This window comes from Haliotis asinina, chromosome 13 (genome assembly GCF_037392515.1).
Source record: "Haliotis asinina isolate JCU_RB_2024 chromosome 13, JCU_Hal_asi_v2, whole genome shotgun sequence".
Lineage (NCBI taxonomy): Eukaryota > Metazoa > Mollusca > Gastropoda > Lepetellida > Haliotidae > Haliotis > Haliotis asinina.
The window spans coordinates 54,078,929-54,198,579 of NC_090292.1; the positions used below are offsets into that span (position 1 = coordinate 54,078,929).

Consider the following 119,651-nt stretch of genomic DNA (forward strand, 5'->3'; position numbering starts at 1 on the left):
AGAGGTAGAAGGAGTTCGTGCGTATCATTTTTTCGGATCTGTCAATTTGTCTGTATGATTTCCTCCAAACAATACGAACAAACCTGCGCATCTGTTTCTTTGACGATACTGGCAAGCTCGGTTGTTAACGGCGGTTTAGCTCATTGGCTGCTGTGGGAATGCGGAGCCAGGAAAGGGAGGTAATAAAATTACCGGGCCGAGCCATAGATGCACCAGTGTATAGTGTAGACTTATCGGAACATATACCCTGGAGATATCGAGGATGGAAGCAAACCATGGGTCCTAAAAGTTACATTTTTTTTAGAGAAAATTAAAGCTCCTATCCATTACAAATGTTAATTAACGATATTATCGATAACACAGTTATATATAACACAGATCGATAATCATTAATCATTTTTCCTATCTACGATATTTCCGATTATCGATGATTTCAGCCCGCCCCAGTTCCTTCATACTCTGTGATGATTCCTACCTACGAGGAAGCGCGCCTCACGGATGAAGGGGATGTCTGCAGCAACACTCCAACAACACTGGGACAGCAGGATGCTGGAACTGTTATTTATCTGAAGCAGGATCCGGAGACATTCAAACTGGTTACATGATTCATCTTGGGCTGATTAACTGGAGTTTATATAACTAACATCTCCGTCATTTGCGTATACACATGAAGCTAACTTACATGTAGTTCACACAAGAAGTGCGCACATTATCGGTGCACAAATACACACACATTGTATAGTGCTCTCTCGCTCGCAAGTGCGCACCCACACAGACACACACACACAAGCGTGCGCGCGCGCTTTTAATAACCTCACTAGCTGTACTTCTGGTGGGCTGGACACGTCATATACAAGCCACTACTATTCACAGTCCCATTACCTGTGCTGCTGGTGGGCTGGATACATCGTACACGACACTTAGTCTACGATTCACAATTACCTGTACTTCTGGTGGACTGGACACATCGTGCACAAGACACTTAGTCTACAATTCACAATTTCATTACCTGTGCTTCTGGTGGACAGGACACATCATAAAAAAGTCACTACGATTCAGATCCCATTACCTCTGCTTCTAGGGGTGTTGGGAGAATATGTCCTCCCGGTCCTCCAAGGTCCTCCGTGAGCTGGTTCAGGGTAAAACGATCCTCCAGGCTCAGAGGGTTGTACCTGGCGTTACAACACAAAAAGTATTCAGGGCCCTGTTTCACAAAGCTCTCGTAAGTGTAACTTTTCTTGTAGCATTCGTACCCCCTATACTGCAACACAGGAAAGGAAAGATGACAATATGTGGATGAACAACTTCTTTATTGCTATGAGAAAGACGTGTCGGTGTAGGTTCTAACACCGTGGTCAAGCAAGTTTCGTGTAACATCCAACAAACAAAGAATTGTTATCGTACCTGTCGTCTGGACCTGTCTTCCATTGTCTCTCATTCGTGAAAGGACCCAGGAAGTCGAGACGCTCTCCTTTAGTCGAGTTCACCGTACGTGCGGACATTCCTTCTGACGTCACATACCAGTTAGGCAGCACGTAGCACCTGGCTGATACCGATGCCCCTATGTCCAGCCTGACCAGCCTGGGCTCGTTCGGTCGGAGTGGTCGAAACCCAGGAACGGGTTGGAACTTGAACAAAGAACCTTTAACATGAGTAAACCTGAGATTGTGCTCCTGCAAGACGTATCCTTGAGGGTTGTGAACGAGATGGGGCGGGAACAGCTGCCCAAAGCTGAATAAGTAAATCTCCCAGTTGCCAGCAACGATGTCTGAGTCGTTGGTATTGGTGAGAGTCATGTCGACGATACTGTAATAAGGCTGGACGGTGTTGTCGATGACGGTGAGGTTTATCTGTAGGTACTCTGCGATCATCTCGACGGTGTTGAGGGTCACGATGGGGAGGCTGGGGGCAGGGTTTGGGGTGAAAGGGACAACCCTGCTGAACCGCCGGTTGTCATGGGATCTGAAAGTACACACACATTGTCCACGGCTTGTTTCCAGTCAGCAACAGCTAGGCTCGTTAAAGAATATTATACGCAAGTCTACCGGCGCTGCTTTCATGCCACATGTATATATCATCCCGTTTGAACCATTTCAGTCATGTCCACATTTTTTCGAAACTTCGAATTCTGAGCCCAAACTTCGAAAATATCTTTGTTGCTTCTATTACTTATTGCCCACAAGTTTCAAGTTTATGTCAACATCATAGAAATGTCGATTAATTTTACGAAGGTATGACTTTCACTTGCATTGTCAATCCGGGTATTTTTCGTTGCTCTGACTGTTTTACGGTTTATTTCCCATTGCTTCCGTTATTTTCTCGGTGTTTTCTTGGGTCGGTGCGGTGTTAGCCTTTTGTTAAAACCGCGCAGAAGACCGGGTTCGACTCTCCACATGGTTACATGGCCGTGATATTGCTGGAACATTGCTAAAAGCGGCGTAAAACTAAACTCACTCACTCATTCGATATTTCCTCATAACTGCGAATTAGCTTTATCTGCTAACCTTGATCTGAGGAACAGTGTCTGGTTGTCTCTGATCTCAAGGTCGTCTGTGACGTCCTGCCAGGGGTCACTGTCTCGTGACCGGAACTGGACCGGCAGACCGGGATAGACGTTGTTGGTTAAAAGTCGGTTACCCTCCATACTGAAAACAAGTAAATGCAGAATTCCGCCCTTTGATGGAAGATTGATTTGCTGATTAGGACAATTTGGGAATGTCGACCTTCTGACCTGAGGGTACAGGTCAGGTCAGGTCAGAGTCATGTTTAAGGTTATTTCACTTACATTGCGATGTCCATGTACGCGTGTATTTGTGTTGTTTGTACGTGTCCATACTAAATGCAGGGTTTACTTTTCCAATCAGGCGCTGTACTGCAGTTTATCAAGTATATCCTATCAGACACAACGTAAATCCGACCGCCCAGTGTTGTTTCCCCTTACTTTTATGCAGTGTAACATCAAGTACTGTGTTTGGTCTGTCTCGAACGGGGGTCGCTTTCCGTTCTGAGACCGTCACACTATCAAGAACCCCGAGGATACATCGCAAGACACGTGTTTGAATATATAGAAAACTAAAATCCCATACGACTCCCAGTAAGACTAGGCTATTCTCGAAACATTCGTACCCTTACGAACTTCGTAAGTCCATTCTTAAGACATTGTCTACAATCAAAGTTACGAATTCTTAGGACCTCGAACGTTTGGACAATAAGGGCCCAGGAAACTTACCGTGCACCGGGCGGAGGAAGTCTGTACTGAATACCAGCCTGATCCATCCGGCGAATTTCTCTATATCCTACCGCGGAGATGAAAGAGTTCCAATCCCGTTCCTCCTCCCGCAAGCGCTCTGGTCCGCTCTGTAGACGTTCCCATGGTGCCTCATGCCAGGCACGTTCTGCCAGAGCTAGCAGACGGGGATAGAGCATGTAGTCCATTTGGTCACCTGTCCGCACAAGCTCTGTCCACAGGTGACCCTGCATTCCTGCAGCACAGGTGTAGAGTGTGAGTGAGTGAGTGAGTGAGTGAGTTCTACGCCGCATTTATAAATATTCCAGTGATAACACGGAGGAGGACACCAGAAATTGTCTTCACACACTGAACCCATGTGGGGAATCGAACCCGGGTTTAAACAGGCGATGGGCGTTAACGCAATCTCTGAGCCAACCCATCACATGACGTTACAATTTATGAGCACGTTCACTCCTTTAGTGCTTTCAGTTACAACCATGTATCCAGTTGAATACATGTCAATATTCCAGCAATATCACGACGGGGTACACCAGAAATGGCTACACTTGTGAAAACCTTTTAGAAGTATCAAAATATTTGCAATGACCGCTGAAGGTGTTGCCTGGAAAATAAGATCATTAATGCCAGTGTGATCTCGTTGTTACCTATGACATTTTCTGGCCTTGTGAGCTGAACACACCCACTGCCGTCGTCCCCACACACGTCCGCTGTCGACAGTGGAGCCCCCGAGCGATCCCAGTCGATATTCGCGTACAGATTCAGGGGAGAGAAGCCGAACACTTTCCGGGTGTCTGTGAATCGGGTTGCCCAGACGAGACCTCTGTCTTCCGGATCAGCTTCATACGGGTGGTCAAAGTACAGATGGGTGGCCTGGCTCATGATGACCTGTAGGTCAAGGTCAAGGTCAAAGTGAAGGACAAAACGGTTAGATTCAGCATGGCTGTTTGTGGGTGGATCTGGTGATAGAAACCTTTCACTAACTGATGGAGAGGCTGACCAGCTCATGTCGTTGCTATGTCCTGTTTTTCAAGCTACGTGACGGTGGTCTCTACACAGGCAATCGATAATATATGACGTGACACCATTTTATTCTTAATCATTTTCAATTGTATTGCACGTGAAAGCGTGTAATAATTCTCCAAACCACCCAAATTTATTAGGATCTACAATACCTTGAATCCGGCATTAGCAAGCCTGTAGGAGTTATTGTAATTCCCCCACTGCCAGTGGTTATTCCAGGGGTAGACATACACATTGGGTGTAGCAAGTTCTCTCCTGTCATGAAGTATCCCATCATGCACCAGTCCGTCCTCCCAGCCTGCTAGTGACAAGTTCCGGGTAGCGGCCAGTCGGGACACCCTGTTGGCGAAGTAACGAGCAAGGCTGACGTTAGCTATTGGGTCAGTCAGTCGGAGTTGCTGACATGAAATGGAGTGGTTCCATGCACCTCCAAACACTTCATCCCCTCCGAAGTTGAACACACGAAGCGGGTTGACACCTTGGTGCATCTGGACCAACTCATTGATCACGTGATCCACGAAGCGGTAGGTTGACACGATACAGGGGTTGATAGCGTTGTTATGGAACATCTCCTCCCGCGGGTCGGGGATACTATTCCGATCATCTGCCAACAGGAAGGCTCTTCCCTCCGCCACCCTCCTCTGCCTCGTCAGCCTCCTTCGTCTCACGTCCATTGACCTAATGGCTGCTCTGGAGTGGCCTGGCATGTCAAACTCGGGGATCACCTCGATATGGCGTTCTCTCGCAAACTGTAAAATCTCGCGATAATCACCGATGGTGTAGAAACCGGAACCGGAAGTGCCAGTGTCGGGTCCTGAACCAACTTGTGGAAGGAGACAAAGGTTCTCACTTAGATCGTGACACCTCCTTGATCCAACCTGGAAGTCGGGAAAAACGTCCTATAATTATACTGACGCAAAGAAAAGTACACACAAAGCGTTTTGTAATTATGGCAACACAAAAAATATGGCCTGACATGAAAGTCACCATCAAATAACTTCTAAAATGTATACTTTGTTTCTACGGATGTTTTAAATCTGATAAAATAATATATAGATGCACTTTCGTTTCGACTCAATCGTATTTGTACAATCATAAATCAAAAGCTATCTTGAGTTTTCAATGGACCGAAGGGCCACGAGTTTTGACCACTGGGCAAGTATTTACTAGTTGCGTAAAATGCATTTTTTCTTTAGGATCTGGTACCTTCCAAAGTGTTTTTGTTGACATTAATACGTTCGTATCACATTAATGTTCATACGAAATACTTCTGAATAACAGTTTCAAATATGTTCACTTATCTATTCCCAGAGCCTGCCAATATTGATTTAGTTAATGTTAGTGAGTAAGTGAGTTTAGTTCCACGCCGCAATCAGCAATATTACTGCCATATGGTCTGTAAATAATCGAGTCTGAACCAGACAATCCAGTGATCAACATCATCAACATTGGGGAAGCCTGATCACCCTGATCACCCTGATCACCCGATCCCGTTAGTCACCTCTTACGACAAGCATGGGTACTGAAGATCAATTCTAACCCGGAACTTCACGGGTCCACATAACAGATAGAAAGCGTTAATTGAAAAGATATGTTATAAAGAATATAAACAGACATTTGTTAAAATCATTCCTCAAGGAACCGGCGAATACCTACCCTGGTGAGCTCTGGCAGCCCTGGGATCTCCAGCCTCCATCCCTCGTCGTCAGATAGATGAAAGTGAAACCTATTCAGCTTATATGCAGACATGGCTCCCAGAAGTTTCATCACATCCTGCTTCCGGTGGAAGTTCCTGGCGACGTCCAAATGCATGCCTCTGTATTCAAATCGGGGAGCATCTGTTATTCTCGTTTGTGGCAGGACACGGCCACCATTCAACAACATGAGCAGAGAGTGGATGGCATAGAAAACACCAGGTGGTCCCTGGCCAATGATGTCTACGGTATTGGTTGTCGGATCTGCTGTAAGACGATAGGCGTCGCTGCTGTTGTAGAGCCGTCTGTCGTTGACGTCTCTGAGATCAACCTGACCTGTCCTGAGCCTGATAACATTATTTGTCTGGTCGGTCTGTGTTGGGCGATTCATACGCAGCTGACCTGGGATGAAAAAAATTGGTGAACTCAAAACTCATAGACTCATTTCGCCCTGATTTTTCCTGAAAGGTCATGAAGGGAGATAACTCGGACCTCTTGGTTTAAGATACAAATGATCGAATTGGAGCTTTGTTTAACGACAACAGTAATACAGAAACATTTTGTTTCCGTCTGTCTTTATTGACACAAACAAATAAGGGAATGATATGGTCACTTTTTTAATTCACAACAAAATGGCAACAGAGCCTCTACGAACTTGAAGTGAACCAACCTGCCAGAAAATTAGCCTCCCAGGTGACCTCGCTATCGGCAGCTATTGTCCACTGGTCTGCTATGGTCAGTTCCTGTGATGTGTCGAAAACCGCTGTGAGAGGTTGGGGAATCAATCTTCTCCTCCATTCCTCCCCTTGTGTTGTTCTTGCGCCCCCGTCAGATCCCAGGTTTCTCTGGAACCGTTCCTGTGGGGTGGGCGGGTTGTACAAATCGTCCGTGTCTCGCTTCCACTGTCTAAGAGTGTCGAAAGTCCCTCCGTACTGAAGACTCTCACCTCGGGTGTTCGCCAGTACTCTTGGGACCAGACCTGTTTTGGAATATATTCGTAGGTACCGTATTTCCTCTAGTAAACGGCGGGTCTTTTTTGTTTTCTTTGTTCCGTTTTGCTTGATTGTTGTCTTTGTGTTTGTGTGTGTGTGTGTGTGTGTGTGAGTTTATTCCTATTTTCTGTGTATTCCTAATTAAGACATTTTGTGGTTTTTATGTTATTTGGTTTGTGTTTTGTATTGTTTTTTTTGTTTTGTTTTTTTTTTGTTTCTTTGTTTGTTTGGGGTTTTTTTACCTCCTGACTTTGAGGTAACACTCTCTTACATTTTACTATACGGCGTACCTAGGAAGCGCAATACACACCAGAGAAGAAAAGCGGCCAGGCGCTTTTTACAGGAAATACCATATATATAATACATTTCACAGCTGGGTTTAATGCACCAATTTCTCCCAAAAGACATGACATCAGTAGAACCTTTCTGTTTCCACTTTCTGATTTGAAGGACATGTGCAGCATTATCTCTTTATAGGCGCTCTATCAGGTCACATATCTCTAAATATCAATACTTCATTTCTCTCATTAATGCGAACCATACCATACCATACCATACCATACCATACCATACCATACCATACTTTCAATCTCAACTCCCTGGAGCATCATACAACTCTAACAGCCTACCAGGTACGTAGATTCATCAGATACATACTTTTGTTTGTCTGTCCCAGGCACATATTTATCACACAATTTCTAAAATTGTAAAATTTCAATAAACCTTTGTTTTTTCTGGTTAAATTACCCATAGCCTTATTGGAAAGGGTTTCTATAGCCGAACATGTGGCACATTTAAATAAATCATCTTTTATATTGGGTTAGGTCATTGTTAAAGTGTGCGCTCATCATGGTAAGGTCCAGGGTTCAAATCACTGAGTGAATGAATAACTGAGTTAGTGAGTATATCTTTACGCAGTACGCCAGCAGTATCACGTCGGGTGACGCCACATACCTTGCACCCATGTGGGGAATAGAACCTGTGTTTTTGCCGTGACGAACGAACGCTTTAACCATTTTGCTACCCCGCCGCCCCTGATGTGTAATCGCAATGAGCTGCCTACCGTTAGCGGTGACATACACATTTGGCATGACGTCAGACCGGCTAGCCATCCACCGTTTCCCCAGGAAGTGTATGATACGGGACTGTCCCCGCGGAAGGGGAAGGAAGTTACGAGTAGGGGACAGGCGATAGAGGGAGCCATGGACCCTGTCCATCCTCCAGCCTTGGTCCGCCAGCCCCTCCCCAAACTGGCTGGAAGGTATTCCCCGGATCTTGGTAAAAAAGATGCTCCAGGTTCCGGTTTGGATCACAACGTTGCCCCGATTGGTGAGATTGAAGAGGAGTTGACACGTGCTGCCCTGGTCATGTAGGTTGTCAATCACCTGGAACCGGAAGTCCAGGAACCGAGCTAGGTAGTCGATAGCTGATTGGTCGATCTGAGAGGTCACATGACCCACTGTGGAATACAGAGTATTATTCAAGTGATACATGTGTTAGTCATGATATATAACGTTAATTAGATCATATATATAACAATAAGATAAATGACAATGAGTGAGTTTAGTTTTACGCCTCAGCAATATTCCAGCTATATGGTCTGTATATAATCAAGTTTGAACCAGACATTCCAGTGATCAACAGTATGAGCATCGAACTGCGTCATTGCGAACTCGATGACATGTGTCAATCAAAACAACAACGACACACGGAGTCGCCTTTTACGGCAAGTATGAGTTGCTGAAAGCCTCTTCTGCCTCGGACCTTTTTCACGCCTCATTAAGCCATGATCTAAGCTATACAGATGCATGCCGGCTTACTGACAGATGAAAGCCGAAATAACCCGGGGGTATCATACCGAAACATAAGTCTAATTAACCTATTCAGACTGTGACCTACTTTTCAGCCTATCCGAATTTTCTCCTGTGAAGTGAAAACAGACAGCACAAACAACTCTGGTTACACTGAATTCCAATTCCTTGTTTCATAAGAAAATGAAATTTACAAATGAATTTTAACGTTAAACTTTAAAAACACCGTATTTCTATATTTTGTGGTGAGATTTGGGCAGCAAAGCTTAACTATGAAATAACAGACTGCCCCTGTTTGTGGTTACACTTTTTATGAGTTATTCGGTGTAGATCTGCAACGCACAATAAGACTGATAAAATATCAATTCCGCACCAGACAGCCAAATATTTCTCAATTTGAGATTTCCACCATTTCCAGATGTCCATTTGTCAGAGCACGCTGTACGACAGAGCACGTTGTACGACGCGTGTGCAGGGACTAGAAGGAGCGTACGTAGTGTTATACAACGGAATATACAAGCTCTTAGATGTACCAAATCATACTATATATGTATCTAGTCAAATGAATTACATGTGGTCTAAATTTTCTGGACTGGTTATTGCACTAAGTTGCGCAATAGACGGAACCCAGTGAACAGGAAACGAGACTATTCTGTAATTAATGCCTGACTGGCATAACTTGCGAAATAGTCAATTATGTCAAGAATTCGAACCAATATTCAATTCTAGTATCATGATTGGGCCTTTCGCGCTCAGAGATGTGATAAGAAGCGACTGACGGGATCGATGACTTCGACACGTGTGAATAGGCCTTCAGCAACCCATGCTTGCCATAAAAGGCGACTAACAGGATCGGGTGGTCAGGCTCGCTGACTTGGTTGACACATGTCATCGGTTCCCATTTGTGCAGCTTGATGCTCATGTTGTCGATCAATGGATTGTCTAGTGCAGACTTATTTACAGACCGAAGTCACATAGCTGCTATGTTGCTGAGTGCGACGTTTAACAAACAAACAGACAAACAAACTAAACAAACACTATTCCAACGATGAAAACAGGGATAAATACGTTCTGGTGAACATTTGTGATCATGATTAGAATCTTAAGACAGCTGACTGTTATTTCGTGACGACCTCTCCCAGCAGCATGGGGCGACGGAGTGGCGTACTGGGTAAAGTGTTCGCTCGTCACGCCAAAGACCCGTGTTCGATTTCCCACAGAGGAACAATCCCAGGTAGCATGGCAGCATTGGGCCAGCATTGGGCCACTGTTGTAAAAAACATTGGGCCAGTGCTGGCATTCAGCATTGGGCCAATGCTGATTATCAACGTTGGCCCAGCATTGGCCCAATGATGGCAGGCCAGTATGTAGCCAATACTGGCCCATCATTGGCCCAATGATGGCGTGCCAGTCTGTAGCCAATACTGTGCCTTCCTTTTGCCAATCACATCATCCTGGCTTTTTAATCTACATATATGATTCTTCATTGACTCAGGCCAAGAAATCGTATCTTGGTTTTGTCTACCATCCATCCCTTGTGATTGTGACAATCGGCATTTGTAAAGATACTGTAAAACACTTTAAAACACTGTATTTACCAACTGTAAGTTAAATTCTAAGGTTTCTGAGCCAGAATGTTTAAAAACATAAAACTTTATGAAACGGAACGTGTGTTCACATATCATGATATATCTTACAAAACATAGAATAAAAATAGAAATATCTACGAATTGTCTTAAGATATGCAATTCAATAGTACTAAAATGTGTGTATGTCGTAAATAGTTGAAAACGGTTGAAAACAGAAAACAAAATAATTAAATGTATCCTCTTAACTTTAATTCTCTCTTTTATAATAGTATGTAATGAAATGAGATTCTATGCATCATCAAAAATCATGCTTCATTAGTTTTCAGTGAAAATGTACAACTCTCAAAACTGTATTACCATTAGACTTGCAGTGCAGTGATGCCACAGCATTGTGACGTTATAAAGTTCATTGACAGGGCACTGTACAAAATCTACTGTCAAAACGATATCTCCCATGAGCTGACACACGATCTCATACAAGCGATATCTCCCGTGGAACACAGTTTTTGATGATGGAGTTGTTTATTGTACGTGTGTCGCAGTTTTATGAGGCTTTCCAGTTCCAATCAGACGCCATTGTGCACGATGGTTCTGAAATTGAAATTGAAATTGAAATTGAAATTGAAATTGAAAGTAAAAGTACATAAAACTACTGTATCAATAATTCTCTAATTTCATTAAACATTTCAGTGTATGTTATAGTGTATTGTCATATATACAGTCACAAGTCTGACAATTCTAGATTGCCTTACCTCTGAAGCTCCTTTCAATTTTGATTAATATTTAACTATATCAAGTTTGTATGTTTCAAACACTTTCTTTTCATAATATAATTTGAAATTTTAACAAACCCAGTCAGTCAAGTATGCAATTGTTACCAAATGGGGTACTGATCGAAAAGCATATGTATTTCTGATTACAGAAACCAGTGACAAGTATAGTACTGAAATGAAATGCTGCTGTAAATCGTGAGGATGGCCATGTTTGACTCAGTGACACTTACGTATCAAATTACAACCATTTCCAAATAACCCATTTATCCTTTAGTAACATGTTTGCATATATATTAAAACTGTGAAAATATGGTAGACTATACCTTTCTTAAATGATCCTGGTATATCACGTGGAAAAGGGACCTGAAATCTGTAAATCCTCGGGCAAGTGCAAGAGTGAACACTGGTGTAAGATACCGCTCTAAGGAGAAATTCTTCAGTTGACAGTCTGCAGCAAATGCCTGTTTCAAATGTTTCCATTGTTTGTAGTTTCTGTTAAGTTATAATTAGACTATAAACTTTTATCTTTCGCAAAAACACTTGTGCACTGATTTTGTGAAACTGGACAAGGGCTTTTTAGATATATTTGTAAGTTAATCTTCAAGTTTCACAACTAAAAGTAGCTCCGGGCAGATGAACTGATAAAGAGGTTAAATTTAGAACACATGGGTCAGTGCTGGGAATCTGCTGGTACCAGCTGGTGGCTGAGAGACAGTGGCTGCCCAGCGGTGGTCCAGTGCTGTGCCAATGTCGTGAGCTCCGTTGCCGGCACAAGCGAAACTCGCGGCAGTAATACAGCATTGGGCCAATGCTGCCATGCTACCTGGGATGTGTGAAGCTCATTTCTCGCAAATGTCTAGTCTCGTGTATTGATTTCAAACTCGCAATCAAAAGTTATATACCCGAGGCCGTTTGGGGGACTTTGGACAAAAACGCTGGGAAAACCAGGTAGGAATAAACAAACGTCATGAATTGAATCCAGCAATTGGTTATACCTACTTGTGTTGTCAGTCAAGACGTGGAAAGGTATTAAGACGGTATTGTATTGGCCACAGTCGGTTTACTCGTGGCTCGATGCTCAAAACGACTGGTGATGGATCTCCTATGCATATATTGCGCATATTCTCCTTGACTGTGCCGACTTTCCAACTGCATGGGATTGACATTATGAAGCGATAAATCTGCCTGGGTTTTTTGAAAGTTGGTGGTATGACATTTTCTGTTAGAAAATAGTAATGTATAACATATATTTACGTGTAAATGTACTGTGTGTGCGTGCGTGCGTGCGTGTATGTGTGTGTGTGTGTGAGTTTGAATTTGATGGTATGACATTTTCTGTTTGAAAATAATAATGGATATCATATATGTGTGTGTATGTAATGTGTGCGTGTGTGAGTGTGTGTGTGTGTGTGCGTTAAAAATCTTTTGGGCTTTGTGCTATAATGTGTATGAATTCAGACTTGATCTCGTCATTATGTGGCTGGAATAACACCAATGTGACGTAAACCTGACCCCACTCAACTATCTAGTCGTTATATGGCTGGAATAACACCGAGGTGACGTAAACCTGACCCCACTCAACTATCTAGTCGTTATATGGCGGGAATAACACCAATGTGACGTAAACCTGACCCCACTCAACTATCTAGTCGTTATATGGCTGGAATAACACCAATGTGACGTAAACCTGACCCCACTCAACTATCTAGTCGTTATATGGCTGGAATAACACCGAGGTGACGTAAACCTGACCCCACTCAACTATCTAGTCGTTATATGGCTGGAATAACACCGATGTGAACCCGATTCCACTCAACTATCTAGTCACGTTTATCAATCACGTAACTGATTTGCTATTTGCATGCAGGTTCCCATGTAATCAAACAGTAAATATGCGCGGCATGGGGAAATCCAGACCCCGTCTTGGCGACAGTTTGTAGTCTCGCTGTGTCATCGCGGACGTAACACGTGACATTTGTTTGGCCGCGTGAGGTCAGTATTGTCCTGAGATGCGTGCGTGCTTGTGGAAGATGCTTGTCGATCCAACGGTGTCACGGAGGTCGGTGTTGGCGCCATGTTCACGAAATTAGCAACCCTGTGGCAAAAACTATCTCAGATATTTCCTCAGAGTTTCTTTTTTGTTTCCGTGAAGTAGAATGGGCTTAATCTCATTGAGGTGCCGGAAAGGACATATTGGCTGTGTGTGAACTGTCGTGTTTGACCTTTCAGTGACGGTGAGTGCGGCAGGAGCTCATCGGACGCGATTAAAGTTGGGGTGAGCCCCCTACCAGCAGATATCAACATATCGCTGTACGGATTTCGGAGATAAACCCAAATTCCCAGTGGATATCAGGATATCAAAGATATCCCTCAACATGGTCACTAGATATTAAGTGAGTGAGTGAGAGTAGTTTTACGCCGCTTTTAGCAATATTCCAGTAATATCACAGCGGGGGACACCAGCAATGTGCTTCACACATCCTGTCCATGTGGGGAAATGAACTTGGGGCTCAGTGTGAGAAGTGAACGCTTTATCTACTAGGCTACCTCACCGCGTCACCAAAAATATCAAGATATTATACTGAGGACTTAGAGACATGTCCAAAGACGTAGGACACGAGAGAGTGTTCTGTGTAGATCCCTCATGTCAACAGATATCAGTATATTAGAGAAGTCGAACCATATGATATCAGGATATCATAGGATTTGAACTGCACTACATGGCTACCCTTCCTCGTGATATCAGATGCCATGATATCAGAAAGAGCGTTCAGGGTTCGATCCTCATCAACAGATATCAGGATATCAGAGGCTATGTTCACAGTACGACATCAGGAAACTGGGTTCGTGATAAACAGGGATGGAACGTGGAATTCCGACTACTGGGGTTGACTTGTGGGAGCGGGCCTATATTAACGATTAGGTGTTATAGGAGAGAGGCCGACAGTGAAAAATGAATCCAGTGTACTGAACACCAAAAGAAACGCAAGTTTCGGATATGGGGGTGAAAATATTGTACGCCGCTTTGAGCGATATTCCAGCAACATAACTTCGGGGGACGACAGAGATAGGTTTCACACATTGTACCCATGTGCGGTATTGAAGACCGTGTGATGAGCGAACCACAAGGCTACCGCACCGCCCCAAGATTCGAAAAACTGAAATCTCATACAAACTGAAATTTCACAAAAGTAGGCCTTCATGTTTGTCTCTTCTAACCTGGAGATGTTCCAGTAACAAGAATTTTCATTGGATAATTCACCAAGCTTCAGCCAATCAGGTTTCGCTTTATTTAAACTGCCCGAGCTGAAGTCAAATGGCCTTCTGACTGTATGGAATAATGTAAATAGGTACCAGTATTCAAATGTCGAAATAGTGATAATGGTTATCGAAAATAGAAACTAAGGTGTCAGATTCGATTTCCGATGAATCGAACCAAATCATTGCGGCCCTACAAGTGACATCTCATAGGACTCGCAGTTTCACTTTCCACACAACGCTGCACATAGATGACACAGTAAAGTCGATTATGTCGAACAGCAAACTACGGTTATATCGAAGTCAGCGGGACTTCTAGTTTAGTTCCTTATAACCCTTGTTACAGACATTTCGACTGTAACAATTGTAAAGATGCTACTAGCGAGAAAACAGTTTGTTGTAAGAGGCGACTACTGGGATCGAATGATGTGGCCTGCTAATTCGTTTGAGGTTTATCGCCGTATCGAAGATCGATGTTCCTGCTGCAATCACCACTGGATTGTCTGGTTCAGACGCGTATTTACAGGCTTGAGAGAGTATGGAGTCAAACCACAATCACGAGTATGTGTCAGATGAAAAATATACCATATCACCAAGTCACTATAATAGAAACACAAATTGTCACAAGCGATGATGTTGTAAACTTTTTGGAAAACTGATAAATTAATATGCTCAGAGAAAACATTAGAGATCACTTGAAAGCACGAATGTTCCCTCATTTACATTTTTACAGATTTCTTCACAAAACAAGTGTAGAAACCCAAGACAAAACAGTTATCTAGTGCATTTAAATCGTATTTGCACTAACGCATGGTCAAAAATAGGAAACAAATGGGTTTTTTTCACGTTTTTCTCTGTAGTTTATGTAGTTGATATGCAAAATTGTGAAATATCTGTTCAGCCTAACTACAGTGGTAGGGAGATATGAAATGTGAAAAAAGGACTTCACTTAGGAGAGTTTAGTGCCGAAATGAACAAATCGACTTATTTGGAACAGACTATGGCTTTATGCAAATTAATGTGCAGTGATATTGTATTACAAGGGTCACATCTTAATGTCAATTTTCAAATTAGACTTAGCTTGATTATAAACGATACCTGTCGTAAAAAGAAATAAGTTTCATGCTGAAACTATTAACACTGTAGTTGGCACAGAGTCTCACTGTCACTATAAAAAGAAACAGGTAGGAGGGATCGTCTCAAAAGAAAACCCAGAACGGGTGTCACAGACGATGGTTGGAGTCAGGCTGGGGGATAGAGATATCAGCTAAGATATGATAATCATTTACGGGAATTAAACTGCGGAAATACACGGCATATGATAACAATTCACAAATAATATCCAGTTACGTTGATCTCCGGGCGGTCATGCCATATGTATATTTTGAAATATATAAGATGCGTTTCGACTGGTATCAGGTACCATAACATATCTTAAACTATTAACGTCATGAAAGAAAGACACGTAAAATAAATAGATAAGACATATTCAACACACATGAAAAAGCACTAAATATCTTTCAGATAACCCTGCGCCAGTCGGCAGCGCATGCATTTTCATGCCAGGTGAGTCGACTTTCCGTCGTCATACCCGTCTGAGCGGCCTACTTGCCATATATAGTTGATCTATCGTTTTCATCTGCGAGTCTTGTTTTGTTTTGTTCTGTTTTGTTTTTTTTTTGTTTTTGTTTTTGTTTTGTTTTTTTCGTTTTGCCCGATTTTACGAGTAAACATACTTTTCTAGATGTCCTCTTACGCATCCCACTGAATGCCCAGTTAGGCCGAAGTGAGTTATTCCGACGTATCCTTTTGTTTTTCCAACAGTACTTTTCCGAGAATGATCCGTCACTCAGAATATACCCTGCTTATCTCACATAAACTATGTGTCTGCAAGACACCGACATCGATCCGAGTTCGTCAGGTAAAGTGAAGTAACTCTGTTCTTTTGTTCTGCTTGCTAACTATCAAAATGACTCAAGTGAATTTTTTTAAAAGTCATATACTCCGGTCTCGTATGAATGAATGTAAGAGAAATTTTGCTGTCCACTCCTCGAAGGCAACATGTGAGGTCAATGTGAATACGTGTCAAGTTATTTTTGACATTGAGTGTATATCGGAAATGACGGATTTTATCAAAAATACAGGCTCGTGTCTACGTGCGGCGTCTATGAGGGTGTTCTAAGTCGCATTTAGCAACATTCCACGACAGAGGTCCTAAAGTATGGGTTCCACACGTAGCGGCCATGTGGGGAATCGAACCCAGTTATTCGGCGTGAAGAGCGGAAGCTTTATCCACGAGGCTACTCCACTGTGTGGCATTTTTAAGTGGTCTAGCTAATATACCATTCAAAATAGTAGAGGATACTGGGTTTAGAAATGTGATAAAATGAGATAAAATGTAAATGGTGAAGTCAAGGATGACACAGAGGATGAAGAGAAATTAAGGAACACTGAGACAATTCCTTCCATTTCTTTGGAAATGTTTCCTCTCTATGGATATTGTTTACTTTTCCTCAAATGCATTGACATTGACTAGTGTTCGTTCATAAAATGGAATATCCCCTTGTTTTTTAATGATAATATAATGCACGTTTCTACGAGGAATCGGTATCAACCTGATAACCAACGAAGCGGTACAACAATAAGAATACAACTGTTGTGTCCAGGCTAGGATACAACACACAACACAAAGATGACCACTAACCTGCGACAGTGGTGACCACGAGAGTGAGGAACCATGACATGTTTACTCCGAGCGTCCCGGCGTTCTGGGTGTCGAGGGGAACATTTTCCCCTTTTACGTTCACGGAAGATCGCTGGCTGTAATCCCTACAAAGGTACAAGCAAATATCTGGCGCGAGGGCGGGGGTTGGTGGGAGGGACAGACGATCATGTTCCTCGACTCAGAGTCAGTTGTGTCGACTGTGGGTTCCTCAATACGTCACACATGTCTGTTGTCTTTACTGGTCTCTTACACAGGCCGATCCTTCATATGAATTTTAAATAGCTGAACTTCTAATTTTGTAGGTCATTGACATTTCCGTTTTAATTTTGGAGAAGTGTAGCCTTATCTTATCTTGTGTTTGTTTGTTGGTTGGTTTCACGCAGCATTTAGCAATATTCCAGCTACATAGTCCAGTTGGGATCAGACAATACAGTGCCTGAGCATCGACGAACGCTAGTGGCAAAAGATGACATGTGTCACCAAGTCACCAAGCTCACCACCAAATCCTGTCAGTCTGTCTTACGACTAGCGTGGTGTACCGAAACTTTGTTCTAACTCAAATCACCTCTGTGTGCTGTGTGTGTGTATGTGTGTGTGAGTGTGTGTGTGTGTGCGTGTGCGTGTGCGTGTGCGTGTAAGCCTTGTAATACAAATAATTTCCAACACAACCATGCATGATACACACACACACAAACACACACTTCCATAGAGATAACAGTAGTCGTGCTTAAAATGTCCACCAGAATCGCTGTTGAAGGACTATTTAGTAAATATGTCGTCAAACAACCAGAATCAAATACATTTGCATGTGCGTGCGTTTGTGTGGTCGGTGCACTTGAAGTCAAACTTCTGAACGCAGCAATATATAAAACCGGACACGTAACTAAGGAACTAATTCAGATTCCATGGACCTCGGAAATCGAACCCAAACCTTTGGCGAGAGGAGCGAACGCTTTAACCACGAGGCTACTCCATCGCCCCTCTCCTTTAGTGTTGTTAAGTTAGGGTACGTGTTTCATCAATCAATCCTAATGCCTTAGAAACATCCAAATGTATTGGCAGCCTTACTAATAAAATCTTTGAGAGGTATTTTGGAAATTATATAAGTGAAGAAAAAACAAGTTCTATGGATACTTCACTTCTTTAACGTCTCACGTACTACAATAAAGAAGTTAACTATCTATAGAACATAAGTTTCTACAGTTAATGTTTATAGATTGATCTACATATCCATCAATCAGCTGCATGTAGGACACAAACCCCACCCCGCCTCAACCAGCCACCCCTGCCAAACTCCGCACTCATCCATCTAAAGCCACACACATACGGTGTGCGTGAGTGTGCGTGTTTTCATGAGTTTCCTTCATTCATACTAATCTAAAGATGCAGCTGATAGATTTACACCGTTTTTTCACGTGTTTTACTCTGGGGGTGGATAGACATTTTAGCTTCTACATGTTAGTCCATTCGGAGAGATCCTTACGTATGTAGACAGCGGCTGGAGAAGGGCTTCACACCTAAAATGGTAGTGCAACTCGTCACCAACCGCCTGGGTATTAAGTAGTTGGTGGAAACCTTTTCGCTCCTGGGTTATCACACAAGCGTCCTTTCTCAACTGGTAATTTTTGTCTAAATTTCAAGATTGCATAACTGATGTTTTTAGGTAGATGAAGGTATTTTTCAAGGTTCATATTTTCTTTAAACATTTCATTGTAAAAACCTTTCGGGCTTTCAGTGATGGAACTATGCCAGTTCTGCAAGAATCAGTCTTTCAGTATGTCTTCACCTTTGGATGTTAACCACCATTAAGAACACATAAACACAGTGTCAAATAGTTTCCATCGTGAACAATGTAATTGTCGAGTGATTGTTGAAGGTCTTCGTTGTCCTCACAGAGTACGACAGCAGCATGTTTATACAACATGATAAAGAACATAGAAAAACTGCGGGCAAGGTAGCAGTTGGCAATCTACATTAACACCTTTACTTCATCGTTTCAGTAGAAATGGCTCGTTATAATTTATAAAAAGTAAAAACGGAAGTGGCGATAAACTTTTCCCTTGTCTAACTCCAAAGTTTCGTTGGAAGATTGAGAATATTTGATTATGTAACATGTCAGTGGACTTTGTATGATAATACATGGTCTCTACTAAGTGGAGAGTCACGATATTGCTGAAATATTGTCAATGTGACTTAAAACCTTAACTCACTCACCCACTATGTTAAAACATTTACCACATATTCCAAAGACTTAAAATCCTAACTCACTCACTCACTCATTCACTCACTAAGTTAAGAAATTTACCTGATATTCCATAATTTAACAGTTTATATTCCACCCGCCATTGTCAATCGGCTTGTAGAAATATCAATAAAAAACCGGCATGTGAGTAGTGATCGATAGGTCAATCACCCATGATTATGTATACATGAAGTTTTAATCGATTGCATGCGACGGTAGCGTAGCGATCGGCAACGCAGGCGGGTGTGGTACACCGAAGTGTACGGCCTTGTCTAGATATATTGTACTGTAAAGTGTTTCTAGTCGGGGGTCATCTCAAACTTTTTATATAGTTTTTTTTTCAAATGTTTAATCCTCACAATGACACGAGGGCCTGTGGTTTATACCTCAGACCAGTACTTCACACAATGTCGAACGCTTTGTGGAATCAATAAAGATGCAAGCGAGTTTGTCTTGTTTGTTTCAAGATTTTCCTAACAGCATGTAGAGCATATACATTGTCGGTTGTAGATAAACCTCTCCTGAATTTTGCTTGAGCTGGAGTTAAAATATCAAAAAATATGACTTACTTCTACAAACCTAATAAGCATCGCATTTAGAAGACTTACTATACAACTAAGCACTGCTGTTGGTCTATATGAATTTGGATTTCGGTGTTCGTCCATTATACCCTATAACTCAACAGGCTGGTACAAATATGGAACAAAGTATCAAGTTAAAGAAATGGGTTTAAAAAAATGGGTTACCAGTGGTATTAAATGTGTGGAGGCATCAATGATATGATAATTTTCAACAAAATCTAGTCCAGTAGCTTTATTTCTTTTAGGATTTTTAATTTCGGAAAGGATTTCCTCATCCGTTATAACGTTATTTTTTTTTAAAAAAACAAACATATTTTAAATAAAAAACAAAAAAACCATTAGTGTCGTATAGTTGGTCTTCTAAGACATCATCATTAGATTGCTTAACGCATTTTCCTCATCAGTTGAAGATATCACTGTTTGATATTTTTTAAATGTTATATCACACATCGCGTGATACCGTACGGATGACGTCAAAGTGTTTTACAGTTATGAAGTCAGTCACGGTCACAATCCTAAAACCTCGACCACAATGATAGCATTAAACTATTCATTGCGGCATTTATTACTCATCATTAGAAGGTATCAGTGTTTAATAAATTTTTAGTGTTGTTACACATGGCTTACTATGATTTACAGTTATGACGTCACAATGCGATACTTCTGTTACAATAGTATTAGACCGTGCCTGACTCGCGGAATGCTGAGAGTCATCACATTCTTTTGAAAGAAAGTCACTCACTCACTGACCATGGTTTGAAGCGACCGTCCACCCTCAGACAGTCGGCGCCGCGAACCAGGCACTGGGGTGAACCGTGTGAACTCTGACCCCTGAACCGTTGAGAGGAAGATGGGAGAGAAACTCAAGGGGGAAGTTAGAGAAAAAAAGACGAGGAAATAGCGAATTACATGTACATGTATCTGACACTTAGAAAACACACGCTCATTTATCTTCCTCTTCACAAATTCAATATTTTCTTTTGGGTTTCGTTAATTCCACCAAGTTGAAGAAATGATCTATTCAGAAAATACTTTAAAACAAATTCGAGCGAAATGACGATCTAAACACGTTTAATGCTGTTATTTTTTTCAAACATCTTAATTGATTAACAAGCCATGCAATTTAGTATGCGTCGCGAAAAAGGATATTTAGTGGTCCGCCATTCGGGACATAATATTACTTCCCTTGGCGAATTGCTAAAGTTACCTCCCTTGAATTTAATTAGGGCTGCATAATCAGCGATGATAGTCTGGTTTTGTCAAAGTGCATCAGTCTCCGAGGTGCAAAACTCGAGGATAAACACAGCAGGCGTCCCGTTGGCGACGGCAAAGCTTTCCTCAAAAAAATGGACAAGTCATTCGGTGAGTATTGCTTCGGTGAAATAGAATTTTGTTTGTAGAGGCCCCCAGTTTTCGTGCACGAAATTGATTAAGATATTAGTATTTCACTGTTTTATTTTACTTCTCCTGAGTCACACCCAGTGTTTACTTTCAATTGTTATAGAGTAAAGGGGTCGTATGTCCCCCACTAACACGTCTCTACTATGAAAGTGTGCAGTTTGTCTGTAATGAGAAGGTAACAACGCGCTAGGTTAACTTGTTGGGTAAAGGCACTTTTCATCCCAGAGGCTCCTTTTGAGTCAATTTGACATTCATTCCAGGTCTCTGACGCTGTTAGTTGCCAACAGTACAAATGACATACATCCCTTCGTTTTAGTTGAGGTCACTTCTGTTGAGCATCACGTAAGAGGCGACTAATGGGATCGGGTGGTCAGACTCACTGACTTGGTTGACACATGTCATCGGTTCCCAATTGCGCAGATCGATGCTCATGTTGTTGATCACTGGATTGTCTGGTCCAGACTCTATTATTTACAGACCGCCGCCATATAGCTGGAATATTGCTGAGTGTGGCATAAACTCACTCACTCTGTTAAAGGGGCACTGATGCGGAGCGAATAATGCTTCTCGCCAACGGTCTAATTACGAAAGCAGACCGCAAATTGGTCAGCGCCCACTCCTTCGACCGTGATGGACAAAGGAACTGGGCTCCTGTCCATATTAGCAAAATTTGTTCACTTAAACAGTCAGGAGGCCGGATGCCCATCACATGCCATTTGTTTAAAAATATCCATGGTATTCCTTGTCTGATCGTAACCATATATCCCAGCAGTATAGTTCTTTTCGGATGCTTGGATGGTATACTTACTGATCCAATTTGATCCTATTTCTGTGTTTTTAACCTCGATATTTAATCATGTTACATGAAAATATGATGTCTACAGGCACGTAGCAAGCCATTTGTTTCAGTACGGAAGATTGCAAAGCTGTATATTTAGGTAGTTTTGAGTGTTGGTTGAGCTGTGATAGCAAATAGCATACGTAAATTTTGGTAGCTATGGTAGCTACAATGGTTTATTATTTATGATAATAAAACACACAGTTGATTTATTTGAATTCGTAAACAAAAAAAACCGATGACCTTGGCTTTGGTAGAGAAATCTGAAAATTGTCTTACGTAAAAAAAACTTATTTCACTTATTTACCAAAGTACACAGCAAATGCCTGTGTGTATTCCTTATGTAACGAAATTCCGTTGGTATCCTCAAAACAGTTTCGGCCCATAAGTGTTTTCAGGCTGCATGCGACACAGAGATTACATCCTCCTTGCTGTAACTCGCGTTTGATGGTGTAAACCTACACGTGTTATTTGTCATCATTCTCTTGATGGTCAATTCATGAATTTATAACAGGTATAATTAGTAGCAACACCACTTCGGTTACTCAACAAAGGCCCCCATTTGGCATTTCTCCTGTCTGGAGTAAATACTCAACATTATAAATTAAGGTCTGTAATGGCAAATGTATTGTATGTTATGTAATATGTGCATGTAAGTGATGCAAGAGGGTTTATCACCTGAGTTACAAAAACAAACATCGATCAAAGGATTAACCGATAACACACCAAGATATTAGTATTTCACTGTTTTATTTTACTTCTCCTGAGTCACACCCAGTGTTTACTTTCAATTGTTATAGAGTAAAGGGGTCGTATGTCCCCCACTAACACGTCTCTACTATGAAAGTGTGCAGTTTGTCTGTAATGAGAAGGTAACAACGCGCTAGGTTAACTTGTTGGGTAAAGGCACTTTTCATCCCAGAGGCTCCTTTTGAGTCAATTTGACATTCATTCCAGGTCTCTGACGCTGTTAGTTGCCAACAGTACAAATGACATACATCCCTTCGTTTTAGTTGAGGTCACTTCTGTTGAGCATCACGTAAGAGGCGACTAATGGGATCGGGTGGTCAGACTCACTGACTTGGTTGACACATGTCATCGGTTCCCAATTGCGCAGATCGATGCTCATGTTGTTGATCACTGGATTGTCTGGTCCAGACTCTATTATTTACAGACCGCCGCCATATAGCTGGAATATTGCTGAGTGTGGCATAAACTCACTCACTCTGTTAAAGGGGCACTGATGCGGAGCGAATAATGCTTCTCGCCAACGGTCTAATTACGAAAGCAGACCGCAAATTGGTCAGCGCCCACTCCTTCGACCGTGATGGACAAAGGAACTGGGCTCCTGTCCATATTAGCAAAATTTGTTCACTTAAACAGTCAGGAGGCCGGATGCCCATCACATGCCATTTGTTTAAAAATATCCATGGTATTCCTTGTCTGATCGTAACCATATATCCCAGCAGTATAGTTCTTTTCGGATGCTTGGATGGTATACTTACTGATCCAATTTGATCCTATTTCTGTGTTTTTAACCTCGATATTTAATCATGTTACATGAAAATATGATGTCTACAGGCACGTAGCAAGCCATTTGTTTCAGTACGGAAGATTGCAAAGCTGTATATTTAGGTAGTTTTGAGTGTTGGTTGAGCTGTGATAGCAAATAGCATACGTAAATTTTGGTAGCTATGGTAGCTACAATGGTTTATTATTTATGATAATAAAACACACAGTTGATTTATTTGAATTCGTAAACAAAAAAAACCGATGACCTTGGCTTTGGTAGAGAAATCTGAAAATTGTCTTACGTAAAAAAAACTTATTTCACTTATTTACCAAAGTACACAGCAAATGCCTGTGTGTATTCCTTATGTAACGAAATTCCGTTGGTATCCTCAAAACAGTTTCGGCCCATAAGTGTTTTCAGGCTGCATGCGACACAGAGATTACATCCTCCTTGCTGTAACTCGCGTTTGATGGTGTAAACCTACACGTGTTATTTGTCATCATTCTCTTGATGGTCAATTCATGAATTTATAACAGGTATAATTAGTAGCAACACCACTTCGGTTACTCAACAAAGGCCCCCATTTGGCATTTCTCCTGTCTGGAGTAAATACTCAACATTATAAATTAAGGTCTGTAATGGCAAATGTATTGTATGTTATGTAATATGTGCATGTAAGTGATGCAAGAGGGTTTATCACCTGAGTTACAAAAACAAACATCGATCAAAGGATTAACCGATAACACACTGATTGATTAATTACTTTTGTTCTTCTAGCGGATTTGTCAAAAGGCAGTGTGTGTAGATGACTACACCCTGTCGTAAAGTGTGAGTGCAAAAACAACATCCTCCCTTCAAAGAATTAACCACCCTTGCATTGATTGATTGATTGCTCAATATTGGTCAACTAAATTACTTAGAATAGTGGACATCATACAATTAGTTGCCAGGTGTGCTATCTTGGGAGACCAATGAGAGGTTTATCTAGTTTTCACCAACGAAAGACGTGAAACGATGTGTTACTTTTTCGCAAATGAGACAGTTGTAAGACACGCGACACAGAGCAGGATTATTTACCAGCTGCCTTTTACGTGGATATTGATGGATACATTCCTGAACAAGGTAGTAGCCTGACACTGTTGCTATAAAATTAGTCTGTTTTACGTTCATTATTTGCATTTTGTTTTAATTTATTTGTTGTAGCATTCAGCAGAATCTGTATGACAGAAAACACACACTAGATCGCGTATGTGTGTGAAATAGGATCCACACTGGCAATCTGTACAATGTATAAATATTGCTGTTATGTTAGAAATTTACTATGAGTATAAGCAAATCGTGTGTTCTTTTATTAATTTTCAGAATCATACAAATATGACAAAAAACTAATTAGGGTTATGAGACAAAATATAGAGACGTACATTGGCTTCGTTATTTTTCCGTCCTAATAGTTTTTTACCATTTCTACCACTGGCAGATGATTAACCTTCAAAGTGTTTCATTTGTTTTCATAATACATTTGTAATGAAGTACAATTGACTTCACCTCAGTTGATCTGTCTATAATTAAACTATCAATTGCGCTTACGGAGTGCGCAGCAGAGGTCACGAACCAGTCACGAATTCTGGGATATCATCCGGGTACTCACGGGAGAAAAACAATAACAAAAGTTTACACCAGTCCACGGAAAATGCTCCGCATCAGTGCCCCTTTAAGCATCATCAGCTCAGTTGAGTAGCCTAATCTGGAGCAAAACCCCACTTCATTTCGATCACCGTTCTCTTTAAGCGCCTGCACTGATTTTCAGCACTGATTAATAACAAATACATCGAAACAAAACAAAACAAAACCCCCAAAAAACAAAAAAACCACAAAAGCAAAAAAATCCAAAACAGTAATGGATGTTCTCCTAGCAGATTCTGTACAGTTTGTTTTTGTTACCTGCCAGGACATTGTTATTGTAGCATAAACTGGTGCTTGGACAAAGTCAGAATGCAGCAAAAAGGTTCGGCATCCTAGATGAGGGGAGAAGCTCATATTCCTCAACTCCAAACCGAAATGACATGAAGTTTTTCCTGTTCAACTGATTGCGAGTGGCATGACAAAATGCAGAACAGACTTGTCCAAATGTACACATCTGGACTTCCCTCACCGACATAAATGTCTTCCTTCACATCTGTTAACTGGTTGTGTTGCTTAAATGGTGGTGAGCAAAGAATGGAGCTGATAGTTACATGCTGTACAAGGAAAACTGACTACATAACGACAGTTCTTTCTAAGTTCCCACATAAGAATTTTAATTTCTTATTTACTTTTATAGTTCAGTACCACAAAATGTGCAAATATTTGACAGTAAACTTTGACAATTTGTGACATTTTGTTGCATAATCATCTGATAATGCTCTGGCAAACAATGCTCTCTCATGTCAACCTGTTGCTCGGGTTACCAAGTGTGAACAAAGTACAGCTCTAATTTCTACACCCACTCTCTGTGTCTAACTCCAGTCTAAGTAAACTCAGTCTTAGTGTATTTCGTTACACTCCACCACTGAGTCTAACAAGATCTAGTAGAAGGTCGTGTCAGGTAACGTTTGAGCGACCAGTGACTGTCCAGTCAAACGCAAGACGTTTAAATAGATTTAACCAATCAAACAACGGCTACTATTTAGGGATCGGAGGGACTTTCAAAATATTCAGATCACTGACACAGACCTCTCCACAAACAAAAATCCGCAAACACTGTTATTTGACCTGCAGTATATATGCTTTGGGGTTTCTGTTGACATAGTTGCCATTAGCTAATATTTCTGCAAGATAGCATCCTTGAATATTGCCAAAATGCTATTTTCTGCGACTGTTTACTCACCGTTGTCATGGCTGTATATATGCTGTGTGCATCACCCGGAAGCGAGCGTACGCTATATAGCATTCGAAATCATTTGGGTACGAACCTTTTCGAGATAAAAAGTTCAAAAGGTATGTGGGAATGTGCACTTTCACTATTTGGTAAGCTGTGTTCTGATTGGTCAGTCTCAAAGGTTACCTGACGCAACCTCCCATAAGGTTTTGTTAGACTCAGTAGTGGAGTGTAATGAAAAGTACTGAGGATAAGTTTACTTAGACTGTGTCTAACCCTAACCCTAACCCTGACTGTCTGTGTCTCCTAAAGGACATCTTGTGCAATAAATGGGTTTTTAGTCTCTGATTCTGTGATAGAATAAAACAGAAGACTTGTGTAGAAGGAAGTTGTGTTCCCTTTTCATTCAAGGACATCAGATGAAGCCTAGGTTTTCATTCACACAAAAAGTGTTGACAGAATAGGATTGTTTGCTTTAATTGTCTGGGAACATGCACCTCAGTCACTTTATTTTCACCAACTACATTTTTTCAGTGATCTTCAACTTGACTCTTAAGAGTTTCAAGGACTTTGTCCTGCCCCACAAAGACGCACATGTGACACATGTGGTCTCACCTTAAGCAAGTGAGTTTGTTCAAACTTGCCTCTGTCCACCCTGCAGAAAACGGGTACCTTACATGATATGGTAGTAGTCTGAATTTGAACCTGAGCGCCAGTGACAGGTGACAGGTTGTATTTAGGAGATAAACATCATGTGTTGGCCAATTTCCGGGTGTTATTGAGTATTTGAAGCACGGGAATGCATTTGGAACCGACGGCGTCAGCCGGAGGTTTCAAATGAAATATTCCTGTACTTCAAATACTCAATAACACCCGGAAATTGGCCAACACATGATGTTTATCGACATTGTAAACACAAAAGTAAACCAAGGGGTTTTACTGTCTGCACTAGTTTACATCGAATACTGATACAGCAGTGAAGTGTCATCAGCTGGCCGTTTCAGCTGGTTCCCATGGTAGCATCTGGAGTTGCTCATTTGTGACGTCATTCTAACTTTACGTCACAGTATGATTTGAATGATGTCACCACTGTTGATGGCACAACAAAACAACTGTTTACGTGTCAATATGCGGTTAATAGTCTTTCAGTTTCCGGGAATCTAATACCATTTAATCATGTTTTTCAACCAATCAGATTACAGAACACAGTAACTTTTGGTTTACAATCTAAAACACAGAGTGTTCTGTACTCATTGTTTGTTGAGGAGGCTAGCGAGAATGTTGGCTTGGTTGACACGTGTAGATCATGCTTGGTTGACACGTGTAGATCATGCTTGGTTGACACGTGTAGATCATGCTTGGTTGACACGTGTAGATCATGCTTGGTTGACACGTGTAGATCATGCTTGGTTGACACGTGTAGATCATGCTTGGTTGACATTATGCCCATCATGAGCATCACTGGATTGGCAATTTTGCTTTCTACCAGACTGACGTCACTCATATAGCTGGAATATTGCTGATTGTAATCTAAAGACAAACATGCAACAAAAACAGATCTTCCTTTGTATTAATATCAGTGAAAATGTGTGTTTTTGCTTTAAACTTTGATTGATCTTCTATTGATCTTTATCCACTAATGCTTTTGTTCGTGTGGTCATGCTGGCTGTCTGGGATGATGCATATCCTAACTGTTGTATCCTAAATCCTTATGCTCACTACACCTACAAAGATGCTCCTAATGCATGTTACCAGCATCTCAAAATGGTAACAGGTAACATCAAATGGCGATTATTGCACCTGAATTGATGTCAAACGGGGTGGTGTACCTTTGTTGTTGAAACATTCACTCTTCACACAGATGACCGTTGTTTGATTCCCTCCTTGAGTACACCCTGCATTGATGTAGCTGGAAGATTGCTCAACGTGGCGTAATACTAAAAACTTGGTGAATTCTAAACAAAACTTTATACCAAAATGCAGCTGTTCACATGCCCAATATTTACAGCTTTTCAGCAGTTTGATGCACGGCCCTTGTGCAGTTCATCTGCAAAAGGTTTGTAAGTTCTTGCAAATTAGTGGAGTAATTCATATTTGATGTATACATCACATACAGTGAATACTTTAAGTGTGTCTGAATGTACGATGAGTAATATCTTTCAGGATACTTTTCATACTCTAGCTTAACACAAGGGCTAGGTAAAAAGATCCATAATTGGAAGTATTGTCTGTAAGAGAAACATTAATTATAAAAAATTAATTATTAAAAATAGCGTCATCAATAATATCATACATAGAGTTTTGTAAAGTTTTTGTTTATTCAGTCAACTCAAAAAGTTAGCTTTTTATTCATGTTTAGGATGCTGTTTTTTTTAGTAATCTGTGTTGAAACATTTCACTTCTCTTTTCAACGCCAACGGCTGAAGGGATGGTGTAAATCCAACTATGGTCCATGCAGGTAGCAAAAGTAACGCAGGTCCCAAGGGACCATAGTATGGTGATCTACCTGCAGCTGTTGGCAATCTATGGCCCAGTCATATATTGTATTGTCCTCTATCATTAAACTATTTTAGATTTAATTACTAGTTTTAAATGGATGTCTGTGATATACTAGTCTTCGTCAACAGGATTTCACTTTCCAATTTTCTTGATGTACAATGTAATTGTTAATGTTATCTGTTCTCGACATGATATGGCTGCAATATTGCTGACATGATGATAAATATTTACTCACTCACTTCTCTTCAGGAGTTTCTTGGCAATATGCTTAGTGTTGCTTCTCTAATGCTGAATGATAATCAATACCTGTTGTCAAAGATCTTTATCAATAGCCAGTCTTGAAACAGTCTTGAGAAACCCTTAAAATTTCTCTTGAAATTACCCACAAGCCTGGTTAACCCAATATTCACTTACTGTCAAATGTTGTCTGTTTCAGTTGTCAGTCTGACCACTCAGTAGAGATGTTCTCTACTAACCACCAACACAGCTCTAAGGCCAAGTCTAGCAGCCCCAGTCACTCAGTATGTCATGGTGGAGCTCGCCCAAAGATCACCAGCCAGCCTAAGCAGGTCGAAGAAAAGGGTCACTGCAAGAGCAAAGTCAACGGTCCTCAAGGAAAACAAGCATCAGATAATGGACAGTGTGACAGTAGAAGTCCTCCGGAAAAGGTCTCTGATTGCAGGAGTAAAGATTATACTGACCGGAAGAATGATGACCAGCTGGAGAGAAGAATTGATAGACTGAACAGCCTTAGCGAGGAGCAGATTGATAAGTTCTTCTCCTGTCCATATGTTGGGTTGGAACAAGGAGAAGCAGGTGCTCCTGGACAGAAGGATGATGAACAAGACAATTTGTTGGCTGATGAAGTGGACCTGTTGAATGAGGGCAGGCGTGATGGTCGACATCACTGTGAAGCTGGTGGTGGACATTGTAGAAAACAGATGAAATGTAGCAGACAGGAGTCTTCTTTTGCCTTTCCTCTTCTTCACTGGGCATTTGGGAACCGGCCTGATTCTTCTCGTGGACGGCTCTATAACAGCTTGTTTGAACCTTTTAACAAGAGCAGTAGAAATGTGTGTCATTGTGGTGATTGTTTGAAGGACCAAGTGTCTCGGTCAACCAGTGTCCAAGCAGTGGGTCCAAGGCTGCCAAGACACAACATCAGTAAGTCGAAGAGTCTGATGCTGAATCGGACATCTGTCAATCCCCCTAAACCTCCTGCCCACCAGGTGAACCACATCTCGTTGTACGATGAAATGGACGAGAGGCTGGCGTTGGAGAGATGGCGGAATGCTGGCTTGGCTCTACGGCGTGTCCTCAACAGCAAGGCAGCGTCGAAACACCGGACTGGAGATCTCCAAGGATCTGGTGAGGGTCTGTCCACTACAAGCAGCCGAGAGAAGCTGGCCATCAACCAGCAGTGTCAGAATGTTGTAGATGAAATCTTTGATGATGTGGACGAAGAAGACACTTTGAAAAATGTGGGGTCATCATCGACCTGCTCGACCAGTGAATCTCCAGAAGTGTTTTCCTTGTTGTCGGACCAAACTGACCAAACACTGGACCAGTCCAAACAGATGTCCCTGCAGACCCCAGTGGTCAGTGGTGTGGACAGGCCTGGTATATGGGACAGTCAATTGTATTCTACAGAGATATCAGGTCAGTTAGATCTGTCCCCAGATCTAGACCAACAACCTGACAGTCATGAAAAGGAAGGTGAGGAAAGCTTCCTGTTTCCATGGAAACGGCATGCATCGTTTTTAGGTGCATGTCTGTTTCCACAGTGTATGAGCATGATTGGACTGCGTCCATACACAAGTGCAATAAACCGCAGTGGGAAAGTGTGCAATGATTCGTCACCAGAGTGCAATATAAACTTATCAAAGCAAGGCTGTGATACAAGTGTGAGTGGGGATAGTGCAATCGTGACTGTGGGTGAGACACAGAGACCAGATAGTGGACATGCATCAGAAGAAAGCTGTGATAAGGGTAAGACTTGTATTCAATCTGATTCTGTAATCCAACATGGCCGACCGAATACAAACCACCTTACTGTAAAGAACGATGAACAGTGTGTAGAGAAAGCACTGTCATCAAATTTCCATGGAGACATGGACAGACTTGGATGTGTCCATTTGTCAAACAGTCAGTGCACTTCCAGTTTCCATAGTGAGGATGGGTATGCCACTAAAAGCAGTGGTTACCATGGTGACAAGGGAGGCGACTCTGACTTGACGGATAACAGTTCCATGTGTGGTGACAGTGGGGAAATCTATTTCTACGAGGACAATGACAAGTTTGATACTGTGCCTCGGAGGAAAAAGTCGAAAGAGAAATCTCTGAATCCACCGAAGAAAACTCTTCAGCGAGAGAAGAAGAAAAAGTTGGTCCATGCCAGGAAAACACACAAGAGGAAAAGCAGCTCCAGCTCCAGTGACGTTCTGGAAGAGAGCTACCATGGGAATGATGGAGATGGTGAAGACATAAAAGGTTTGTCAAATTTAAAAAAAAACATTGATGAATACCTGTTGGAAAGGCCATGTGATAGGCCCACAACCCATCCAGTACAACCCTTATCATGCTATTCCATCCCATACCATCTGATTCAGGCTACCTGTCCACCAGTCTAATTCAGACCAATCTACCGCACCAAACAAACGCCATCCCATCCTATTCGCCTAATCCCACTTGTCCATCAGTCTAATGGGTGGTGGAGTAGTCTGGTGGCTAAAGTGTTCGCCTGTCATGCTAAACACCCAGGTTCTATTCCCGACATAGGTACAATGTATGAAGCCTATTTCTGGTGTTCCTCATTGTGATGTTGCTATTTTGCTAAAAGCCACGTGAAAGTTAATTCGCTCACTTGCTCATCATCAGACTATACCAGTCCAGCCTACTCCATGTAACTCACACCATCAGACTGTACGAGCCCAGCCTACCCCATGTAACCCACACCATCGGACTGTACCAGCCCAGCCTACCCCATGTAACCCACATAATCGGACTGTACCAGCCCAGCCTGCCCCATGTAACCCACACCATCGGACCGTATCAGCCCAGCCTACCCCATGTAACCCACACCATCGGACTGTACCAGCCCAGCCTACCCCATGTAATTCACACCATCGGACTGTACCAGCCCAGTCTACCCCATGCAACCCACACCATCAGACTGTACCAGCCCAACCTACCCCATGTAACCCACACCATCAGACTGTACCAGCCCAACCTACCCCATGTAACCCACACCATCAGACAATACCATCCCAGCCTACCCCATGTATCCCACACCATCAGACTGTACCAGCCCAGCCTTCCCCATGTAACCCACACCATCGGACTGTACCATCCCAGCCTACCCCATGTAACCCACACCATCGGACTGTACCAGCCCAGCCTACCCTATGTAACCCACACCATCGGACTGTACCAGCCCAGCCTACCCCATGTAACCCACACCATCAGACTGTACCAGCCCAGCCTACCCCATGTAACCCACACCATCAGACTGTACCAGCCCAGCCTACCCCATGTAACCAACACCATCAGACAATACCAGCCCAGCCTACCCCATGTAACCCACACCATTAGACTGTACCAGTCCAGCCTACCCCATGTAACCAATACTATCAGACAATACCAGCCCAGCCTACCCCATGTAACCCACACCATCAGACTGTACCAGCCCAGCCTACCCCATGTAACCCACACCATCAGACAATACCAGCCCAGCCTACCCCATGTAACCAACACCATCGGACAATACCAGCCCAGCCTACCTAATGTAACCCACACCATCAGACAATACCAGCCCAGCCTACCCCATGTAACCAACACCATCGGACAATACCAGCCCAGCCTACCCCATGTAACCCACACCATCAGACTGTACCAGCCTAGCCTACCCCATGTAACCAACACTATCAGACAATACCAGCCCAGCCTACCCCATGTAACCCACACCATCAGACAATAACAGCCCAACCTACCCCATGTAACCCACACCATCAGACTGTACCAGCCCAGCCTACCCCATGTAACCCACACCATCAGACTGTACCAGCCCAACCTACCCCATGTAACCCACACCATCAGACTAAACCATCCCAGCCTACCCCATGTAACCCACACCATCAGACTGTACCAGCCCAGCCTTCCCCATGTAACCCACACCATCGGACTGTACCATCCCAGCCTACCCCATGTAACCCACACCATCGGACTGTACCAGCCCAGCCTACCCTATGTAACCCACACCATCGGACTGTACCAGCCCAGCCTACCCCATGTAACCCACACCATCAGACTGTACCAGCCCAGCCTACCCCATGTAACCCACACCATCAGACTGTACCAGCCCAGCCTACCCCATGTAACCAACACCATCAGACAATACCAGCCCAGCCTACCCCATGTAACCCACACCATCAGACTGTACCAGTCCAGCCTACCCCATGTAACCAATACTATCAGACAATACCAGCCCAGCCTACCCCATGTAACCAACACCATCAGACTGTACCAGCCCAGCCTACCCCATGTAGCCCACACCATCAGACAATACCAGCCCAGCCTACCCCATGTAACCAACACCATTGGACAATACCAGCCCAGCCTACCAAATGTAACCCACACCATCAGACAATACCAGCCCAGCCTACCCCATGTAACCAACACCATCGGACAATACCAGCCCAGCCTACCCCATGTAACCCACACCATCAGACTGTACCAGCCTAGCCTACCCCATGTAACCAACACTATCAGACAATACCAGCCCAGCCTACCCCATGTAACCCACACCATCAGACAATAACAGCCCAGCCTACCCCATGTAACCCACACCATCAGGCTGTAACAGCCCAGCCTACCCTATGTAACCCACACCATCACACTATACCAGCCCAGCCTACCCCATGTAACCCACACCGTACCAGCCCATCCTACCCCATGTAACTCACACCATCGGACAGTACCAGCCCAGCCTACCCCATGTAACCAACACCATCGGACTGTAACAGCCCAGCCTACCTCATGTAACCAACACCATCACACTAAACCAGCCCAACCTACTCCATGTAACCCACACCATCAGACAATAACAGCCCAGTCTACCCCATGTAACCCACACCATCAGACTGTAACAGCCCAGCCTACCCCATGTAACCCACACCATCAGACAATAACAGCCCAACCTACCCCATGTAACCCACACCATCGAACTGTAACAGCCCAGCCTACCCCATGTAACCAACACTATCACACTAAACCAGCCCAACCTACCCCATGTAACCCACTTCCACATTTCCACTTTAACCCAGGCCACTCCAAACCATCAGTCCTAATCTTCTAGCAACCTATGACCGTCCAGGTGGCCACAAAGATTTCATCAGTGAGAGACAATGGTTACTTGTTTGGGTTCAGCGGCACTTACAAAATGAATTTTCTCTTTCCCATTTGCTGACACTGATCTCTCAGCAAACTAAAACATGCATAAAACACATATATTTGATCGGTAGTATATATATATGATGAGTCATTCTCAAAAGTTGCAGCTATTTGGTGTACACAAGACAATGTAATTGAAATACAAAATAATCAGTCCCTATTTTCACAAATGGCAAACTACATTGTTAAAGTTCAGGTATCAATAATATTAATTATGTTCAATATTGTTATGAAGACTAATTAAACTAATTGGGTCAAAGCCACAATGTCCTTCCTGTAACAACAGTAATACCTACATTTTTCTTAAAAATACATTGATACTTAAAGATATTGCATTGTAAATTCTACCTTACCTGCTGTTTTGTTACACACACTTAAACATCCAGTTCTGGGTTTGTATGATTATCATGATTATGAAATATACCTGATCTTCACTGTGTCGGATGAAAAAGTAAAATCTGCCAGTGCTTTTCAATGTTCTTGGTACTTCTTTAATTGTTTTAACACGACGTTTCAAGGCTAATTCTTGCCCCTTCGTCACGTGGATGATATGGTGGATTATAATATGCACTGAAAGTGATTTGAAGAGACTATTTTGATATTTCTGATTGAATTCTGACAATGTCTTACTCTTTAGATCATAAAACATTTACTTTGTAGTCCTGTTATATGAAAGACAGTATCGTTATGCCAAGGACACTATATGTTATTAGAAAGAAAATATGTGAAATAAATTTGAAAAACTATTTAATTGCTACAAAAATCTTTGATCTATCTGTAATGAAAGAAAGAGGTCTTTGTGCGTTACCTTCAGAAGTACGTGTTAATTTTGATATCCATATGTTACTTGAGGGTCCAAAAAATAATATCTCCAAATAAGGTGACCAACAATGACATGTTTGTTACCGAGAAGACAATTCGATTGTATATTTAAGTTAGGATAAGAATATATCAGTTGCATTGATGATAAGCTAGTTACATATCAATCAGTTTCTAAAAGTATTGTTTTTGCCATACTTGTAGAGCAAAATATATGGTCCGTATTTTAGAACTTTGTCTATTTATTACCCTAAAGGCATGTCAGTGTTACTGGAAAGACATTTCAGAACAAGTTAATGGAAGACAAAGAAGAATTAAAAAGCTGTAGACATCGTGCTTTAACACGTTTAAAGAAACAACAATTAAAGTAGCAGTTACCATCTTGAAATTTGTTTCTTTTACGAACTCAGAAAAAAAAATTAATGACAGGTTTGACAGCATTTGTCATGAGTTTATCAAACTGTCAAACAGGTGTACAAGTAACAAATGTATCAAAGTTTGGATCACAATTCTCAAACTGTCAAACAGGTGTACAAGTAACAAATGTATCAAAGTTTGGATCACAATTCTCAAACTGTCAAACAGGTGTACAAGTAACAAATGTATCAAAGTTTGGATCACAATTCTCAAACTGTCAAACAGGTGTACAAGTAACAAATGTATCAAAGTTTTGGTCCTCTGCCTCAGGCTGTTAAAGTAACCAATAAATCAACAAAATTAATCCCAGTTTTTGTCATAAAAAAACGGGGTCCACTATTTTGAGCGATGTTTAGTCTCTGTTGGCATAATGTGTATCATTAAGAAGCGATCAGAACCGAATGGTAACGTTCGTGATTTGATAGGCTGTGTTTTAATTGGTCACTTCAACACAGCAGCATACGTGACCTTCAACAAGGGTTTGCTAGACTCAGTATAGCAATGTAACAAATAATGCTGAGCCTGAGATTACTGAGACTGAATCCAATGCATAGGTCAATCCAACATACCCAAGCTGTCTAATCCGCCCCTATTTTTTTTTGAAATATTCTAGTGATGTAATATTCTAGTGATGTATCCATATGTACATATGTAATGTTTTTTCTTCAGTTCCTGAAATACCAACAACATTCTCATCAGCTTTTGAGCCTTGTCCTAGTTTTGCCGTATGTGAGCCATTCGGTGGCTACAACCAAGGGCAGATAACTCCACCACGCCGAACATCTTCTGTCGCACGCCATTTCCTTGATCGCGGAGGCAGGACGTACGGCCACCGATGTCCTGCTGCTCATAATGGTCACTTCCGCATCAATGAGGTCACCTCATCGGATTTGTCAAGTCTCCCAAACTTTCAGTTAGCACCTTTAAATCATCTTCCATCATTCCTGGAGTCATCACACGACTCGTCGCCACCCACTTACGCGGCATCAGACAACCCCCATGGCTTTGACCATCTCTGGAGTGAAGGAGTTGTTGCTGAGACTGAGAAAATAGTCCTTCCACCTTCTGTACCTTCCAACAGGGTAGATTACCCTCAACATCCTGAAGACCAAATTTCGTTCCTTGAACAACACAGGGGAGATAACTGTTTTGGATTCAAGTCTCGGCTGGAGGGGGATGTTGGAGCAGACTTCAAGGATTGTCAGGTAGATTTTAAGGACGTAGAGGACGTAGAAAAGGATCTGTGCCGTGTGGAGAAGGATCTGCAGGGTGTTGAGAAAGATCTTCAAGATGTTGAGAAGGACCTCCAGGGTTTTGAAGAAGACCTTCAGGGGTTTGCGAGGGTTACTCAGGCAGCAGTAGGAAAGGATAACTCTCCTGACAGGGGAGATAACTCTCTCCTGTCCCCTGACTCCTGGATACGACTTATTGACGAGATCTACAAGCCAATTGTCTGTGAGAGCGACGCAGGGGAAGAGTCTGCGCTGTCGGACATTGAAGGGGACAAGAATCAGGATGTGAGTCCACCATTACACATAGTTAGCTTCACAACTCTGTAAAAATTAGTTGGTTAATTCTCTCATATTTGTTCACAATTTTTGAAAAAATTCAAACATTCTAACAAGTGTTTATATTGAGTTATTGTTAGCATGTCTTGTTATATACCACATGTGTCAGATCCCTGATAATCTGTGTTAGAATTTGTCTTCAGAAACCCATGATTGTTAGGAGAGGAGGTGAACAGGATCTGATGGTCAGGTTTGCCGATTTTGTTGACATGTGACTAATGCTCATGAAGTTGATCACTGGATTATCTAGACTAGCCTGGATTATGTACACACCACGACCATATAGCTGCAAATGCACCAAACTTACATGTGCTAGTATTCAAAACATTATGGAAAATAATATTGGTTAATGTGTTCATGTCTGCTTATCATAGGATGTATTGATGGTTTCCAGAAGACTCCCGATTTCTTCCGTTGCCCTGACAATCCTGACAGGACGTCTGACAGTGGTGATGCTGATGATGAGTTTGAGTGTGAGTGCGACCACTGCCAGCTGCTCCGCAACCTCGACTGTCCCTCGCACTTCCTGTCAACTATTAACTCTGGTAGAGACACGGGGAGAGAGACTGGGGACACTTCACGCAGACCTGATCCATGGTAGGTATATGTGAGATAGAGATGTTTGTGAGAGACAGGTGTCCTTGTAAGATAGAGATATTTGTGTCAGACATAGAGGTGTCCATGTGAGATGTTTGTGTGAGAGATAGAGGTGTCCATGTGAGATGTTTGTGTAAGACATGGAGGTGTCTGTGTGATACGTTTGTGTGAGACATATAGGTGTCCATGTGAGATGTTTGTGTAAGACATGGAGGTGTCTGTGTGATACATCTGTGTGAGACATAGAGGTGTCCTTGTGAGATGTTTGTGTAAGACATGGAGGTGTCTGTGTGAGATGTTTCTGTGAGACATAGAGGTGTCCATGTGAGATGTTGGTGTAAGACATGGAGGTGTCTGTGTGAGATGTTTGTGTAAGATATAAAGGTGTCTGTGTGAGATGTTTGTGTAAGACATAGAGGTGTCCATGTGAGATGTTTGTGTAAGATATAAAGGTGTCCATGTGAGATGTTTGTGTGAGACATAGGCGTGTTTGTGTAAGACATAGAGGCGTCTGTGTGAGACATACAGGTGTCCATGTGCGATGTTTTGTGAGACATAAAGGTGTTTGTGTGAGATGTTTGTGTGAGACATAGAGGTGTCCATCTGAGATATTTGTGTGAGACAGAGGTGTCCATGTGACATAGAGATATTTGTGTGAGACATAGAGGTTTCCATGTGAGATGTTTGTATGAGACATAAAGGTGTCCGTGTAAAAGTTGAAACAAATGACCATAGTTTCAAGTCACTTTTATTGTTTTGTATTACAGAACTAAGCGCAGTAGTTTGAACAGTGAAACAGTTGCATATGCATGATGAGGGTTGGGTTAACCGTTAATTGTTTGTCCTCGGTGTTTTATTTAACATTACCCTATTGTAATACAAACCAATAATAGTAATTGGAAACTTTCAACAGTTGTTAAACAGCTTTTATCCAAAATCGAATAAAACTCTGTGATATGCTTATGAAGAGTCTCAGGAGTCAAGCTGTCACAAACGGTCACCCATTCATGGACTGTCTGCTCTCAACTTTGCTTAACTTCAGCTGACTTGGGACCTGTTCTCTATGTAGAGAACCACACACCACCCCTTTGAACACTCACTCTCACTGCAATTGGACATGTGAATGTGTGGGGTAGAATAGGCCTTCAGCCTAGACTGTCGTAAGAGGCAACTAATGGGATCGGGTGGTCAGGCTCATTGTCTTGTTTGACATATGTCATCAGTTCCTATTTGCGCAGATGAATGCTCATGTCATTGATCACTGGATTGTCTGGTCCAGACTCAATTATTCACAGACCTTGATATAACTGGAATATTGCTGAGTGCAGCGTAAAACTCAACTCACTCACTCTCTTTCTCTCTCTTTCTCTCTCTTTCTCTCTCTCCCACTCACTCACTCACTCACTGCAATCATTCAATGATTCACTCCCAGGAAACTTGTCCATTATAACTTGCCCTTGGGTCATCACCATGGAGCAGCCAATCACAGACGTGGCATTTGACCTCACTCACATGGTTGATCGTAGTCGGTAACAAGTGTCAGGTAGTTTCCTCATGCTCAAGTGAGAAGCATTGTGTACTCTGTACTTCCAGGGAGAATGACTGGACCCCGAGTGCTGATGACAGTTTTGAAATCAACTTGGATGACCTCAGACCTCTGGAACCATTCTTGCTATCCTTGCAGGACCTCCCGCAGGATCCAGTTGACCTCATGTTTCAGGTGGGGAACCAGCAGGCTGAACTGCGCTGTTATGACTCTCGAAACCTGGCTTTCTAAATCTGGTCAAATAAAAGAAACCTTATTTCAGACTAATAGCTATTTGAGTGGTGGGGTAGCCTAATGATTAAAATGTTCACTCTTCACCGACAAAACATGTTTGTTTTCCCACATGGGTACAATGTGTGAAGCTCATTTCTGGATATTGCTGGAATATTGCTAAATGTGGCTTTATCCTGCTCACTCACTCTTGTGTCAAGTCCAGTTGCTTTGATTCAAAACCAAGTTTTTGATTAGTGTAGATGAAAAAGGATCAAGCTGAACTAGTACAGCTTGTTGTAGCTCTGGTATGCCAGTGGATATGGTTCATGGAATGTGTGACTGCTGTGAATTACATTAATCTGACTCTCTTCTGCTTCAGAATGTGATCACCCAGATGTTGGCGGTGCATCCAGAGTTGCTGGGAGACCAGGCACCACCCCCTGTGCCTCAAACAGTTATTGACAACCTACCCTCCCTGACAGCAACACATGACAACATAGGTGAGTCACAGCAACACATGACAATATAGGTGAGTCACAGCAACACATGACAATATAGGTGAGTCACAGCAACACATGACAACATAGGTGAGTCACAGCAACACATGACAATATAGGAGAATCAGAGGAACACATGACAATATAGGTGAGTCACAGCAACACGTGACAATATAGGTGAGTCACAGGAACACATAACATAGGTGAGTCACAGCAACACATGAGAACATGTGAGTCACAGGAATATGACAACATTGGTGAGTCTCAGCAATACATGACAACATAAGTGAGTCACAGCAACACTTGACAACATTGGTGAGTCACAGGAAGACATGACAACATAGGTGAGTCACTGCAACACATGACAACATAGGTTAGTCACAGGAAGACAAAGACGAGTCACAACAAAGACGAGTCACAATGACCAACAGTATCAATGGGACGTCACAAAAGGTCTTCTTTAGAGAAACACATAGGTGGAATTGTGATATGCCTAGCTCTGTGGTGTTCCCATGTCATAACAGATTCAAGAGCCATATGCTGAACTTCCTCTTCAGCTTTCCTCTGGATGGTATCTGCGTCATGTTTACATCACCTGTTTCTGTGTTCCAGTAGATGATGACATCACCTGCCCTGTGTGCCTATGTCACTTCCAGCACGGAGAGGCCATGACACGACTACCTTGTCATCACCTGTACCACCCTCTGTGTATCCAGGCCTGGCTGGCCAAGGTAAGTAGTGTACCTGCTGTCAGTTGTACCACCCACAGTTTATCCAGGCCTGGCTGGCCAAGGTAGATATTGTACCCTGTGTGTACCTGTCCTTACCTGTACCACCCACTGTGTACCCATCATCACCTGTACCACCCTCTGTGTATCCAGGCCTGGTTGACCAAGGTACATATTGTACCCTGTGTGTACCTGTCCTCACCTGTGCCATCCACTGTGTACCTGTCATCACCTGTACCGACCTCTGTGTCCCTGTCATCACCTGTACTAACCTCTGTGTATCAAGGCCTGGCTGTAAAAAGTAGCTAGAGTACTTGCCCTCACCTGTACCACCCACTGTTTACCTGCCACCACTCTCTGTGTATCTAGGCCTGGTTGTCCAATGTAGATAATGTACCCCGTTTCTACCTGTCATCGCCTTACCACCCTCTGTGTACCTGTCATCACCTGTACCACCCTCTGTGTATCCAAGCCTGACTGGTCAAAGTAGGTAGTCTACCTGTCATCACCTGTACTAACCTCTTTGTATCCAGGAACCTGTGAAGGTCCCGGGGTAGAATAGGCCTTCAGCATCCCATGCTTGCCATAAAAGGTGACTATGCTTGTTGTAAGAGGCGACTAACGGGATCGGGTGGTCAGACTAGCTGACTTGGTTGACACATGTCATCGGTTCCCAATTGCGCAGATCGATGCTCATGTTGTTGATCACTGGATTGTCTTGTCCAGACTCGATTATTTACAGACTGTCGCCATATAGCTGGAATATTGCTAAGTGCGACGTAAAACTAAACTCGCTCGCTCGCTCGCTCGCTTTGGCTGGTGGGGGGAGGTATTGTAGTGGTCATCACTGGACCACCCTCTGTCTACCTGTCATCACCTGGACCACCCTCTGTCTACCTGTCATCACCTGGACCACCCTCTGTCTACCTGTCATCACCTGTGTCCCCCTATGTGTACCTGTCATCCCTTGTACCACCCACTATGTATCTAGGCCTTCCTGGCCAAGTTGCTGGCAAACAAGGATAAGTTGACCATATTAGCAGGTATGAGTGCTGCCCACTGGTGCTTGCCATTGTGAGCGAAGGGGCCCTAAGTTGTCCGCGATCAAGTGTATTACCAACTGGCTACACCGGCTACATGAGAGTCTTATGAGCAAGACGTGCAGCTGTGTGCGAATTCAATTTCATCGTCATACACTGCATGCGTACCAGCCTACTTCTGCCACACCTTTCACAAAACAAATGGGCTTGATCATTGCTCTGCACCACCTACTTCTTGTAAACACATTCCATGTGCCGGTCCAACCAATACTCGTTTGCCAGTAGTTAATATATGATGTTCTCTGTTTAGTTTACACCATGTTCCACCCATATCATTCCTGGTTCACCTTCAGTTATCTGACCATGTATTTCTTATCTTACAGTCTGGTACTTGTCCTGTATGCCGACACAGTCTACATAACGAAGGTGAAGGCCGGAGTGAGGACTGATCCAAGGTCAATGTCAGCTAGGGGACCAAAACAAGATATTATCTTTTTTGCATCAATGAAACTGTTTAAGAAACATTTTACATACTGTTGAGCCAAGGTGGAGTTTAACGTTGATAATGCACACATACATTCCACCTGTTGTTACCATGGTTACCCTGGAGGTCACACCCTCCTTTATGAACATAACAAGGTCAAGGCTGCGAACATCTGTTGAATTTTATCATCAGTTTACACAAGGATGTGTATAGATGCGAGAATGTGTTCTGCCCGTGCTGTGATGATGTTGTCGTTACTGTCAGTGTTGTTAAACTTAAAACCTCTGGATGTTTCTCTCTGTCTATATATTTCATTATGTGCTTCTCTTCTGCGTCTTCAATCAACAGCGGGTGGGCAGGTTTTAAAAACACAAACTTATTTTTTTTTTACGTATTTTGCCTGTGAAGCCCATTTCTGGTGTACTCCACCATAGTATTGCTGGAATATTGCTAAAAGCGGTGGTAAACCACACTCTCTCACTCTTAATTAATTTGATGTTAGTCATATCCAATTGCCTTTACTCAAGAACAAGATTTTTGTCAGTGTAGATGAAGAAAGGTAAAGCTGAACTGGTTTATGGGAGTGTAAGAATTTATAAGTCACTGTGGCTGAAAGAATGGCTGTAAGTGGAGGTGAATATATCGTGCTTGTGTAGCGGCTACGTTTTATGTCAGGTTATTAGGGTCATCTGGTCACTGCAGGAAGGCACTACTGGAAGGTCAGCGTCAGCCACCAGTTTGCTAGTCCATAACAGTTCACATACCTCTAGTCAGCTAGTAAGTGTGTTTAAAAGGTGCACATAATTTTTTTTCCATGTGTTATGTGTTTGACATTGATATACCATGGATGTATTGTGTAACGTTGATGTACCATGGATGTATTGTGTAACATTGACATACCATGGATGTATTGTGTAACATTGACATACCATGGATGTATTGTGTAACATTGATATGCCATGGATGTATTGTGTAAAATTGACATACCATGGATGTATTGTGTAACATTGACATACCATGGATGTATTGTGTAACATCGATATACCATGGCTGCATGGCGTAACATCGATACACCATGGATGTATATTGTAGCATTGATATACCATGGATATATCATGTAACATTGATATACCATGGATGTAACATGTAACATTGATATACCATGGATGTATTGTGTAACATCGATATACCATGGATATATCATGTAACATTGATATACCATAGATGTAACATGTAACATTGATAAACCATGGATGTATTGTGTAACATCGATATACCATGGATGTATCATGTAACATTGATATACCATGGATGTATTGTGTAACATTGATATACCATGGATATATCATGTAACATTGATATACCATGGATGTAACATGTAACATTGATATACCATGGATGTATTGTGTAACATCGATATACCATGGATGTAACATGTAACATTGATATACCATGGATGTAACATGTAACATTGATATACCATGGATGTATTGTGTAACATCGATATACCATGGATATATCATGTAACATTGATATACCATGGATGTAACATGTAACATTGATATACCATGGATGTATTGTGTAACATTGATATACCATGGATGTATTGTGTAACATCGATATACCATGGATATATCATGTAACATTGATATACCATGGATGTAACATGTAACATTGATATACCATGGATGTATTGTGTAACATTGATATACCACGGATGTAACATGTAACATTTATACACTATGGATGTATAATGTAACACTGATATACCATAATGTACCCTGTGAATTGGGGATTTACCATGAGTATAACGGGTGTATGTATCATCGATACACCTAGGTGTATCATTGGTATTTGGTATGTGTACCCTGGATATTTCATTGTACCATACTACTGCTGGTTGTTTCCTAATACACAATAGTGTGTGAAATCTGTTTTCTACTTTCTACGTATTAATGTTCTTGACATTGCTGTTATTCCACATTACTTTTGTTAAGCATTTCCTTTTAGATACGACTGCCTTACGAATCACCTTTTTGCGATTCCTGTTTGTAGCCATTTACTTTTAGAAGGTCGGGTAACCTACAAATGTTGAAGTGTGTTGTTTCACTGCCAAACTTTTCCAAGGAAAGAACCTGTTAGATGTGGAGACATGTCCACCACGAGTTGTCAGGGCTCAGTTTTGTGCCAGGCCTTGGATTGTATTTCATGGGAAGTCGAGGTTTGGCCATTATGAAAAAATGTTACACAAAGATGGGGTAGGGTTGGGGTGATTCTGCCCTTTTGGAATTTTTTTTTTTTTTGTATTGGCCTCTGAAATGGTTATGTGAATTATTTTTACAGTTTTGCAGATACTAGTCAGGTTGTTTCCATGTACTGAATCATAGTTTTGTTCAGAGGATACAGACTCTCTGGTCTTCATGGCTGCTTTACATCCATGTTGACTTAATGTCAGATTCATGAGGAAGTAAACAGTGTTTTGACATTTTAGTGGACAAATTGACAAACTGATGGGAGCCGGAGAGGACATCTTATTTCCAGTTCACCTCATTAAGCTCAATAATCATCATTCATTTCATTATTGCTTGACAATTCTCTTTATCATTTCATTATTGCTTGACAATTCTCTTTATCGTTTCATTATTGCTTGACAATTCTCTTTATCGTTTCATTATTGCTTGACAATTCTCTTTATCGTTTCATTATTGCTTGACAATTCTCTTTATCGTTTCATTATTGCTTGACAATTCTCTTTATCGTTTCATTATTGCTTGACAATTCTCTTTATCGTTTCATTATTTCTTGGTTGGAAAAGATTGTTGTCCTGAGCATATGGTCATGGATTAATTCAATATGATGACCACTTCCTGTTCATGCGACGGTGTGGTGATGTTAATGAGAGATCTCCCTTTGAACTGATGCCTACCAGTGTGCAAAATAGTTTCCAAATTTAGCTAACCAGTTGGACTAGCTATGTCTGAGAGTTACTAGCCCAAAATAAAATTCACTCACCCCAAATTTGAATGTAAAACCTAAGCAAAAGATCCTAAAAATATATGATAATAAAATATTGTTTTCATCATTATGCTGCTAATTATCAGTTTTATCAGGCCATGATCTTGCCTGTGTAGTATAACTTAACAAGTTGGAGAGAGGGTGATATATTTACACAATAATCCCATGTAAATTCACTAGCCAGTTCGGCCAATGATGGAGATTTACTGGAATTTTTACTAGCTATGGGCTAGTGGTCCCTTGGCCATATGGACACTCTTGCTGACAACTGCTTTAGCCATAGGTCCCTGATATTAATTTTTATTCATACACAGAGACGTTGTCTCTGTCACCCATCGCAGAACAGGTACCGTATTTCCTAACATAAATATGTTGATTAATTGCTGGATCTAGGTTAAACAAAATAATCTGTCGTATGTATGCATTCTCAATTTTATCATGCCATCTACAGATATGCCAGCCTGAAAGTGTTGCAAATACTAGTTTTACTTTGACCATAAAATTAACCGTCAACCAAATACTAAGATCACTTTGTGCAAGTGGGCCCTGCACATGGTCCAGGAAGCTAGGTACATCTGTGATGGCAAGTCCCTGAGGGACTACTCATGTAGTTTAGTTCTTAGTCTCGCGATGCCATCTTACCGCTTATGCAGAGGAAGTTCATGACTGTTGTAGTAAGGAGATTGTTTTGGGGGAAAAGTTTTCGGATAAATCATGTGCTCTTAACAAGAAGAAAGCAACCCCAGGTTATTTTTACTGTGTTGGTTTGGTCAGTTTGTTTTGTTTATTTACAGTAGAAGCTGTCCAAACTGGCACTCACTGGGACTGAAGAAATAATCTTAGACAATGTACAAGCCACCTATGGGACTTAAATTTTATGCCATTGTTGACGACTTGCCAGATTGGACAGATGCCGGTTACAACAGCTTCCACTGTATACTAGTCGTTATGACCAGGGATTGTCTCTCACAGGTTGTTATTCACTGTCTGTCTGCATGTGCCTGTGTGACAAAGCATCAGATCGCACTCTGTGTCTGCACTTCCCAGCCTGATCCCACATATGCTGCCTTCATGTCCAAGCTGACAGCAGATCCCCAATGCACATCCTGGCTGACAAGGCAACAGATCGCTAGGTACACTGTCTCCACGTCCTAGCTGACTAGATCCCTACATCCTGGCCGACGAGGCAGCACATCGCCACTCACTGCGCTTCCCGACTGACCAGGCAACAGATCGCCACTCACTGTCTGCACTGACCACTCTTGCTGTTAGTTACTGAGACAAGGCTCTCATCTTGTGTTACCAGCTGACTTTCCATGGAGATGGCAACCTTATCTATTAGTTCCTGTGTACATCATGTATTTATTCAGGAATAAATTGTTGATCATGTTTATTAGCATGTGCTTTTATCAAGCACCCAGCCCTTTTGGTTTTGTTTCATTATATGCCTGGATAAAGAAGTGATAATTACGTTCAGGATCCTTCATCAACCCATGCTTCTTGCAAAAGGCAACTGATGCAATCGGAAAGGCTCAGTACAGTCTGTTTGAGTCACATCTCACGAATGAATTGCTTTCTAACTCAAAGACACTCGTAAATGACTCGAACCAATGCCAAGTAAATAAGAAAAAACACACCAATTGTGCAGAATTTCGTCAATTTTTGTGTACAAAATAAAAAAGTGGTTTATCAAACCATCATTGTTTTCATTATCTACATCACTTGTGGCAAGGGTGAAGTGACAGCTCAGGTAACAGCCAGGTCAGAGTTCTTTACAACTGTTTGTTTTTGAGTTTAGTGCAATTCAGAGGGGAGATATTGATTCAAATGGACTGTAACTTGGTTTATTCAAGTTATCATGTCCAAAATGAAGTCGATGTTTCTGACACTGGGTAGACTACTCCACACCATGTCGTATCACTGATGGTTGTCGCGCGCAGCATTCAACAACAAACAAAGCCTTAAGGAAGACGGTTGTTTCAACTCAAGTTGCCCAAGTGTATATTCCTGTGAGATAAGGCATGCTCCTTGACAGCAGCCGATAGATGAAAATAAACCTACATTTAGAGAGTTGGCGTTAGTCTTGGAACAGGTGATGTGCTCCATTTTAATCACATCTCTAGTTCTCTGCAATCGCTTGCTGCTGACGGTCCTTAACCTCTGAATATGTCATTGTCAACAGAAGTCTGTTGTTTAATGCTGCACTCGAGTATACGGACCAGACAATCAAGTGATTGTAATGAGCATCGATTCAAAGATGACGAGCAAACTGACCATCTAATCCATTCTGTCACCTCACAACCCGTGAAAATCTAGGTTAGAACCGGCTCCAGCAAGTCATGTTTTTTGTAAGTGGTGACTAACAGGATCAGGTTGTCAGGTTGACACGTCATCGTATACCAATTACACAGATTGATGTTCATGCAGTTGATCACTGGATTGTCTGGTAGAGACTTGATACAGCTACAGACCCCTGCCATGTAGCTTGAATATTGCTGAGTATGGCATAAAACAACAAACTATCCAACCATCACCTCAGTGAGTGAGTTTAGTTTTATGCCGCTTTTAGCGATATTTCAGCAATATCACGGCAGGGAACACCAGAAAATGGGCTTCACACACCATCACCTCAGACTAAAGATGGTTACAGTGGTGGCACAAAGGTCAGATTAACTACAGATGAGATTTATTTGTACATGTCATCACATTAATCAATTGTGCAACAGAAGTGACAATCCTTGGACTGGATATACTGATGGTAATAAGTAATGGAACAAATCTGACAGCAAGTGTCAACACAGTAAACAGATGAGGAAAGAACTATCACGATGTTAGTAAATGATGCTGTGGAGGAATATCCAAACAATATCGGTGACTCGTGTCATAACCAGTTCCTTGTAAGACCACCGAGTTCACTATCGGACAGTACAGAATCAACGTCAGGCTTTATATATGTTCACAACATAAAACGTGCAGACTCAACAAAATCCATTACATCTGAAAACTCATTAAAATAAGATCAATTCTTTGTGCTTGTCACAGCATCACCCAAGTCTTATGTACAGATCAGTGAAGTTATCTCATAATGCCCCTTTATCACAAACTCTGACTATGAAATTACTAACATGAAGTCAACATGAGCCAATTAGATATCAGCTTTCTTGAGTTTAACAGCAAAACAGCACAATGGTCATTTAAAAAAAAAATGTAATGAATTTATTTTTGGGGTGAGGTAAAGCTTGAATCAAAATTGAAAACTCACCAAAAGAATTTTCTGAAATGTCTAACAGATGGCTGAGATTGGCAGAATGTGTCTCAGGATATAGAAAGTCATTAACTTACATTTTTACCTCTAAAACATTTAACAGGTTATAAGAGGACAACATCAAAAGTCGTCTGCCATGTTTTTCATCTACAGAGAAAGTTGGACTGAGATTTGCTGATGTGGGATTCACTTTGTGCAGAAATAATCTGCATTTTTGGTGTCAATAACGTTCTTAGAATAGCAACATATAAATTATAATCAGAAAAGTGAAGATATAAGAATATATTTCAAAACATGGTCCTCAATCAAGAAGCTGACATCAATCAATTTTCACATTTTGTGTGAATCATTTATTAATGCCCTTCAAAGACTTCAACGTGTAATCAGTTATAAACATAACCGTTGTTAATTATGATTGAGTAAAGTTTATCAAAGTTTTATAACTATGACGACATGGGGGAGGTCCAGCCTTCAGACAGAGTGAGTGAGTCAGATTTTACATCATTTTTGGCAATATTCCAGCACTATCAAGGCGGGGTACAGCAGAAATGGGCCTTACAACCAAGTGGGCCTTCAGCATGACGGGTGACGACTTGAACCACTAGGCTACTGTCATACAGTCCCACTGATTTCAGCGGACCTTGCAGAAACTCTAGACAGTGATGAACATGCAGTGTCTTATCAGATGACATCCTGGTTGAGATAAGGGAGACAACTCCGCCTGTCTGTCTTGTGCCTGTTATGTCTCAAGTAGGGTCCAGTTAGTCCTGAGAAGACTCAGGACCTGAATATTTATATATCTTCATTGACAAGCTTAAATGTCAATCTTCATCATTTGCAAAGAGGTTGGCATCTCTGGAATTGAATGGCAGAATATCGGCTGGTGGCAGTCACAAGAAACAACTCAGTTACCGCAGCATGACTGACTTTGTGGCACAATCACAATGACAGACTTAGAATGTTCTGTAAACACTACATCGGTTCATAAGTAAATGTCGACTTTGTGCGGCAGGTGACAGCCATTTATCATTTCTGGTGAATTTCTGGTGGAATTAAATCGTGTGAGTATTGGATTTGCGTTCTGGAACCCTTTGGGCCATCTGTGCTCCAGGTGTTAACTACTCCACTCCAAACAGATATCGCTGTATTACTGCATGGCTTTACCATTTCAAGATAGCTTTGTACAATCTGCTTAATAACTTGGCACTCCTTCAGTAGGCGACTCAGATATCATACACTCTGTTATCATCTGGCAAACATCACCATCAGCTGAACACAGACATCATCGACTCCATCGTTACCTGACCACCATCAACCATCAGCTGAGGACACAAACATCACTGACTCCACTGTTACCCGGCAACCGTCCACCATCAGCTGAGGACACAAACATCATTGACTCCACTGTTACCCGGCAACCGTCCACCATCAGCTGAGGACACAAACATCACTGACTCCACTGTTACCCGGCAACCGTCCACCATCAGCTGAGGACACAAACATCACTGACTCCACTGTTACCCGGCAACCATACACCATCAGCTGAGGACACAAACATCACTGACTCCACTGTTACCCGGCAACCATACACCATCAGCTGAACACAGACATCATCGACTCCATCGTTACCTGACTACCGTCAACCATCAGCTGAGGACACAAACATCACTGACTCCACTGTTACCCGGCAACCGTCCACCATCAGCTGAACACAGACATCATCGACTCCATCGTTACCTGACCACCGTCAACCATCAGCTGAGGACACAAACATCACTTTCTCCACTGTTACCCGGCAACCGTCCACCATCAGTTGAGAATACAGACATCACTGACTCCACTGTTATCAGTGACTTCATTGTTACCTGGCAATTGTCCACAATCAGCTGAGAACACAGGTATCAACAACTCCATTGTTACCTGGCAACTGTCCACATTGGCTAGTGACACAGATATCATTGACTCTGTTGTCACTAGGCAACCGTCCACCACCACCTGGGAACACAGACACCACTGACTCCACTGCTACCTAGCAACAGTCCAGGATCAGCTGAGGAAGTGAAGCGGTACAGGGTGCCCATCATTCCGCGCCCGCTGCAGCAACTTCCTCGACTCAAGCACAAAGTTGGAATAGTGGATCTGTGGGTGAAGCAAGATAAGTTCGTCCACTGTCTCCATGGTAACCTGTCCACACCTCATCAGACCAAGGTAGCGGAGAGATTTGCAGGTTTCTGATATGGCTCGCACACCATTGTCTGTAATTTCTCCACACCATGCTACATCCACCCGCTCCACAGTCTTGCTGTATCGACCAATGTACTCCAGAGCTGAAAAAACCACAGACATTGAACTGATGTAAGTACAGTGACATACATTCATAGCTTCAATGATAGAAACAATACAAGTAAATTTCAGTCAAAACAAAACTGAACAGTTAGTTCATTGTCCATTCCACATGATAAACTGACAGACATGGTAGACCAATTCTTCTCCCTGACCTGTGGGAGCTCTGAACAACTTACTCTTATCAGTGAGGTTACAGGCCACGCAGGACAGACACTTGAGGTGGACACAGGAGAGAACGATGGTCTTGATACACTCGTCATCCACCGTGCGGTTGAGAGAGACGCTGAGCACCTCAAGCTCCTTGCAGCTCCTTGCGATGTTCTCCAGGCAGGCAGAGCTCAGCTGGGTCATGTTGGAGATGTCCAGCATCCGGAGACGGGGCAGCTGTAGCAGACAGTGAGTGAGTGAGTAAAGAGTGAAGGAGTGAGTGTAGGAGTAAGTGAAAGAGTGAGTGAGTGAGTGAGTGAATAAGGGAGTGAGAGTGAGTGTATAATTTTTCAGAGAGATGAAAGGTGAGTGAGTAAGGGATTGCATAAGCGTGACGGAAAGAGTGTTAAATGCATCAAAAACATAAATTCACAATAACTGCTACATCAACAAGTATGTATTGTCCTGGGCCTAAATTCTCGAAGCTCTCTTAGCGCTAAGATAGTCGTAGATAAATGTTAATGTATGGCACTTACGACTATCTTAGAGCTACGACAGCTTCGAAAATCTGGGCCCTGGCATCTCAGCACTGAGATCTCCCACCTTGGCCAGTTGCTGGAGTCCATCGTCTGTGAGACTGCAGGCTAGAAGATGGAGATACTCTAGGTTGGGACATCCAGCTACCAGGGCTTTCACACTCACGTCCTTCACCTGCAACACCACCACTCAACTGGATATAAATCAGTCAGCAAAACAGCCAACTGCCAGTTAGCCCTTGGCTAGTAAAAATGCCAGTAAAGCTCCACAGTCAGTTAGGGGCTAATTAGGGGCTGAACACTGCCGCGCGAGACAATGTGATCGGTATATGGTATATGCCGTTTTTTAACATACCACATTCTTCCACTTCAGCACATCAGCAGCTCAATGATGAAACCTGTGTCATGCTGACAACATCATATTCTCATCTATTTTTGAAATTTTTTTCTTAGGTTAAGCTTTCAAATATGGGGCTAGTGAAATGTTTCGTGGGATAGATACCTTCAAGCTAGACAGCAAAATGTGGAAACTATTTCACACACTGATACAAATACAACCAAACCATAAAAGTAGTATAGGGAATGATAGTCCGAAAACACTTTTCAAAAACCCCTCTAAAAAGCCTCATTTACTAAATGAGGCTTTGGTGGGACCATTAGCTCTTGCTACTATTGCCCCTACTACAAAGCCACGCCATCACGTTTACCGTGACTTGGCAGGCGGTAACACTGTGCCGTACGGTACGATCAATAATTCTTCTCTTACAAACCCCCTACCCGGCCCACCCCTCAAGTAGTACAAGTTAGGTTCGTCGGCTTTCATATCCACTTTATCTATGTTGTAAGTTTTGACTGACCATATAGGATCGGTGGCTCGCTTACGGCTATCGCCCCTATGTTATGTTTATATCAATGAAACAGTTTAATGTGAACCGCCTACGATCTCTTTGGTGTTCATAATAAAGGCTTGCTGGGCTTTTTGTATTCCCTGTGCTATGTACTTTTTTTTCTCGTCCTCGCTGATAGCAGACTTACGAGACTTGGATCGAATATCTTGTTTCATTCCGTTATATTTTTTGAGTTCAGAGAGGATTGAACTAAACTCCTCTTCTGAGATCTTACTGTCAGAGAGTGCCGTGGAAATTCGCTCACTCACTGTGTTGAGTTTTGCTTCAGCCAGAACCCTGATCTCGTCGTGTTTCAATACCTTACGATTAAGTCTGCGTGATACTAACTTAAGCGCCAACCCTACCAACCCTGTCACCCCAGCCGTTATTTCAATACCTAGCACTATAGGTGCAGCCACGATGGTGGTTAACAACCCAACGCCTGCCGCCCCTAGTCCCATGCTGGTTGCCATAAGGGTAGTGTCAGCCCCATCCACGATATTGAAAGCTCTATTGTATTTTTTACATAGTGCTTTCCGCGTGTCACGGTCTTGTTCTAGTTGACGTTTTACATCACATAACTGCCTCAAGCGGAACCCATCTACGGTTTCCAACGTCTTCGCTACTTCCTCTACGACTGGGTACAGACCCATCCTATAATATATATTTTGAAAGATATTTTAATTGGGGTTCAGTTAAAAATCTATCAATGTATTTGAAGTCTATAAGTTCTAGACTGTTAGTCAGGGTAATAGGTGAGAGGCTAATAGGATTTATTGGTATAGAATGAACCCCACTGAGGCTTATTAAGCGGTTTATAGGACCCGTGGTATCCTGTTGTATAACAATACGACAATATTTGCCTTTGTGTATGCTAAACCAGCTTATTGCCACCCCGGGTAAAATTTGGTGTCTTATTGGGCGGTCTCCATTGTCTGAATACTCAAAGAAGACTTCTATGATGAGTGTGAAAGGGGGGGTTATTATTTCAGGATTACTAAATGTTAATTTATTTTCGAATAAAGCCGATAACCCATTTATGCTACTTCTTATTAATGTCCTCTCCGGAATGAAATCCCCGACCCAGATACCGTTATTCCTAATCTTAGAGATACGCCCCACTTCAGTTAATGTGATATAAGGTGAGGTGGGTGTTAAGTTGAGCAGCCATTTAGGCTCTTTAAAATCTAATAACGACACCCGTTTGTACACGTTGTCTTCGAATTGTAGGATGTATAATTCACCTTCCTCACCAGGCTGATCGAATCCCTCTGTATCTCCCAGGTCGTTAAGTGTAGTGTTGGGATGATGACTGGTCATTATTATACTATTATGATATAATTTCCAACTGGTTTTCTGATAATAATTCAGGGGTTAACTTTATACCCATGAAGTGTATGTTGTCAGGCAGGAAGATATTGATTAGTGATATCTTGTTTTCTACGATCACGTTGACCCCCTGCAGACTGGTCTTGGAGTCGACACCCACCCGCACGTAAACGTTGCAAACTTGAAACTGGTGTCGTTTCACCCACCCGAGTTTGATCCCCTTCACGATCTCGACATCATTCCCCGATGGTTCCCCTAGGTAGACTTTGATGAACAGTGTTGAGTTTGCCGGTAGACTCTCTAGTATCTTAACCACGCCTTCGAATTCAGACACCAACTGCAATTTCACGTTTTGCATGGCCGGTTTACTCGATAGCATGTGGGCTGCTATAGTGTTGACTGGGCTGACGACTATGCTACGTCTCTGAGTTGGGACGTAAGCCACGAGCAGGGTTCCATTGTTCACGACTTTGTTTAGGTGGTTGTCTTTGTTATCCGTGAACACGTAAGGGGAGACGAGTCTAATATTGAGAAACCATTTGTTATCGGGTAACAACACCCACTTGTCATCTTCGGTGAAGACGAGCATATATGGTTTGTTTTTGACGACGGTAGTGCTCTCAACATCGTCTAAGTCGAACAGTTTACCTCCGAATGATGGGTATATTCTCCAGTTGTCATCACCGGTGTTGACGAGGGCGTACTTAGTGTTGGCTGTTGCCCCTGTGGTATCTATCATATCACTTAGGGCTCCACCGGAGGGGATTTCAACGCGTTTGTAAATGTTGTTTTTTAGTTGCAAGGCATACGATTTACCATCTACTCCGGGAGCGTCGAAACCGCGTGTGTCTCCGAGGTCGGAGATCCCGATATTGACGCATTTTTTCACTCCGGGCCCTTGTGCGCTGGTCATGTTACGTGAAGCGTTAAGCTGAGGTATCCTATATTTACAGGATTATGATTTATATCTAACACCGATATTGTCAGCTCAGGTATGTTGCCCTGGGTTAATCTCTTATACTGCCGTGGTGAAAACGACTCGGTTCTACCGTCGTTGAATTTCTCAGTTTTAACCGGCACTGCTCTCAGTATAGTGGAAGGGTGTCCTCCTTGAATGTTGTACGTTGTGCTAACCTGATCGAGATGATTGTACAGCTCTCGGTACGGTACTAGGTCGGGTAACTTCGTGCCTGTGACGGTTGTTGTTGGTTTTATCTCGTCAGGAGACATACCGAGTATCCTCGCTAATGGTCGGCCGAGCCTCAAGGAGGTTCTTCCGTTGTTGATTAACACCACTGTACCGTTTGAGTCGTTCATCTTGAGTTCGGCTCCCAGGGGTTTGAAGACCTCGTCGTTTAGCGAGCACACGCTGTAGTAGCCGTCAGTTATTTGGCTGCGAGTTCCACTAACGAATAGTTTATTGTTGCTGATATTAATGTTAGTCCATTGCGGTAGGTAGGTGATATCGCAGAGTGCGACTTCGAGTTGACCTGACGTGTTATCGATCGCGTGCGTCAGCTGAACGGCCTCACCGCTCGTTATTCCTGGAAGTGTTATGTACATATTACATATATATTTATTTATATAATAGTTTTAAAATGTATTCCCCTGGTGTGTTTTACCCTAAACTGGATGTAGATTTCTCCCCCATGAAGATCGTGGTTGCTCCTGAGTTGTATTTCAATGCCCAGCTTTTAGATGTGTTCGATAAGTATAAGCTTATGGTGACTAACATTGAGGCAGTCCACGCGTGGTTCAACAACCCTATGCAGTTCTGGCAGAATCAATTCAACTTTGCTGTGTGGTGCGCTACAACGGGGTGTGGTGTGGCATTGACCGACACTCGGCGTGGACCGCTGAGTCAGTCTGTGTTCAAATTCCACGTGTACTACCAGGTCAGACGTATCCTTAAAGAGATCAGTGCCCCCCTCCCACAGGACAAAGCGTGGGACGCAACAAACAACCCATATGATAGACGGGCCTATGAACGTATTTGTAATGAATTCGAAATAAACCCGAAGACGGATTGGCGTTTGCCGGGGCCGAACCACGGGTTGGGTATTCCTTCTGATGGCGTGCGATCAGTGAAAGAACTCAGTGATCTTATACTGAAACAAGGTAAACTACGCCCGGACTTTGCTTTGTCGAGTAATGAATGGAGGGATGATCGTATGAACTTTAAAGGTGGTGTTGCTTTCACAGTCCAGAAAGTGGAGCAGTCAACCGCAGACGGGTGGAAAATGTTCATGCTGGACACGTCGAAAGGATTCACTCGTGCTGGTACAATACGCTTGAACGACTCGATTCGAACGTACGTGTGGGCGCTGTTGGGTGCGCAGTCGATGACGCGTTCCAACATCCTCGGTAAGGGAACTGCTTACGACGCTCAGAAACAGTTCGTTTCCAACGTTGAGGATGCTATAAATTCTCCAGTTGATCTCCCGCGGGCCATCGAACGCTACCAAAACGTGTTAGAATACGCCAGATCGAAAGTCAATTACGTGTTCGGCGTGGGGTTGTACATGGCTCCGAGTGATATGCAACTGAGAATAAAAAAAGTGGTGGGTTATAACAATAAAATAGTCATAGCCACGGCGGACCAAAAGTTGGGTATCAACCCCGATATTAACACCCCCTATATCCCACACACCCAACCACGTGAAAAGGGTATAGTGGCGCCACCTCCGGAGCCTAAAGTTCAACCAACACCACAGGAGGTGGCCCCTCATATGCAGGTCTCCTATGAGCAGCATATTGATAATAAAACAGCCTTAGTGGTTGGTGGGGTAACTTTGGGACTTATTTGGTTAAAGATTTCTTAGCCGCTACGTACACCAGACCCGCCACGGCGACGATGGCTGCCCACAGGTTTTGACTGAGCCACATGGCAGTTTTAGACAGAGCGCTCAACAACCACGAGACGATACTACCCAGGATGCCGGGAAGGGCTTCGGCGGCTTTACCAGCCAGTTTAGCTAGGCCTTCCCCGAGTTTCTTAATCCAGTCTTTAACACCACCACCGCCACTTGGAGTTCCCCCGCCGGCACTTGGGGGTGTGGGGGCACCCCCCACCAGTGACACCACCAGGGTTGATATGATGAAACCCAATGCAGTTAGAATGCTGGCGATGGTGATCCCTTGCTCCCGGAATAATATCCGAATCCTGTCTGCTAACGTGGTGTCTCGGTGGAGGACTTGATTGATGGTTTCCCGTATACGGCTGACCTGGGATCGAAGCTTTTCTTTGAAGGAGGATGCTGTCTCCAACCAGACCTTCTTTTCCTCTTCCAAATCACGTATTCGTTTCTCGATGGGGGCTTTCAGAGCCTCGTCCTCAGTTTCACCGAGTTTTTTCCTTTCATAGGCGATGTGGTCGTCTATCTCACTCATTTTGGCCGTGCTTTTCCAGAGATGACCACGAATGGTTTGCATTAACAGATCCAACCCCCGCAGTTCCCTAAAGGTACTTTTAAGCCCCGGGAAGGGCTCGTTCTCGTAGTCGGCCAACACCTTTTTAATATCATAAGTCATGTTTTGATCCGATGGGGCGTCCCTGATGCCTTCCAGATCTTGAACTAACTTCGGAGGATACTGCTTAGGTCGCGCGCCACCGTAATCTATGAAGCCTAGTTCATCTTGGACAAAGTTAATCTTATATTTACCGGCCAATGTTGATAAAGCAAGCGGTTTTCTCGTTGTTTGATGAAAGAGATCAATCCACGGGTAATCCTTCAAACGCAGCTTACCCTTGTCGAAGGTAAATTTGTTATAGTACCTTCCCGACGACTTGAGTTTGGATTTATTTTCAACTACGTCGTAATAATCGTCGACGGCGCCTTTAAGGAGCTCGTCACCTTGCGAGAATGAGGTCTCCTGGTCATCATCGTATACCTGGGCACTAGCGCCCCGCATATCATCCATAGGTATGTCTTCATCCATTAGTATTAAAAATATATTTCATTTATATAACAATGTACGGTAGAAAATTAGATCCTTTCAGAAAATTGAGAGAGCCATTAGGTGCCAGAGCCGTGCGACAGTCGGTGACCATCACCAACAATCCCAGCAAGATAGACCAGAACCAAACTCTGCTGGTTAGATTTCCAAACCTTGGTGAGAATGACCTCATTGTACCAGGCACTGTTCGACTGGCGTTCAATATCACGTTGACCTCCGACAACGACAAACGCGAGCTAGTGCGGAACGTGGGTCGAGCTATCATCAAGAAAACGACCGTCAAGATCAGCGGTAACGAGGTACTGAGCATCGACGACAGCGACGTGTTTCACTGCTACAAGGATCTCTGGAAAAGCGAGAGAGAACGAGTCAACGATGTGTACCAGGGTATCAGCAAATCAACCCGGGCGCGCATAGGATACGTCTTCACGCAAGACCAACAAGACAAGCTATCGGACGGTGAAAAGGCTATCGCTCTAGCATATGGGAATCGATTCTGCGTGCCGCTCGACTTCGAGTTGCTCACGGGACACGCGCCGTTTTACCAGGCCGCGCTGGGTGATAGGCTCGAATACGAGCTCACGTTTAACGACTATAGCAAAGTAGTGCGTACGCCGAACGGTGATGAGGCCAGTTATGCCATAGACAACATCTCTCTGGAGTTCGACATGGTCACTAGCCCGGAGCTGGCCAGGCAGGTTCGAAGTCAGTACTCTGGGAAGATGGCTATACTGTACGATCGCGTACTGAGGCATAGATCAGTCGTGCGAGATAAGAGCGACACTGTGTGGAATATCAACCTGAACGTGCCGGCGCGATCGATGAAAGGTATCCTGGTCGTCCCCGTGGAGGATTACGATCCATTCCGGAGGGACAGCGAGAAGTTTTTCAACCCCGAGATTGAAAAGGTGGAAGTTACCATCGAGGGCGTGCCCAACCAGCTGTTCAGTCATGGTATGAGACCACACCAGCAGTGGGATGAGATAAAAAAGCTACCAGTGGGGGACTACATAACAAAGGACCTGGACCTCGGCTCCGTGCAGATCGGTGAATACCTGACCACCAAGTATGCCCTATGGTTGGACATGCGATCCACGGATGATGATAAACTGCATGGCAGCGGGCGTCGTATAGATAACGGCAGCGAAGGGATAACCATCCAGATTAATAAGAAGGCCCAAACCGCTGGTAAGTTGAAATTATATCTGTACGTTATTATGGACGCGCAACTTAATATAGACAATGGGAGATTCGTGCAAGCCATCTACTGATGGGGGAGACCCCCTGGGGTTACCCACTGACCCACACTGCGCTATCATATGCGGGCAGACTGGCTGTGGGAAGACCGTTTTCGTCTTGGATATGTTGGAGGGTTACTACAAGGATGTGTTCGATAACATCGTTATCATATGCCCTACTCTGAGCATGAATAAAACGTACGCGCGACCTTGGGTGATGACGGACCCGGACGTACACAAAATCGACCCTGGAACACGCCTGCAGGACTGGTTGAAAGCTCTTCACGAGAAATTTAAAGGGGAACCGACGCTGTTTATACTGGACGACTGCAGCGCTAATCGCGAGATAACAAAAAAGAGAGACATGCTATCGTACCTGGCCTTCTCCGGCCGTCATGCAAATCACAGCGTCTGGGTGCTAACACAGAAGTTCAACTCGGTGTTGAAAGACCTCAGGGAGCAGACGCGATGGGTGGCCTTATTTCACTGCAAGGACAGGGATTCGTTCGAGGAGTGTTTGAGAGAGAACGATGTGATGAGTAAATTAGAACGGGAACGGGTGAAGAAACAGCTCGCTGAAACTAAACACGCTAAGCTCGTACTAAAGACCGACCAACCAGTAGCATATAGAGTATACTAAGCAAAGCTAAGCTAAAGCTAAGCAAAGCTAAGCAAAGCTAAGCAAAGCTATGATATTTGAAGTATTTGTCGTGTGCAACTTAACCTTCATTTCTCTGTGTTTTGTCTGCATCGGGTATTATATAGTTAAAACTAAATCTTACTTGTTATATTATAAGATGGAGTGTGAGGAATTGCTCGAACAATTGTCGCCCGCAGGCCCCACTGATGACAAGCGAGAGAAACTGGTGGCGTTGGCTGTTGGCGGCAAAGCCAAACATTACTTTGGAGACTACACCCCGGATAAAATTCACAAAATGTCAGCCGAAGAAATCGATAAGCTGTACGCTAGATACGAGTCCCGGCTCGGAGCAGAAATGACAAAGACAATAGGATCGGCTATGACCCAGATATACACCGGTATTGTATCACAATTCCTTCCCATTCCACCAGAGCGCCGACTTTACCTGTGGGAGGACCTCGAGAAAGACCCTTTTATCGAACACGCCGTGAGCTCTATCAGCTGCGGGCTGTACCACAAATATGGCATGTTGTTGGCCCCAGTGACGGCGGCGATTATCACAGCAAAACATTGCCAATTTGAGAGAAAGAATAATAATAATAGTATAGATGGATGCTGCACAGGAGGAGACCCCAGTGGATTCACAGGAACCAGTGACGGTGGAGACCCCAGTGGTGGTACCCCCAACAGTAACCAGACAGAAGAATCCTAAGAGAGTAGCTGCCGGTAAAAAACGGTGGTGTAACCAACATAAAGTGACCAACCCAACCCGACTGTTGTTGGCTGTAGGCGTAACTGCTGCCGTGGTTATAACATGGTTATACACCTCCCACAGTGAGCCACAACCCAACAGTGAGGTAACCCCCAACAGTGGGGGTGTGGGGGTATCCCCCACTATTGACCCGCATATCATGTTATAATTTTAATATTTTATATCATATACATAATGTCTGAGGGGAAAACGTTCGTCAACGACGCATACCACGCCACAGTGGTAGCCAGTCTAGCAGTAGGGTACGCTCGGTTGACTAAAATGGTGCTTAAACAACCAACTATCAAGCTAGATTTCAACCTGCAGGATATGGGTATGCTCATAATGAACCTTGGTATGGCGATGGCCACAAAAGACATCCTAGTAAAACAAGGAATAATACCTGATAATATAATGAAATAAATATAGGGATGGCCACGATAGCTATGATGGTCGGTGGGGCGTTAGTGAATGCCCTGGCATTTTCCGGGAGTAATTACCTCTTCTCGAAACTACGAGATGATCACGCGGCTGAAATACAGGAAGAAAGGAAGCGGCACGATCTCGCTACTGAGAAATTACAAAGAGCACAGGCCGAGTACGCTAAAAAACGCCTCCAGAGGATCGATTTTATTAACGAACAACTCACGCGTGAAAACCATGCCGTTCAAACATTCAACGATGTTGATGAAGCAATGAAAGAATACTATCTACTAACTGGTAAACAATTGGAACCGCTCAATAAACCCACACTCGCTCAGTACTACACACCATCCAAGGGACAAATAAATCGTGAACTGGGCTTCATAGTGTTGGGTATAGCAGCTACTGCGTTGGTTGCAAAGCAATTAAACTAAAATACCTATATAAGTAAACATGAGACCCGCTCCATACCGATGCGAATACATACTTATGGGGAAGACCGAGGCCTGTGGTAGGAAATGCAGGAATCAGGGGTTCTGTTGTTTCCATATGGGAAGTCCTAACTACACGTGTTCTGTGTGTGGTATCGGGGTTAAAGGGCACTACTGTTTATGTAAAGCTCACGGAGCGAACGTAGTCAGACATCAACTCATATACGAGAATAAAAAAGGCTACATAAAAGAACGTAGGCGGCTGCTCAAGATAGACTCCAATTAGAGATTATACACACCTACGTATAGCTATGTCTGTGGAAAACATATTCAAATATGAACTGGCCTTATGGGGCAGCTTCAGATTTAAGATAATAGTGGACGTGGTATGGATTAAAGAGGGTGTTAAGTATACTCACCCCTTCGAATGGGAGCGGGATATCGCGTCTCAATACCATATAGAATGTTTTTCGAGTATAAGTGAATACAAGGAATACTATACCCAAGGCGAGTACTGGATTGAAACAGCCACACTATATATTTTACCAGGTACTTGGGACGATTTGACAGAATGTCTAGAATTGTACCCGGCCACCAGAAAATATTTTTTAAGAGTTACTGCCGACCAATTAGACATTGATTCTCTTAGGTGTAAACACTATGGCTACTGTGCGCGAGCTCAAGCGGGCCGCAAAGCAGAGAGGTGTTATCGGGTATTCTAGAATGCGGAAGCCAGCATTGTTGAGATTACTAGGTTTAGAAGTCCCTCCTACAGTAAAACAGTTAAAAGCTCAAGCGAAACAGCTTGGATACACGGGTTATTCAAAACTGGGGAAAGCCGGGTTAACCGCATTGTTATCACATGCCCCAGTAGCACGTCCAACTGTAAAACAACTGAAAGCCGAGGCACATGATTTGGGTTTAGGCGGGTATTCTCGTATGAGAAAACCACAGCTTGTAGAATTATTACGACAGAATAGAGCTATTGACCTACAGTTCGTGCGCACTGAGCACGCCGTAGGCAATTATTTGAGAGGTTGGCGTATGCGTGTTGATAGAAACATAGACATTACAGATATCAAGCCTCTGATAGCTGATAAGGTCAACCAGGAACTAAATAATCTAGGAAGTATCAAGTTTCAGATCACAGAGAAAATGTCGCTCGATAAGCAGGTTGGGAGTACCACTGAGTATATTCAACCTTACTTCCGAGGTAAACAAGAGGTCGTCACACATGCAGAGACCATTGACGCATCAATCGATAATAGTTTTCAGCAGATACGAGAATACCTAGAACGCTACACACACTTAGGGTCCGGGTGGGCTGTAGATAAAATCGATAACGTCTATCTAGATATAGCTAAATACGTGCCGTTCAGAGGTGGGTCATACCTAGCCTTGCCTCCCTACTATAAGAACAAACAAGCCATAGTAAACGTTAAGAATAGAGGAAACGATTGCCTGAGGTTATCTATCAGGTCAGCCTTATTTCCAGCTGCCACTAATCCGAACAGGCCTTCTAATTATCCACAGGACGATGGGCTCAACTGGGATGGTATAGATGAACCCACCCCAATATCCCAGATCACTAAAGTAGAAAAACAGAATAATCTGGCTATAAATGTCTTTGGACACGAAGGTAACACAACAATAGTACACAGGGTCAGCCCGGTGAAGGATTGTCAAGTTATTAATTTATTCATGATTCAAAAAGGTGAAAAGTATCACTACACGTGGATAAAACATCTCAGCCGGTTGTTGCACGACCAGTCGAAACACGTTGGGGAAAAACACTTTTGTGTACGATGCCTACACTGTTTCAGTCGGGCTGATTTATTAGAATCCCACCTGGAGGATTGCCAAGGTGTTGGGCAGACGGCCATACGAGTCGACATGCCTAAGGAAGGTGAAAATATCCTAAAATTCGACAATCACAAGAATCAAATGTCTGTGCCTTATATCATATACGCCGACTTCGAAGCCTTAGTTGTAGGGGAATCATCCACTAGTGGGAGTTTCACACACAAAACACAAGAGCATAAAGCCTGTTCGTTTGGATACATTGTCGTCCGTTGTGACGGGGAAACGAAAGCTCCGGTAGTGTATAGGGGTCCTGACGCGGCTGAAAGGTTTCTAAAGTGCTTGCAGGAGGAAGAAAAAATTATTAGGAATGCATTGTATAAAATCGCTCCAATGCGTATGACCAGAGCCGACAAGCTAGCTCACACCAGTAGCACTAACTGTCATGTGTGCGACTCGCCACTTAACGGTGATTCGGTGAGAGATCACTGCCACATAACTGGTAAGTATAGAGGCGCCGCTCACAACGCGTGCAACCTCAAGCTTAAAATCAATCCTAAGACAATAAACATTCCCGTTGTCTTTCACAACTTGAGAGGATACGACTCTCACTTGATCATGCAGGCCATCGCGAAAATCGATGGTAATATAACGTGCATCCCCAACAACATGGAGAGATACATCTCCTTCAGCTTAAACGGACTTAGGTTCATTGACTCGTTTCAATTCCTCCTGTCGTCACTCGACAGTCTGGTCAAGGCCAACAATACCTTCCCTATCACAGATCGATACACAGACGCCGAGACTAGACACCTGCTCATGAGGAAGGGCGTGTACCCATATGAGTACATGGATAGCTGGGCTAAGTTCACAGAGACCAGACTACCTCCTATCGACTGTTTTTATAGCAAGCTGAATGAGGCGTCCGTCTCACGAGACGATTACTCGCACGCGATTAACGTATGGAATAAACTTGGTTGTAAGAACCTTGGCGATTATCACGACCTGTACTTGAGGACAGATGTACTGCTGTTAGCCGACGTGTTCGAGACGTTTCGGCAAACATGTTTAAAGCAGTATAAACTCGACCCCGCATGGTATTACACCAGCCCAGGTCTGTCGTGGGACGCCTTGCTTAGAAAGACCGGAGTTAATTTGGAATTGCTCACAGATTACGACATGCACCTATTCATTGAGAAAGGCTTGCGAGGTGGGATTTCCATGGCATCCAAACGATACGCTAAAGCAAATAATCAATACGTGAAAGGTTACGATCCTAACAAACCAACCAATCACATTCTCTACCTCGACGCAAATAACCTGTACGGCTGGGCTATGAGTCAGTATCTACCTACAGGAGGATTCGAATGGGTACCAAACGTTGATGTTATGAGCATTGCACCAGATTCGAACAAAGGTTATATCCTCGAGGTTGACTTAGAGTATCCCAAGGCATTACACGCATCGCACAACAGCTATCCCCTTGCACCCGAACGTATGAAGGTTAACACAGACTGGATGTCTGAGTACCAACATAACTTGTCAGGTGGTCGTGTGGCGGACGTTGAGAAACTCGTGCCTAACTTAATGAATAAGACCAAGTACATAGTTCACTATCGCAACCTACAGCTGTACCTGTCATTGGGTATGAGGCTGACCAAAATACACAGGGTGCTCATGTTCGACCAGAGCCCATGGATGGAGCCCTACATCAGAATGAACACAGACCTACGAAAAAAAGCCACCAGTGATTTTGAGAAAAATCTCTACAAGCTCATGAACAACTCGGTGTTTGGTAAGACTATGGAAAACCTGAGGAAACGCGTAACCGTGAAACTGGTTAGATCTAATGAGGAAGACAAGCTCAGGAAATTGATAGCCAGTCCGGCATTCAACCGTAATAAAATATTCACAGACGACCTAGTTGCCATACACATGAAGAAAAGCCACATAAAATTCAACCGACCTGTTTACGTTGGGATGAGTATCCTCGATTTATCCAAACACCTGATGTACGACTTTTACTACAACGAGCTCAAGAAACAGTACGGCGACAGGTGCGAAGTGCTGTACACTGACACGGATTCCCTGCTGATGGAGATTCGAACCGAGGACGTGTACGAGGACATGAAAAAACACATCGATTTATACGACACCAGCGACTATCCTAAGACCCATACTATACACAGCACGGTAAATAAAAAGGTCCTAGGTAAGATGAAGGACGAGTGTGCTGGCACGCCAATAGCTGAGTACATAGGTTTGAGGCCTAAGATGTACTCCATATTGAAAGCCGACAATAGTGAGATCCGAAAAGCTAAAGGGGTTAAGAAGTATGTGGTGAAACAACACATCAAACACGCCAGATTCAAGGAGGCCCTGTTCAAGACCCGTACCTTTAGACATAAGATGAACACGCTTAGAAGTGATGGACATAAGATATACGGACTGACTATAAACAAGACGTCCCTATCGCCTATGGACACGAAACGTTGGATAGCTATTGATGGTATAAACACATACGCGTATGGACATGAAAAAATTTGAGGCTATTTATTACAGCCCGCGTGGATATTGGAAAGGAGCTAGCGCAGTAGATAAGCTATCTAAAATGGCACGAGTATCACCAGAGAAAGCCAAAGCGTGGCTTGAAAAACAAGCCCTGTGGCAGATCTATTTGCCGGCGCCACGCTACGTACCTAGAAGGAGTTTCGGAATTAACATACCTAATAGCATTCACCAGGCAGACCTACTGTTCCTACCTCATGATAAGAGGTACAAGTATGCCTTAACCGTAGTGGACGTAGCCAGTCGTTACAAGGAAGCCGAACCCTTGACCACGAAAGATTCGGCCAAAGTAGCCAAAGGATTAGAACGCATATACAAACGCAGCCCGCTGACGTGGCCAACAGAGCTGCAAGTTGATCCCGGACGGGAGTTCATGGGTGCCGTTTCACAACTGCTAGCCAAACACGATACAAAGGTCAGACGTGGCACGGCCGGAGCCCATCGCAGCCAAGCTATAGTTGAGAGATTTAATAGGACTTTGGCTGAGCGCTTGTTCGGCCATCAGTATGCTAGGGAGATGACCACCCCTGGAAAACGATCGACTGAATGGGTCACGAGGTTACCCGAGGTGGTGTCGGCAATCAACCATGAAGTCACCCGTCTCACCGGTAAGAAACCGGCAGACGCTATCAAACTAAAATCAATAGTTGCAGAGTCGGCCGCTCCATTGCGTGGGAAGGAGAAACAGATACCGGATAGGGCCCTAGTGAGGTATCTGTACCAGCCTGGGGAACACGAGGGCGATAGCCGTAAGCGAGCCACCGATCCTATATGGTCAGTCAAAACTTACAACATAGATAAAGTGGATATGAAAGCCGACGAACCTAACTTGTACTACTTGAGGGGTGGGCCGGGTAGGGGGTTTGTAAGAGAAGAATTATTGATCGTACCGTACGGCACAGTGTTACCGCCTGCCAAGTCACGGTAAACGTGATGGCGTGGCTTTGTAGTAGGGGCAATAGTAGCAAGAGCTAATGGTCCCACCAAAGCCTCATTTAGTAAATGAGGCTTTTTAGAGGGGTTTTTGAAAAGTGTTTTCGGACTATCATTCCCTATACTACTATAAAAGAAAGGAGTTCTATTTTGGTGAAGCACGACTAGCTACAAACTCCAGTGAAATCTAGTTTACAAACTGTCAACTAATCCTTTTGGTACAAGAATGTTTCCAGTTTAAATGTTCCAGGTAGTGTAATTAAAATTACACAGTTGCCAACCCTGAAGTGTTGCAAATAGTAGTTTCAAGGGACAAAATTGGTAGTTTGACCCTAAAATCAGTAGTTTAACGTAATACTTGCAGTCATGGGGATTCTCTGAAAGATAATATGACATGCATCAAGCATAAAGCTTTAATTCAAACACCCTGGTTTCTCATAATCAAACGGAAGGTACGGTCACATGGTTAAATTATTCATTTTCTGCTGATTTACAGTGGGTCAAATCACAAAGGTATTGAAATCTTCAGATTTCTGATAGACAATTTTGCTAATTTTTGCTTTGTTATTTGCAATCATTTCAGTTCATATGTCATTTAATTTAATGAATGGAAGGTATGTGAAGTCAGAAAATGTAATTAATCAACTAAAACATATTTTTGGTTACATATCCCAGTTTCAACAAATTTCACAGAATTTCTAGTACAATGGTGTTGACATAGTATGAAACTACGATAAAATCCTAGTGGTTGTCTTCTCTGATCTCACCTTCACACACTGGTCGATGCGGAGTTGTCGGAGGTGGGGACAGCCATGCGCCACAGCCAGCATGCCCTCATCAGATACTCTGTTACACTGACTCATGAACAGATACTCAAGCTGTGGGCACCCGTTGCCAATCTGGATATCACCAACAGAGGAACATGATGAACACATAAAACATTTGACTAGCATGATAACAACTGCTCCTTTGTTGGTAGAAGTTATTCCAGCAAGACGCTGAAACTGCTGGCAAACAAGGATAAGTTGGACCAGAGCTGAGGACACGTTTATGAAAAGTAAGAGGTCCACAGCAAGGAGCAAACCCACTTGGTTTGTGAAAGGGAGCGCACATGTAGGCTAGAGCACATGCAGTGCATGACAATGAAATTGAGTCTGTGTGTAACTGCACCCGCCTTGCACACAAGACTCTCATGTGGTGAGTATAGCATCTAAAATTTATCTCAGACAACCTTGGACCCCTAGGCTCACAATGGCAAGCACCAGTGGGCGGCATTCATACCACCTTACATGGGACAAATGTCAGGTCTGTGCTCAACATATCCTTTTTTGCCTATATTCAAGAAGTGGTAAGCCAAAAATTCCCTGGTTTCTCATACTGAGATAAACAGAGTGCTTCTCTCGAGGGTAATCAACGGTCTGATGTATGCATGTTAGCAGCAGCATCACATGACTCACAGAGCCAACAGGCAAGGTAGAACATTTGTATATAACCTGACCAAGAAGTTTACAACATATTTATCTTACCGCCATGTTAAATGTACAAAATATTTCATGTTGAATTTTGATAAGCTTGCTACAGTCTATATGACATGTAAACAAAATGGTGTCTGCCTCTTGACCAGATTTTTTAAATTCTGCTTCTTGTTTTGTTTTCTTCTAGTGATGTGTGATGACTTGCGAAGGTCAGATGTTTTCAAGCTCATGCAACTTGAAAGTTATCCTTAGGTCCCATGAGTATTGAGACAAAAGTGCTCGACTGTATTTTCAAACCACTGCCATACAGCTGAAATATTACTGAGTACAGCTTAAAAAAAAACAACTCACTCACTCATGAGGTGATCAGTTTATCATGGTAGTCACATAACATTAAAAAAAATAAACACCAGGGAGAAAGGTGAGCTCAGCTGTCATGACACACCATCAGGCAAGTCAATTTTTGAACTGTTGTAGAGTCAATTGCCAATTTACTCACCGCGACAATGGACTTGTCAGAGATGGAGAAACAGCCGTCAAGGTTGAGGTGGCGAATAAGGTGACAGAACTTGCCTACAGACTCAAACACATCGTCCGAGAACACAAAGTACCTGAGATAAAAAAAACATCAATTTGATAACAAAAGTAAACACAAATTACAGAAGTACAAAGTTTCGTATCAAGATTTATCTTTCTGTAGACCTAAAAGTCACTTACACACAGTCTCACCTGGCCAACTGCAGCATGTGGATATAGTGGAAGAATCTGTATAACATCACACATATCCACAGTCTTACCTGGCCAACTGGAGTGTCTGGATATAGTGGCACTTCTGAAGGATCTGTATAACATCACACCTTCCCACAGTCTTACCTGGCCAACTGGAATGTCTGGATATAGTGGCACTTCTGAAGAATCAGTATAACATCACACCTTCCCACAGTCTTACCTGGCTAACTTGAGTGTCCGGATATAGTGGCACTTCTGAAGGATCTGTATAACTCCCTCATCTGTGAACGTTGTGTGCTTGCTGTCACTCACGTCCAGAGTCAACACACGGTCACTGAGAGATGTCAACCAGTTCAAGATACTGTCTGTAACCCTTGACGACACTGGCAAATAGATATGTCGCCATAGAGATGGATCATGGGCAGCTTGGTGCCACGGTTTACAGACTCGACACACGCGACACAACAAGTCTGGCATGGAGAGATATTGGAATATATTCACAACCAGAGACAAGGGGAGAATCTGGCTCACATCCGCCTCACTGTTGCCATGGAAACAGGAAACCCCTGCCTGCATGGCAACAGAATTGTCTGTGTAAGTTCTGCTTGTGGAAGCAACACCTACAACACTGGATGAAAAGAATGGTGCCATGTTCTTGTTGCCATAGTTACAGTTCATGTTTGTATCCCCTGTCCCTCCTCTGTGTAGCAAGCGGCTGAAACTGGACAAGTGTTGGGTGTCATCCTCATAACTCTTCAGAGGACTCGCCTTCAAGGTCACAGCACTCTTCTTCTCCTTCTGAGGAACCCTTGAACAAATGGCTGAGGAGACGGAATTATTTGATAAATTTCGGTTTTCACACTGAGCTAAAGCATAGACTCCAGACCGACCTATCTTCACACTGTCCTGTCCAATGGGTTTGGGAGGATGGCCTCTGCCTTGAGGCTGACCTCCTTGAGGCTGGCTTCTGTCTTGAGGATGACCATCACCCTCCTCGTCACTGGAGATCCTCCTCTGAGACGGTCCCAATCCCCGTCTCATCTTCTTGCAAGGACAAGTCTCACATGGGGCAATGTCCATGTCCTCCCCATGTCTACATGTCTCACATCTCGCTGCGACCACAGGGACGGCCTGGGAAGGTCCAGCCTCCTCATCAGCAACATCCATGCAGCTGCCTGTGTCTGGTCTCCTCCCGCTGTCACCGTTGTCCATTTGAAAGAGCTGCCTGTTGAAAAAAAGATTTAAATTGAATAACAAAAAAATTTAAAAAATAATAATAATTTTTTGTAAACAATTGCAGCAGTGCTGCAGGCTGTATTTCCAGGGAGGGTTGGCCACATCCTTTTAGAAACTGACAGCCAATAACCAAAAGTGAAAAAATCTGTAGTCCTATTTGACATTCTGACAACCAAAAACATTTGATGATAAACTTTGTATATCAAGTCGAGCTCCTTACAGCAATACATAATACATATCATTGTGCAAATAGACATACTAGCAATGTGCAGAGCTTGTTTAGCCTCCTTTCGAATTCCAGAAATTTCAATATTTTCACTTTTTTTGTTTATTCATATTTCATTTTACTTTTATAGCTGACTCAACCCGCCTGTACATGGCCTGTGCGCTATGTCACATGTTGAAGTACGAATAATACAACAGCATGGTCTATAATGAATACTCTTGCAAGAACACTCTTGCGTGTAATGATGTGTATTGCTGGGAATCCGAAATCAAATTCACTATCTATTATTGGAGGCCCTGTGGTGACTGATTATCAATAATAATCGAAACATACATTTTTAATGTAACCACAAATTTTAAGGGTTCCCCCCCTTTTTCTAATTAATATTTCCCATAACTAATATGGCGAAGAAGTGCACGCATGCAAGAGAGACACAATAAAAATGGTTAAAATTTTCCATGTTCTGTTGATCACAGGCATTTGTGTCATTGCAAGGATTAAAGATATTTTTTCTTTTCATGTTTTTAACAAAAATCTTTAATCCTCACAATGACATGGGCACCTGTGCTGTTGAGGGAATGTTTGTCCATGAATGTTCATCAAATCTATTGGTTAGTTTACTTCATTCAAGACTGGTATACTAAAATAACAAAATCCTGATTAATCGACAATATGATGTTGACAATTAATATTATTTTTTACGCTTCTTCCGAATGATTTTGATTATTGCTGACACAACCCGCCTGTACCAATCACTGGAACACAACTAATGATGTGTGTGCTTACCAGAACTGCACAGTATTACTGGTATATCACAGGGTCGTAAATAACCCATTGCCTGATATCTCAGGTCAGTGATTTTTTCTGTCACCCAAGCAAATTTGTACATCGAGCTGCACCAGTGTCCAGTTGACTTTCCAGTGTCACTATGTCATTTATTTCAAAGATCAATGTAAGTAAGTAATGCACACCATCATAATAATAATAATAATCTCATTTCTTATATACTAGACAAAATAACTTAGGGATATTGGTATTTTTATGATTGATATCTTATCAGTGTGTCATTGAATAGATATATCAGTATCACTATTAATGATTTCAGAGTTCACATACAGGATTGGGTTGAAAATTCATAATTGACTGTACAATCAGTTACACTGATTAAGGATTAAATATTTTTTCAACTTGTGCAATTCCCTGGTAAGCATTTTAAGTCTTCTACAATACTGCAATACTGAATTTTTGTCAGTTTCTCAATTTTGTTATTATTGTGAGCATTAAATGAAAAATGTCAGCTTTTGTGGTTGGTTTCTGTTAAAAACGTGACAATGCCTAGACGTGTTCTTTCTGCATTAACAAGAACCAAAACACTCCTGAATACAATATTTTTCATAAGTATTAATTGTCATTTGAGGCAAGATTTTACAAGATTACAAACAACCCAAGTCTACACTGATCAATCTTAGAGTGTGCACAAAAATAAATACTGACAGACTGCCAAGATATATAAAAGATGACTGTTCAGTTAATTTGTTTGTAGATTTTACACTATCAGACCAAATCCTCACAATTTGCTCCAAATTTGACCCACTTTTTACACAAATGTACCATACATTACCGTAGGTAAGACGAATTTTAAGGACCAAAATAGCAATCTGTAGAAGGGTTCGGTTTATCTATGGGTGACACTTTCATCAAACCTTTCTCTGGGGACAAGAAAATGACATTGTATAGTTTTAGATAACAGACAGACAAGAGAATCTGTAGTTGAACATCACTAGATAAGATTATTTTGCCTTTCAGTTCTAATTTGACTTGCTAGGCATTGTATTATATGCAGGCATAAACATAACCATGTGTGTTTGTCTTGTATGTCAAGTTTGAAATAGTAATCAGCCACGCACAAAGAAATCTAGTCAAAACATACCCAACATAACAGCATGAATTCTGCTGCAGTGATCTATGACTAGTGTATATCTTAGCATTTTGCTCACAGGTTTTGCTCTATAAATATAAAATATGTTTAATTAATACTAAGGTTATTGGCCCCTAAAAGGCATGGCAAGTGGAAGTTGAAAGTGCATGGAATGAGTGAAAGAAGCATGCCATTTAATACGCTTTCACTGATGTTACTGTAAACAGGGCCTCCACAGATTATGAGGTGGTTGTCAGTTTGCGTTGTTGAGGATAATCTGAAATTGGAATCTATGCTATCGCAATTGGAGCAAAAAGCGTACCCTCGTGAACATGGTGAGGGAAAGTTGTAAACGCATGAAATGAGATGAAATACACCTACCAGTTTGTTGTGATTGCGAGATACAATAAATATGACATTTAGCAAAACAAAATATGTATGCATATCCATTTTCTGTCAACTACACTTCATTTCGAGGCATGAGTAGACAAAATATTATGGTGATATCTGTGAATAATACGAATAGAAGTTATAATTATCGGTGACTGCACCGTTGGCTTTGTCTTGTGGTCCGAGTATGGTATTCATTACTATTTTTCTAATAATTATTAGCGACAATTGATTATGAAATTTTGCAACTGATCATTACATTGGAAAATGGTAATCAATCAACTGTTGATCATAAATATAATCGATCACTGGAACACCACTAGTTAGTGAAATTTTTATGTTATAAGCAATGTCATGCAAAATCCTAATGTCCATCAATAAAATACATATTTTACTACCAGTGAAAAGTAATTCTGATTTTGTAAGTCGGTGAAAACTAACTTAAATAGCATTCATCCTCAGACAAGGCGTCGCCATTTTTGAAAATCATGAAGTCACGGGCTAAAGTCCGTTAGAATTATTGAGATAATGATTTGTTCTCATCAAGTTAAAAAATCCAAAGTACTTTTTACGAGTAGTTAAATATGCATTTGAATCATGGCCAAAAGGATTTTGCATGACACAACTTTTAACATAAGGACTTCTTCCAAGGAAGCAAGGTAGTGGTCGAAGTGACATTTATATTGCAAGCAATATTATATTGACCTCCACCTCAATTCCAAGAGTGAAATTGTTATGTTATAAGCAATGTCATGCAAAATCCTATTGTCCATCAATAAAATACATATTTTACTACCAGTAGAAAGTAATTGTAATTTTGTAAGTCGGTGAAAACAAACTTAAATACCATTCATCTTAAGACAGGGCACCACTATTTTTGAAAATCGTGAAGTCAAATCCATTTGAATTAATGAGATTATGGTTTGTTTTCATCAAGTTAGAAAATCAAAACTACTTTCTACTAGTTGTTTAATATGTATTTGAATCATTACCAAAAGGAGTTTGCATGAAACAACCTGTAACATAACCTAAGCGAGGTCGGTGTCGAAGTGAAAATACCACGCGATAAATTTCTTCACTTGCTAAATTTACTTGGTTTGTAACGTACACTCACCAGTATGTAGACACTTGTCAATATACGTCTTTATACTTGGTCTCATAATCCTAATTATTTTATAATCATACTTGTATGCATTTTGAAACTTAATAAAAAAAAGCGATCTGCGAATGTATAACAGGAATGTAATAATGTAGACATTTTTTAGTTTTCCTATATGAATCATAATTCTCACGCAGGCCCTAGTGTATGTCGTCAGCATCATTACACTTCACGGCGAAAACAATGATTCTGTTGAACGCTACGACAACTTGATAAAAACAAATATGCAAATATTAAAATCAAAGTTATAGGAGCAATGTCAGGCTATTACCTAGTTCGAGGAATGTACCCATCAATATCCACAAAAATGAGTGATATATAATTCATCTACAGATTTCCCAAGTGATGTGTCTTTTAACAGTCTAATATACGAAAATGTGATGTATCCTTTCAGGTTTTTCACATTGCTGTATGGTTGCATTGATCACCCAAGATAACACACTTGGCAACTAATTGCATAATGTGCGTCATTCTTTCTAAAAAGTATTTTCGTTAGCCAGTAATGAACAATCAATCAATGTATTGGTGGTTAATCCTTTGAAAGAAGGGTGTTGTTTTCACATAGACACAGACACGACAGAGTGTATTCAGTATAGATTAGTAAATGTACAGACATAAACACTACCTTTTGACAAATCCCCAATTCAAATCCGCATAAAAGTAATTAATTAATCAGCGTGTTATCGGTTAATCCTTTGATCGATCCAGACACAAGAAATGCCAAATGGGGGCCTTTGTCTGGTAACGTAAGTGGTGTTACCACGAATTATACCTGTTATAAATTCATTAACTGAGCATCAAGTGAATGATGACAAATAACGTGTAGGTTTATACAACCTATCACAGATTACAACCTAGCGACACCAAGTGATTTTGACAGAATCGTCTATGAAAACAAGGGTTGGAACTCGAAAACTAGGCAAAGCAGGAGACAAAACTAAATGATAGTAGATTGTGAGAACACATAGCTTTCATTTTTCACAACAGCTTTCGCGATTTCAGGTTTGTACAAACCTGTAAACGAAATAGTTTAACCCCTAAAATGTAGATGAATACTGCACAGACCCTCATTTATATACCTACAATTACGTCACGGAGACATGCCGCACTGATTGGTTGAAATTTCGTTTGCGGCTGAGAATTGTGCACTGCTGACAAGAAGGTTGATTTAAGTTAATGAAAGGTCAAAATGAGTAGTTTTAATGGTGGGGTTTCATATATAGCGATGTCAACAAGTGATTTTGTATTTGTACCCAACTTCAGTATATGTGATCTTTAAGTGAATCGTAACAGCTCTGACTTGTAAAAGTATTATCTGACCCGTTTGATGAAATAAAGTTGAACTGCAGGCAAGGGGACTTACATAATATTTTCAATAAGGACGCAGGATAATGGAAAAAAATACAATGTGCTTGTCATTAGAGTGACAGTGGCTATTATGAATTACCGGTGTGTTATGTAAGTGCTGGGGTAGATCTATTGATATTTTGTGCATACTGTTTAAGTGATATAGCTTGTACTGGCACTTAATGAGACAGGGACTAGATAGATTGAAACATATTTCTATGATATTTATGTAACCAAAACATATTTATCTCAGCCACACAATGTTAAGTAGAATTTTAAAACTGTTAAATATTTCTTGACCAAACTTGGCACATAGACAGGCCTGGAGGTGATCTGATGCCTTTTGGTAGTTTCAGATTTCTGAATATATTTTTTTTTCATTTTCATGTCAACGAGTTTGACTCTAACTATACGTTTAACTTGAGGTTGTGTTCTTTTCAGGAGCAGAACTTTAAAATGGTTCAGATTTTCTGCACCAAACTTGGCACATAGATAGGTATGGTTGTGAATTGATGCCTTTTGGTATTTTTGGATTTTTCAATGACAGTAACAAGTTTTACTTTGCCTGAAATTGTTGGTAGTACTGCTTTCTGAAGCTGAACTTTAAAACCTCCCGATACTCACCTTTCACTCAAACAGTCTTTTGTTGATACAAGCATGCTAGTATATGAATAGTTTATATGATTGTTTTCATAAGATCAATGTGAGGTACAGTGTAACATTTTACATAATCACTAGCTGACAAATTCATGAAGAGTACATTGATGACTTGTCTCGCTGTTGTTTATGTTTCAAGCCTGTTTATGACATTCTACATGCCACTCATGCCTCTGTGATCGAATGGCAGGTCTGTGATGTATGCAAATTTCCTTGTTAACCAATAACGTCAAGCAATACATCAATGGTCCTCAGGTCATTGATGAATTATTTCCCTTTCCTCATTACAATGTCAACCAATGACAATCAAGGTTACACTCAAGGCAACAGTATCCACACATCATGATTAATAATGAATATTTATGTCCTTTTATGTGGCATGTTGAACTTGATACCTGGATAATACTGACTGAAGCACGCAGACACCAATTTGAGATGCATGTCTGTGTTAATGAGTCTTTTACATGTAAACAATAACCTACTTAGCATACTTGCAATCTATATGTAAGTTCACTTGATACGCTTAGTTGTTGATAGTTGATATCTTTTGAGTATTCAGAGCTGGTTTTGTCCTCAAACACAAACATGAGACAAGAATATTGTTGTCAATGAAATATTAACAAACACATTCCATAAATTCTTGACTTACTTATCACGTGATCAAAGCAGGTCCGGGTATAGTTCAGCAAGCTAAACGTTGTGTTCCTGCCAAGGCAGGAACACGACGTTTAGCTTGCTGAACTATCAAGACGACAGAATGTTCTTCAGATTGTCACACCTCATCGAACCCCTCTGTCTGGAGATAATTTGCAAATCACAAATGTTACTGGCTAGAGTGCAGTTTACCGGGCGCGCGACCCGGGACTGCTGAGCGCTCGCTAATGCTCGCGCTGTAGAGCTACTGAACTGTCTGATGTATCCTTAGGGTTATGGACCCCACTTCTAGATCCTTAGGGTTAGGGACCCCCGCTTCTAGATCCTTAGGGTTAGGGACACCCCCCTTCTAGATCCTTAGGGTTAGGGACACCCCCCTTCTAGATCCTTAGGGTTAGGGACCCCCCCTTCTAGATCCTTAGGGTTAGGGACCCCCCCTTCTAGATCCTTAGGGTTAGTGAGTAAAGGTTAGGGTTGGCAAACCTTAGATGCGATTATATCCATATATCCATCCACGAATCGAAAGTCAAACGATAAACGTCATCATATATCATAGCTTCGCTGGATTGGCTGCACAACATCTTGAAAACAATGCCTAGGTGTGGCTTCTCGCTTTGATGAATGGGTAGGCGGGGCCTAGCTCTGCGCATGCGCAGTAAATGAAAACAAACCATAATAGTTTGTTTTCATTCACTGCGCATGCGCAGAGCTAGTGGGGTAATGACCCGTTAAACGAGAACTAGCTAACTGTGATCGCACCGGTGGTCCCGAGGTATCGTGTCCGCTAATTAGTCTAATTAGAATCCCACAACCCCTGCTGAGAGCGTTCGAGCCCCGCCAGCACAGCGAAAAAATTCTGAAAAAGCGCGCCCGGTAAAGTGCACTACTCCCACGTTACTGTTTGACTATCAACAAGCGTAACTGAATCTTGGTGAGATGATAGAATATGTTCGCCACCTTATTTTGTGACTATTTTACCATGTTTACAAATAATCCTTTCCTCTAATACTCGGTGTCAGGGTTTGGGTAGGGTTCGCGAGTTAGGTTAGTGTTTGGGTGAGCCTATCTTTCCTTCCTGCCTGGCTGGTGAGCATATTCCATAGAGGCTCCTGAAACTGACAATGGATTAAAACACATAAAATCAGCTTGACCACCACAGCCATATCAGTAGACAGAAAAATTCCAGTGCCTTGAAATTCAGCACTGATGGATGTGCAGACGGGAACTTCCGGTGATATTTTATTCGCTGTATGTGGCAATAATTCTACAAATTCACGTACCTTACCGGTCATGTGGATGTAATTGCCAATACCGGATGCCTGTGATGTTGTGCACATATGCTAGTGGAACCTTGAAATCATTCAAAGCGATGACTGGTAACTCGCACTTTTCGTATGTGGATTGGACCTGGATTACATGTGTGGAAAACGTCATCAACTTTTGCGTGGGAAACATCTAAAATGTGAGCCGTTGTGAAAACGAACGCAGGGAAGTTTAAATCGCTAATATAACTTTCTCCCGACAAACTTTGATTTTAATCAGTGAAAGAAACAACTGTGTAAATGCTGTTGGCAGACTTACACAAAAAAAATAATATTTTGAACATAGGAATCAATCTACGAAGCATAACGTTAAAAAGTTAATTTTAAGTATGTTTGATCTGTGAAACATTGAAACGTTCTAATAATAATGTTCAAATTAACTGAATCTGTCGTGTTACTGAAAGTATTTGTTCTCATTTCTATAACACAATATTAAATATTTAGTGAGTGAGTGAGTTAAGATTCAGCGTCACACAGGCAGTGTTTCAGTCATATCATAACTAAAAAATATAAGATACTTTAATGATAAACGTTCAATATAATATATAATCAAAGGACAGTAAAACAACTAGTCTATCACAGATGGAAATCTAAAAATGGCATGTTTAGCATTAGAGTATTTGCTAGCCATTCTCCACTAAGTGGGGCGATTTTGGATTTGTAACATTTCAGCATTTTTCTTCCGAATAACATGCGCTTTATAGCTTTTAACATAAATTTTAAACATTACTGCCTTGAAAATGTAAACGATATGCTACTTTGTCAATTGTTAGTCGAATTCTAAGCATTTGTTGTACATACAAGACAATTGTCATGCAAGGCCTAGATTTTGGAAGCTCTCTTAGCGCTAAGATCGTCGTAAGTTAATGCTAATGGATGGCACTTACGAATGTCTTAGAGTTTAGACAGCTTTGAAATTCTAGACCCAAAACTGTTTTCCACAGTATATATCGCTTGTGTGAGATCAGATGATATCTCTTAGACATCGTTGACAGTAGACTTTGCACAATGCCTAGACAACACTATGACATCATGAACTTGATGATGTCACAATGATATGACATCGGTCTGCTACAAATCAGAGGGCATCCAGTGTCTACTAATATCAGTTACATCAACACTCGTTGATTAAGGTAAAAACATCCTCGGCAAGCTTCGGATATTTGTGACTTTATCAACTTGTGTTGACATATTTGATATCAGTAGAGACTTGGGTGAGATTTTCCATATAAATTATAAATGTAACTTAACTCTGTGTGTGTGTCAAAGTTGTCACTAAAAGACAGCACTGGAAAAAGGAAGATTCCTGTACAAACATATTTCATCAAAGGTGAGCTATATTGAACATTTGATGACCGCTGATGTTCTCACATGGACAAGGCCTTGAAATGACCAGCTATAAACACAGACGACAGTGATGCACTCACCCACTAGCTTTTCTAGATTCCTGATGCTGGTTCCCAAACTGTGAAAACACCATGACAGATACATAGCTCATGAGAGAAATAGAACACCCGAGTGAACTGATTCAAACGTTACCATGAAAGGTATAAGATATATTCGATATATTGAAAACAAAATGTCACCTTTTGCAGACGTTGTTCGTTTCGTGGACAGACGTGTACAGATATTGTCGAGTGCATTGTTTGGCACAATTGATGATGACAGACAAGCCCAACCCAAACCTTAGAGATTTAAGAGGTCCGAAACTGATATATGTAAATCCTATCCACTTAACCACAGCGAAGGTTCTTTCTCGAATGTAGATGAGCCTAAAATGAACGACGCCTATAATGAACACACATATAAAGAGCTTCTTTTACAATGGGCTTTATTTTGTTTATAATCTGCGGCTATAATCATCTAATAAATAATGTAACGAGCTGTCTGTGGGTCGCAGTCGGGTGTTGTATATTATAGCCCAAATGCTTATATCGAACTTCGTCTGTAACGAACTAAATTTAGTTGAAACCGAAACACAGTAGTATATTGTTCAGGGCGACATCTTGTACAGAATACATCTTTGCTCACATACCAAAGGCAGGGGAAATCACGAAAGATTCATGTGATCTTGAAACAATCTACATGATTTATTCAAACAAGGCGGAGAATCTAAAGTAGAAAGGCATTATGAAGCATTTACTGGGGACGTACAGATTAAATAATATATATCGGTAATTGCTATAGGTGTATCCTATGCACACGTTAGCTAGTCACGTGATGCATTAAGGCGATAACGATGTTCATTCTGATACCATCGTTCAAGCAGGTATGTTGTTAGTTTCTTCTTCAGAAACAGCAACTCTGTAAACCCCATACTTAGAACCTGTTAACGTATCTTTCTGACTTATCGCCTTCGTGTCTTTTGAGCCAAATACCAGTGCAGGAATTTCTATAGTTTCCCACCATGCTAGCAGTGTTTCCACATGGATCAGTTATGGAAATATGTCCGACGTGAGTTTATTTCTTGACGACATGTGAAATTATGTTAAACTACTAGTATTGGCTTGTTAAATCAAACCTATCCTTTTGTATGGATCCGAGATTTGGGGATTCTAGCAACATGACTTCACAGAAAAATACATATGATGACCATTACGTTTTTCAAAGGCGTTTAGAAGCTGAACGGACGCCGAGCGGGCTATGTGACTGACTTTGTGTGCCTGACTGTGACGGTGCGGGGTCGAAGCCCGGATGGGACTCAACCAAAAAAGTACTAGAATTTGTACTTAACAAAGAAAGTGAAATCCCAAATAAGACATATGTTGAACAGGAATACATAATCCGTTTTATGGACAACTCCTTTATTCTTTACACAACGTTTTATAGCTAATTCTTGCTCCTTCATCAGGTGAATGTTCGTCCAGACTCGATTATTAAATATGCAAACCTCCGCCATATAGTTGGAATATTCCTGAGCGCAACTACAAACACAAGCAATGAACCATCCAACTACAAACACAAGCAATGAACCATCCAACTACAAACACAAGCAATCTGAACATGAAACCTTTTTTCAGACCTATTGCATTAAAATAACATGGAGTAGTGAAGTACTCAGTGTCTGGAGGAAGTAGATGTTGTCTGAATGCGACGACGTATTGTTTTCTATTCTTTAGTTCTCAGCTCTTACTAAAAGAAGTCTTTTTTGCATAAATTCTCATAAATTATAGGCATTTTAAAAGAAATAGAGTAGCTCCGTAAATATTTATTTTTGTGTCTTGCATTGTCTGTTTATACATTTTTTCAAATGCCTTCCACACAGTTAAGCATTAAACTCTTCTGTCAAGTCTGAGAAAAACTTGGTGTTGGTGGTAAATTGTATAACATTCTTGTATCAATGTGTGGTAGGTTGTCGGCTTGACTCAGAACATCTAAAGGTCTTTCTAGTCATTTTGATTGTAGAACAGGTACTAGACAGGGTTGCATTCTCAGCCCTTAATTATTTATTATATTTATTAATCAGCTTATCGAAAGTATGGAGTAATTTGGTATATTCATTACACCTGGTGCTGATAATCTATATGCTCTAACCTTTTTTCAGTTGGTAAGTAGCGATTCTCAATTTGTTTGACAAAATGTAGAAGTGGCAATTTCAAACTTATTTCTAGGACCGGTAGATATAACAATGCCCCTTGTGATTCAAGATTTAGACCTTTTCTCAAGAAAATGATTCAAGATTTAGGCCTTTTCTCAAGAAAATGATTCTTAAAATTAACTGAAGATTAACTACATCTTTATTGTTAAGCCTACCTTGATATAAAGAGTACATTTCTGGCTATGTATGTGCTGAGTTTTATATAACTATTATTATAAAAAAATATATTTTTTCTGTAAAACTTCTAACTTCATGCCAACTATATGTCTATGGATGTATTGTTGACCAGTTTTGGCCTATTACTGAATAAAGTGTCTGTATGTGTGTGTACAAACTTACTTTGTTGTGGAGTCGAATACATTGTTTACTGAGACTGTTTGTAGACGTTTTCAGAGAGGGTTGAATTAGTATAAAATAATTGACAAGTAATGCCGATGTGACTTTAAATTTTAACTCTCTCACTCTTAGCATTTGGTATTACACTTGAGCAGCAGGTGCCCGCTGAGAGGCGATGGTCAATGGCGACTACGACAAGGGTTGTGATCCAGTGAGTGAGTACGAGTTTCGCATATACTCGAGCAACGTTACAACAAGGGGTGGGTGGGGAGGGGTTTTGGGTCTTGGGTGTACATCACCGCAATGATCTCCATTATCGTCCTTTACTTGTTGCCGTTGGTGTTGGTTGGTTTCTATAAGGGATATCATATATAGTTTTCACGCACACTGTCTACATAACACTTACCTTTCATATAACACTACAAACTATCCTCTTTGCATCACCCATAACATTCTCATGAGAGGAAAATGCGTTTATTTCAAATTGGTTTTGGGGAGAGGAACAGGATGTCGCTGAGCTCTTAGGACAGTTATTGTCGATAAGCAATGCATTATTTGATAAGGCTTTGCATTGGCCATCAAGCTATATTTCTTTCACAGGAAGATGAGTGTTACCCTACACCTTTTGATGTTCGTGGCAGCAGTTCTGAGCAAGGATTTGATGAAGACACATTATCGACAGCCGTTCGGTCCGAAGATGTGTGACCAGTTCTGTCGACAGGTGAAACAGTGTTCTGAAGTATCCTACTCGGAGATACACCTGTCATGCCAGCTATTTCAAAACAGAGTTCGGGTGAGCGCTTTCATTCAGAAGCACATGTGTGTTTAGTTGTGTTTATGTGTTGAGAGCAGCAGCTGGAAAAGCGACATTAAAATACCATGGCAACCCACACGACCTTGACGTGACCTATGCGACTTTCACATGAAACCATGACATTCATGTGACTCATGACCTCTTGACCCATACACGTGACACATGCGACCTTCATGTAAAAATCGCGACCTTCACATGACTCACATGATATGACCCCCACATACGCGACCTTCACGTAAAATCCGCAACCTTCAGGTGACTCACACGATATATGATTCACACACACACAGAATCCCCAGACACGCGGCCTTTTCATGAAACCCGCGACCTTCACATGACTCACATGATATATGACCCCCAGACACATGACCTTCGCATGAAACACGCGACCTTCACATGACTCATGACACATTATGTCCTCGTTAACTTCTAGATGTATGACGTTAACGTCCACGACGTTGTATACAAGACATCGGCCGAGTGCAGCAACGTCGCCAGGAAATGTATCAGTTTGATTTACTGCAGGTAGAGAAGAGCAGAACCACAAGGACCGGCAGTCCAAAGAAGAGGCTCAGAATCACTGCAGGTTTAACATGTAAGATGTTTGGCCTAGCTTCTTTCCTTTGGGGTGACCATAGTTCCCAGGTCTTAAATGTAATCCTGATATTAATCACTTCAGTGTCCGTGTCTGTGTGTGTCCATACATTGCACCCATATAGGGATCACAGGCCATTTGACATTAAGTGAGAACACTTTCACCACTCGATCCCAGTAGTATGATTCTTGCTCAGATTGGTGTTTACCGTTTACTAGGCACTGAGAGTTAGTCTTGTCACAACAGTGGTTGGGGGATAGAACGAAGGCAACAAATCAGTTGACGTTAAGCAACATCATGCGCGTTGACTCCTTGGATGGAGTGCGAGTATTTGGGTTTTACTCCTGCCCAGACACAAAGCACCTATGTGGTCACACCTAAGGAAAATGGGTGGATTCAAAATAGCTCCGTTCACCCAGCAGAAAGTGGATACCCGTTGGTATAGGTAATATGACTAAAGTGGAAGCTGTCTAACCTGGCACTCATTGGGGCTGAAGAATCAGTCCGGTTTAGACACTGTGCCGGATTGTAGAGCTGATGATAAATGTACAAGCCAGGGACTGGCCTTAGATTTTAGGCCAGTGTCGACAACTTGCTTGATTGGACAGACGCCGGTTTTCACAGCTTCCACTGTATTGACATAGCGCATCAGTAATCTTGGTTATCCAGAAGTAGTATAGTTGGGGTCTGTAGCACACACCGGCGCAGCAATGACTTAGCATAACATCACTGCCACAGACTAATTTGCATATCACGTGATCGGACTTTGTCTTGTTTGTAAGCAAATGCGCATATTCGTAAATAAGCTGAGACTGGCATAACGCAAGCGATTCGGCGAGGTTTCCATATTATTTCACACTGTTACGTAAATATTCTTCCGCAACTACGTCGATAAGGTTTATGACAATACATATTTATATTCAAACCGGCTCCATCGTTTCCTGTCCACAAGGCTTCGATGACAGCACGTGGAGCCGTACAACCCATGTAAACAAAGGATCGCTGCGCAAATCGAAATAGTGTTCACGTTTTAGGACAATTTCTCTGTGAAACTGAACCATTTTAACAACGATATTTAATTAGATGTGGAGATTCATAACAAAATAAAGCAGTTGTGAAATGTGCACATTATATTGAATGAACTGTGTAAGATGTGAGGAATCGTCACATCTTTTTGGTCTGTGGCAGAGATACTATGCTGACTAGCCGCATGGAACTCTGGGTAGGAGAGTGGGTCGGTAGACTTTACTACTTCCGGGGTAATAATATCCGTCATGTTGTATGCACTTAGAGCATGTCCCTGTGACCCGGCTATGTAAGTGTCCAGTTATCATCATTACTATTCTCGGTATGCTGTTGTGATGCATGCATGTGACATGTGAAAGTAAGTCTGACCGTGCCAGTTTAGGTTCGTATCAAGTGTACACACGTGGGTGCAAGACACTCCGGCTTCACGTCGTAATCGTGCTGTACTGACATGTAACTAACGACATGGCACTTTAGAACAGTTCGTCATTGGGACAAATTGTCATTAACAAATTGTCATTTTGAAACAAACTGAAATGCTAAAACACTTTCTTTCTAAAGACATGAAAAAATATAACCACAAATATGAATTTCAAAATATACTAAATAGCAAAAGAAACTCAACTCTGACATTTTTTCAAGTTCCTAAATAGAAGACATAATGACGAACGCATACTTTTGTGAGATTTACTGTTTTAAAAAATTGCGTTTCTTTTGCTGTTCATTACGTATTGTGTTGTAACCATTCCTCTGAATTATATGAAGCGAGTCGCCTGAAGGAGTCCAACTTGTGGGTAACATGGGGTACAGCCAAGAGGACGTGCGTGGAACAAGGACAGAGTTTGATAGAAATAGAGAGCAGGGAGAAAGAGATGGCTGTGATCCTTCATCCCCGTTACAGCAGTTTCAATAGCCGTGGTAACGTATTTAAGAGTGTTGGACCTGTGTTCTTACGTTTTTTTGTTTTCAACACAGTCATTTATTATGTCCTTGGATGCCATCTAGAGCTGGTGGACGAAGGTTTGTAGATGCCAATGTCCCTGAGTAAATGCTTGCTCCTTTTTATCTGATTTTCTATGAAGAAGCACATGGTGCCAGATCTTCTTCCTGGTGTAGGCTTGAGGCAGATAGTGAGTGAATATGGTTTTACGCCACTTTTAGCAATATTCCAGCACAATCACGACGGTGGACACCAGAAATGAGCTTCACACGTTGAACCCATATGGGGAATCGAACCCGGGTCTTCGGCGTGACGAACGCTTTAACCGCTGGACTATTTCACTGCTCCCTTCATCAGAAGAATACCGAGAAATGAAAACGATAAAGGATTTGCCTTCTGTGCTTGTCAAACTTTATCTTGGTTTTCATGTCAAACAAAATATTTCAAGCGTTTGATGGAGGTGGGGTTGAGTGGTCTTTAGACGAAAAAATGGATCGGGAGCGGGATGTGTGGGAGTTTTAGAACCGAAATTGTTATAAAATGAATTGTTTTCAATGGCCGCTTTACACAATGTGAAGATTGAAACTGGGAAATTGTCTTTACATCAAACATGTAAAAATGAATGATTTGTTTTTGTTAGCTTTTTCTGGAACCAAGTCCATCTCCCTACACAATGTCAACAGTAGTTTAAATATTTGAATCAAACCAGACTCACCCATCTAGAGTGTAACGTTGCAGAGTCGTGGCTGGGACTGAAAGACAAGTTCTTGAACGGCAGCTACTGCTGGATGGACGGAACACCGCTTACGTTCCACCACTGGGCGTTCGGACAGCCGCTTTATGGTAGTGGACAGTGCGTGTCTGTTTCTTTGAGAAATATGTTGTGGTCACGCAGTGACTGTGAGAGAAAGAAGAATTTCATATGTCAAAACTAACATCATCAAAGCTGTGGTCTTCTCGTGTGGGCATATGTTTTTCTGTGTGTATCTAAACTCATAAGACTAGAATCATAACAAAGAAAAATACAGTCCAAAATTCGAATCAGTCGTCCTTTGCCTCAGGAGGTAGTTGAGTAGCTGAGTGATTAAAGTGTTTACTTCTCTCGCTGAAGATAGGTTTCGATTCCCTGCGTGGGTATGATGAGTGGAGCCCGTTTCTGGGGTTATCCGTTGTGACCCCGTTATAATTAATTAATAAAGAAATTACCATTGTTAATTTTCATCATGTTGTTTTTGCGATACAGATGTGATAACCACATCTGGGGACATCCCAGAACATACCACCATATTACGGTGCTAGTCAGGTCCACTGTTAAACACACAGTTCACAGGATACAAAGCCATAATACATTTCGTGTTATTCTTTCCACCGAAACATTCATGCCGCCGTGTTGCTGGAATATTGCCAAAAGCGGCGTAAAACCATAGGCACTCACTCTGTCCAATATTATTCAGTGCTGATTGGTTGTTGAAGAGTGAGAAGTGAGAAGAGGGAACGTATTAACCGTCAATTCCATTTGTCGTTGTTAACTTGGAAATGACCGCCAGGTATCTTCTACTGTAGTTTCTGAAAGGTTTACGGAGAGCTGTTACAATGTTTGCTGATACCAACCTACTAAATAGATCTGCACATCTGTACTTTATATTTACCAATTAATGGAATGGAACATATGTACATCTTCACAAGGCCATACTATTATAAGCATTCAAATGTAGGAAAATTAATTTCACTATTAACAGATACTAAGATCACTGTTACAGAATCTGGCAATGTATACCTATTTCGCCATGAGAATTTATGCATGCGTTCTAACCACTCGTGCAAACTCTAAATATAGTATATATCGGCCTATAATCAAAGGCATGTGACGTGCAGGGGCTTCACTGATGTACCGACTTGCTGTCAAATTCCCCTGAACCCCCACTAAATCAGAGCTTTATGTTCTGAACATCATGACACTACCTTCCCCAAATCTGTCGATCTGTCGAAAGAAAGTATGGTCAAAACGTTGATTTCTCCGACGGTAAACACGCAGATGAAGATCTGAAGAAATCGTGATTCATTACTGAACAAGACTAGCGTCCATTATCTAAGGTTCCAGTTCCAGGCTGTTCGACACCACCGCAACCGATTGCGCTGATGGAAGTCTCGAAAAACAGGGGCGACAATTGGCCTTGGTCGAATCCTCGACTCAAACAATTACAATGCACTATTGTGTTTGGGGATAACTATTGTCGGTCACTTCTCGCGCCATCTTGGGCGGAATTGGTCACGTAGTGTTCTGATGAACGCTGAAATGTGTGGCAACTACGGACTTCGACTCCCCATCTTCAAGGCGGCTTGTGGCTCCACTCCTTGCCTAATGATTTCCTTTTATCCAGACAAAAACGAATGAGAAACGTGAACATAACGTTTGCCTTTTCATAGTACTCAATACCACATGCTTTTCAGCTTACGTGAATTTTGCTCTGCATGTTTTCAAGGTGACGTTTTGGTGAATATTTCTTTTTAGAACAATAGGAACGAATTGCTGGTTTGCGTCCCCAAAGCTGTTTACAATCACACAAAGATGACGTTTGTTTTAAAAAAAATAGATATTTTCATTGTATTTCCAGCAACTACATGAGTCCAATATTCTCAAAATCACCTGAGCGTTCTTTACTGAAGAGTATACTTGAATGGCTTGTGTAGCACGTGTTATGTCTGGGGTTAATCATTCTCAGTAATGTACCGTACTCATTCCAGTACTTTCTTTGGATTGAGTCCCACCTTGTGGTTGAACCAGCGCTCGAGTTCAGCACCTAACCGGCGGTTTAGTGTGGTTTATGGCTAAATGACATGGTGTTGGATGTCGTATTTAGAAATTCCAGATCGATGAATGTCTTGCTTCAAGATATCCAAACATCCTGCATACGTCATTATTTTGTACGATGTGTTAACCTAGTTGTTAAATTTAGAATACAGTTGTACACAAGACCACGTGTCTTTCATGTTTGTTACTTTCACACCCAATTCGTGACAGGCTGGTTTTTGGTGAAATCATTGTTTCAAGTTGGGAGTTGATACGCTGCAAATTGACCGTTGCACTCTTAAGCAACAAACGCAATACCCCTGTTTACAACCTTCCGGGATTCCACTTCACCAACAAACACAATACTCTGATTTTCAATGACCTCTGTGATTCTTGTTGACTACAGGGTTCAACAATGAACACAGTTCTCCGAATTTCAACAACCTCTGTGATTCTTGCTGAGTTGTGTTCACTACAAGGTTCACCAACAAACACAACGCTCTGATTTGCAACACCCTCTGTGATTCTTGTTGACTTGTGTTGACTACAGGGTTCAACTAAAACACAACACTCTGATTTTCAACAACGTCCGTGATTCTTGTTGACCTGTGTTTGCTCCATTGTTTTATCATCAATTGCGGCTTTAGAAGTACACAGAAACGTAGAACATTAGAGTTCCTATCCGATGGTATAAATGCTAGTGCAAATGCATCAGCGGTTTTAAGAATAGACATTGCTAAAGCTTGTCCGATATGCGTTGAAAGACAGTAACTCTCTGCTTTTTTTATCATGCACAAACAAAACCACTGTGTGACGATTGTTGTAATTTGGCATCTTTACGAAAAGCGTGAGCGAAGGAAATACATCCTAATATCTGAACGACATCAGTATGTAAATGTAATGAGTTTGTATATATGTGTACCGTTATACTCAATCGTAAATAATGACTCGCAATAAATGTCGCAATTTGATTTTCCTGTATAACTTCAAACCACAACAGAGAAGCCATGCACGTATGAAGGTAAAGGGGCATAACTCCGCAATGCTTAACACTCTCTGTACCTCAGATCACCTTGACAGAATAGGTTGTGGATACGGACGCTATATGTTCGTGATGTTTTGTTCACGGTGAACCAAAATATTCCAAAACATACATCCCCATTGAGACCGGATACGATTTGGTAGTATCACAAATTATGAAAAGAAATCGTATTGAATGTGAGGGAACGTAACAGCGATTGAGACCCGTGAAGCTCCCGGGGTAGAGTAGGTCTTCAGCAACCGATGCTTAGACAGCCTAACAGAATATGAATGGGAACAACACGCGCACCTGTTTTGCACCAGTTTAACGTATCTGAAAGAGAAAATTTCACAAAACCTAAATATTTGTTACTGGATGATTTTTCTTACAATAACTATGCAAGAATAGTGATGTAAATGTTGTTCAAGTTAAGACATGACATTCTGCATAGTTTATTAAACCATTTTTTCGTAGAAGTATAATTACAGTTTGAAGTTCTGTCATCATACTGTTTTCTAGTCGAATTTGAATGAATTTCATCTTCGAAAATAATGATAGTGAATCATAAAACGTTTCTGACAAACGCTCACCTGGACAATGAATATTGAATTAAATTCAATTAAATTGAATTCAATAAATTATTGAATATTGCTCATCATTGGAACTAAACTATCTGTTAGCATGAAGATTTGTTATGGATTTCAACTTCTTTATTATGAGAGTTAACGTTGTGTTGTCATAAAAGAGAAGTTGATATCCATAAAAATCTACATTCTTATGTATTTCACTTCTAAATGCCCTTCAAAGACATAAACTATATGTTGTTGTATGGTGCCCACCTTTCGTATTTTAACATTTGTGTAGAGTTTTGAAAAATGGCGCAGTACATAAAATGTGTCAATTGCTACGCAATGAGAAAACGCATAGTTGAACATTGTTATCCGTTTTTTCACTTAGGGTTCAGTAATACAGGGCAGTCATGATGTAAACCTGAATGAACATAAACGGTCCAATGTTGCAAGAAACTGTACGTCATAAATGACAAGTGCTCCAAGGTCAAGGTCGCAAAGCAGTCAGTATCTTGTGTGGCCACCATTAGCATCAATGGTTGCTTGGTCCCATAGATTGGGGCAGATTTCAGGTAACGTCAGTGGCCGAGGGTCACTCTGTAGCACACGACGATCCAATTCATCCAAACAATGTTCAATAGGGTTAAGATCCGTGGTCGGGAGGGCCAGTCAGAATATGAACGTTGTTCTGGGCAAGGAAATCCCTGGTTACTCTTGCCATATGCGGCCGAGCGTGATCATGCTGAAAAATGACGTTCTGGCGGTTCATGAAAGGAAGGACATGAGGTCTGGTGATTTCATCATGGTAACGTCGAGCTGTTGAATTGCCCTGGATCTGAATGAGATCTGTCCGGCCACTGTATGAGATGTCAGCCCACACCATGGCACTCTCAACGTCACACCTGTCCACTTCCTGTACACAATTTGCAGCGTAGCGTTCGCTACGACGTGGATAAACACGTGCTCGTCCGTCGGGACGTCGCAGCATGTAACTTGACTCATCACTGAAAATAACAGTTCTCCACCTTTACAGTGGTCATGGGAGATGTTGCCGACACCACTGTCTGAGATGTTACCGATGTTGACGTGTAAGGACAGGTCGTCGCAAAGGTTTTCTGGAACGAATACCAACCTCACGTAAGCGGTTCGTCACAGTCTGATCAGAAATTGTTCTGTGTCCTGGCACTACTGATGTTGTGGATTATGCTGTGGTGAACCTTTTCAGCAAATGTCGAAGCCGAATAAACCTGTCCTGAGCGGGCGTTTTCAAACGGGGTCGACCTGACTTGGGGCGATTACGTGTTGACCCTTGCTACTGGTAGCGATGCCAAAGTCTTGCTATGGCAGTCTGTGACAGATTCTGTTGCCTTGCAATCGTAGACTGAGACTCACCAGTCTCCAAATGACCAACCGCATTGTTGTGCTGAGCCTTAGTAAGTGTAGGCATGACTTTAACACCAAATTTAAGATTGTCAACTGTCGCAAGAACATTGAAATCCTCGACTTTTATTGGAAATGATGTATGGAATGTGCGTAAAAAAGGAAACAATTGAATTTCTTCACGTTCAATAATTTATTGCATTTATTAAGGAAAACAGATTTTGGTGCGTTTTGGCGAGTTGTCCGCAATGACAATGGATTCAAACTCGGAAATGTTTGCAGACAGTGTTCACCATAGGTATACTGATTACATAGACACCAATGATTCAAATTTCAAAAATTACGAGGAAAAATACTACCTAGTATGCATTTCATTTTTGAGTAGTTTATTTATATAAATATCATTCAAATAAACAACACAAAACTATTGTCTACATCCACATGTGTAATATTAAAAGGGCAAAAACAGTGGAATTATTTTAATGGAAAGAACCCTCGAAAAACATGCTTTGCAATATTAAAACTGTATAGGCAGGATAGGGTCATTGCGACTTTTATACAACCGACCTTCATACCAAAGACATAGCCTGACAGATTGACAGCTGTAGTAATTGTCAACAAAACATGTCGCAGTGTAAAGAAATCCCCAAACTGATTGTAGCTAAAAGATCTTTTCAGTTGTGCGTGATATGTGAATATCGACATGTAGGTTATGCCATATATGCTGTTGAAATTCGACAATAAAATAGATTGAGATTATAAACATTGCTACGTTGCTTGTTGTCCCTTTGCTACCTGAGAGATTGTGAGTGTGAAATTGTTTTTTATTTCCCATGTTTCATATAGGCCTACACTTCACACTTCGTAACTGTCGGAGGCCATTGCTAAGTAAACCGTGAACGTAACCACCATAGGCTTGCATCGGTATCTGCGCGCAGTGTAGCATGACATTTTACCTTCAGTGACATTAACAGAGCATTCACGTTCGTTCTTGCTGACCTGACCCAATTGTATTGTTTGTTGATTTAAATGAAACTACATTTTGTATCGAGGCCGTGTAGGACGCCATCAAAACGCCGTGTTTTTAAATTATATATCTCTAAGATATAGAATATCGTGTCAATGATGCGGCTGGCTGCTTGACTGGGCTCAGGTAGTGGTGTGACAGAATGTCAGTGTCACTCCAATTGATGTTATGTCTGAGGTTTCTGCTCACATACGTCATATCAGAGTTTTTCAGTGATGCATTGTGCTCTTTCATGTGTTATCCTATACTGTTTTCTAAGCATTGTGATTTGTTTTGTTATCTTACCTCATACATAAATGTCGTTTCCTGATTGGCTAAGCGTTCTTCTATTATTTTCAGTGTACCCCACTTACAAGCGATGTATATTGCAATGTACCCCACTGCCAATGGCAACTCATTCGGTACTCCGTGGTAGTACTTCTTCATCTCGAACGACAATGAATCACGCATGATGCACGGACATTCCCGATGTTTTGCGAATGCAAATCGGGAAATAGCTTTATATGTTTTTCTTGTAACGTCTGCAAAATCTAGCGATGGTCACGAACAGATTTGCCTTGCATTCTAATAAATAAATTTGACAAAACGTTCAAATGTAGTCCCTGTCAAAAAAGGTAAATTACATAGAGGCGATTTTACTAACAATATGGGGAAAACAGCAAGATGCAAGACTTGACTCGTTTGATTCACACAGGTTGGCTTAAGTGCATGATATGACACTAATGCTTCAAACAGTTCAGAATTAACATTGAGGTATTCAGTACGGTAAATACGTTGTTCACTGATCCCACGGGACCCATGGGTTGAGCCTTCGGGCTCAGGGAAGATTAACACACATCGAGGGTACATCAACCCATGCTCCTCCTACTGACCAGGGAGGGAGGGAGGGAGGTTGTCTCTCGTTTGTTACACATGCCCGTTGTTGCACTGTCAGGTTGGGGGTTAATTACTGTTACACCTACAACAACAATGAACTAGCCCAAGCTGCTAGTAGAAGGATTAAAAGCAAACCAGCTTAACTGTCAAATCAATCAAAGAGATTAAGTGCAAGTAGTTTTGATGTTTCTTTACTCAATAAATGTTTGTTTGATTAAAGACGGTTAATAATTAGCATTTAATATTTACATTCAGTTGTTTTTTTTCTTGAGATGATTTATTTTTCTCAAGACAGGATTAACTCATTTTTATTTAGAGAATACGTCATTCATCACAAATGGCTGGGAATGACCCTTGCTTATTAACCATATGCATGGCTGGTATTCAAAGAGTAGAGCGTGTCACATTGCAACGAGGCAGATCACAAGTTCTTGTTTAAGGGTTCCTCTACATCACGTCCACAACACGACAAACATGTCAGCACTGGCGATGCATTGATAGGACAAGAACCAGCTTCACCAGGGTACTATGACACCACTTGGCTCCCTTGATTCCACTGGATATTTGATTAAGTTTGGTTCAGACGTTTGTTATGTAAAATCTATGCGCTGAGTTGAATCCATGGTTTAGAAATATATGATGAAAGACATTAAAGAATGATGAATTTCATATGCATGGATTTTAAATCAAATATGAAATGCAGTTGAATGATATATAGTGCTGAACTACTGAGTTAAACCAATTTTCAAATAAAAGTATATAAAATACAGTAGAATCTCATGTAGTGCTAATCAGTTGTGTTGAGTTCTCTTTTTACGTTTATGTCGCGAATAATGACTGTCCCATTCTTCAGTAATAGGTTATAGGTGTGTGTAGTCGTCTGTGACCTTACGTGTGTTGCGGTGTATAACAACTGGCATGTGTAACAACTGGCATGTACAACAACCGGCATAACAACTGGCATGTGTAACAAATGGGATGACACCGTGAACAACATATATTGTACCCGTTCTTCAAGCAGTTCAAAATTAACGTCAAGGACGTTTACTGGTCCCTCGGTGAACCCATTGTCCCATGGGTTGATGTAGCACATCTTCTTCATTGGTACAAATACTCTGTATATACAATATAACGGTAACGCTATTTTTCAGGGCATTATCATTTGCAAAAGGAGGGCAGCTGAAAAGACCGAGGGCTCCTGCAAATGATAATGCCCTGAAAAATAGCGTTACCGTTATTATAGCTAAAATGGATAGAATTTCTAATAATACAAGAATAAAAAAAAAACGGCATCGGTTTAGAAGCATTTACTGCCAACAACAAACGACGGAGGTCACTGCCACACATTTTACAAATATAGACTCGTCATAGAACACAGAAGACGTCACTATTGCGAGTGACGACATTCGACCTTGAACTTTGCCCATACTACTTGCCGCCATTGTTTTCAGTGATGAATAACGTTAGACTACAAGTCGATATTTTCATTGCTGTATGTTGTCATTTATGGTATAATTGTTATGGTTGGCATATACAGGAAAGTGCATACTGGCACAGGTACATGTGACGAATGCGAGCCAAATATATGATAAAAAATGAATCCTTGTTGAAACGAGCCGTAGTTGATTGAACTTCAACAGCGGAGCTACTTATGACGTCACCTAACAACAGGCTTGATAATGGTCCGTCGTCAAGCATTTTCCGGGTATCACATACCTACAAACATATGATTTAAACTTTGAACTCTGTACATCTCAGACTTTAATTTCGCCTCATTTATCTCCTGCACGCACGATATATTTTGGAGTTAAATCATATCTTGTCATTCATGCAGTTCATTTTGATTACAGTGATGAGTATGTGGTTGTTGTGTCAGATGCAGCTTCTTCAAGTGATTACTAAGCTGTTTGGTGAAAACATAGTTCGCATCCATAAGATGGGGTTTTATACAGTACTGTCACAATGTTATAAATCAGCGTCACAGTGGAGGAATTATCAGCTCAGTGGAGGAATTATCAGGGTTCCTCACAAAGGGAGAAAGAGTGAGTGAGTGAGTTTAGTTTTACGCCGCACTCAACAGCTGTATGGCGGCGGTCTGTAAATAATAGAGTGTGGACCAAACAATCCAGTGACCAACAGCATGAGCATCGATCTACGCAACTGGGAAACGATGACATGTGTCAACCAAGTCAGCGAGCATGACCACCTGATCCCGTTAGTCGCCTCTTACGACTAGCTGAATCGCCTTTCGTGGCAAGCATGGGCTGCTGAAGGCCTGTTCTGCCCTGGACCTTGACGGGTATTCTGCCCCGGACCTTCACGGGTATTCTACCCCGGACCTTCACGGGTCGTGGTGATAGGAAACAATGTACGATAAAATACATTTCCATATATTTGTGAATGTTATATAAGTGTGAAGTATATGTAAAATGTACAGTAAAATATTGAAAATATACTTTGAAATCTACTTAAGTTGCTTTTGTTTTTATTTTCAAGCAACTTACCTGTTAAGTTTGAAATGGACTGGTTCACATGCCTCCTTCATCTAACGAGCAAGAGTCACTCAACCCTGACTATGACTGGGTCATCTAACTGCTACTGTTTACCTGTTTTAAAAAAATTAGACGAAACAAGTTGACACCTATTCTACCCCGGACCTTGACAAGTCCAATCGTGGAAGGCGCACGGGGGGCGGTTGACGATGTCCTGGGTATATGAACAATGGGTGGTGTGTTAATTGGACTTTGAGATGATGAAGTGCTCTGTTAGGTAAACATTAGGCCTGACATAGCGACAGTCAGCGGGAGTGTATCGTTACGTGTGTAATGTCTATGGCTGACATAGCGACAGTCAGCGAGGTTGGTTGAGTGCGCAGACCGACATAGCTCGTTAGGAAGAGGCGCCCAGATGTCGAATAAGACAGTCGCAAAGGGAAACTAAATTTGGATCCCAAGTGTAAACAGTGGAAGGGAGATGGGATACATTTGTTTAAGATGGTGTTGATTTTGTTTGGGATAGTCTAAATTTTACCAGTTAAGTTGGAGTTTGTGAGGAAAGTAAATGTGGCGTTGATTATACTGGGTAGGTTGAATGGGTTGAACAACAGGTGGTTATTGCTGTGGTATTTGTTTGGTATAGGGTTGTGTACGTAACTGCGTGTTGTTTTAGTAAAATTTATGAATCCACCTGACGAAGGGGCAAAGTGTCCTTTTGACAAGATCATAGTCTGAACTTTGCTGTCAAGGCTGAATAAGCATCCTGACCTAACCCTTCAAAACAATTTGCAGTAGCATTGTCCGGGACTCCATAGGCAAGTTTTTCAAAATGTAGAGGATATTTTTCTACTTCTTTCTCATTAAAGGGGGTACAACTCAGACATGTCTTGCAATATCAAAAGAGGGTGGAGAAGGGTTTCCAAGCTGTTTCATTTTAATTTCTGTGTCAGTTTCCAGTTTTCTAGACTAGGTACATAAAGTCAATGTGCATACAAAAATGAACATCTAAAGTTTTCAAACCTGTCTAGATGCATAAGGATTTCAGTTCAGAGATTAGTGACATGAATCAAACATGCATGCATGTGTCACGTTCTGTGACGTCAGTGGTTTCGTCTTTGAGACGTGCTGTACGTTGTTACATGTGCACTCAGAGAAAGAGAAACAAAGCCGATGAATGTCACACAATGCTGTCGCTTTGGAGAGCTCAACCCCTGCCCTTGCTATCGCTAAAAAACTTAAACGGCTATTGAAACGCATAGCAAGCCAAGGCTATGTCTGCACAACGATATGAGGCCATTGGGATGGTCTGTGAGGGAATGTCTCAACGACAAGCGGCTGCACCTTCCCACTGCCACCGGGACATCATCTCTGCACTGGTGAGACACTACCAGAACACAAATGACGTCATCGATCCTCCACGTTCTGGACCTCCACGTGTAACAGCGCCAAGAAAGGACAGATGGATAAGGGTGACACATCTTCGCCACAGGTCTCAGACTGCAGTGATGACTGCCCGGACCATACCATGACTTCGCCGTATTCACTCCAACACAGATCAACAATGTTTACCTCATCACGGGATCAGACCACGACGTCCCGCCATACGACCTATCCTGACACAACGTCATCGACAAGCTCGCCGAATGTGGTGCTAAGTCATGTCTGCAGATCTTTGTTTTGGTGGAGAAATGTTTTTACAGATGAGTCCAGGTTTAACATTTCCCATAGTGATGGACGTCAACGTACCTATAGTACCTAATGTATGCACAAGCCTGTGTCTTGGGGAGGAATCGCTTTGGTGGTGATTCCGTGATGATTTGGGGTGGCATAACAGCACTCCAAAGAACTCCTTTGGTGATTGTTCAGGGCAACTTAACTAGTGTGGGCTACAGAGATCAGATTCGACGACCTGTGGCAATTCCTTTCTGCAACGTAATAGCCCTGGATTATCATTCCAACAGGACGTACGGGAAGGGTTGCTATGAATTTGGCCTGCAGATTCACCAGATCTCTCCCCGATAGAGCATGTTTGGGACGAGATGGATCGACGTTCACACTATCTTCCTCATACGCCACCATGGACCCTGGTTTGGTGATCTAGCTTTAGTTGTTGGTGATGTCTAGCCCGTGTTTTATATTGCAGTGTCGTGATATTCTAGTTGTTTTATTGTCCTTTGACGACAGGGTTTTCTACAATACACTTATTCCATTTTTATTTCAAAAAGGTCCTCGTCACGATATGACTGAATTATTGCCGATGTGACGTTAAATATTAACTCACTCACTCCTCGTACGTCAGGTTACGGACAGACAGACAGACAGACAGATAGTTTATTCCAGTCTCACCTCATATATTACAATAAATTTTACAATGTTAAAAAAAGGGATTAAAATATACGAGCCACCCAAAAGGTTTATGAGAGACTTACTAAAATATCAATATACCAAGTAAAACACACATAAAATAGAAGCATAAAATGCGTCATTACATCAAGCATAAACGACTAATTATTATAAATAAAATTTCTTCTCTCTTTGAGTAAAATAGAGCAGGTTCTGGCAGTTACAAACATGATATCAGGGCAGGAGAGGATGAACGACAGTTTTTCATTATCGCTTAAAGAACTAAAACTAGGACGTGTTTCTATAGATTTTGTTAAAAGGTTTTGTTGTAGATGACTATAGAGTGGACATTGAAGTAGTACGTGCTTCTCATCTTCCACGGTGTCGTTGCAGTGGAAGCATGTTCTCATCTCAAGAGGACGGGTTTCGTCCTTCACCTTGCAACAGAATTTGAGAGAATCTGGCGTGACATCGCACAAGCCTTCCTTGCACATTTGATAGGCTCTGTGCATCGTCGACGCACTGCCCTTCTCAGTGCCGATGGTGGACATACCCGTTATTGAGCTTGTGACATGGTCGTTTGACCCCTGTTCCGCTTGTGGACTCGTGACGTCATTGTGATTGACTTTTCAATTGCAGTTCTCCCGACTTGTTATCGTCCCATGATCCCTCCATACTAGTGGCCACTACGCCCCTTTCTTCTTTTTCTTTCATACAATTCCTTGCTTTTGTCAATTTCATGTTTTCTTCTTCGTGAATTTGCAACTGAATTCCAAGTTTCTTTATCTCCACTTGATCTGAACATTCCTCATGAATCATTTCCAAAACACCATTTTCGAAAACTCCCTCATCAATATAGGGATTCAACACAATTTTCAATATCTGAAATTTCCTCATTGCAGGTTTGGCATCAGGTTTCATATGCGCATTTAGTGTGATTTGCACAATTCGCTGACTGTCTCAGGGTCAGGGGACAATTGAAACTTCTCAAGTTGAAAGACCATTTTTCTGGTTCCAGAATTAACTTGTTGCAAAACTGCAAAAAATTGGAAGAATTTTCACAATGGGAATAGGTCTCAAATGCCAAGTGCATTCTCTCACGGACGAGCCCCAACATTTGTTACCGTTAATAAATTGCCGTGACAAAAGGTATAAAAAATCCCCGCTGAACCAGCAAAGTATAATACAGACAAGTCTACGACATACAGCAATATATTCATCAAACAATGAGCAAGTTACAATAAAGCACAATTCAGATTTCTAGTTCAGTGCAAATGAGTCACAAGCATGAAAAAAATTACTAATTCACCAGAATCTTGGAATTACAGAGAGAGGGCAGAAATTCTAAACGAAGCTTGTTTCAACAGTGAGCTGTCAAGCGTGGAGTGTCAGTCTTGGATGTAGGTTGTTGATCGGATGTTGCTGACAGCTCATGATAGGCAGAGGCACACAACTCCAGATTAGTTCTGAGTGTAAGTCCGTGTGTGCGTTCTTCAACACAACAGCCGGCTTTTGTATATACGACACGTAGTCGAGAATATCCAAGCAAATCGTCCTTTAGACAAAACGTTCACGAACGGTGATAGGAAGTAAACAATAGCCTGCCAAGGGCAGGTAACTGAAACGCCATCAAGAGGGTATACCACTAAAATACTATTGACGTGATGCCAAATGTGACCCATAATAAGTTTGACTCAAAACTCTAAACACTGTGACCCAACGACAACTCTAACTTAATCATGATAATAGAACTTACAGAAAACACACTCTCGTAACAACACATTTGAGGTCATTCTCACAGCCTGTGCCGACATCATGATTTCCACAGTGATGACACACTGCGGCATTTCAGCATGAGTTGAAACCATACCCAGACAGGCTGACATTTGTAAGACCCGAGTGGACTGGGACGTAGTCGTCCACACCGATGTTACTATTGCGCGCTTTTATTGGTTGAGGTCGAGATGAATGTTAGCAGATATGTATTGTTTTAGCTATGATTCCATCCTTGTTAGTGGTGAATCGCTTCACCGCTGTAACATCCTGATTTGCAAGCTCTGTAGTAATTTCCGTTTTGCTCACATCATGGAGACAGCGTGCCCTGTCACGTATGATAACAAGAACTGACAGGACTGTTTACAGACACAGCAACCTCTATGTTGGCAATTGTTTTGATTGACATAAGATTTAGAGATAGCTGCCTCTGTGCGCACTCCACCTGAAGGTTCCACTACACTTTATCAATATCACATGCTGCCCGAGCGAGGACCGTACTCAGACGGACAGAGGCCTGTGACAGCTGTGATTGGATGAAATAGTGTAAGATGTGTATGTGTTTTAAAAGCACACCCACCCTGTTATTAAAACTGACCACAATTTTAAGTATTTAGTGCTGTCATTTTTATCACCATGGGTTATGCTTATGTGTGTACATATATTTTGAAGTAGGTGACATTCGGTGTGGAGCTGTGCTTGGCAAATGTGCCGGACAAGTTGGCGACAACTTGTGTTTTATTGTAGCTGAGAGGCCAGACTGTGCCCACGTGTACGTGGAATGGCTGTTGATAGTCTGGATATTTTAAAAATGATATAAGGTTACTATAGAAGTCTATGGGAAAATATTTGGTGTTGTGTAACCTGAAGTGAACCACTACGGAGACAGAGACGGGTGACATTTCTCACTTCCCCACCAAATCCCATAGACAGCCTTTGATACAGCAAATAGATTCAGTTTAATTGGCAGATAGTCTGAATTCTGAAGCCTCATTCACTAGGAATCTAGATGAATGATCCAGTTATTCCAGGCGTTCCTTTTTTCATTTCGAATTGTATCAGCTTCTTTTCCATTCAGTTTCTTTATTCAGTGATAAGGCCGTTATACACAAAATGATGCTTAGAGTTGCATGCTTGCAATTATGCCACAAATCTATTTCGAATGTCTAAGGCTTCTTTCACAAAATTTGAAATGACATCAAAACAGACTGATTTGTACTTTTGGAGATTATAGATCATGATGTCTCCATTTATGTAAAAATAGGGATATTATCAAAGTGTTTAACTCTTATATCATTATACAATGGGCGTTTATAAAGGAAGTGAAATTCATCTTTTATATAGTCTGAATGACATACATGACAAAAGCGAAATTGACGAGGAATACCATCATATCGACCAACATCTTATAGACATGTAATGCACCTAGTCCAAGCAACGTAATTCTGCGCCTTGCTTCTTTTGATTTTACGTTTCCGAGGTAACTTTCTAAGCAGAAAACAGTTTAGCGTATAAATGTAATGTTTGGTATACATGTATATCAGCCATAATTGATTGAGCATGACGGTTTCTTATCCTTTCCTTAAAATTGTATAAAAACACATCTTTAAACCCAACCTCCTTGATTCTCCCACACAAAACCGAATCAGTAGGAAAACAAATATTCCTAACATGATAAACCCAGGTTTTACGACCAACTTTACCTAAATCATACATCATGAGATACCTTTGCTTAGGATATGTATCCACAGGCATTTCAAGCAATCATATCCAATATTTTATAACATTAAACATGTATGTATGTATGTATGTATGTATGTGTGTGTGTGTGTGTGTGTGTGTGTGTGTGTGTGTGTGTGTGTGTGTGTATGTATGTATGTATGTATGTATGTATGTATGCATGCATGCATGCATGCTACCACATTCTGCTAAAATAGCAAGAATAGTACCTCTATGACTCAGGCCCAAAACAAAACCTAACACGTAATTGCTCAACTGATGGCCATTTTTTATACCCCGAAGTAAGAAGTTTAATTGAACATAAGGCATTGTTTGCTATATTAACCATATTTTGGTCAGCCTTTCACCATGAAAGCCTACTGGAAAATAATTAACCCAAGTAATTGATCCTTCAACAACCAAGCTTCATTTTTCCGAAGTTTAACACCCTTTCTAAACATTATAACTTGCTTGTTGGTGAGTCCTGATGAAAGTAAAAGAATTCATCATCCCTGCTCCCCACCCACCATGGCGTGTCAGTAACGACGGCTCAATATGCATCGGACAAGACCCTAACACCAGGAATACAGGGGTGATCTATTCCAGAGAATATGACATGAATAGCTGTATTTATCTACCAAGTTAATGTCAGCCTGGTTCGGCCCTTGACAAGAAATTGGAGACATGCATTATTCAGTGGTCAACATCACCAGATCGGCCTATGAGCCACTCCCTTCTGGCATGGAATTATAGGCAAGTTAATTCATAAACAGTTTGATTATGTGACACAGAAATGGTCAAGACCCAGTAATAGTTTAAATGCAATAATGGTTAGCATGCACAGGGCTTGGCGTGACCAGCCGATTGATAAAACCGGGCCAGTTCTACTACCCGTCTAGGGAAGTAAGGGCCGAATTGGTGTGTTGGGGAAAAGCAATACGGTTCTAGTCTCCAGGTGCTATGAACCACCAGACTCCACCCACACCGACACAACCCACGGCAAACAGGTTGGCCATTTCGGTCCTAGAACCAGCAGTGGGGTGCTGTGGACGACTATTTCCCCGGGTGTACCGGGTGGCGAGCACTCTGCGTTACCCACCACACACCACGAGGAGGTGGCTCTTCACGGGTGCCCGATCTGAAGTAAAACTAAAACAGTATAAATCTTATTAGATTACATTTGAACGGGAGAGCTGACATGAAATATCATTAATACATGATTTGTTTCATTGGGAGAACATAGACCAGATCGTCCAGACCGATATCTCTCTCCCAGTCGACCAGTTGATATGTACACCCAACCAAAGCCCTAGCTTTTTTTTATGGCTACCACCTGCCTTATATGTGCACCAGGAAGCGGTAAAGATGACCTTGCTGTACGACCTGTTGTGGTGCACTCAATGACTATCGGGTGAAAATCTAACAACATAATAATAATGCCTTCTTATCAAGTTACGTCTTTGTGTTTGTTGTGATCGGTTGTTTAAGATACACTGGAATTTTGGCTGGAATACACTTGACGGGGTGCACCCTCGTGGAACGTTGCGGGGCAATTATCCCGCTATAGTGCTATGCAGCTGTCTCCAGCACTGTCTCGCTACATTGCAGCAATTGCTCCGTATTCCTTCACTGCCTGTAAACCATCTTTTAGGTTAGGCACCCTTTCTGATCCTAAGGGAGCTGACGCATCTTCAGTCAAACAATCCTTGGGTTTTCCCACTATAGGGGGTAGGGCTTGGGGTAAGAGTACGTGATCCTTTGATTAATTCTTCAAGATTTCTTTTGACGAACACCTGATTCTTGGTTGACAGGACTTCGAATTCTCCAAACTTGATTTGATGGATAGTGATTTTTTGTTTGTGGTCTGTTTGGCTGATTCGTTGTCTGCCTTGGTTGTAGAGGTTTCATGTTCTTTTTCCCCAACCCCCAGGAACATCCCCCAAAGCCAGTGGCCATAACCCACCCTTCACCAAGCAGTGACACAAAAGGAGGGATTTACAAATCTAAATGTGCATCAGGTGACTCCATGTAGGTGAAAACCTCCCGTCCATTGACACACGCAGAAAACAACACAAATCCTTTACAAACAAGCGAGTGAGTAAATTTAGTTTTCCGGCGCACTCAGCATTATTCCAGCTACATGGCGGTAGTCTGTACGTATTCAAGGCTGGACCACATAATTTAGTGATCAACAGCATGAGCATCGATCTACGCAGTTGGGAACCGATGGTATGTGTCAACCAAGTCAGCGAATCTGACCACCCAATCACGTTAGTCTCCTCTTATGAGGATGGCTTCCTGAAGATCAATATTCTTCATGTTTTCCTTCACTTTTAACCGCAGTTTTGATGACCATCTTAAGTTATTTGTTGGCAACAACATACACACATCTGTTTGTCGTGTGCGTTTTCCCTGTCACATAAAGAAAGTATGAAGCAAATCTGGTATGGATCGGATAATCCATAGATTAACATTATGTCTAAGTAACAACCACCTTGTGGTTCCACAGTATATTGCAAGTAAAAATGACTGGTCTCTTTACTCTCTCTCGCTCCCATTAAAAGACTTCGGCAAAAGAATTTAGTCTCTGATCGGTCATATTTTGTCCTTACTGCCAACAATAGTTTAAACCTATCACGTGACCTGATTTATGTCCAGGTTGATAGTTTAGTATTTTTGTCAACCGAAACACCTCATTAGAGGGTATCAAAGTATAGCACTTGAAGGAAACATGTAGCTCAGGGTGAGAAGAGGTTCGTTTTCACTGAGAGATTTTTGCCATACAAAAGTTAGTCGGAGATTATGTTTCCGGAAGTGATTGTACAGTGATGTGCCGTCACGTGTCGCTAACCATACAGGGACATCACCCACAAGGACATCCTCTCATGAAGTCACCAGTAGGGTGAACACTATTCGCACGAAGTCACTGGCATGTCTGCTTTGAAGTTTCTACTCCAATCACGATCTATTAACGGATTAGGGTTTAACTTTTCCACTCGTGCGAGACACGCTAATGAGCTGAAATAGTGTTTACTTGATGTCACTGTTAATTAAATGACATTTATTAGTGAACTCTTTTCAACAACTGTCACTAAGTCCCAGCTTCGATGAATCTTAGTATTGAAGTGTACGACCAGTATGAGGGGTGATAACTTCACGACGGGAAACGCCACCCTTGTTGCTCACTTACCTACGTTTCACATGAAGGACACCCTGTATAGAGCAAGGAAGAAGTATTTCCTCCTTGACCATCCCATTGTTGTGACCTTGTAATTCCCGAGCAGTTCCAAACAACAGAAGGCGGGGAACAGTTCTTGCCATCTGAAGATGGGGATGAGGACAAGATCCTGGGATTCGCCACCACATCCAACTTGGAGAAGTTGTGTCAAGCCGACACCTTCTTTGCAGATGGCACATCTCCTGAACATACATACACACAATAGAAGTATTAAACAGAAATTGGAGCATTGCTGTTTTATTAAATCGACCGAACCTTCTCCAAATGCACCCCAGTAAAACTGACCGAAATGACTACATTTATAATTAGGTTCATATAATGGTAATCTATAGACACAATTCAAGATGCATGCATGGGATGTATTGTAACAGTTCTTTTGATGATCCGAGCCAAGCGGGAACTCTTGTCACGTAGTGTCTTTGTTGAGAATATATGAAATTAAATTTTCACTTTGAGCAATGTTTTTGCTTTAAATACTACGCTTTGAGACTTTCTGATATGATATGTACGTAGATTTATTACTGTGTGGGGTATAAGTTGATTTTGACAGCCCATGCCAAGTGGCACCGAACAGACCTAACACATTTGATTGAGGCTGTGTTGAAGATGGCGAGAGGAAGGGCTTCACTTTAACGGACCAGTTATCTTAACATGTAGCATTGCGTAACATTACAATGTGATATTTAGATAGATCTAATACTAGACTAATCTACTGATGTAAACGCAAACCGGAATACATGTGTGGGGGTTAAGTTGTGTTGAGACGACAGTCTAGTCGGGCCGAATAGAGAGACTAAACACTTTTGATTGAGGCTATGTTGAGAATGGAGAGAGAAAATGGCTTCACTTTAACGGGTCAGTTATCTTTACATGTGGAATTTTGTAACACCACACGTGATGTTTAGGTGGATATAGTACTAATCTATGGATTTAAAGAAAATCAGGACATGTATGTGGGATTTATAAACTCTTTATGAATGCCCGGGCCAAGGCGCATCGAGCGCATATGATACAGTGTCTTTGTTCAGAATACAGGTATATAGAAAAGAGGGTTTCAATTTGAGCAACGAATTTGCTTCAAATACAAGGCTTGGAGACTCTTTGATGTGGTACGTATACGCACATGCCACTAATCTATGGATAAAACACAAATTAACATACATGTGAAAGGTGATATGGCCAAGTCAGGCCGAACAGAGGCTAAACATATTTGATTGAGGCCATACTCGGACCTAGAGAGACAGGGGCTTCACTTTTTGTACCAGGTGTGTTCATATGTGCCATTTTGTAATATGACCGCCGCCATATAGCTGGAATACTGCTGAGTGCGGCGTAAAACTAAACTCACTCACTCACTCACTCATAATACACGTGTGAGGTTTTAGATGCTGTTGGCTGCTCGAGCCAAGCCGTATCAAACACGTCTGGTCGAGGTACTGTTGAGAGTGTGGGAAGAGATTGAATCATTTACATGTAGGCAATCGTTAAACACACTGAAAAGTGGTCTTTTAGGGTGGGCTTTGATTGACGTAAAAAAGCCAACCGAAATGTGAAAGGTCAATATGTGGATGACAAATTTGTGTCGGAAGGGAATAGAGTATTTTTTCGATTCCTGTTTTAGTTGGGACCCTGCTCAGCCAGTCCACACACTGCTCGTTTATGATTATCATTATCATGAGTGTAGGTTGCATTAATCAGTTGTAGGCATGGTGTGTGTTATTGTATTTATTGTAAGGGTAACGCTATTTTTCAGGGCATTATCATTTGCAGAAGCCCGAGGTCTTTCATTAACTGCCCAACGAAGGAGGGCAGTTGAAAAGACCGAGGGCTTCTGCAAATGATAATGCCCTGAAAAATAGCGTTACCGTTATTATAGCTTAAATGAATAGAATTTTTTATAAAAGAATAATAAAAACAGCGGCATCGGTTTAGAAGCATTTACTGCCAACAACAAAACGACGGAGGTCACTGACACACAATTTACAAATAGAGTTACGTCACAGAACACAGATGACGTCACTATTGAAAGTACGACATTCGACCTTGACCTTTGCTCATACTACCAGCCGCCATTGTTTTCAGTGATCAACAACGTTAGACTTCAAGTCGATATTTTCATTGCTGAATGTTGTCATTTATGGCACAATCGTTATGGATGACACAAGCAGGAAAGTGCATAATGGCACAGGCACATGTGACGAATGTGAGCCAGATATATGGTCAATAATGAACCCAAGTTCATTTGAGCCGTAGGTGATTGAACTTCAACAGCTGAGCTACTTATGACGTCACCTAACAACGGGCTTAATAATGGCCCGTCGTCAAGCATTTTGCGGGCGTTATCAAGTTACACTGGACCGCTCATTTCTGATAACGTGCGGTCGTTTTCATGATAATTCTATCCATTTTAGCTATAATAACCAATAACATATTTGGCCCGCCTAGGCCCGCCGCCCGACTTTTAGACCATCCCGCGATGTCGTTATTAGGATGTTAGGTGGGTAGATAATGTTTCCATGATGCTGTGAGTATATATGATGGATTATTGGATAGCAAAATAATCTTAAAAAAACAACAAAAAAAACCTGATGTAACACAACAGTATTACGCTCATACGCCTTAACACTACTCCGAGCACGCATGCACGCATCACCCCGTTTCATCTTCAAATTGAGACTGAAAGAGGTTTTACGTACATTGCTTTCGCTCTAACGTTACGAGTAGAGGGAGCCCTCGTAGAGTGATGCGAGGTCACGTGTCGCCAGCCACACAGGGACGTCAGCAGGTTACTGTATTAAAGAACATAGTTTTCGGTGTCTATTCCCATATGTCACAGTGACACACAACTGATATCAGTGGACAGCCACACTTCCGGGAAGGGAAATACTACACTTGTCTGGGGGTTCAGGTAAGTTTTCAGTTGTTATTACATTCGTTTTTTTAAGAATACTAAGAACCATCGACATATTTCTTCTTTGTTATTTGCCGGTCCAGTGGCGTTTTTGAAAAGAATGACGACACCTTTCATGGGAGATTCGCTGCGTGGTGTTCGGTTAACTGGTTTTGAGACACTAAATAACATAACTGTGATTTTTTCCCCAGGGCTACAGCTCACATAAACTGATCATGTTGTGTGAATGACAAGTAGCTGTAGAAATGTGCATGTTCATTAAAAAATGCTCAATTTCTAACACACAAACAGCTTTAGTGTGGAATCGCAGTGCACTACACAACTCCACTGCTAGGAGAGCTAGCACAAAACAAGATCAGTCCCGACTAATATTTACTTTTAAATGAAATTAGCTGACGGGTATGGGTGCCCCAGGATAGACCTTGTCAAAGCATTTTACCCGTGATCTCGGGCGTCGGTTCATTTTCGGAACGATTTGGTTGTCAGCAATATTTCACCAGTGCATTCTTTCCAATCTTTGCTATGAAGTGGTGTCCTAAATTTTGTTAGCGAAATTTTATCGTTTTATTGCACCAATTATTAGCAATAACAAATATATATTAGTCAGTTCTGGCGGTTAACTAATTACTATATCAATATCACTGTAGTGTCCCAATAAATGTTACACGCATTACATACCTTTTTACAGGACGTTTCATTTCATGACATACCCTCTCTAAGTAATGCAGCATACTGCTATGTTCCAAGGTGGAAAGGTCTCTCTGGGGGTCATGATATTACCTTTTCTTTTGGGGCAGTGTCTGGCTAGCACTGTATTGCAGCATTTTCAGTTTATTAATCTGTGGCCCCTACAACAAGAATTGTATCATCTGGAAAACGTTGGGGTGGACCTTCTATAACCCAACCCTCCAAGCTGTTATCTTCAGTTTAATGTGAAAATTCAAAGCGGTGTGTCTTCATGATAAAATTGTGGACGGATTCATCTATTTTTTGTTGTTGTTTTTTTAACTGTGCGTAAGTTTCGTGTGACTGTTCATGACGTGTAATCGAACTCTCTTAACTGTGATTGAGCCATTGTGAAAATGATATTAGTTAGATTCAGATCCGTTTAAGTTTAACGTAGGCTCGCGTAGATTAATATGGAGGAACACCAGGGAGGTAAGGCAAAGGTCTGGCGTGTGTATTAAATGGTGAAAAAAAAGGGATAAAATGGGTATAACGTTCGGTAATAAGTTTTATAAAAGGTAATTAAAATAAAGTATTTTGGTTTATAATAGCTGTACAGATTAATGAGATGGGGGCTGCGTATGTATTAAAACTTGGTTGTTTACATGCGCTGCGAGAGGGGCTGTGAGAGAGACTAGGTGTGTTATGTAACTAGGTAGCGTTTGTTTGAGGAGCTGTGTAAAGTTTGCCGGGCTATTGTAACTTGAGGGTATTTATACAATATGTCAAACATGTATATGCTGTATGACACTTCTTGAGTGAATATATAATCAGTATCACTATAATCTCAATGAGCTAAACTCAAATTCAATTCATATTCCGCAACATAGTTCAGAATTTCACAGCACCCAGTGACTTAATCCCTAATAACAACACCGTCACACCATCATGGAGGCTACACTGTAACAACAAAATCCTACTTCCCAGGAATACTCCATCGGCACAACCATAATGTCGAAAGCTATTAACAGACAACCATTTGGTAAATAAATTATTAGCGTATTCCTACAACACATCCAAAATGTCGTATTTTGGGAATATGATCCAATGATTTGATAACCAGTTAATAGCTACGATTACAATGCTCATTCATCGAATGCATTCTACTACTCTGAAATCGGAAAGTCGACGGCTTGATACGGGACTCGTTACTTTCCTATGTAGAAGATGGTGTCTGTGGGTGAGTGAGTTTAGTTTTAAGCCGCACTCACCAATATTCCAGCTTTACGAGGGCGGCCTGTAACTAATCAAGTCTGTAAATGGATGTGTCAGTTACAGGCCTGTCACCCCTTAACAGTAGTGTATCTAAAGTTTTCAAAGTGTGAGTTCAAGAATATTTGTCAGAGAAAAAAAACACATCATTATTACTGTGCAATCCGGATTTATTGCTGTGATTCTTCAACTTGTCAGTTAATAGAGTTGTACAATTGTATTGCTTATAAAGACAGAGAAGCAGGAAAGTGTTCTGTGATGTAACTAAAATATTTGATAAAGTATAACATAGAGGCCTTCTAAATGACGTCGTTTGGAATTAGCGTAGTTTAATGATAATACGTCTGTTGTGTGAAATTGCTTGTGGATTACTATTTATCATCTGATTCTACATTAACCTTGTGTTTTATCATGTGATTATCTTGTATTTTGTTATCATTAATTTTAAACATATTTTTATTTCAAAATGTGCTGACATCTGGATAAGCGAACGAGGTATGAAGCTTATATTAACGCCACCCCAGTACATTGACGTGTTCCAATAGGTGGAGGAATCACTAGGAGTCTAGGCCAGGAACAGCAGTAGTAGAGGTAGTAACAGATGAACGATCTTATTCTAGGCGTTTCCTGTTTTCATTTCGAATTGTTGGTGAGTCCTGATGAAAGGAAAAGATTTCAGCATCCCTTCTCCCCACCAACCATGATGTGAATTCCAGAGAATATGACATGAATAGCTGTATTTATCTACCAAGGTAATGTCAGACTGGTTCGGCCCTTGACATGAAATTGGAGACATGCATTATTCAGTGGTCAACATCACCAGATCGCCCCATGAGCAACTCCTTTCTGGCATGGGATTATAGGCAAGTTAATTCATAATTCATAATTCATCAAGTTTAAATGCAATAATGGTCAGTATGCACAGGGCTTGGCGTGACCGGCCGATTGATAAAATCGGGCCAGTTCTACTACCCGTCTAGGTGAAGTAAGGGCCGAATTGGTGTGTTGGGGAAAAGCAATACGGTTATAGTCTCCAGATGCTATCAACCACCAGACTCCACCCACACCGACACAACCCACGGCAAACAGGTTGTCCATTTCGGTCCTAGAACCAGCAGTGGGGTGTTGTGGACGACTATTTCCCCGGGTGTACAACAGGGGTTTGGCGAGCACTCTGCGTTACCCAACATCCACCACGAGGAGGTGGCTCTTCACGGGTGCCCGATCGGAAGTAAAACTAAAACAGTATAGATCTTATTAGATTACACTGGAATGGAAAAGCTGACGCAAAATATCATTTATACATCTGGTTCAACTATCCAAGTCTGGATAGTGCTGAATAATTCAGCGTCCTCTTTAAAAATTATTATTACTAGTTTTCAAGTTGCACCCTCCATTGATATGTCGGTGGAGGATGCACATTCTGTCCACGTCTAGTACAGCTGTTTGAAATAGACTGAATTCAGCGCTATAGACAATATAGGGCGACATGACCACCTCGTCATTGCTCGCACCCATTTGAATTAGGCTGATAAGTCATAAAGGGTTTTCTGCATAAAAAAACCCTTTCATTTCCCGTTCCTCACCTATCACGTCCCGTTTATGTATCCTGATCAATCCGATTGCACCCATTTGAATTAGACTGACTGTGTATTCGTTACACTTTACTTTTCTTTTCTCATGTCATAAAGGGTATTCTGCATCCAAGAATTACCTTTCATTTCCCGTTCCTCACCTGTCACATGGTGTTTATGCATCCTGCCTGATCACGTGACTTAGATGAGCCAATCAACACCTGTTTCGATTGGATGCAAAAGCTACCTTTTGAAGTCATAAACATTACTGCTAATGTTCAGATTGCATATTTTGCATAAATTGCATATTTTAGTGCTATTAACTTTTAAGTATAGTATGTTTTATGCATAAGTATTATCTATCATGTAGGTAATATAAACTGAATGCGCAAATGACAGATTACAACGTGATCCTTATTCATGTATATTCCGGTGAACATTTGTGCATGATTTGTTTCATTGGGAGAACATAGACCAGATCGACCAGACCGATATCTCCCTCCCAGTCGACCAGTTGATATGTACACCCAATCAAATCAGTACTTTCGGGCCCTAGCTTTTTTATGGCTACCACCTCTCTTCTTGTTGCACGACTTGTTGTGGTGCACTTAGTTACTCTCGGGTAAAGTTCTTAGAAGAAAGGAAACATGTATATTATTTCCATCTATATCACATGAAAATGTAATGCACGACGATCCAGAATCAATAGCAAACATTTTAAATAACTTTTGTTGTGAGTCTACTGTCCCAGATCCGCATCACCTCTTTCTTCCCCCAGTTATGATAACACAAAGTAGATTAGATTGTACTGAGTTATCTTTTTTTTCAATTCTTTATTCTCAGAAACCACCTTGGTGATACAAGAGCATATAATCTAAACATATATACAAATAGAAAATCAGCTCAGATCCAAAATGGCAGGAAAACATCACGCTAGCATCTTCTTCTGAGAAGTGATGATAGTTTTACAAAATATTTAGGTAGGTTCATCATGTCTTGCGAAGTTGTAGCAGATAATATTTTCATAAACTTTATTTTATTAGGGAAAATGATTAGATGGTTGGGTAGACATATTACATAGTCAACAACACTAGCATCTTTGCATGTCCTTCTACCAATATTTGTGTCATGGACAATTCTACCATTACATATGAATAAACGAAGATTTCTACACATTTCAATCAATTTATTCCACGAGTTATTTAATCTAGATTTATCTTCACTTGCTCTAATCAAGGGTAGATTGAGGTCCTCTCGTAGTGTATTAGACTGAAGATTAGAATCAATATCACTTACTTCCATGTCCATTTCTTTCAACATTTGTTCGTTAAACAAAATATAGTCACAGAGCTGCTCAGTTCTGGCATTGAAATCCATCAATATAATATGTTCACTCATGGAGATAAAATAGAGTAAAGAATGTTCGATATCATTAAATGTCTCGTTTGTAAAATATTTTTACTTTTCAGGAGGTATATATTCAATACCTAAATATACGTCTTTATGAACATTAAATAGGGATTTACATATTTTTATCCATAATAGGAATTCACAAAATTCTTCTCTAACGACTGTCACATATTTTTCATATTTATGTCTAAAAGCAATCCCAATACCACCAGATTTCCTAGATGATGTCTTTCTGTTTTGGAAAATTAACTTATAACCTGGGATATCGATTTCGTCTAAGGTATCAGTATTGGTTTCTTGAAATCCTGCAATGTCATCATCATCATCCGTATTTCCATTAGGATCATCATTATCATTATGGCTATTCAGGGAATCATCATCATCATCACCATCAACCTCAACATCATCAACATCATCATCATTGCCAGCAACATCACCATCAACCTCAACATCATCAACATCAACATCATTGCCAGCAACATCACCATCAACCTCAACATCATCAACATCATCATCATTGCCAGCAACATCACCATCAACCCCAACATCATCAACATCATCATCATTGCCAGCAACATCACCATCAACCTCAACATCATCAACATCTTCAGTATTTTCATTTGCATTTTCATGGTAACTTTTCTGAATAGAATCCCTTATAACCTTATCAATATTTACATGGTACCCAGATTCTTCATCAGTAGTTTCTTTATGATCATTCTGACCAGCCTTGTGTACAGTAATATCTACATGTAATTGACTTGGAATATTTGACTTGCTTTGGGCACATATAATTGATCAGCGTTTGCATGATCACTACCTTCATCAGTACTTTCAGTCTGACCATTCAGTCAGGCATTTTTGTACAATATTGTATACAAGTAGTTCAATTTGAATGCGTGACTTGTTTTTGGTGTTTTGTTTTGATACAAAGGCTTTCTTAAAGTCAGGTGCTTTGGTATTACCACTCGGTTCGTGGTTAGTGCCATCGCCGTGTTTCAGAATATAAGAATGCGTTCACTGTGCCCCCACGTTTCATTCTGCTCTGCAGGTATATTTATAAAAATTAAATTGTCACGCATAAATCTGCATCTTTGGTCAATCAGGTTTTCTCTCAATTCCACATTTTCATGTTTAAGTTCAGTGGTGAAATTTACTTTTTCCTGCAAATCTTTTATTTTTTTTCAATCAGTGTTTTATCCCTGTTCCATTCATCAAACTGCTTGCTGATGAAACTGACACTCGCCTCAACAGTCTCTACCTCAGATTTCAGTGTATCAATCTCTTTTACTTTTGTTTCCAGTTTAGAGATGTTTAGTTTGATATCAGACACACCCTTTTCGATAACGTCAAGTTTCCTCAGCCTACTGTCTATCGAGTCAAGTCTCAACAATATGGCGGCCTTATTATCATCAATCGATTGTGAATATGACTGACCTGTTGCATGTGGTGATCCTAGTGAGGCGCTGGGCACCTCCGGGTTGTGAATCTCTTGAGCGTTATACAGGGTGTTCAGGGATTCTCTGACGATGTCCATGGCCAGCTTCTTACCAGTCTGGGTTGAGTCACGAGGCTCGGACGTGTCAGTATTTGGCGACGGCTTTTTTCTCTTCCTCTGTTTCTTATTCTATTTATTCTCTGAGACTTGTGTGGATGTTGCAGGCATAATAAGCATTCTGTATATAGCGAATGTACATGTGCGGTATGCAAGAAGCCTTCAGATTAAAGTTATTAACTAGTCTCTTGCCGAGGTAGTCTGTCGTACAGTCCCTGAAGTATATATATCCAAGAAAGCCCACGCAAGTCTAGAAAATGTGGCAAGTCTACATTTCCTTAGCTTCTGAAAATGCAGGAAGTCTCAGGGCTCCATTTCATTATATTATTTGTTTTCAATATGAACATTTTTTCAGTAAAATATGTTCACTTCAGAGACTAGCTGTTAGTCTATTGCCAGGGGTTCGTTGCAACACGTCGTGCCTATACACCATCTTGGGACTACAAAATTGCACGATGTCCAAGACATATTGCTTTCTCTAAACAGTAGACAAATACTGACCCAGACGGAATTGGAAATACCCTTCTCAAGCTAGGTGCTATTAAATTATTATTTCCCCCGTGTGCGATTTACAACAAATCGCTTCACACAGCAGTCTCCTAAGATATGGAAAAAGGTACCAGTAATTCCTCTACACAAGAAGGGCTAAGTAAAGTTTTGAAAAAGTGTCTCCATAAATTCTTGTTTAATTATTTTAGAGACAATAATATCATTGGTACAATGCAATCTGGATTTATTCCTGGTGATTCTACAGCTTCTCAGTTAATGCATTTGTACAATTTTAAGAGTTTTGAAAGAGTTTTGAATAAAGGTAAAGAAGTAAGAGCAGTGTTCTGTGATATAAGTAAAGCATTTGACAAAGTATGGCATGGGGGACTTTTAAATAAATTACAACCATTAGTGGTAAATTGATAGAATGGCTAAGTAGATACCTAAGTAACAGAGGTTGGGACAACTGCACCTCTGTTCAGAATACCGCTTTTGAAAAATTACAGTTAGGTGCATTAAGGACAATTTGTGGGGCAACAAGAGGAACAAGCCATAACAAACTATATGCAGAAACTAAGCTCATTCCACTTATTGAGAGTAGACGTACACACAAATTAACCCTCTTCCATAAAATGATAAACGCCAAAGCACCAGACTACTTTTGTACTCTTGTCCCAGACAGCGTTTCGGCCAGCAATTCATACAACTCACCAAACTTACAAAACAGTTCTTTATCCAAGATCATTTTTACCAAGTACAGTAGATCTTTGGATTACTTTACCAAATGATGTTCAAATGATAAAATCCCTAAAATACATTTATTGAAAAAGTAACACCAATTTACCATCATAAAAGTGAAAGACCACTTTCAAACGATCCTTCCTGTTCTTGTGGCGCTCATCGTGAAGATACCCAACACTATCTACTTGTCTGTCCTAATTACACTGTACTGAGAAATGATGCTGAATATTACAAACGTGGATACAGCTTAAAGACAACCTTTTATGGAAATAGTGAATTATCTGATCTTGATAATCTAGACATCTTAAAGTCTGTCTACCTCTTCGCCACTACTTCTTGTAGATTTGATACTGAATATGGTTGAGAATTACTAGCTCTAAGAGATATATTGGCTGCTTTTGAAACATTAACCATTAACTAGTTGCATATGCATTTAACTTGTAGTTTCTCATGTGACTATCCTGTATTAGAACTTTGGTTTGTTTACTTTTGTTCAGTGCACTGGAGCAGGGAGCCTATATAGAGCCTGTTGTAGCGTATCCCTGATTGGACAGACATTAACATAAGCTTCTAGCTTGTTTGGCAATCCACTCGTTTTCACGAAAAAATACGTTTAAAACAAGTTCAAACAAGAAAATAATATTTCCCTCTTATTAATTGACAGATTTGTGTCTGTCTCGATCGGTTGTTTAAGATACATTGGAATTTTGGCTGGAGTTCACTTGACGGGGTGCACCCTCACGGCTCGTTGCGGGACATTTATACCGCTATAGTGCTACCGAGCTGTCTCCAGCACTGTCTCGCTATATCACGGCAATTTCTCCGAATTCCTTTACTGCCTGTAAACCATCTTTTAGGTTAGGCACCCTTTCTGATCCTAAGGGAGCTGACACATATTCAGAGTCAAACAATCCTTTACTGTCCTTGGGTTTTCCGACTGTAGAGGGTAGGGTTTGGGGTAAGAGTATGTAACCCTTTGATTAATTCTTCAAGATTTCTTTTGACGAAGAGCTGATTCTTGGTTGACAGGACTTCGAATTCGCCAAACTTGATTTGATGGATAGGGAGTTTTTGTTTGTGATCTGTTGGTGGGCTGATTTGTTGTCTGCCTTGGTTGTAGAGGGTTCATGTTCTTTTTCCCCAACCCCCAGGAACATCCTCCAAAGCCAGTGGCCATAAACCACCCTTCACCAAGCAGTGACACAAAAGGAGGGATTTACAAATCTAAATGTGCATCAGGTGACTCCATGTAGGTGAAACCTCCCGTTGACACACGCATAAAACAACACACAACCTTTACAAACAAGCGAGTGAGTAAATTTAGTTTTCCGCCGCATTATTCCAGCTATATGGCGCTGGTCTGTAAGTATTCAGGTCTGGACCAGACAATCCAGTGATCAACAGCATGAGCATCAATCTACGCAGTTGGGAACCGATGGTATGTGTCAACCAAGTCAGCAAGCCTGACCACCCAATCACTTTAGTCTCCTCTTATAAGCATGGCTTCCTGAAGATCAATATTCTAGCCCGGATCTTCATGGGCACCTATACCCAAGGCATAAATGTTAGTGAGAGTGGATATACTAGAGTGTCGTTACTAAGATGGTAGATTGTGTCCAGTTCATTAAAGTGAAGTCCCTTTTTTCTCCCTATTCTCAACAGAGCTTCAGTCAAAAGTAAAAAAGCAACAATCTGATATTACAATGTCTTATTCGTTATATTCGTCGCGGCACATGTACAGTATGATGCTACCATTGTGTCAGCACTTTTATATTGAAAAAGTTAGTCGCTCATTCTCAGTTAACTGGGACTATTGGGGTCTACTATTGTGAAATCATAAAGTCAAATTAATATGATCCATGTTAAAGTTTTCAGTCAGAGGCATATCTGAAGCAAACTCCAGTAAAATTTCCACACTCGGGGACAAACAGGTTTTTCATTATCAACGCCTGAACATGTGTACCCCATTTCTGCTTTGTAATTTACGTTACAGTGCCTAATTACAAAAACTTGATACATAACTTAATTTAAAATTGTGATATCTTCGGTACATCATGGAAACAGACTTTTCCATATTTTCATCTAACTATGAAGCCTAATCAATATTCTTAAAATCGGAAAATTAGAAAATCGGAGTAATTTACAAAGTGATATACTTATTCTCAAATATAAATTTCCCACATAAGTAAAATATCAAATGCCACTTCTAATTTAAAGAACTGTTTAATTGTATTTGTATGATCTTTTTCGAATTGTTTAATCCTCTAAATCTTACACAACTGACAATAGTATATATATTGGAGTTTGCAGTTACCCAGGATTAGGTCATTTGTCTGTAACGTAAATTACTATTCTTACATTGTTTCAACACCGGCAATCAAATTCAACCACATAATTCAACTCTTATTTCAGTCAAAACTTTTAATAAATCTTTCAAATGATTCTCAAACGCAACACAAACAGCTTTTGAATCATCACAGTTTTGATTGTCGGCTTCAGTGTTGTATTTTGTGACATTAGGTTGGTTATCTTTCTGTTCGCCTTTGATGCTGCTCTGCTAACCCTCTTTCTTGTTCTGTTCTTGGAAGGTAACTATGGCAACTTCACTACCATGGGAGTAGCAGCTGTTGTACTGGATACACCGTTGTCATCCTCTACTAGGTCACATTCTTTTTTATTCTAATCCTCCGTTTGTTTTTATCAGCTCTACTCAGATTTGTTGTTGGTACATAGTATCCTTTAACACGCTGTTTCCATTTTGAGATATACTGCTCCCAATTTTGCCTTTTTTCTTTCGCTGTAGTCACGCTACTTTTGAGCCGCAGTTTTCGTCATGACATCTCTAAGTAAAAGAGCATTTATATATTATATTGTTTAATGATTTATGAATATGTTTTTTCTTTTAACTATTTCAGTATTATTGTCAACAGCTGCAATGGAACATCATTGGGTATGATAAGGTAATTTACGTTACCATCACTAATGTGCTGACCAACATTCATAAATGAATTCATTCAGTTAAGGAATAATTCCAACATAATGAGTCGGCAACGTATTATCCTTTTGACAAGTAAATTTGACATTAAAATGTAACATACTGACACTTTCTCACATAAACAGACACTTTTTTAAAACATCGTGCATAAACTATCAGGAATACAATATGTTGTTCAATGACACGACCCTTTCATTATCCATGCTAAACATGTATTTTATGTGAGGTATCACGATCTAAATGCTTAAAAAGCAAATCAATTATTTCCCAAAGACGTCATTTCGATCACATTAAATGGATGTAATTTACGTTACCATTATATATCTTACGTTACTTATCTATAAAAGGACATTACTCTGATCAACGTCATTCAAATATCAAACCTTACTTTCACTTTGAAGGGTCACTAATTTGAGTCATGAAAACCCGATGCTACAATGAAAAGTCAGATATTTTTTATCTAAAATATGTCAATTGAAGTATTACTTACCAAACTTGCTTCAAGACAATCGTTGATAGCACGTATTTTATCTCATCCCACTCGGAAAAACTGCCGTGACATGCCGTCTGTGGCCTGCAATAACTGGCATATCTTTGGGAGTTACACCTTTACTTCCAGGCGGTTTCCCAAATACGGCGGTAACGTAAGTTACAGTAACGTAAATTATTTCTGGTAATGAAGAAAATGTTGCCATATGGTATGAACACTCAATGCATGGTTAGGGCCCATGGCTAACATCATTCCACCTGGCTCCAAGTATATCGGGTCGAATACAGCTGACAGAAGGCTAGGTTTTGAGTCATAACAGTAACGTATGATTACATCCTTAAAAAGTCGGTACTTATGAAGAATATATCTTCCCACGTTGGAGGAAAACTTGATGTTGATTAAGCTAATTGTTTGAAACTAATACAAACATATCATTTGACCCATTGAGAAATGGCGTCTTTATTGATTTTGGCGATGGTTTATCACAAGAACAGATAGAAACAAACAGAGGGTAACGTAAATTACCCAGTCCCTACCGACAAAATATAAATGCATTTTTTGTTTCATTCACGCAGAAATATGGACAAAGTAATATTTGCAAAAGAAACCACATATATGTTGTTGAATTTGCTTATTACTTTAGGGAAAAGTCTCTTGGTGTAAGTTTTATGCAAGTTCATTTGTATTTGGTCTCTACTGCCGACATTAGAAAAATGGCGTCATTGAACCATATAAATTTGTCTGACGCTTCAAATTGTTTTACTGCAAAGCGTTTGATGCTTGAAAATGATTCTAGATGCTATTATTTGCAATATCTGTACATGAACATTTGTATTTATGCTCACATTTTAAAGTACAGCCAGCTATAAAGTAGAATAATAACTGAGAATACGTGTAGTATGTGAGAGATATTAGACAAAATGCATTCCTTCATGTACACTTTTAACCGAGGTTTTGATGACCATCTTAAGTTATGTTGTGGCAACAACATACACACATCTGTTTGTCTTGTGCGTTTTCTCTGTCACATAAAGAAAGTAAGAAGTAAATCGGGTATGGATCGGATAATCCATAGTTTAGGTTATGTCTACCTAACAACAACATTGTGGTTCCACAGTACATTACATGTAAAAATAACCAGTCCCTTTTCTCTCTCTCACTCCCATTAAAAGACTTCGGCAAAAGAGTTTGCCGAAGTCTCTGATCGGTCATATTTTGTCCGTACTGC

General features: G+C 41.4%; 3 protein-coding genes across 5 annotated transcripts; 1 reads left to right on the forward strand and 2 right to left on the reverse strand.

The window, feature by feature from the left end:
- Positions 1-452: 452 nt before the first annotated feature.
- Positions 453-11,947, reverse strand: LOC137259702 (beta-hexosaminidase-like). Its single transcript, XM_067797293.1, has 12 exons — positions 11,824-11,947; positions 8,020-8,415; positions 6,635-6,943; positions 5,927-6,366; positions 4,423-5,148; positions 3,895-4,135; positions 3,230-3,443; positions 2,505-2,645; positions 1,405-1,962; positions 1,070-1,172; positions 883-987; positions 453-566 (listed from the first exon to the last, which is right to left on the reverse strand). Exons 1-12 carry the CDS (start codon positions 11,945-11,947, stop codon positions 453-455), a joined length of 3,471 nt encoding a protein of 1,156 aa, XP_067653394.1.
- A 9,193-nt stretch (positions 11,948-21,140) lies between these two features.
- On the forward strand, positions 21,141-43,176 carry LOC137259733 (uncharacterized). Of its 2 annotated transcripts, none has more exons than XM_067797332.1 (8): positions 21,141-21,297; positions 29,480-31,533; positions 36,397-37,244; positions 37,690-37,892; positions 39,486-39,612; positions 40,031-40,151; positions 40,761-40,879; positions 42,300-43,176. In XM_067797332.1, the coding sequence occupies exons 2-8, from the start codon at positions 29,505-29,507 to the stop codon at positions 42,363-42,365; spliced, it is 3,513 nt and encodes a 1,170-aa protein (XP_067653433.1). In that variant the 5' UTR covers positions 21,141-21,297; positions 29,480-29,504; the 3' UTR covers positions 42,366-43,176. The 2 variants fall into 2 exon arrangements, with proteins under 2 accessions (XP_067653433.1, XP_067653434.1); XM_067797333.1 differs by having other exon boundaries at positions 40,764-40,879.
- Positions 43,177-46,757: 3,581 nt separating this feature from the next.
- LOC137259734 (F-box/LRR-repeat protein 17-like) lies at positions 46,758-77,919 on the reverse strand. 2 transcript variants are annotated; one of them, XM_067797335.1, is made up of 7 exons: positions 77,738-77,919; positions 69,091-70,095; positions 68,641-68,752; positions 67,434-67,565; positions 51,777-51,884; positions 51,203-51,410; positions 46,758-51,007 (listed from the first exon to the last, which is right to left on the reverse strand). In XM_067797335.1, exons 2-7 carry the CDS (start codon positions 70,080-70,082, stop codon positions 50,727-50,729), a joined length of 1,833 nt encoding a protein of 610 aa, XP_067653436.1. In that variant the 5' UTR covers positions 70,083-70,095; positions 77,738-77,919; the 3' UTR covers positions 46,758-50,726. The 2 variants fall into 2 exon arrangements, with proteins under 2 accessions (XP_067653436.1, XP_067653435.1); XM_067797334.1 differs by having other exon boundaries at positions 48,085-51,007; positions 77,743-77,899.
- Positions 77,920-119,651: the final 41,732 nt, after the last annotated feature.

Bases quoted from the DNA above. Each gene is read 5' to 3' on its own strand.
- LOC137259702 (XM_067797293.1), bottom strand. From the start codon at position 11,947: ATGGCAGCATTGGCCCAATGCTGTATTACTGCCGCGAGTTTCGCTTGT. The intron at 4,136-4,422 runs GTATTGTAGATC...CTTGACCTACAG, and splicing joins TTGCTAATGCCGGATTCAAG to GTCATCATGAGCCAGGCCAC. The intron at 3,444-3,894 runs GTAACAACGAGA...TTGTGCGGACAG, and splicing joins AAGGCCAGAAAATGTCATAG to GTGACCAAATGGACTACATG.
- LOC137259733 (XM_067797332.1), top strand. From the start codon at position 29,505: ATGTTCTCTACTAACCACCAACACAGCTCTAAGGCCAAGTCTAGCAGC. The intron at 37,245-37,689 runs GTGAGTCCACCA...GATGGTTTCCAG, and splicing joins AAGGGGACAAGAATCAGGAT to AAGACTCCCGATTTCTTCCG. The intron at 37,893-39,485 runs GTAGGTATATGT...CTGTACTTCCAG, and splicing joins TCACGCAGACCTGATCCATG to GGAGAATGACTGGACCCCGA.
- LOC137259734 (XM_067797334.1), bottom strand. From the start codon at position 77,891: ATGACGTTTTCCACACATGTAATCCAGGTCCAATCCACATACGAAAAG. The intron at 51,885-67,433 runs GTGAGATCAGAG...GTGGTGTTGCAG, and splicing joins GCATCGACCAGTGTGTGAAG to GTGAAGGACGTGAGTGTGAA. The intron at 51,411-51,776 runs GTGGGAGATCTC...TGTCTGCTACAG, and splicing joins GACTCCAGCAACTGGCCAAG to CTGCCCCGTCTCCGGATGCT.